At 39.0% G+C, this 109,773-nt stretch overlaps 1 protein-coding gene across 1 annotated transcript; it reads left to right on the plus strand.

Annotated features, from left to right (window-relative positions):
- The first annotated feature begins 16,271 nt into the window (after positions 1–16,271).
- dgkb (diacylglycerol kinase, beta) lies at positions 16,272–105,708 on the plus strand. Its single transcript, XM_084727588.1, has 25 exons — positions 16,272–16,638; positions 20,749–20,888; positions 29,122–29,198; positions 29,967–29,987; positions 31,171–31,318; positions 36,982–37,119; positions 42,636–42,685; positions 44,650–44,724; positions 44,990–45,109; positions 47,333–47,450; positions 48,749–48,837; positions 50,058–50,174; positions 50,459–50,557; positions 51,426–51,527; positions 55,047–55,120; positions 55,737–55,811; positions 60,543–60,628; positions 61,281–61,370; positions 62,533–62,693; positions 74,333–74,397; positions 91,518–91,608; positions 92,766–92,961; positions 100,178–100,298; positions 100,428–100,488; positions 104,661–105,708. Exons 2-25 carry the CDS (start codon positions 20,819–20,821, stop codon positions 104,766–104,768), a joined length of 2,352 nt encoding a protein of 783 aa, XP_084583714.1. The 5' UTR covers positions 16,272–16,638; positions 20,749–20,818; the 3' UTR covers positions 104,769–105,708.
- The last annotated feature ends 4,065 nt before the right edge of the window (positions 105,709–109,773 follow it).

A 109,773-nucleotide genomic window follows, 5' to 3' on the forward strand; every position in this document is an offset into this window, starting at 1 on the left:
GCAGTTTGTCATAAGCTTCAAAGAGAGAAAATGACTCTCTTTCCCGTCATGATTTCAGTGTGCACCCAAAACTGGCCTCAGGTAGTCAGCTGGAAGCAGACGGGCAAAATATCATGGGAGTAAAGTAAAATGAAATAAATAAAATAACTGCCATTTTAAAATTCTTTTTCCACATGAAAAGACCCAAACGAACACTGGGCGAACTTCTCTGTTACTATCAGCAAATTATTAAACAGCATTTTTATAGGAATGACTTTGTCCCGAACTTTTTTTATCCACATACACAGCTGATAAATGTAACTGTGTTCGCAATAAGCAGTTTTCTCTGGACACATTTGGTGCTCTCGTGAGTATTTCTCACAGCAGGGTGGTGTATGTGTAGGTGTGTGTATTCAAAATAAACTACAGTGTTTGTGTTCATGGTAATTAAGGAACATGTCACCCAGGGCAACAGTGTGGCTCATAGATGTATTTATAGGCATCCAAGCAGCTTGCTTTCATGAGATTTGTTGACAATAAGAAATATATAGAATATCACCACACAAACTAATGATAAAAGCCACAAAATACTCAAATGAAGCAATAGAAGATGGTGGAAACATAAATGAAATATTCCTCTCCCGTTCCCCTTCACACGACCACCAGAAAAAAGACGGAGGAATGCGGCTCCTCTGCTGCTCGCCACGAGATGTGAACGGAGATAATCGCATGCCAGTTCGATACCATCATAGCACTTGTGTCAGCGTGAGAATGTGTTCTGCTCACTGGGTCGAGGACAAATCACATCAGCAGTGGTCAGGAAAACCTGTGAACGCCTGAATGCACCAGACAACTTCACCAACATCTCCGTCGATGTGCTGCCGACTGCTGCAGCACCTGGAAGTAAATCTGCATGATGGTGCTTCCCCTCATTACTTCACCTGGTATCAGTGCAGCTGCAACAGCTTCTTCGTCTTTATGAGAGAAATGGTTCTTGAAAACAGTGTCTGTCAAAGGACACACTTTTGGATTCACGCTTCAAGGATTACAGTTTATCTTTATTTCAACACGTCCACATAAAATTGACAAAACAGTTGTATTCAGGTGATGCAAATGTTTAATACTGATAGATATTGTACCAAAATAGCATTTAAAATTCCTCTGCAGTCATGTTTTAATTCTTATACCATTTTTAGCAAATGAATTGATATCTGATGTGTTTTTTTTCCACAAAAACATTTACTTATTATCTGATTTACATGAGGATGCACTCTAATGTCTGAACAGTAATGAGGAGTTGTCTTCCAAAAACAAACACCATCTTAAAATGAATAAACGGCACCTGTTTGATTGATATTCCCCTAAGTGCACAATAAAAAACATGATTCATGAATATTAAAAAAAATAATTGCGATATCTTATCAAAACAACCCAGCACCCGTTTGATAGAGGGTGCAAAAACATAATTTAAAATAAATAAAAACAGACATCTGTTTTCGCAAAATCAAACAGTCAGGAGATGGTTAGTTTAGCTGGCCTGGTAACAAAAGAAAAACACCTACCAGCACCCCCGAAGCTGGCTGTTTAATATGTTATACCTTGTTTTGTTTTTTTAAACAAAATTGCTCATGCTAAGCTAAGCTAACGTCTCAAACAAAGCATTGCTGGGACTTGGTATATGAGATTCAAAACTCAACATCTTTCTCCAGATTCACTTACTTAACCTTCAAAAGGTCCGATGTGCAGATTTAGAGGGATTTCTTGGCAGAATATGGCAGAAATTGAACATAATATTCATATATATGTTTTAATTGGTCTATAATCACCTGAAAATAAGAATTTTAAGAGGGTGTAGGTCATCGTACACGCAGGTCACTGTGTTGCATCTCCATGTTTCTGGTCTTAGAAACATGCTTTTGCATTTTCAGACAGCTCTGTTTTCATAAATTAACGTATGTCAGTAAATACCCTGCTTGTGAATTTTGAAGCTTTTACATCTTTAAAAGGGCAGCTGCTGAGAAGTGGTTAAATGAGACTGCGGTGGCTGTCATGGACGTGAACATGATCACGCCAAATAGAAGTCTCTCAGAGGTGGTGATGATGAGTCATGCAGTCGTGGTTTAGTTCATTTATAGCCTAACATTAGCTGACTTCTGGCAATTGCATTTACACTTAAAAAAAATCATAAAAGTTGTGCTCATTTGTCAAGATCATTTGTGAAGATCTTCCTGAACAAAACGTGTCATTATCATAAACTTTTCTTTGCCACAGGGCTTCTTTTATCCTCTAATTAAAAAAAATCCCTTTGGCTTTTTGTGGAGGGAACCAGAGCGATGTTAACATCCAGGTTGGCCAACAAAAATGCATCATCCCTGCAGCACTCTATTAGCACACTCCACAGTAGTTTAAACCAGACAGGATTTTATAACTCTGGAAAGTTGTGACACTGGCATTTATATTAAACAGTAGAAAATGATGAGGAGAAAAAAACATCTCAAATACTTTATTAGGTAGCAAATAAATTCACCATGTTTCTAGGATGTAAGGTTACACAGAACATTTTGGTGAGAAAGGTTTAATGTCAGAAGAACTCCAAAGGCTGCCTTAAAAAAAGCCACCGAACACAGAAAAGAACACCAGGTACTGAAACTCAAAAGAAATCCCAAAGCACATCAGTCCCGCCCACACTGTTTGATTGACAGGCGGTGCAGAAACACAGTAGCGGAGAGCCTTCAGCAGCAAACATGGAAACGTTAAAAAACACAGGGTTACTTATCTCCAGTCTACAGATCTGGGTTTTATATCTGTATAAACACATGAGCTAAAACATGTTATTTGTGTGTGTGGCTCCCTCTCTTTTCTCGTCTTTTCCTCGTTACATGGCAGATGGGAAGAGCGAACAAATGTGATTTGCTCCCTCAGTGCCACAGAATGTTCCAGTGACTCATGCTATGATAATATAGTTCAATGCTCTGCACCAACTGTCTGCAGGGGGACGGAGGGGAGTCCCACACATGCACACATGAAGGCACAAACGTGGGCACATACAGACACTAGACTGACATATAAGCTATACGGTCTGTATGATGTTCTGTCATTATAAAGTGCTTCTGGACAGTGTTGCCCTGAAGGCTCAAGTGTCACATGATCTATAAGCATGTGAGGATTTACGCTGGCCTGAGACGACCACATCCACCGCAGGTTTCAGACTAAAAACACAACAGATAGCTCAACTTAATGTGTTTTACAGAAGCATCTCGATGTTTCTGGGCAAATTTATCAAAAGAATAAGTGATTAATTCCAAAGCTAACATCAGTTATGATTGTTTCCATTCTTTAAACCTTTGCCTTTGGTAAATGTCTCTTTTCTGGTATAAGTTTGACATGTTTTTTATTTTAACAACCCAACAAGAGCTTGAGAGGTCACAGAGCTGCACCTACAACGTAGCCTCCAATTTTTGATTGAGGACAAAAAAAACCTTTTTAAATAGTTTTGTAGACAGACTTGTATAAATTGTGATTTTATTTAACACATGCAAATAATTTTTACAACCTCGGGGCAAAGGAACATTTTGCACATCTGTTAGATGAGACAGGTGCGTAGGAGAGAGGCAAATAGATCAAAAAGTTGCAAAAGGACTGCCGCACACTGTCTAACTTGCAATATACCATTTTTACGATGTTTCAGTACTGCAGCTTCATCAGACATCCTGATGAAGGTCTAATACTGAAATGTTGAGAAGTCCTTTTGCAGCAACATAGGGCACACAGAATTATTTCATGACTATTATTTTATGTAATTATTCTAGCAATGCAAGTTATAAAATGCACACTCCTCTGATTATAATTGATTTGATTTTCAAGATTCTTTTGCAAACTTTAAATGTTAAATACTCTCCAGAACATACATTTCTTCTGAATGTAAGGTTATTCATTAATTTTCAACATGAGAGCAGGGATGTAACCATGTCAAATATTGCAATTTCACAATAAAAAAACATTTCAAGACCATACCAGACTGCAGCCATATCTGACATAATGTTACAGGGATAATTATTTTATATAATTATTATTATTATGTCTATAAAAGGACTGCCACTGACTGTGGCATTGTTTCCTTTCATTGTCAAACACAGTTCATACCAATTTTTTGTGCTTCAGGCATGACTGGCTACCTTTTATTTTATTTTATTAAATGAGGAAAGCAGAGGCAGAAGTTGTGATAGATAATTTACCATTGACTTTTATCAAGGTGTTGTCGTAACATGAGTTTTTGATGTTGTTCCATCCCTGATGGATGGTGAAAGGAGAACTGCACTTGACGTTTCCTTTGTTTCATCAAAATTATTAACGTTAACTTCTCATTGTCCAGATCGTCCATGTAGGTATGTAACATCCGGTGTAAAAAAACACACATGGTTTCATCAAATTATCTATATAATATTTATTGATAATATAATTTGGAATCATCAGCTTGTTATACGACAATAACCTCATGCCATGGGAAACTGGGCTAGTAACTAACAGAATGGGTCTGTATTAACACACATCTCACAAACACGCAGTTTACTCTGTTATGATATCCTGTGTTTTTTTAAACACAATAAAATACCAACACACTCTGACCCCGTCACCAAGACTGTTAACAGTAAGGTGACGATGCTGTGTGGGAGAACTGATCTATTTAATGCTGTTCAGTAAAAAACTGGCTGATGTTTGTCAGACTGCTGTAATAGAAAGTCTTTCATTTGTCAAAGTGATCCAAAGCAGCAGGTTAAAGTCCAGTTAAACTCATAAGGTCGATGCAGCTGCAAAGTTAGAGGAGATATTTTGGGAGCTCCTTGTACTTGATAGTAAAGACCCATTCATTTTTCTCGTAGACAGAGTTGTGTGACTCACTGTTGGAGCACGTCTATGTCTTCAATGGACATGAATCATTGGGCTCGTTCGAGATGAACTGCACCTCGCCTGGAGAGCAGACGAGATCAGGTGGCGGCGGGAGGTGGAGACAAAAAGCTGCAGTCAAGTCAGACAGTTTCAGACAGTATAGACTTCACAGAATACAGGAAGTGACAGAAATATTTGTATCCTAGGCTGTCTGTAGTCTGGATAAATCCAGCGTTAAATATTACAATTGCACCTAAAAATTGGGAATTTCTGCAACATGTGGTGTTTGTTGTCAAAACTAAATTTCAGAGCCAATCGGAGCCGGTCAGCTCATCGATCAGGTGACAGCAGTCGGCGGAGAACATCTGCAGCACCTTGATCTCGTGAAGTTATCATTGCCGGCATGTAGATGACGTCAGAGTGCGTCGGGATCAAGTCGGACACAAATCTAACTGGCATGCATTGTGCGGCGATCGCCGGTGATCGATTCTGCGCAGGCCTCGCTCAGAGTAAAGATGGTACAAGCAATTCTGGAGGAACATACTTGATTGTTGAGTCTCCCTAGTCATCAAATATTGCTTGTAGCACCTTAAGAGCTGTGTAATAAAATATCTTCTTTGCAAAAAGTCGAAGCCGCAAGGCTGTGTGCACATAAATCTTGAGATAGACATTAACTACAACTCCCAAGCAGTTCTGATGAAACAATTCCAATGCCTTGATTAAATTAAAATTGTTTTATTGTGTGACTTAAATTATAAGAGCTACTACACTTCTGTGATTAAAAAAAAAGGTCAGTTGGAATGGCACACTTTATCACATTTTCTCCCATGTAAGGCGCCCTACATGGCACTTCACCAAGTTTTCTCCACTCCAACGGTCCTCTTGAGAAAACTTCAGCATATTTACCATATCGCAAGGGCATCCTTAAGGTTATTTCATCGCGTTTTTCTCATGTTTTCTTGGACACTGGGCCATTTTTTTCATGTTTTATCTACTATGGGAGCATCTAAGAGGGCACCTTTGCTGCATTTTTTTAACAAACATAGTGGCACAGAGGAGAGCGATTGCAATGGCAGAAGAGGCTCATGGATATTTTCATATTTAGATCCATCCACCAACCCAAAATGATGGACAAAACATTATTTCTGACACTTCTCAAAGTCTTCAAAAATAAGGGGCTCCATCATGAAACCAAATATAAATTGTAGCAGAAAAAAATGTAGATTTGTTTCAGTTGGACTTTGACTTGAAGCTTTGCAACGTTTTAACCTCATAGTCATATAAAATGTTCAGGAGCCTCCTTGCAGCTACGCAGAACATGCTGTGTTTCAGACAAAACGTCTGTAAGCAAAGCAAATTAGTTTTGTATCTGAATGTGGTTTGTGGACTTGTTTGTGTAAATGTAACTCCTTTCAAAATACAAAGTAAAAAGACATTTTATGTTCATATGTCCAGTCTGGGAAGAAACCATTTTTCAATGATTACTACTCTCCTAACATTTCCTGAAAATGGCAGATGCCCACAGGCTAATATTAAGTGTTTGTACATCACTGTCAGTCTTTCTTCACTCTTAATGCTCTTTTGCTTCTGCCCCGGGGTGTATTCTCAGTGAGGGAGACCCAGCTGTCTGTTACCTAGCTAACATCAGCGTGGCCTCCGCCCCACGGGAAGGAAGAGCCAGGGTCAGCCCGTGTAGATGCACAGGACAGGACCTTACATAATGGTCCCATTATGATACATGTTGTGCTGCTGCACTAGTCTCCACACTCAGGCTGCTATTTATAGCACAGAGGGCCAGAAGTGGGGTAGAATTGATATATGTGCTCTGGACTGCTGTCACAGTCAGGGGGGTCACGGTGGTGACAGAGTTTCCAGCTCTCATCTGAATAACTGTGTGGTTTGATCGGTTCTAAGAAATTATAATGTTTAATGATTTTCCTAGCAATATATTTATTATACATCCCATCTGCTCACAGCGGAGGGTTCAGGCTGCAATATATCTTGTATGAGAAGTGCTGTAATCTGAGTGCATTAGTATCAGCTGTGTGTGTTGCTTCAGGAGCCTAATTTCCCTGTCAATCGAACTCAAATTTAAATGTAGACTACAGTCGACTGCTCTAATTTAAAGAAAACACTCAGTGTGTGGTAAATAGTGTCACATTGGTTCACTGAGTGTGGCTAACATTAGCCACGTTAGCACTAGAAACCTGCTCTCCTTGCATGTTAACGTCCACATTGCTGAATGTGGTGACACAACATTACTCTAATGGACTGGTACCGAATAACAAAGATGGCAACATTTAATCAACTAAACGATTAATTGCACCATCACTAACATTAACATTAATCAGTTTAAAATCTAAAGAAAAAGAAGTTATACAATAAATTGTTCATAGTCCCACCCCAACGTTCATCAAAAATATGCAAAAAAAAATGCACAAATCTCAGGATTGTGCTCATTTATACTCAAGTAATATACTTAAGCACAAAATTTAGGTACTTGTACTTTACTTGAGCATTTTCCTGTCACGCCACTTTCTAATTCTACTCCAAAATATTTCAGAAGGAAATATTGTACTTTTTAAACAATCAGACAGTTTATACAAGTGCAGCTGAAACAAGAAAATTGGCTCATATTTATATAGTAGTTTAAATAAAATGTAATGTTTTCTTTGTAAAATCCTTTACCCTCGTATTCCATCCTGTTACCCCATAATTACATTTATGTATTGGTATGTACTGTGCTGGTATAGTGTTATTTTAAAAAAAAACTTAGACCATAACTCTGAATGTGAATATTTGCTTTTTCTTTTAATGATTTTAATGTATTTTTAAACAGTTTTAATGTTTGTATTATTGGTTTACAAAACAAGAATTGTGAAGATGTCACTTTGGGCTCTGTGTAATAATATTATCAATATAATATCAGCAGATTAATCCTGATAATAATCTTTATTTGCAATCCTGTACAAAATAGTTTAAAATGAGCTCCACCTCAACCAACTACAACAGTAAAATCCCGCTGGTATATTAATACACTAGTCATAATTAATGATCTAACAATAGTATGACAGTCACAGAGGACATTTTACTGCATTAAGTATCATCCATATTGTCTTCATGAAGAGAGTACAAACAATGGAACAGGACGCACTGTCCTGACCAGTTATGAATGGACACTTTCATGATATTTAATCCCTTGTTGGCCAACCTATTTTTTCATCTCCAACCTCCAGCAGTTATTTAGAGCCTGCTTCAAGCCTGTGTGATCCTCAGAGAGAACACAGTCTGCAGACTGTCTATGATAAAGTTATTAAAGTAACTGTCGGGTTAATGTATGATTCCAGAGTTCAGCTTGACCACAAATCTGCTGAGGCTTCAAAATGATGCATTTAATGTTCGTATGAGACATTAGAACAGGAAGCACAACATGACGAACAGCTGCAGGAAGGTTTGAGCAGCGTCGGTTTAGTTTTCCCCCCAAGTTTTTGTGACGTTCCAGGTGGTCAAACGGTGTTTATGGTGTTAATTTCGCTTAAAAGTAACATGGGTCCTTCTGACAGTCATCATAATCTCTGAATCTAGTTCCATCACGGGTTTCTGTTGCTCTGACACATTTTTGTTGTTCCTCAGAGGTGTTTTCTTCACATTTCTTTCACCATATTTTACTCTGCTGTCTCTCACACACATTTAATTATAGTTACAGTCAGGTCTCAAGGCTTTATAACATTCATTACCTTCTTTAGAAAACTCTGTACAGAAGCAAATAGATTTTGAAATGTTTTTATTGCAAATTTTTGTTCAATATTTATGATTCTTGACTTTTGCAGTACTTAATTTTTCTTGTCCTTTACTGTTTATTGTGACCCAACAAATCAAGCCAGTTCCTCTTATGTGAAAATGTGCTTGGCAATATTTCAAGATTTGATTTTTCTGTCTTATTTTGCTTTTTCGCTTGGCTTCACTCTAAAGCTGGTTAGTCAGAAAAAGCAAATATGGGAGACTAAAAACTCCCAGTCTGCTGACATTCGGCACAAGAAAACAGGAGTAACAGACAGCTGGCCATACATTTCTCTCTCTCTCTATGCAGACGAAAGGATCTGAGTTTTCACCGATGCAGAGCGTGATGCAGTCAGTTGCCGGGGAGGCTTCTGTAACCTGTCTGCAGTGGATCTGACCAACATGCATAATGACCTCCAGAGGCCTCATGATGATGCAGTTCTGATGCACTCAGCAGCGGCAGGCTCATCTGATGGGCATCTTTTGCGTCAGCTGCATGTAAAACACTGCAGAACAAAAGCACCAGAGAGGCTGTGGAGTGTAGTCGCAATTAACTGAACTAGATGGTACAACCTCAGCTTAATTATAAATGTCTCTACAGTAAACCTGTCAGAAATACAGAGGACTGTCTTTCAGGTCCAATACAGTATGACACATATCTGTGGGTCATGTCTCTCTGCCTAAATGAATTAATACATAAGAAAATTAATTAATGTGCAACAGTGGTATGACATGACTTACCTAATAACAAATAAAAGTAATATGAGAAGGTATGAAAATTGTGGGGAAAAAATTACCAAATAACATTTGGATAATATACCAATCAATGTCAGATTTATTTCAGGTATCAAATATGTTTTTTTATTTGTTTATCTACAACTACATAAGTTTTCTTATATTTTTAATGATAGGATATATGTCATATGTATATCACTTTTGAAACAAGTTTGATTTGATACAGATATATACATCAAGATGCAGAATTTGAATAAAAATTGAAAGCTTTTCCTCATAAAGTATCAAAAATACTGGACAGCCACACTTCTGATTATTACATGATACATAATGTAAATCTAATTAGACAAGAACAAAATAATAAACAGCAATATCCTCTACCACTAGTCCTCTTCTTCTTCCTACACTATAATTAAGACAAAAAATCTAAAAAGTTGGTTAAGTTGTCATAGTTAAGTTGACCCTGTTTCCAAGGTCAATAATTAACTTTAACACCCAGTAATAATAATAATAATAATAATAATAATAATAATAATAATAATAATAAGTTTATTTATATCTCAATATTAAAGCTGTACAAGTCAATTTTTACATGTCAGCCATCTGTCCCATTCTTGTGAACAAAATATCTCCACAATGCCTCGATGGAATTTCTTCAAACTTGGTACCAATATTCATTTGGACTTAATTATGAATTCAATAGATTTTGATGGTTTGGGGATGAACTGATTAGAATTTGGCGGTCAGAGGTCAAAGTTCATTGTGACTCCAGAAACATGTTTTTGGCCATAACTTAAGAATTCGTGCACTAATTATGACAAAACTTCACAAAAATGTCTAATAGGACCAAAATGATGAGGTGATGTCATTTTATATCCAAAAGGTCAAAGGTCACCTTCACTGTGACATCATAATATTCACTCACTGGAAATTATCCACTGGAGCCACACATTTTGCCAAAAAAAAAAAAAAAATACACTTCATACCTTTTATTAAATTCAAAATGACATTGATGGCTCAAACAAACAGAGGACATTCACCCTGTTTTTCACACAGGTTTGATATTTTTAGAATAAAAACAGTCAGATTACTAAAGGAGTCACTCGTAATAACAAATCCACAGAGAATTATCACCTAAAATCTGCAGGTTCTCTAAGCTTTACGGAGCATTTTAGCATCTTTTTATAACTTGTTATTTTGGTCTTACAGACCGCAGCTTTCATGTTTTTGTTTTCTCTCACTGCTCTCATCAATGTAGTTTCCAGCTGCAACATGCAGCTGTTCTCAGAGAAAAAAGCTCTAAAAACCCACAGTACACCTGGCCGCCATCAAACAGACTGACACAGGCGGAGGAGGAGGAGGAGGAGGAGGAGGAGGCGGAGGAGGCCAAAAACACGGCTCCAAATGAATGAATGATAATGTTGCCCCGTGTCTGCTGGATGTGTAAAGAAGCATCTGTTTACTACCACGTTCAACATTACAACAAGTTGGTAATATGTCACTGATTCCCATATTTATTTGAAGGCAATCCAAATATTCCGCAGTAGATAAAGTGACAGAGTCCAGATGCCGTCTGAGCGTCATTCTGAGGAGCACATGCCCTGTAGTTACCCACCGACAGTCACATGTGAAGGACATGTCAATACTTCAACTGCCTTTGCCTCTCTGACACAAATGTAAACTCCCACATGACCCACACAGACGGCCTGGAGGCAGCACTAAAACACAAACGTTATTGGCACCCTGGTCAGTCACATCCCACACGCCGCCCATATCTGGGTCATTGTTCAGCAATCTTTCATCAAACTCAATACATGCTGAGGCTTGTGGGTCAGATTTGTTGCGTGCTTGGTTCCTGTGGGCAGAAGCTACGTAAAAGGTGTGAGCAATATAAAGGTTATCTGAAGGCGGGCTGATGAATGGACTGAAGATATTATGTTGGTTTCAGGAAGCAGCATGCTTAAAGCTGAGGCCTTTTTTATACTTACAGCGTTGTCTGAAAGGCAAAGCAGCGGGGCAGGGACTGTTATTGAGTAGCCTCCTGCAGAAGGAGTTTGCTGTGAACATGTGCTCGACAAAGCTAGACGTTCATGCTGCACAGCAGCTCCACTGGTGTAGCCTAGCTGGAAGTTAAATGTCTGGATCTTGTAGATGAGGGGTGTCAGCTCATTTCAGTTCATGGGCCACATCCAGCCCAATTTGATCTCAAGTGGGTCAGACAGAAAAACCACCCCTGTGTAGTAATTCTGGCATCATCACACAACACCAAAACCACTACTAGTGGAAGCTTCTACGGAAGAAGGTTAACTTACAAGCCATTTACAAATCAAAAGTTCTGGAAGTTCCTTAGTAATTCTCATACAGATTATTTTGTACAGAAGCTGCTGATGGATGATATTTTACATAATATTCAATAAGTTTCAGAGAAGTGTATTCAGGTCTGGAATTAGCTTCTCTGCAATTTTTTACACTTTGCAAACTGTAGAGCGTTATAGATAGTATTTGTTGCAGAGTGGGGAATATTACTAACTTATTTTCTGTCTTGTTTTGTTGTTGTCGTTTGTCTGTTTGGTTTTGTTTGTTTCCCAAATGCCCAAAACCCAAATGCATTCTTTAAATGATCTGTCTCCATAAAAACTGCAGCATTAGTCTAAATTTAAACAGCTTGCATCAACACTTTTGCCTTTAGATCTGCTTGAACAACACCTTGTATGAACTAATTTGTTAGATGCACACTGAATCATTTGGCTTTGACACCCAGATTCACGGCCCGTCTCCTTACAGAGTCAGTGTTCTTTACATTTAACAATAAATATGAACTTCTCGTAGCGAGAAGACGTCTTTCAGATCATCCCACTGTAATGTCTGAGCTGCCACAGGGCTCAGTACTTGGCCCATTATTACTTGTTGTTTTATGTGTTCTTATGGTGATTTTATGTATAAGTATACCATGAAGTTCTACTTATATGCTGATAAAACTGATATATTTATACCTACAAACTCAACTCTCCTTTATATGGTGTATCAATAATGTAAAAACTCCTTGCTGGGTGTTGGAACAGCGTGTGCAATTAACAACTTACTCTTGCATCCAGAAAAGCACAATTTTTATTCCAGACTCTTTAATTTTTGAGTTCTGTCAGAATTTATCTTTTTTAATCAAAACACAAGAGCCACTGATGCAACCCTGTCTACTGGAATTAACTTTTATAAACTATTGTTATTGTTTCACCAAGATCAGAATCTTTCCTTAACCTAAACTTCTGCAAGTGCCTAAACATAAAAATGTTATGCTAAATTGCTGTGAGCAGATATTGTGTTGCAAGAGAGGATGTTGCAGAACAAATTAAATATATTGGAAACAGTGAACATTTTGCAGGTATGTTATGGATCAACATTTAGACATTGTTTATCAAAAACATTTCCCTATTTTGTTGAAAAAAAAGATGTATTTCAGGTGGCATTATGTCTCAACATATTTTTCACTGCAAATTCGTTGTATATAAAGAATAATGTCAGAGAAACACTGATGATGAGAAATATAGCCTTATCTTTTTTTCTGTTGGCTGAGCTTTTTCCTTTTGCATCAGTGCTATTATGTATCTGGATCAATGTTGCGTATACAGTCTGTGTATGTTAATAATGTGTCAGCTCACAATATGGATGTATATGTATACACTGTGGATTTTAAATGAATATTCATTGTTTGTATTGATTTGTTTCCTTTGTATTGATCTATTTAATGTTAATGTGAGCTGTGCTGAGAAACTGAGCTTGGCCCTTTTTAATAAACACTGACTAGTCACATTTTCTAAAATGCTGCTGATCCTCATTCAACCTCTCTGTTTATTTTTAATTATTTGCCTCGCACCATCTAACCTGTACAATCATTCTAACCGGAGAGATTTCTGGCCTCCCATGTGCTGATCCTGTGGCTCGAACCCCTCGACTTCATTAGTATTGATTACTTCCAGTGAGGCCACCTAAGAATCTGAGCTCATTTCAACATGTGTGATCAACATGCATCTCCCTGCAAAGGAGTGCTAATGTCAATGACACCATTTGGAATATTAATGATGGATGAACACATTTTGCCTCAAGCAGGTGTACCTTCATTTAAAAACATAATTAGACAAAAGCAAAGGTTATCTCACCCTTTGAGAAAATTTGAGATGTGATTATTTATTTAAGTATAAAGTAAAAACTAAATATAAATAATATTTTTCTCTTTTTGCCCAGCAGTTAATCATTGTCTTTTACTGTCAAGCCAGTGGAGATCCCACAGAGGGAAATACACATTTTAAAAATGCTCAAATGATTCATTATACCTCCTCTACCCCTGCATCATGAGGATTTACAGCCTCACTGGGAAATTCCACACTTCACGATTTACGTCCAGTGCCAATGCAGAAAGTAATGTGCCTTTTATATAGTATGGTTGAAAGTAAAAGTAGAGGTTGGGGCAGTGTATGGACATGTAACTCGTCTGACTGTGAATCAGGAGACTGGACATTGAGTCCTGTCAGACCTGCAATTAATATTTTCCATTTTATGAGCCATAACCATAATTTTTAAGCCATTTAATGTTTTAGTTGTCTAACGCTAATCATACCCATCTATAGTTTATTTACCTAAAAATTCCCCCTAATTTAAACACAGTAATATACGGAGCCCCTCTGGTGACATTGGATGAAAAAAAAAAAATAATGCGTGGCCACGTATTAGCATCTCGTGGCCACGAGATAGTAATGCGTGGCCACACATTACTATCTCGTGGCCACGAGATAATAACGCGTGGCCACAAGATAGTTAATGCGCGGCCACGAGATAATTAATGCGTGGTCGCGAGATAGTTAATGCGTGGTCACGAGATAGTTATTGTAGTCATCCCATGCAGACTGTTGGTTTTATCATGGACAAGTTTGATTTAATTTCATTTTATTTTAATATAGGAATGAATTACAATGACATACTTCAGTCACTTGTGGCAAGGCATGGAGTAATTCTTAGCGAGAGACTCGGAGCCCCTATGGTGACATTGGATGAAAAAAAAAAATAATGCGTGGCCACGCATTACTATCTCGTGGCCACGAGATAATAATGCGTGGCCACGAGATAGTAATGCGTGGCCACGCATTATTTTTTTTTCATCCAATGTCACCAGAGGGGCTCCGTAGTAATATGTAATTTCTGCATCTCTTAATCCAAACTATAACAGAGGGCAGATTTTGATGATGTCATGAAGTAGCGTGGGATCATGGGAGATGTTGTCTCGTTTGTTAAACAACCACCATTGCTGATTAAAATCTATCTGATGTGACAGAAAACATGTTTATTTTTGATGAAATCATGTTTAATGTATTTATGGTTTACTAACTGTAGATTGATAATGTTTTAATTTTATTTTACAACTTGCTACACAGCAGCTTTTCGGGATTTTTCGAACTCTCCCATTATATGAAACGGGGGGGGGGGGGGGGGGGGGGGGGCGTGGTCTTACCGACTCGGGCTGAATGACGTGACGGTCTGATGTCAGTGATCTGTCGAACTTTACGGAGTCAACTGACGGAGCTGGTTTGAGTAGACAAGGTGCTGGTATAACTGGTCAGGTGATGACAGACCAGCATGCTGGTGTAACTGATCAGATGGATTCAGACCAGCATGTCAGATAGTGACCATCTTGTCTCTCACCCCTGAGGCAGAAGTAGGTGGGTTCATCTTGATGAACAGATTTATACAACACTTAAAATCTGTAATCGATGTTTTCGTGGATCTGCTGTATATGTTATCGATAAGCATAATTTATCTGCCTCATGAGTGGCTTGAATATTTTTAGTTGGCTATGGCCCACCAGTATTTTGGTTAGGTTAGCTAATTAACTAGCTAATGATACTGCCACAAAACTAGCTAGCTAACACAGGCTAACTGACAACGCTAATTCCTGCTAGATAACAAGCTAGCGACAGTAAGCAAATCTGCATTCGTAAAGCTACATTACATCGATATTTCTTAAACTGTTTTCATCTCTTCTTTTTTCATTTTTGAAATATTAGAGATTTTTATTCATTTGTCATCGTAGCTGTGGGTTTTCTTTTTCTTTTTTTTTTTGCATATGTAGGAAATGTTGGGTCCACTTTGTGTTGTAATTAGCTGCAGTTGAAGGATTGTGTTCAACATCACTGTCACTCAATACTCATTCAATCCTCCCCAGAGAAAAGACGCAGTAGGATAGTTTACTCTGCTGTGAGCAGTGAATTGAGATTTCATCATAATTTTCACCATTAAGAAATGCTGCACAACAGTATTTTTTTCATTCTATTGCAGAATTTTTGAAGAGACAATAAAATGCGTAAATATATTATATATTTTGCATACAAAAATACAATTAATAGATTATCAAAATAGTTGGCAATTAATTTAATAATTGATTAATAATGGATTAATCGCTGCAGCGCTACAAAAATGAAACCATTCTTCTCCACCTTCTGTCTCCCTGCATCATCTTCATCCTATTTCTCCCTATTTGTCCCCATTTTTCATCTTTCCTTCTCTCTCTGTGCTTCAACCCCCACCACAACCTCTTCATCCCTCTCTGTCTTTATCTTTCTCCTTTTCCCGCCTTCTCTCAGCCTCTCTGGAGAGGATATCCCACAGGTTGCTGCACTTACCGCTTGTCGTGTTGAATGCTAATGCGGCTGGCTGATGCGTGCCACAGTGGCCGGAGCAGAGATGGCTTGAAAGGAGGGAGGGAAGGAGAGATGAGAAAGACAGAGAGAAAGCAAGAGAGTACAGGACCTCAGGGTTTGTTTAGGGGAGGGAGGGGAAAGTGAGGACTGGAACGACTGAGGGGAGGGATGGAGGGATGTGACGTGAGCGAGCGGGAGTATGGAAACTGATCATTGCAGGCAGAGCAGCGTCGGTGCTCTCCCTCCTCTCCCCCTCTCTCTTTCTCTCTCAGCACTCTACATCCCCAGCGATGCTGCTCTGACCAGACACTGCCGGAGAAAAACAAACACATACTCATACACTGACATGCAGCGGAAAGAGCTACTCCTCTTACATTTTCTCTCTTTCATCCACAGATACACACTCTCACACTCCGTCTAATTACAAACACCCACTCTCGCCTTGCAGTTGACAGAGAGGACCCAGAGGAGGATACGGCAGGGATGTAACTGAGGAGCTTCATCTGCAAACATCTGCCTGGAGGACTCCTCCCTCATCCTCTCTTGGTGGCTGACTCCAGCTCTGCAGCAGGTGAGCCGCATGTTGATATCACATCTCATTCATGGTGCTGTGTGTGTCGCAGTGGCTGCTACCTGCTGTATCTGTGTGTCATGGCATCAGTGGTGTCTCCAGCTAAGATGTTCTGTCAGTTTGGTGTAGCGCATGGATCCACGCTGAATGTCCTCTCTGCACCACTGGAGGACAACGAAGGATCTGATAACATGTGTGGAAATGGATTTTGATTGTTGAAAGGATGCCAGCCGAGTGTTCTGTGAGGATGCACTGCAGTTAGGCAACACCGGAAAACGAGAGAGGGTGATTGCAGTGCAGTGCACAGCAGGAATACACTGCCCACATCAGTATGATATTAGAGACGGTGTCACTGTGATTTAAGATAATAAGATTCTCAATCAGCGTCTTTTTTTGCTGTGGGTGCAAAACATTAAATAAGACGCTGCAGAGCGCTTTCTAGTTTCAGCTCCAGCGGCAGATCAAAGTTTATGCGAGGGAGGCTGATTCCCACGCACCCAGCGTGTTAAACACAGAAACACTGGTGGCTGCTGCACATTGTGCTGGCTCTTGCTTTCCCTTTTTTTTTGAGAAGTCTATATAATAATAATAATGATTTGTAATATTTATAATAAAAATATATAGACCTTTTGTTTGTGAAGTTGCCTTGCATGCACAGGTTTCTCTATGTAAAAATGTGGTATCAAATGCACATGTATTCCTACATAGATCCACACACACATTTGCATGAACACAGGTGCACAGACACCACACTGAGTTAGACATATTTATACTCAACAAAGAAGCCCATCATTGTATATTATTTTCACACAAATACACACGTCCATCCTCCACCTGAATGCACATGCACACTTGTTGATCCAGGATTTCAGTTCCCAGTAATTGGAGCAAATGCTTCACTTGCGATGTAACACACACACACATACACACATGCACATTCTCATACAAACACCCACACAGATTGTGACACCTACACAAACATACAATTACATGCGCACTCATTCTGCACAAACAAGAGTGGAAAGCAAACAGCAGAGCGGTGATGTTGCACTAATCAGCACAGGTCTAACAGTGACATATATTTGTGTTGAACTGATAAATCAGCTTGGCAATATAAAATTTCAGCTTGACACCGGCCTTTTATCAAGTGACAAATATTAGTGGGGTATATAATCCACGCTTTGATGTGTTGGACATTCCTCCTGCACCACAGTTACATAATATAAACATGAAAAACCTGAAATGAATTATATTTTTTTTACACACTTTGTTGATTAATTTGATTGATGATCTCTATTGGGCATCATTCTGTCCTAAACACAGCTTCTAATTTACCTTCAGTGAAATGCTAGATATTGGACTCAAAATATTGGAGTTCAAAAATGTGAGTACCAGCCTACAAAGGCTGATTTAGCATGAACTTGATTGTGTTGTCATCATAGCAACCACTCGGACTGACGCAAGGTCATTTGAAAAGCAGCACCAGCGCAGCTTTGAATGCTTTTAATGCCCATTTTTTTGCATGCAAAGATCCTTCCACTTCCCTGTCACTTGTTGCAAACATTTCACAATGCTTCACTCTAAGCCAAACAGTTGAGCTGGCAGTAGATTCAGGTTTTTGTTTCACTGTTTTTTTTTTTAACAAGAAATGCAACACATCTCACTCCCATATGCTCCCAAACTGCTTGTACAAGTCTTTTTCTTATCATTCCCTTGAATAATCTGGATATGTTATGGCAGAACAGTAATTTAAACTTCAAAACCCAAAATGGTGGGTAACAATTCAATTTCTCCAGATGTTGCAGTGACATTTCTAATGTTGCCTTTCAAGAGTATCTACCTTCTATATTGTGACTGAGCAGAACGTTCTCACTGCCAGCACATCAAACATGGCAGCTTTGACAGTGCTTTGAAGTATGACACTGCAGGTAACCCTGTAGTGTCATTCATTGAGGTGCCCCTTTTGCATTATGTATTGATGTGTCGTTGAAGTCAGGTGACGTGGAATAAAGTGTGAGACAGCCTGTATTTGGAGGGGGTGGAGTAGGGTTGGGTACTGAAACCCAGTGCAAATAATCCACCAGGTCTTGGTTCCTACTGGACTGAATCACAACACAGATTACAGTGCTGCATTTTGGTGCCACATGCCTGAGCTGTCGATTGAAATAGTTGCCCTCTGGTCCGGACGATACACCAAACTGCTTGTTAACATTACAGCAGCAGTCACTCTACGTGGCTCTGGCAGCAGCAGTTAAAATGACAAGCTAAATAATCTAAAGTGGGGCTGTATTTCGCTGGGCAGGACGTGCAACAAATATTTAGAAACCATTGTGTGTAAAAGAGGGAATCATCCGGTGTCACACAGGATACACTTGAAAGCAGAGGGATGCACTTTGCTTCTGCTTGTGTGACCCCATGCCAAGCTCATCCACTGGCAGTGTTGATTTCCCTGATCCTGGTGATGGGGAGCATACATATAAAAACACAAGATGCGACGCGTCTTGACATTTATAACTATGATCGGGAGGTCAGTGATGATGATCACAGCAAGTATGATCATATTACTGCAAAAGAATTGCTGAAGTTTGAAGTTTGTGGAATACCAACTTGCTGTTGTTAGTATTGCACAGTACTTCAGTTATTTAGTTCAGTTATTTCGTGCAGTGGGTTTTTCCAAAGGTACACCAAAGCAAAAATCTCAAGGCACACCTGTATCCATATAAGTGCAAAACAGCCTCTATAACCAACCTTACCAACGGAGGCAACACGCACTAGCCACTAGTTCCTGGAGTGTGGGTGGAGGGAAAATAATAAGGCGTCAATCAATCCGGACCTTTGATACATCACATCATCTGGCAGTGGTCCAAACTTTGATGGAAGCTTTTTACAGGAATTTTTTTAGGGTGTAGAATTTGAAATGTACCTTTTATATGGTTTTGTATTGCAATAATGTTTGGTTGTTGCTAAATCAAAGGCAAACCTGGACTTTCCTCAAGGTGCGATATGGGAACCACTGATTTAGTGTGAAGTTATTGTAGTTGGGATTAGGTTTTAAGTACTGGTCCAAGTACTGTGTTACCACTGGTATTAGAAAAAATCCAAATGGTACCCAACCCTAGGGTGGGATGGATGGATGGATCTAACAAACACAGGACTTGCACCCTGGAGAAACCAAAGATCAATGTTGACCTCTTCTTATATTATGGAACGTCGAGGAATTATATAACATAACAAATGTAAGCTACAGAAAAGGAGGAGTACCCAGCATGAAGCATAGAGCCACTGAACAAGCTGCCATATTTGACGATTTGAGAGTGAGAACGTATTGACCTGGGTTGAGGGATTAATTCTCAATGTGGCGAGCTGTGTCTTTTTTATTACACAAATCAAACAATTTCTTGATTGTAATTTTAAATAAATTAAATATGTTGCATAGACATCTTAATAGAAAAATATAGACACTCATTAATATATGATACATGAGAAGGAAATACTCCAGAATAGTCCATTGTCAACTGCTATTTATCAAATGTTTACTATTTATTTAATTTCAAGTTACATTTTCTCTAAACACTTTCTGTAATCTGATTTTAACTTTCCTGTTAACATTTATTTCGATCTATAAAAAGGTCTCCATCAATCTAGCTTATTTGAGCTGGATTCTGTACTCTGGCTTCTTCCTACACTGGCTGACAAACATGAATGCCAATGCCTGAAATGTCATGTCCTTGCAACAACGCTGAAAAACATGGCGATCAAGCGACAAAGGGAAATTTTGGCTGTCGGCCTTAAGATGACAGCTGCAGAAAGAGGAACAGGCAGGAAATCAAGAAATATGACACATCCAAAATATCAGTGTTATGGGAAAGGAGACAAAAAAAATTTGACACGTCTGCATATATTGAGACATCTACAGTATTTCTGACCTTTTACAATGCAGACACAATCATGTGGTTTTGGCTGCAGACGTCTCCAGCTGTATCTGGTGTCCTGTTCAGCCACATATATGGTTCATTTAACCCACTTTGTCACATTCACTGCCATTAAGTAAATCAGATGCCTGTGGCTGTTAATAGAGCAGTTGATATGATGTCTGTTGTTGTTTTCCAGCGTGTGACGCCCCGCTGTGTGTTGCTGCCCAGGGAATGCTCAGCAGACAGAGGGACCAGGTCTGAACACAATGAGCGCCCAGGACAAATGGGTCACACTGACCCCAGCCGAATTCGCCCTGCTTCAAGAATACACCCAGTGTGAGTAGAAGAGGTACTCTCTGTTTGTTTCTGACTGTGATGAGGAGACTTTGAACGTGTCTCTCGCTGTATGTGTGATCCTGTTCTTCAAGAACAGCCATTTTCCAGGTGACATAAATGATGACACACATCATTTTCCAGGTGACATACAGGATAACACACATTTAATTGGGATTTTGAATCTTCAGTCTGTGCATGTCAGAACAGAGCAGAAAAGCTTTATTAGGGGATGTTTTTATTTAAGAACGGCTCCTTTTGCCTCTGATAAAATGTGACAGATGACAGTTAGTGATAGTGATAGTTATTGGACAGCTACATTCTTAAAGCTGCACGAATCCACGTTTATATTAACAATGGCTAACAGTAGCTCGTAGTGACAAACCCACAGAGAATTATCACCCAGGTCTTCAGTCCTTCTCAGCTCTGCAGTGTTTTAGCGTCTTTCGGCTCAGTGTTTTGGTTTTACTTCCTGCTACTGTTTTGATTTACTCTTACCATTCCCATCGGCCAGGTTTCAAGCAGCAGCAGGCAGCTGCTTTCAACTATAAAGCTCTGATAAATCCACTGAATGCTACCCACCCAGAAACAAATGACGGAGAGACAGAGTTAGCAACTATCTGGTAAACATAGTGGAGCATTTAGAACTAATTTTACAAGGAAATTAGGTTTGTCAGTGGTGTGTTTTCAACTGATAGTGCTGCCCCACACAGGTAGAACAATCAATTAATGCGAGTTTAACAGTCATGTATAAACAGATGTTTTTGTTTGTCAGTGTCTGACAGCAGATTTTCAGGCTCCACAGAATGAACTTATTTATTTTTCTCATTTTGAATGAAACTTGCCTGCAAGTAAAGTCAAACAGGTAGCCTTAATCTTGATTTGCTCATGATCAAGTCTTGCAAATGTAGGCTACACCTGCTCGTGAACGTGAACTCATCAACATTCATCATGTTGAAAGATGCAATTTAAGACAGGTTTATGCAGTTTAGAGAGTTTGTCGAATCTGAATTGAAACTCTTGAATGAGCAAGCCATGTGGAAAAAAATTTAGGATAAAATAACAAAATGTTCTTGCCTGAGGCGTTTTCATATTTGAGACTTGTGCATGGCTGAATACATTTGCATTGGAATTTGTTCCTGTTTTCATTGATGCTGACTGCCATGTTGGTCGTGATCGTTGTTTGGAAAATAAGATTTCATGAAATGTGTTTTTCATCTTACTGGAAGTTAGATGGCAAGACTCACTTTCAGCATCCAGTACTAATATTCTGTAGTTTCATAAGGCCTGGGTGATAAACAATTGCTGCAGTAAGAGCTAAAGTAGATTTAAACATAAGATGGTTTAATGAGCATTCATGTAATGCATTTGTTACTGATACTGAGGGCTGGGCATAGTGGCTCTATGGATAATTTCTCTCTTTATCATGACGTTGGATATACAGATGACTCACTTTATTGCTAATGAGCTGAAAGATGCAAACAAGATAACAGACCTTTTTAATAGCAGCCATTTTGACATAAAATAGAGTAAACACAGGCATCATCAAGGGTACTAAGGGACTGTTAGGCATGTTGGCTCACTGGAAAGGCTCTGCTACACTAAATGGAACAGGGCCTTAATTAGTATCATTGGTAACACTTGTTTGCCCTGCAATTTAATATGGCTACCATGGAAAACGGTCTATTTTTGGAGGTGTTGAAAGGTGTATTTTTCCTTTTTCGATGCAGGTAAGCATCCTGTGATAAGCTAACAGGCTTAACACATTTTGGACCAGTTTCCACTTCTCATCTAACGTCTGCTCAGAAAGCGAAAAAGATATCTCCCCCAAACTTGAAGTATTCCTCTCCTCATTACCTCTTTGTGTCTTTGTAGTCTCCCCAAATTCCCAAAAGTTTAAAATGTTTTGACTCGAGGCAAATGTTTTGCCTCATCGATTAAGGTTTCTGGAAAGTTGCCTTGAGTTGGATTCTCGCTTTCATATCTTCGGTAATCCTCCTCACACATCACAGAAATCCCTGCACACTAAGACAAAATCTCTCCGATAGCATCAAACTACCGAGTTAACAATAACACGAGTGTCCCTTTGTCTGCTGTAAACTGCAGTATCGCTGTGGTTAATCTCAAACATCCCTTGCTCGAGTCTAATGATAAAATTCTGACATTGTAATTGCCGAGTGCATGTTCATCTGGCTGATGTAGGAAGCTCAAGCTGCTCAAGCATTTAATCTGTGTGGTGCCGTTGTAGCTCTGAATGATTCATTCGCAACCCAACAAATGGCTCCCCTGCTCACCAGACTGTGCTCTGGATGCCTGGAGTTTATGTTACGCTCCAAGATGTTGACACATTTCATCATTTGAAATGGTACCAGGGATGGAAAATATGACGATACCTGGCAGGCTAACTGTGGGATGTTGTGCACCACCCACACATAGTTTTGGACAGACTTTGAAAGTCACAGTAAATCGTTTGTAGGAAGACAAACAATGGAACTAACTACAGACAACGAATAGAGTCGTTAGGTGTCCAACTCCTAAGTGCTTTATATCAACTGTCCCTGTAGGACGTATTTTCAGAGCTATTTTCAGTGTGAAACACAATGTCTTTGTGCCATTTCAACCAGTACTGCCTTTATTTGCTATTCAGAACAGCGAGTATGAATATTAATAATTAATGCTTTTCACCCAGGATCTCTTGTACCAGTGTTTCACTTGGTAATGACATTTCTCCCTGTTAATTGCTCTGCGCCTGGTTACAGCATTGTTCCTTGAGGAACTCCTCTGCTCTCTCCGTAGGATGCAGCACTCAAGAGCCAGGCAGGTTTTGGTTCTTGCTTTCCGTGTTTTGCAGATATTTGCTTTGTGGGTGGCTGAGGAGTTTGTTGAATTAAACAAGAGCATGTTTTTAGAGACGTTAGGCTCAACAATGTAGCTTGAAATGAAAATTGTGTGGGAATAAAAGGCAGAGAGCGGAATGAAAAAAAGCAAAGCAGCAAAAGAGAACTAAAGAGTCTTAGTGTGTGCATGTGTGCGTGCAGGCGTGTGTGCACGCTAGACAGATTTGGATAATCATGTTTCAACGAGCTCCAGGCGATTCTTTGTGCACCGTGCAGCTACAGGTTATAAAATATCCCATTCTCTGAGCCACAATGGGCATCACATCGCCTCACCTTCCCTCCTTGTCTCTCCTTCATCTCGCCTCCTACTGTATCTCTCCCCCTCTTCTCATTAAAGTGAGCTGGGCACACTTTCATAACATTTTAATAGCTGTGCGCCTAGTCAGGCACCTAAGATCTGACTCAACAACAATTAGGATTTGTCTTTATTTGATAAAATTGCTAATGTGCAGAGTGTAGCAGTGTGCTGCCTCATGGAGGCTAAATCCTCTTACTTTTCAAGGTAAAGAAAATCTGCAGTGTGTTTATGCAACTTAAAAAAAACAAGAAATGAGTCTTGTTCTCTGATTACTGTGTGCCACACAATGGTTAAATCATTAGCCTGACTCAGAAAATACATTGTAGTTCCGTAGTGCCTGCTAAATGTGACAAGCAATCAGTGGATACATAATCACTCTCCACCGTAATGGTTTTGTGTAGACGGCGTGCTAATAAAGATGGTCAATAATGATGACACACACTCAGTACAATGCGAGGCATTTATTTCTAGTCACTGTTGGTAAATGGATCCAGAGAAAATCAAAGATCCAAAGCCATTAGTGCAGGAGGCGAGAAAATGTTACAACCAACAAAAAGCTGTTAAGAGGAGCTCAACCGCACCGCTAAACAGATGCAGAATATCAGCTATTATTTAACACAATGCTAATTTTCAGTGATATTTATTCTACTGTATCTATGTTTTGTAAACATAATAGATGTTACAGCATATGTCTGCTAACTAAAGCTGGGCATACACTAGAGCTGCAACAATTAATCGACTATAAATCAATTATAAAATTAATTGCCAACTATTCTGATAATCGATTAACTGGTTTGAGTAATTTTTTAAGAAAAAAAGTCAAAATTCTATGATTCTAGCTTTTTAAAGGTAGAGTCTGAGCTGTTCTTAAACTCATCAGGACGTCAGATACCAACATCTTGGGTTGGTGAAACGTCCAGAGCAGCAAAATAATAAGAAAAAAAGAAATACAGGACACGCTTACAGTGAGACATAAGTGATCATTTAAAGGGACTATGTAAAGGTCTATACATTGTTTTTTAGGAAAATGTGTTAGATTGTACCTTTAAATATTAATATTTTCTAGTGTTCTGTATGAATATCTCTGGGTAGTGGGAAAGAACAAGACTTTGGAGGACGTCATCTTGGACTTTGGGAAACACTGATCAACATTTTTAACCATTTTCTAACCTAACTTAATCGATTAATCAAGAAAATGATTGACAGATTAATTGGCAGGTATGATTGGAGCCCTTTTCTGACCAGATTTTTTCGGCAGCTGTGGTTTGCTGTGCAGTGTACAAGGAGGACTGAGGACTGATCAGCTGCTCCCCAACAGCTGCCAGATGTTCGGACAAGGGGTGGGCGATATGGCCCTAAAATAATATCATGATAGTCAGGGTATTTCTGCAATAATGATATTCTTGCCAAGTGCTGAAAAATATTTTTGGTTTACAACACAAACAACAGCTGACCTCTCCTGACTCTCCTCTCCATCTCCTCGTACTCAACCTGGTGCTTCTGCTTGTTTGAAGTGGTGAAATGAGTTTGATGTCTTGCCTCATTTTGGTGCTACAGTCAACAGTTTGTTGTACATCTGATCGTAACTAAACCCCTTCCTACACTTCTGAAGTTGCTTTATTTTTGGAACGAACTCCTCCACCGTGGAACCAGTCGTAAGGTAGTAGCTTCAGTGACGTTGAGCCACTTTTGGCATGTGAAGCTTTGGTGTAGTGAAGCTTCTTTTAATGCAGAATAACTAGCTTAGCTCAATAGACTTTGGAAGTAGCTTGCCCAACACTACTTCCTTATTAGCATTACTGCTAGCTAACAACTACCTGCCTTGGAGCTTTCAAACAAATCTTTACTGACAATTGTCAATTCAGAACAGTCTGCAGGGGCCGACGGGATGTGTTATATTATGTAGTGTGTGAGCACGCGAGCTGTGGCACTGTGTGCTGCACAGTGTGAGCACATAAATTGTGTGCTTTGGCTTAACATCACAGATGATTTACTCCTGCAATAGAAGCTGAAATTAAGCAACATTTCTAAAATCGTGCAGTGTTTGCCAAGAGACAGATAAATCTGTGTATGGTCTGATATTCTTGGAATATTTGGTTTAAAATCTTATGAAAAACAAAAATCTATATTGTACATACTCAGTCTGTGGGGACACATACAGTAACATTTGTAATACAGTTTCACTAAGTTTGACTGTAACTATACTTTCTTTACCTGCAAGGCTGAACTCCCAACACCCCTGCTGACTATCAATCAAGGACATGCTGTGCAGATTCATGAACAGCAACTTTACCTCAGGGTCTCTGGCTTCTCTATTTAGATAATGGCAGGCTGGAGTTTTAGTTCTATAGTCATTTCTCTGGTGCAGAACAGCTCAAGAAGCAGACATAATTTCATCAACGAGAAAAGCAAAAGATCCGCATGTGCTTATTAAACCTGTGAAGAGGTGAGAGAGAAGGTAGCTAATATGGAGCACTAACTTTAACAGGCATCTTAATGTAATTTGTGATGAGCTGAGACCGTCTCATGCTTAGAGATGAACCAGGCCCTCCAGTGCATGCGAGAAAATGGTACTTCTAATTAACTTCTATAACATTAGAACCCGGTATCTGTGGTGCAGCAAATTGATTTAGCAGTAGGGCTCATAAACGCTCTGCAGCATACAGTAATTATCACAGCAAATCTCTGTCAGATGAAGTTATTTTTGTCTATAATGGAGTGATAAGATCAGCCCCCATTTTTTAAAACGGAGGGAAAAAATTCCACTAGTGTGGTGATATTATATTAGAAATCAATCTGTTTTATTTGTTTCACAGCAATGATGCTTATTCTGATTTATCTAAAGAAAGTGACACTAATTCAATGATGTTTTGGATTTTAAAGATACTGTAATCAATATTCAGTGGATCACATGACTATACTATGATTATACTGCTGATGTACAAAGATTTGTAGTTGAGAGTGACAAATCCACAAATTATTATCACCTGTCTCTGCTGTCTTGAGTTTTTTTCATCTAGTGGTGTTGGTGGAGACCAAAAACAGAGATAAAAATGAGTAAAATTAGTGTGAAATATTAATGAATATTAGACTTCTGTTTTCCTGGTGGTCAGAAACACAACTCCAAATGAATACATAGCGGTTCTGTATCAGTCTTCTTCTACTAATTACTTGCTCAAGCACGTTTTAGATAAAACTGCTGTGGAAAACTCAGCCAGAAGCTTGACCAAGTGTCAAGTGAATCCATAACATCACCGCAGATGTCTTTCAAGCCAGGCAGTGTGGACAGGAAGAAGAGTGAAGGATATAGAAAAGGAAGGGTAAAGACATTATTATAGCCTGCCAATTTATTTTATCTAATAGTGAAATATTTATTATTAAAGATTGGAGAGGAAGGAGAAGAAAAAATTAAGGGAGTAAAATGTGTGAACTGAGGAGAGTGTAGAAGAGTGAGGTGGAAAGGTAAAGAGAAGAAAAGGAAACCGTTAGTGTTGTCTGCCATAGTGTGTCTGATAGTTTTGTCTCTGTTACAGTCTGTTGATGTGTCAGTCTGGTAGTGCTGCTTGTCTGTCTTCTTCTCTGCATGCATAAATAATTAAATTCAGTGTATTGAACCAGCATAGTTTGTGTTCCATAGTTTATCACAGCTATGATTTTCTGAGTTAGTGCCCAGTTTCATGAGTCGGGCTGCATCATAATTTATTGAAGTACAACAGTTATCATGATCAACATACATTAAAACTATGGGATATTTTAATGATATATTGACCACCAAACTGGAGATGTCCCCAGTTTTTAGAAATATGCCTCCTAACATCTTTAAAGATGAATATATGACATAAATCACTTTGTGATTTTAGGTGATTATGTTCTGGAACTATTTCTTGACTAACCACAGTTTAACTCTCTGTCTAATACTCCTGTGCAGCATCTCCAGCTATCTCGGTAAATGTGGTCAGTGGTTTTGGTCTCTCTACAAACATGTTGGCACCAAATCTGGCAACTTCACAACTCCTAAGACTCTGGAAAGCTGTGCACATGCTGCTGCTGGCTGTACCAAGAAATAAATCCAACATAAATCCCCCTAAAACCACAAAATGTGATTTTCACATTTCTGTTTGTGTACAAATTAAACAAAGTACAAGATGCAGCATGTTGATTAGAGAGCTGTAGAGTTGTTGTCTGTTTATTTTTCCACTGTGGACAGAGCCAAGTTTGCAGTTTACCCGTGCTTAAAGTCATTAAGCTAAACTAACAGTATTCTCTCTGTTCTGTTCTCACGTGAGATTGATGGTGATCTCATCATCTCACAAGAGCAAATAAGCATATTTCACAAAAATATTTAAGTGTTGAATTATTCCCTTTATTAGGAATTGATTTCCTCGACGTGTTTGACACAGTTTTACCAGTTAGTTAATGTGTGCTGCTCACAGCTGTACTGCTTGTACCTGCACTTAAAGAGCCGGTGTGTCGGTTCATTGTTCACACTGGACCCTTAAGTTTAACTAGGAATATTTATTTTCCAATGCGCACTAAAAATTAACAAGATTATGTACAGTACAGCAGATCTGAAGCGAGGTTCACCGCTAACATGGCCTTGCCTTGTTTAGTGTAGGCTACTTTTTCACAGCTCTGACTCACAAACGGGGGTGTGTCTCCCTGCAGACATCATGATGCTGCATCCACACCAAATATATGACCCAATCAAGATGCGTGGCATTGCACTGACCGCTTCTGCAGCTCTTAGAAATGCTGACAAAGACCAGAAAACTCATATCCATAAATAAGACTACAGCTTGGGTGACCACTTAGTCCATACTTTTTTTTTCCATTGTCATTTTTCAAGCAGAACATAAGATGTAGTTGTTGTTCAAACTGTTTAATCCCCACATATGCCTTTCTTTGAGTGTCGTCATAAATAAAACATAGTCAACTGTAAATAGTGTTTAATATTAAATGCATTCTTGATGCAACAGGAAGCTTAAAAATAAACAGAACAAAACACATAAATAAAGTAAGTTATGTTATGTTTGTTCCTCAGACTCAACCAAGAAGCTAAAGGATGTGCTGCAGGAGTTCCATGGAGATGGTGTTCTCGCTAAATACAATCCAGAGGAGGTGTGTACAGTTTATACCTTATTACATAACAGATGGTTTATGAATCCAACTGAACTTGTAGTCTCCATACACATAGGTCTATCTGTGTATTCATAAATATTTAACTGTTTCTTTGCCCTAATTGCTGCTGTCTTTGTTTCTTTTTTCTGTTCTTCTCTAAAACAAAACCTTGATTTCACACCAGAAATAAGTTTTGAGTTTGAACAGAGAGCCGCAGACGATTGAACATAAAACTGTTTATCATTTCATTTTTGTCTGATTAGGTGTTAATCACTTTTTGTAGAACAATTCCTCTGCACACTTTGCTTTGTTCACTCTTTTTTTCAAAGAATATTTTGACACATGGCTGCACTGAGCAGAAACAGTTGCAGCTGAAACAGTTATCCAGTTCTATCACCACGATAACAGCATTTCAAGGTTGGAATTTTGTATTCAGCTTTGACAGCTGCGTGGTAGTGTTAATGGGGTTTGGAGAATAATCACAATTTTGCTGCCAATAGTCTTCACTACAGTACATACAGGTGCACACACTTAAATACACACACACTTCTGTTTTTGGGTAAATAATTCAATACATTTTTTGATCCACTATGCATGCATTAACCTAATAATTGTTGCATGACATTAACAATGCACTTAATGTAGTGGCACTTAATAAGAGGCACTGTAAACCTGCATGTACAAACTGCAAGTCTTTGTGGTAAGGATTTACATTAAATGTGTAACGTTAATGTTGGTTTCTTTCCCTCTAAAACGCTGTGGGTTTAGAAGCAGGAGATCCTCAGCCAGGTAATCTCTTTCTCAGTCTTATTCATTGTTGGTGTGTTTTGCTGAGTGCTCACATAATTTCTCGCTGAATAACTCAACTCTTCCAAGCGGCAGTGAAGCAATAAAAAATATTTTTTAATGAGTAGCTAAACTGAAGACATATCTAGAGGACATAAAATAGTTTCCAGGAAAATATTACTCACCTAAAGGGTTTTTTATTTGAACTGGTAATAACAGTGTTTATAAGCAGATTTTAAGGGATCATTTGGAATTTTGTAAAGTCAGGTTGTATGAGGTACTTATCCACAGTCATGTGTCTCAAAAAATCCCACATCAGTAGTAGCTCTAGTTAGCACGCAACCAGTTTGGAGAAGCATCAGAAGGTATTTTATCACCTAAAAGGCAGCCTGTGCCACCGGTAAACTCCCATTTTGTTAGCCAAATATTGCCCTCTCCAAAGCAGCCAGACTCCATTTGCAGAAGACGGGTGTTGCTGATCTACCGCAACCTCGATCAGTTAGGTTGTTTGTGTTAGTAGGAGGTCGGAAACAGTGGTTTCCTGCCTGAAAGTGCTGTCTAATGGCAAGGTAAAGTGGTGAAAATATTCTAAATACAACGTGCGCTTAAACTGATATTGATTTTTTTAGGTGGCTAAAATATGTTTTGCTGCTGACCATGCCTACAGCAGTAAATTGCATAGCTTCTGTGCCTGTAACATCTGTCAAACTAGAGTCAGGTCGACTGAGATCTACTGTAGGTAATAAACTGACTATAGATAAGTACCACATACAACCTCACTTCAGATAATCTGAACTATCTCTTTAACATGTTTCCGTGGACACAGATTCAACTCATCAGCCAACCGCAAACAATCACGAGGATGGACAAAGCTGTGAACCGAAATGTTAGAAAAATGAATAGTAGAAAAGACCACACAGTGCATTCACTGCATGCAAAGATAAAAGCTCCATTGAAACCACTCTAAAATAGATCTTCACCGCCCACAGCCCAAACAACACTTTAGACATCTCTCTGAGTGCAGAAATCTGTAACATGCATTCTGCAACATTTTGCAAGTGATCACTTGCTTTTCCCAAAAAGTGAAACACACCAACATATTCTCCTCACATTTCAAATCATCTGTATTTCAACAACTGCAGCTCACCATGACAAACAACATGCTCTATTTCTGTCATGGTTTTAGGAGATTGACTTTGAGGGCTTCAAGGTCTTCATGCAGACGTTCCTGGAGAGCGAACTCCCTGAAGAGTTCTGTCAACACCTCTTCATGTCGTTTAGCAACAAGGGACCCAAACCCAGTCCCTCATCTTCTGACAAACCCAGAGTCTCTGGTGAGTGTAGAAAGGAAATCCTCACACTAACAAACCCCTGAAGTTATAAACACAGTGTGTTGGTGTTTTGTAGATACTGATATGAAGAAACTGTTGCAGCTTTTGTTGCTAAAGTGCAGCCAATTCATCACTTATGCCTTCAAAGCGTTTCTCCAGTGGCTCGATTTTTAAGATGAGCTGTTTGCTATACCCTGAAACATCGAGAGCTTTACTTTCTTTGTTGTGTAAAAGCAAAGTCGTTTCTGTGTCTGTTTTGTGGCTTCAGATGATAACAGATTTCCTGCCAAGTCCATCCTGGTGGCACACAATGTAAATTGTAGTGTAGAAGCTGCCAATTGTCTTGGCAATGCTTTTGTTTGTTTATAGCATTCATACTAATATCTCATTCTGGTGTGGTAATGAGTAACTGATATTAAACACACATAACACATCAGACCACTGTTGGTTCAGCCAGCATTTCCTACACTGACACTTGGCCTCACACTTCCTTGACTGCCTGATTCGTCAGGTGAAAAATAGAACCAATAACAGTGTTGGTTTACAATAACTATGGGGTAGAAAACCCATCAAGTCAAGTGCATACAATTAAATGGTAGCGGCGTGTTGAATGTTTTCTTTTTTCATGGTGTTATTCGTCTGCGTTTTTTATGTTTAACTACTGCAATCTAAAACCTTCACTAACGTTCGGTTGGAGACCTAATTTAGCTGTGCGACCACAGCCGAAAGAAAAAGACGGCTTGAGTTTATGAGAGAAAAAAACTCACAGTCCGATTATATTATGATAAAAAATACTTAATGCAATATCTATCACAAGATTTAAAAGGAAAGAAAAATTATACCTTGGAAAAATGTCCCTTATTGAACAATAAATCTGATGTGTACGCCATTTTTTGTTTGTATAAAATATGTTTTTCTTTTCACGTTAAATTGCATCTGCTTTCCGTTTTTAATAAAATAACATAAACGTAGCCAGCCATGACGTAAGTATGTGTGAGAAATTAAATGGATTGTCTGGCAATGAATGTTAGAATTATGCATATAGAATTGCAAAAGAAAAACAATGCAGCTGTCTGTAGTATTAATTTTATGGCATAGAATAAAAATTACAAAATAATATAGTTAAGTCATAACCATGTACTTTCATGGTAGATATTTTCATGATACGGCTGGGTATTCTGACAATTTTTTAATGGTTTATCAAAGCAACACGGTTCATAAAACAAGTCCAGCAGAAATTTCAGATCAGACCACTGTGTTAAACCTTCTTTAAATGTTGTAGTTAGAGCTGAAAATGACAACAGAAATAAACAAGCATGCTGAATTTACATGCCTTCATAATTGAAATCAACTGCCACTTGTCTACCTGAAAGTGACTGTTGTTGTTAAAATGATGGCACTTTGATTTTGTCTATATAGGCTGTTACCTTGTGAGGCACATGCATGTGCGAGATCACGGGACAATCCATCTTGCTAGGCTCGGTTTGTGTCCGCACCAGAGGTGGTGCGAGCCAATGAATGTCCTTGTAGGGACTACTGTCAACTACAGGCGTGGTTGTAGGTGTGCTGACAGCGAGAAGCGTCCATGGAAACGACTCCTCTCAAACAAACAATGGCAGCTCCTGAAGAGGTTAGCATAAATACTGCGATAGCATCAGAACTGGAGAGCATTTCTTCATTTAAAGGAGAGTAAAGAACGGCGCTCTTCATGTAGCTGGTTTCGACTTAACGAGATGATCTGATTGGCTGAAGTTAGACATGTTAGACGTGACAGATGGTTCATCCAATTGCCTGTGTTGTGTTTTTTGATAGTGTCCGCCCTTTTCCTAACAGCTTCTATGGACAGTTTTCCAAATGGTTGTGTGTAACAAACCATCTGGCTTGTCAGGTTATAAAGGCTGACATAGTTACCCAACCTGTAATGTAATGTTTTCAAATATCTTTATCCCTTTTACACTTGGTTATCTGAAGCTACAACAGGAGCCCCCCAGCTTCTGACACTTTGTCCAATGTCAGCTTCTCATGAAAGTAGAGGTGCAACGATCAATCGATTGTCAATGGATTATTAAATTAATCGCCCACTATTTTGGTAATCAATAAAATAGCTTGAGAAAAAGTTAAAATTCTCTGATTCCAGCTTCTTAAATGGGATTTGGGAAACACCGATCAACATTTTTGCCACTTTCTCACATTTCATAGGCCGACAACTATTAATTGATTAATTGAGAAAATAATCAAACGATTAATCAACTATGAAAATAGTCGTTAGTTGCAGCCCTGGATGAAAGTACACACAATTAGAGCTCACCTCACGTGTGTCTTGGCATGAATAGTGGATGATTTTCAAAATGGGACACAAACCAGGCCTGAAAACAAAATGGTCATACTCATAGCCTCAGGAAAACAGTCTTGGATGGGAAATGTCCTCAAATAACTTGTAATAGCAACTGAAGCAAATGTTTATATTTAGTTGAATGACAATGGATGGTGCGTGACCAAACGCGTAAAATCGTCCAAGTAACGGTCATCTTAGTCATCAAACTTATTAAAAGCTCCAACACATTTTAAGGACAAGGTTTCTTGCCAGCACAAGAATGTTGAGTAGTTTTTGCTCATTAGGCTAATAACTGCTGCAGACTTAATGAGCTACAGCTGAGCATGTAGTGTGTAAACAAACTGCAGTTATGAAAAGATGTGGTCCAAAAAAAAAAACTCGGATACAGTGGTTGAAATAATGGAATTAATACTTCTTTGCCTGCATCGACTGCACATTGCCACAGCAGAGATTGTCCTGTCCTGTCCAGCAGGATCAAAAGATTTATTAGTAGTTTTAAAAAACTGTTCCCCAGTTACTGGCAGTATTCGGTGCCTGGAAAGAGTGGCTGGCTAGTGAAAAGAGTGACCAGAGTACAACCATAAATCTTTAAATTCAGCAGGGGATTCCCATGCTGGCGAAATTACAAACATAAAAACTTGTTAACCTTTCCTTAAAGTAATACGTCACCAGCAGTGTAGTGTCAAACTATAATCTAGAGTCAGTTTAGCGTTATAAAGGCTAGTAATCAATTTAAAGGTCCACAAATTTAACTTTAAGACAAATTGACTCTCTGAGCTTAGTAAATTATTACTTTAAAACATGATTATTATATCCTGAAATAATTTAGATACACAGCAGGTAAGTTTGATATTACACCAACAAACAAAATGCTACAATAAATGTCAGCTTCAGATTATTTTTCCTAAAGAGTAAGTGACTCAAATATTCTGTCAATTCAGTAGAAATATCTTTAGAGTGTTTCATATCAGGTCAAAAGCTGCAGCGTCTAATGAGTAAATAAAATTGTGGGTAAACTAAGGACATCCGCTGACATGATGTGTCCTTGGTAGCAGTTTCACTCTTTTGTATTCAATATTTAATGCACATTGTTTGCTCTATTTACCTCATAGAGCGTGTGAGGATCAGTCCAGCCTATACTGTATATGAGTGTGTTCGCTGGGCCTCATTGATCCAGTTGTGTTAACTGTAAGCCGTCACACCACCCCACATGCTCATCTGAGTACAGACAGAGGACCTAACAAGCCCCATCTCTAAAAACTGCTGCCATCTACACACCAGAGCCTCTACTTTCATAAAATTATTTCATAACAAAGGGTTTAACAAAGTACTTTTAGAAGCAAACAGGATAATTATTTGTTTGAAAGTAGAGTTTATGGCTGATGTACGTGGATGTTTACACTGACTTTTTAAATAAATGACCATAGCAAAGCTCTTTGGTGAGAGTGCAGTCCATCTGTCCTTTTTCTGCATCTTATCTGGGTTATATCAGTCTCTCCAGTCATGCCCTCCAGCTCTTCTTGGGGCATCCTGAAGCATTTCGAGACTAGATGTGATACATAATCCTTCTAGTTTGTTCTGGGTCTGCCAAGGTTCTCCTCCCAATTGGGCATGCCTGGTAAACCTCCACAGGGAGGCATCCAAATCATCAGATATACAAACCTCCACAACTGGCTGCTTTCAGCACAAGGAAGCAGCATTTCTATTCTGAGCTCCTTTCAGTTGTCAGCCCCTCACTGTATCTCTAAGGGGGTGAACCCAGCTCTCCTGAAAAAAAACAAAAAAAAAAAACGCATCCTCAAAGTTTATCTTTAAATCATTACCCAAAGCTCCAGATCAACCAGTAAATCAACAGCTTCACCTTCAGACTCCGCTTGCTCTAGATGCAAAAGTCTTTCAAATTAATTGACTAAGAAAACAACACTTGCCTTCTTATTGTCATGGTCCTGCTTAATTAAACACCTCTCACAATACCCAGTGTTCTCTGCAGTGCACTGTGTGTCATGCCTCGGAACACATAACTGATGCCATGTTCGTGTCAGATGGGATAGGTAGTAGTTGTTTGTGTTTCTCTAAACCAATCACAGTTGTCTTGGGCGGCACTAAGCCCAGGATGCGGTGTTGAAGGAACACTTGTTTTTTGTGGAACATTTGCATGTGAAGAGGCAAACCCTGGCAACAAAATGGCTAAGGTAACAGCTGTTAGCTACCGTTAGCTACCCAGGTGCTGATTTGCCATTTTTGGCATGTAGGTTGCTATTCAGAGGTTTTAGTTGTTTCCCATATTGATGGGGGACTTTGAAAATGCAGATAGTGGACAGGCTGTATGGCAGCTGAAGCATTCGCCCGATGGCAGACTTTGCACAGTCTGCTTCTGGTGAGTCAGACCAACTAGAGTACGTCCTATCTTGTAAGTGGAAAAAGAGAAATAAAGATAAGTGTTCAGCATGTGCAGCAGGGCTGGAGGTGCTGACAGCTGCAAGATAAATGTATAGTCAGGAAAAAAAAATATATACACCACACGTGTGTTGATCTTTTTTTTCAATGTGTGGAGGATTTTCTTCTGTTTTGTCAAAAATTATGTTTGCACATACATGGATTGTTTGAGGTGGTCAAGGCTGTTTTGCACACCCGTGTGTCATTGCTTATTACTATACAAACTGTTTTTGTGTGTTAAGCCTTTTGCCAGTACCATGTTCTCATGAGCTTGAGGAAACATTGAACAAAAATCACCTGAATATAAGAATTGTTGTGTTTTCGTTATCTCAGAATGAGCTGTGAGGAGTTTGCAATTGGCAAGCTCACTGCTAGATGCCACTAAATCCTATACAGTGGTGCTTTAAATGCAATATTGCATATACCAGAGAGAAAAACTAGTGGCTTCAGTGTCATTGTGAATTGTGTCACTGTGGTATTTGGCTAGAAATTTGATTTGACTACTGACAACTAGGTGGTGTATATCAGCCAGCTATATCTGCTAACCGCAGTGGGGAATCAATATGGGGAAGTGATAATGAAAGTCATTAACACATCATGTAATCTTTACCGTGCTGTGCCATTTAACACAGAGGTGAGGTTGAAACATTTAAGTACAGTATACATGTTTAATCTATTAAAATCACTTGCAAGAATTACAGCTCTGTTCTGAAAACAAAAGGTTTGATGAGGCTAAAATTGGACTATTTGTTTGTTTTGGTGAACTGAACACCGCCCACCATTGATCAATACGACTGTATGACTAATGTCAGGCATCCTAGCCCAGCAGGTTGTTGGGCTAACATTAGAGGCACTGTGGAGGATGTTTTGACCTTTCATCTCCGTCTCCCTACAGGGCTGAAGCTGATCAAAGCCAACTCAACCCCTCTGAAGACGGCCGCACTGCCCCAGCCTCTGGACACTGTGCAGCTGAAGGACATTGTGTGTTACCTCTCGTTGCTGGAGGGCGGGCGTCCTGAGGACAAGCTCGAGTGTGAGTTTCACCCCACGTCACATGACTTTTGCTTTCTCTGTTGATATTTGACGAGCATCTTCAGTAATGTCTGGAAACTATACAAGTCCTAATAGGTTTATGAATCGCAGAGATAGAAGAATAAATAAATAGAAAGATAAAATATACAACCAGTCAACTGAGCCTCTGGGGGGCACAAATAATGTCAGTGCCTGACTTGGACCTCAGTGGGTGGAAGGCAGTTTTTCATGCTAAGTCACGTCAGACTGAAGCACAGTAAAAAAGACAAAGGGTAAGAGAGGACACATGTAATATCATGAATCTGCTCTGCTGCTTTGTGGAAAAATGCAACATCAAGCCACACTAAGTAGCTGATCTTTCAAGTTTTAAATAGCAGCCGCAGCCTTTAGCTGTCTAGGTAATGGAATCTAATCTAAGGTCTGCCTCTTGCACTCTTCTTGTTCTAAGAAAAGCCAAATATGCAGACTGAAGCCCCACTCGGACTGGTTTTATTTCTCCACGGGAGATGGCATGATGGCTGGTCAGTGGTTTTAATTCACCCCCACCCCAGTAATAAATACAGCTGTTATTACCTGCTGCTTGTCAGTGAACTCGCTGGTCCCCCTGCAATTTAAATCCCGTCTGGAGCGATGTCCTTGTATTTCAAACTGGATCTCCAACTTTTTTATGAGTAGCTACTTTTTAGCTGTGACCAGCAGCTGCCTGTCGATTTGTCCGTTGGCTGGTTGGTCAGTCCACAGAAATTTCCCCACCCTTTGGCAGCCACAGTTTTCACCCTAGGAGGCTGAGATTTGGCATGGAGTTCAGCTATGTGTGTGTGAAGATGTGTGTTTGTGCTAATGCCAATTGGCTAAAGTTGGGTGTGGCCTGTCTCAGAAAGGTCCATACCTTCCACATGGATTCACAGACTTGCACAAGACTCTGTGGAAATGTTGGTCATACCAGCTGGCAATTTTCTATCTAGGAGGTCAAAGCTGTTCTCAAAATTAGCAACAACTTTAAAGTTAGGGTTGGCTACAGTTTTTATTAGTGATTTTTGAACTGACACTATACCGATACCGGCAACTGGAATTCGGCATTGAAACCCAACAGTACCTTTCTTCAGTACTGTACTCTTTACTTGTAAAAAACAAGTTTGCATTCCTCAATTTCAACTACTACATCTCTCTACCCTGCCAAACCATCCCAACAACCTGCAGCCTGTCACCAGGGCAACACCGTTGTTTGTGTTGCGGAGGACACGCGTGATATCCTTTCTGTTATTTTGTCGTCAGCGTTACCTCACTGTACTGTAATATTTCCCTGCTGATAGTCTGCAATTCACAAATACTGGTTTCATACTAAGGTTTCGGACATACCCATAAATCTAAAGTTGTCGATACTTCACTTGTGCTGTCCATGGAGGGTTAAGTTGCACTGGGTAGATGCTTGATGTAGACATGCTAACGTTAGCTGCAGCTGCTGTGGGGCACTTGGCTTTCAGGCTATAAAAAAGTGCAATAAACAATTTACTTTTCATTATTTTCATTTATTGTAAAGGGACTATACTCTCACATTGACACCTATGGCCAATTTAGAGTCACCAATTTATTTACCTGCATGTCTTTGGTCTTTGGGAGAAAGCCGGAGTATCCAGGCCGACACAGGGAGAGTGTGCAAACTGTCCCCTTCTACCTAAACACTGCACCACCGTGCACCGTGTTCACCAAAAATGAAAATTCCTGCTTCAGGCGTGTGCAAACAGCTCCAGTCTAAGAGGCTACGGTTGACATTTAGGCTAAAAACATGGTGTAAATGGTGTCTTTTGAATTTTAATGTCGTGGCTTACGGACGCTTGGATTACGCAACACAAGCAGTATAATGATCATCTCTCACTGTGCTTCAGCCTGCATCAGTTTTACCTTTTCTTATCCTACTTTGAGTTGTTTGGATAAAACTACCACATTTCTTGGCAGCTTTTATAAAAGCCTATGGCTCAACATCAAGTACAAAGGAATGAAAGAACACAAATGAATGAAGGATCTGTTAATCATTCCTATTTATTAATTTTGATGTCTGTGTTGACCTTAGTTGTCCATTTGTGATTACGCTTTGAAGAACTGTGCTCCGCTCACTGAGTTTATCTCAGCCAGTGAGAATATTTCTTATTGCTCAGTTTCTTCGGGCTCTGAGAAACGGTTATTAAAGAAAAAATCCTGTCTGTGAGGTTAAAATGACATTAGGACGTATTTATTTACATACAGTATTTATAATGTCACTTATTATGGGTTTTCTATAAGCAAGGCAATGCTACGTATGATAGTTTTATATGAATTTTCAGAGTTGATTTAAGCTGTCATATTAATATTTTTTCCATCAAAATTTTTGCTAGGTATCTTCTCTTTATCTCTCGTACCTTGTGATTTTTTTTATACATCTCTGCCTCTTTGTGTGCATTTTTTCTCTCAGCATTAAATTTTTTAAAATAAGTCAGTTTAGAGTTTTCTCTGGTGAATTTGGTGGTTTGTAAGAACATTCAATCAAACTGTGTCTTTTGTGTTAATTCTTTTCCCCCGGTGAAAGTAGTGACAGAAATAAGCTCTTTCAGCTTACAGCTGAATTTATTACCCTTCATGTTTTCAGGGTTTTTTTTTTTTTATTCAAAGGCTTATAGTTTTGATTGACTATCAAATGAAATTCAGTCTACTGAACTATTTCTACTCTTTTTATATTTTATCTCACTTCATTAAATATTGTATTTGCAGCTCCCATGAAGCTTCTCCAAATGGATGTTTGATGCCTCGTGTTTTTCAGTTTACTGATGTCTTCCCAAATCTCTTAATTGCATTTATCATTTATTCACAGGGTTACATAGCTTAATTGGACATCAGGCTTTTTTTTTCTGCGTTGCTGTAATTCTCATCCATCTGCTGAATTATTGAGTAGAGTAGCACTCATTAAGCGCAGGGATGACTAAATAATTCAACTGATGCAGCCTGTGTGTGAGCACATCATGGATTTAACTATGGATGATGTTTTATTGAGCGTTTTCCCTCCAGCACTGTGATCCACACTGCTGTTATTACAGAGGTGCATGGCTCCCTCTGCTGGTCTGTTTAACAACTGCTCTGGTTTCAGTGCAGCTTGTTTCCACAGCAGTAAAACATTTGTTTTAACAAGTTTTTAACTTAATTACCGTACAGTTTAGTTTCAGAGAGGCTTTTTCTGTTTTTAAGTGAGTGTCAGTTAAGGGTTACAGATTGTAAGCACTTTCCTTAACTGACCATTGGTAACATTAATGATCAATTAATCCATTTATTGTTATTAGAAAACATAACATTTTCTTATATCAAACAATACCAAATGTGCTTTTTCCCCTCAATCAAAGCTTTATTTCCACAGCAACATATTTTCTGATAGCATCACATAACCTATGACACATATAAAGTCATAAAGACCTACTTATTAAACACACATAAAAATAATTTCTGTCATATTTAAGATGTTTATTTTATAGTAGATCAATCAAATTTACAATCAAGTTCTTAATTACTGATTAATCAATCATTGATTATGAGACAACACAATAAGGTAGAATCAAGTTCTAGATTCTTAAATTCTTCAGTGTGTTACGTATTATTGGTAAGATTAAAATTTGATTAAAGATCATTTTAGTCAAGTGCAACACAAGGTGTTAATGAAGAAAGAGGCATATCTTATCTTCTTATGGAGAACATAATAAAATGCATTTAAAGCAACATTTTGTAGGACTTTTGTGATTTGTCACCACTACAGTTTCAGAGTGCAGTTAACTTATACGCCTCTGTTGTAAATGTTGACAACTGTACACACGCAGTTACTATGATTACATTACTAAAAAAAAAGTTGCTAACACAACCAAACATCCAGCAAGTGCAACAAAACAAGACATAGCAAACCAGATGTTATTACTGACTAGTCCAACCACAGGAAGGCCAGCTCAGCTTCTGTCTATCAGCCTTTTATTTCACGAAGCTCTCGTCAGCGACTAAGACGCTGTAGAGGCTGAGCTTGGTTATCTTATCTGCTGCTGTCGCCGCCTCCGCTTGTGTCGACACCAGTGCTGCTCCCCGTCTGCATCTAACATCAAAATGATTTCAAGCTTTTATTTTAAGGTAGGATGGTTGCTTTAAAAAAGTTAATAACAATGTAAAGAAATAAGCTGAAAAACCAGAATATAAACGAAAGCATGAAGAAAAAGTCCAATTATTGTAGTTCACAGTACCAAAATGCATTTTGATCATTTTGAGTTGATATTTAACTTTGACTTGAGCACAGATTTGATGCTGGTTTGCGGCTTCATTTCACTCCAGCAAAGTCGTGAAACCTAAAATTAAGTCTAAAGCCAGACTCTGTACTTGTCTAGTCTAGAAAAGACATTTTGGGAAAATTGTTATTGATCCACTCTGCTCTCTTGGTAGTATTGGACTGTCTAAATAAAATATTATCCAAATTTGTTATGAGCTTTAATTGCATTTTCAGAATCCATAAATTTCACATGAAAAGAACACATCAAATAGATCTAATCTGAAGATGACTGAACTTTGGGTTATTTAAATAAAAAATAATGTCAGCTCAAATCGGTAGAGCTTAATCTCAGCTAATATTAATTGTCTTGTATTGCATTTTAGTTGTGAGGCCAAATGTAAATCTCTTCTTGACTTTCTTTTTTTGGCCAAAGACAAAGATTGAAGGGATTCAGAAAGTTGTTTTTTTTTTTCCGGTTACACTCAGAGATTTTTTTCTGTCCAACACATTTGTCCAGCAGACAGAATTTAAAAACAGTTCTCATCCTCTGTGGCATTTTATAACCTTTTTGAGGCCCCTCTGGGTCGCCACAATCACCTCTTCTTAACACCATCAAACCTCCACCCAACACTCAACACCAGCGTCACTTCCCCCTCCCCTTGCCCCAGAAGGTCACACCCCTTCAGGAAACTGGCAATTAGCTCCTCGTTAGTGGCCTGACGAACCGCCATCTGACGTCAACCCCTTATGATGTCAGCACCCCACCCTCCGCTGCACCTCAGCTGCGCCCACGTGGAGGTGGAGGTGGAGGTGGTGCGGCGGTGGGTTAGTCAGAGCACCTCTAAGTATAGCATTAGCATGGAAATGATCTGCAGCCAGGTCATGTTGTTGTTGTCACGATTCTGTTACACTCAGACTTGGGGGTGTTTACGATACACAAGGACGAGCCAATCGCAGCCGGGATGTGGGAGCTTTCTGTTTCCATGGTGACTCTTTTGAGTGGCAATTGGGGGACAGTTACAGTTGCAGCATTTAGATGCTTATAACTGCTTTGTATCTGCATGCAGTGAAGTACTCAGTGATATTAACACAGAGGGGAAAGCTTTTTTTTTTTTTTTTCATGGAGCAGTGAGTGTTGTGGCTTCTTCTGCCAAAAGCTCCTTTTAATGTTCACTTCAAAGGCTGGGGAGGGTGGAGGAAAGTACAGGGTGTTAATACTGTCACTTGACATTTTGTTTTTGTCTCCACAGTTATGTTTCGCCTCTATGACACAGATGGAAACGGCTCCTTGGACAGCTCGGTAAATATTTATCCTCTAATGAATAAATTTCACCTCAGATACATTTTTAGAAAGTGCAAAAATTAAAACTGATCGTGACTCAAAATATGTTGGTGTTTTAATGTTTTTTTTAAAGACAGACAGAGAGACAAGTGCAGTTATGAGAGGAGACTTTATCATGTCTAACTGATTTGTGATTCTGGGCTCCATAAATAAAAATGACTTGACTTAACAACTAATGTTTGTTCTCATTATCAGTTATCAAGGATTATATTCTTGATTAATCAGTTAATCAGCTGGATTATAAAATGTCAGAAAAAAAAAGTGAAAAATGCTTGTGACAGTTTCCTAAAGCCCAAAGTCAAATCGTTTGTTTTTGTCTGACAAACTCTCTGCAACCCGAAGATATTCAGTTTATTATCACAAAAGACAAACTGAAGCAGCAAATCCTCACAGTCGAGGAGCTGATCAACTGAATGGTTTTGCTTTAAAAAGTATTTAACTGATGAACAATCACCAAAATTGCAGATTATTTTTCTGTCAGTTGACAGATTGATCAATCTCTGTTTGTTTGTATACCTGCATTAAGCATCGTAGCTGTTTGATTTTGACGATATGAAACTGCTAATAAGATTCATAGAAATAAACAAATGTACATGATAAAAGAGACTCAATACTGACTAGGATCAGTAAAAATAATGAGTATTAATTTACTCAATAAACTAGTGAAGTAACATTTACAATATAATGATAAGTGCTGTCATCATTATATTGTACGTTTTACACTAAAACTCCAAAAAGGGCCATTCTAGTATTTTTAAACCAGGGCTGTATTTTATACATATTTCAGAGACTAAATGACTAACACAGGGTAAGGAATAAAAAGTTTTGGAATTGCTCCAGTAGATCACCTCAGCGGCCAGTACAAAACAGGCTGCAGTGCCAACTGCAGGTTGGTTTGGACTGAACGAACATAGTAACTGATCGAGGCCGTGGTCAGCGAGCAACTCTGATGTTCTGCAGGATAAAATGATAATCAAAGGAGTCTGCCGTCTTTGGGAATTTTCTCAGTTCCCCATCACAGAAGATCTTTCTGAAAAGATTTTTCTATGGAGGGATTCTTTCCATAATATTATCAGACACATAGAATAACAAACTGAGCCTGTCGGTGGCAAAACAAGCACTTTCCAGTGAACGTAACATTACATTACAATCCTGTTTGTCTGTCTATCTATAGAAACAAATAATAAGTGTTGCATCAGTCTGAACTTACAATACCTTTCAACACATGGTAAATGTACAGTATATGAATGAATGGATGAGAGAAAAGACGAATTAAAGAGGGAAAACATTGGGCGTGGGTTTATTTATGAATGAAAGAGCACCAGTGCTAATGTGTGTATGTATAGAAAGTGTGTAGGAGGGAGTCGGGGGTGTTAGAATTAGAGGGTTAAGAGGGACAGAGCAAGGGTGGAGTGGGTGGAGGGGCTTTGTAATGTATCCCATTATTAGTATCCCATTATCAACTGGGAGAGGGCATGAAAAGAGGACAGAGAGACCAGAAAAAAGATGTTAATTTAGTGTGACCCAAATTGTACTGCTGATTTTATAGAGAATAAAACAACAGCCAGTTTCTCTTGCATTCATACACTCATACTGATACTCAACATATTAAAGAGGTCCAAAGTGCATCATAGTGTTTCAGTATCTCGCTAGATAATAACGTCGCCCCTCTGCATCTGCCCCCAAAAAGCAACCATTGTAATTAAACCATCAGGCTCAGAGCTCTTCCCACGCTGCCTTTGTTTTCCTCTGTGCAACTCTTCTGTGCGGAAGAATGACGTTCCCAACCTGCTATTACACGCTGTTTATCAGTCTATTCACACCAAAGACATTTAGTGACATCGACTTGTAAGGCTGCAATATACAGAAAGGTAAACACAGTATTTTCGTGCCTGTAATGACTGTCTGTGGTCTCGCCACAGGAGCTGGAGCACATTATCTCCCAGATGATGCACGTAGCCGAGTACCTGGAATGGGACGTGACTGAGCTGAAACCAGTAAGACATTTTGCCCAGTTAACAGGAATCACCAGTAGTATGAATTTTTGAAAGTTTAATATATTGTGGAGGAAAACTTTGGGCCTTTTTTATGCATCATTTCTGTATCTGCACTCCTGAAAGTTCACGAAGAAATAACACTCATTATTTAAAGAATTATTGGACCCAAAAGTGTTCCCAATTTACAGACTGTTACTGAAGTCAAGAGCTGAAAAAAAATCATACTCTTCTTCTCTTTTGACTAATGTTTGTCTTCATACTGTAGATCCTCCAGGAAATGATGCGGGAGATCGACTATGATCATGACGGCACCGTGTCACTGGAGGAGTGGATCCAGGGAGGCATGACCACCATCCCACTGCTGGTCCTGCTGGGCCTGGAGACAGTGAGTCCACAAAGAGATAACTTTAATTTGCTAATGGTCCAAAAAAGAGCTGCCAGTTTTTCCATTATTGTCTCTTTATAAGTCAGAATTGACAAACCCAAAAATGTCATACATAGCTTATGTAGTCAACAAAGAACAGATGTACAGTTCTTCGTAAGAGTTGCACAAATGTGTGCAGTAACTTAACAATGTCAGAATGTCCATTAACAAGATCTAGGGTGCATTCAGATATCCATACTGTCATACTATTTGCTATGCCAATACTTTGTATATCAAATGCAGTATGCAAAAAATACCAGGATGTCCTGTATCCAGTCACAGTTTCAGGCCATTCTGACCCACAATCCTCTGTGCAGTGGATGATATGTCACACTGACTGAGACTTTTTACTTTGACTTTTGTGCTGTGGACAACAGAGGATGAGCTAGAGGGTCAAAGTTTAAGGCTTAATGTTACACAGTTTATAAGGGAAGCTGCACTGTGTTGTCAGAACAAAAAACAAAGAAAAAGGATGCGATTTGAAACACAGCTTTAGCCGTGCTACTACCTCTGTGAGGCTGTACAGCTGTGATTTGAGCTAAATGTTCAAGTCTGCCTGCTAATATGCTCACATTGACTTGTTGATGCACAGCAGATACAGTGTTTAACATGCTAGTTTAGCATGTTAGCCAGTTAGTGTTAAACACAAAGTTCTATAAAGGCTGATTAGAATTCCATCACCTATGCAGGTATTTGTTCATAAAGCAAAGTATTAGACCACAGAACTTTTTCACAGCAGCCATTTTGACATGAAATAGTAGTGTAAACACAGGTGTTACCAGTGTTGCTGCTATTTTGCGTTAGCTCACTGAAAATCATAGACGCCACATTGGCCTTTCGATCGTACATCAACTTTGCTGCCATGTTGTACAGGGCAAGACGGACTTGCAGACAAGTACATATAAATGATGGAGCTGTAGCTTTTCTGGATAAGAAGCGCTATAATGGTTTTCATAAATTTCTCAACCAATCTCGCTAGATGTCAGAGAACCACCAGAGGATTCGTCCTCGGGACACCATGGATATCTGTACTACATATAACATAATCCCACCGTCCAATAGTATCTGAGATATTTTAGTGTGGATGAAAGTGATGAACTGACTGACAGACCAACAATAGGGTCCAAACATCACTGTAAAACACATGAAATCTCACCTGATGATGTGCATCCTGTGTGACAGTAACTGCCTTGAGATCTGATTCCTAAAACATCTGGATGAACATGTTGTCACAACAGGGGAAATATATGATTTTCTCTCATTGCTTCACATCTCCCGCTCTGTACAATATATATTTTTTTTCCCGTAAATCAGACTATCAGTAGCTTGAAACTGGACACGTTGCTATTTTAGGACTGATACTTTAAAGTGTTTCTATACATCTATCTGTATTTCGCTCCCCAGCTCCTCCAAAAAGTGAAGCTGCCTTCTCTCACATCTTGCTCGTGTAAATTGACTTTATCAGCCTCTCCTCAGCTCTTCATACCTTATTTGATGATTATGATTATAACACTTTACAGTCACAGGAGTACTTTTACATCTGTTCTCTAACGGTGCATCATAAATTACTTTGGATCGTACTGTCGGCTCATGTACTGAAATTTAAAAGGTGACTCTGAAATAATCTGTTTCAGTTTTCCAGTGGGCTTTGCTCCTGTATGTGAGAAAGACTAAAGACACATTTCACAAATGAAAGACATTCTTCATCATCATTGAACTCTTTTCTGTAATTCATAAATTATCTTGTAACAGCTCACACACTCCCCAGTGGTTTCCTGAGAATATCCTTACACATGTGTGTGTCCCTACAGCTGCTGAGTGATCCTCAAACTAACAAGAGTGCCGTCAGTTCGTCGATTTTCCACTAGATGGAACTATTTGACCAACTTGAGCAGAAATCCCCCACCAAGTGTCATTTTTTATGAATGAATATTACTGCAGAGGCAAGACAGCAAAACCTGTCCTCTGTCTTTTACTGCGTTTGGGCCACACAGCTGGAAGTAAAATGCAGATTAAAATAAAAATTATTCTGTAAAAATATTAACCAAGAAGCTAAATGCCAAATAAATCAGAAAAATGATTAGCTGATGATTCTCCCAAAAGAATCAAAAATGATATAATAAAACAGCAGCAACGGTGATCAGTAGTCATTCAATCAATTCATCTTTTTTGTTTTTACTGTAGAATGTTAAAGATGACGGACAACATGTGTGGAGACTGAAGCACTTCAACAAGCCGGCCTACTGTAACCTGTGTCTCAACATGCTAATTGGACTGGGGAAGCAGGGACTCTGCTGCTCATGTGAGTAATTCACTTACCATTAAGACATCAGACAGATACAATACAACACACACGGCCAGGATCGTCTGTTCACGTGATGCTTTGTGATCAAATTTACATAAAAACACTGGTGTGTTATTTTTCACCTGGCCCTGGAGAAAAAAATGCTATCAGCTTTGGATTTAAGAGTTTCTGCGTCCTGTGATGGTTTAAATATCATTTCAGGAGCTTTTTCAGTTCTGAAAATGGAGGATAATGAGAAAAAAAGACAATGAAGCAACTCCGTTATAAACTGTAAAAGTTGAGAAAACATAAAATTTCAAGGCAACTTAGTTGAATCCACCTCAAACTCTGAAAGTTATAATATGCAACATCTTTAAAAACAATATATAAACTCAGTAGCGATATAGTGTACATAGAGTAATACATACTTAAAGGCATATTATGCAACTTTTCCCAAATTAAAAAAATTATACACTACATGAACATGATCCTTCTTAATCATCACTTTTGACCATGTGGTGGTGTCAGTAGCTGCAGAGACCCTGGCCTCTGTCTTTATTTCCTGTCCTTCATCACTTTCCATTATTTTGCCGTGCTCAGGACACAACTCAAAATGTCTGCATCTGCCGTCCTGGTATCTTTCTGTTGCATTTATGAACAGCTCTGACAAATCCTACTGATTCCAAGTTTTGAAAAAGTTTGAATAACGAATAATGTTTTGTTGAGATGGAGGTTTAGACACCAAAAAAATGAAAAATTGTGGAGTAAACTCATGGAAAGTGAATACTGAAGTGAAAGTGAATCATGGTAAACGCTTCAATATTTTCATTTTCAACCATTTAATTTCAAACATCCCATATAATGAAAAATCAGATTTAAAGCTCACTGTGAACAATTTAAAGATTCAATTCAAAGATTTAAGTTTATCTGACAAATAAAAGTAAATTATCTCAACAAAAGATTACAGGTCAGCAAAACTTTGTTTTGTTTATTTCAAAACTTGAGTTTGATTTTGAACTCAAAAATCTAAAGAAGGCATTTGCCTCGAAATTATGAGTTTTTTTTTTATTCTGTTTTTTTTTCTAAGTATAAAAATTGCTTTTGTTTCAGCTTCAGTGGATATTTTGCACCCTGCTCTTCACCAGACACAGAAGCTGTTTTTCACAGAATATTGGCAACAGCTTTCACAAACACATTACTCAAACCCGGGTGTATATCACTTATAACTGTATGAAAAGTCTGTTTTTTTTCCTTTCCTGTGTTCCCTCTTTTCCTAGTCAAAAGTCTGAAATTAAATTTTTTTCTCTCTTCCCCAGTCTGCAAGTACACGGTCCATGAGCGCTGCGTGGCTCGTGCGCCGCCGTCTTGCATCAAAACCTATGTCAAGTCCAAGAAAAACACAGAGGTGCGTCCAATTGGAGTGTTTACCAGTTGGCACGCTTGGATCAGCGATGCTCCATGGAGCTTAGGATGAGGGCTTCTCTTCTTCTAATGGAATTAAAACAACTCAATCTGCTACTAAGCATTGCTAATTATCTGAATAAGGCGGGTTTAAACACAGACAGCATCATTTGTTTGGCCTCTTTCTTTCTTTCTTTCTTTCTTTCTTTCTTTCTTTCTTTCTTTCTTTCTTTCTTTCTTCATTCTTAATGTTAACAATAATAAACATAATAATGGTTACAGTGGCATTTAAATGCAACCAAAAAAACAACAATGCAACAAAACATTCAATTTCTGAAAAGCATGATGTATAAGACAGATTTCTCAGCTTTCCATCTAAAAAAATATTACAGTATTGTTAAAAGTAGCACAATTTTGTAATTTTTTGCTGTGCATTTCTTCAGTCTTTTGCATTTACAAAATAAAATCAGTTATAGAAAATGCAATAGTGTATTTAGGTGTATTTTTGTGAACTAACTTACCAATGTACAGTGTTAACTTGCCTCTATGAAGAGCTATATTGAGAGTTTTGTTATTTTCATGTAGTTTTTCAAAGTTATTTGTTATTTGTTTATTTACTATCTATTTTAATAACTCAAACACAGAAAGACAGATTCACATTTTTTCACGTCTGTCAATATACACAGAGACAGTTTTTGTTTGCTCCCATCATTTTCTTCTGTTCATACTGACCACTAAGAGATCAATTGCTAACAAGCATGTAACCTCCAAAGGTACGGTTTGTTTAAATAAAAATCTCCTCATTGTGTTTCTGTGCAGAGCTGCGATGGAAAGATAGAAACACAAAGAAGGAATTTGACAAATTCACTCTAAATGACTGTAATTTTGGAAGATATTCACTTGGTTTGAATAACTCTGGCTGCTGAAGTCCCATATTATCTTTAGCTAAACTTTAGAATGAGTTTTTGCACAGAATGAGGACTATACCTTTTTGTCCTCCATCACTTAAATCTGAAAACCGTTATAAAGGGATCCCTTAATGGCCGGTTTGACCAAGAAACAGTTTTCAGCTTTTTCCTCTTTCCTTCTTGCTTGTTTTCTTTCCCTCTTGCTGTCTTTAATTGTTGTGTCACTTGTGCCTTTGTATATATCTTGTTTTTCTGCACCGTGTTTCTTTTCTCACTTCTTTGCCTCCCTGTACGCTGTCTCTCCCTCTCTCTGCAGGTAATGCATCATTTCTGGGTGGAAGGGAACTGCCCCACCAAGTGTGACAAGTGTCACAAAACCGTTAAGTGTTACCAGGGCCTGACTGGGCTCCACTGTGTGTGGTGTCAAATCACGGTAAGCCACCACCTGAGGGGAGGCAGCCACCTCCTCATTATATTGCCACTGCTTCTTGTATTTTAGGGTTTCGTTTTAGCACCTCTGATACCTCACGAGTCATCCCACCAATTTACACCCAGAAAACACTTGTTTGTGGCTGCTAGTTAATAGAAAATAAAACAGAGGCAATGACACATGTAATGCAAATAAATTCCGAGCGTACACCTGAAAATGTACACATGAAACATTTGGTTTTACCGACACAAGTTTGTCTGTTAATAAACGGCTGCTCCCTCCTCCAGCTCCATAACAAGTGTGCCTCCCATGTGAAACCTGAGTGTGACTGCGGACCCCTGAAGGATCACATCCTGCCCCCCAACTCAATCTGCCCCATCATCCTGGTAAGACTTCACTCCTCGATGGTCAGCGGTCCTGTGGCTGAGTGAGCCTGACCTTGTTTGACACAGTGTTATCTGAGGATGCAATCATCGGCCTGTGTTCTCCCACTGAGCGCCGAGATGGCAGAGATTTTTTTTTTTTGGTAGCAAATTATTTCCAAAATGGCTCAAGTCTATTTAAGGGAGGCGGGCTGCACCTAAAATTGGTCATTAAGTGTCTCTCAAACAAAGATTATCCACTTTGTGTTCTGATCTTGACTTCATTTATAAGTTATGAATAGATTAATTCTATTTTTTACAGCAGACATGGCCAACATAAAATCACTGTAACATCCCCTTCCTAAACACTAAGAAGAAAGTCTCTCATTTAAAAAAAAATATTTTGATCTTTTGTACTTCATTTGTTGGGTTGTAGCAGGTCAATTTCAATTTCTGCAAGTTTAGTTTAAATGGAGCAGTTCTTTCTAGGAAATTACTTTCCTTAATTATTAGCAACAGATTAAATCATACCTTGCAGGTAACTTTCTGGATTAGTGAATTATTGGGAAATAATGCCCCATAAAAACAAAGTGATTTATTTTCCAAAATGACGATCCAAATGCTTTACCAAAGCTTTTCTCCCGTTGCAATCATGTATTTATGTTTCTTCCTTTCTTAATTTTTGTTCCCTTAAAAGTAGCCAGAAAAAAATGCCAGAGTCTGCGCCCTCTGGTAGCCACAGCATAAAACACAAACAACAACAGAAAGAAAATATTGTTTTTAAACCAAATTTGTCTTATAAATAATTTTCTAAGAGTTGAAGTCACATTTTCCTAACAGTGGAAATGACCTCTTTGGATCCTTTAACGACCTGTGTGACCTTTGACCTCAGGAAAGACAGTCGACACTGAGGAAAGACTCGCGGTCCAGCCAGTCGAGCCGAGGGAAGATGCAGAGAGCAAACTCAGTCACGGTGGACGGCCAAGGGCTGCAGGTGAGTCTTTTTAATCTCAGTGTAAAATCCTGCTGCTTTAATTTGTTTGAACAACACACGTACAGTATATCTGTATCATACTGCAACACTCACACCAGCATCACTTACATTTCATCTGAACAATATTAATCTCTATGTTTTTTAACTCATCTCATTGAGAATACTGTGGTGAAGAAAAAAATGTCAACCTGGACGTAATTCACCAGATCCTCACCAAGTCACAACTCTCAGTTCTCAAATAAATTTAGGCTGGAAGCACACGTCAAGTTTTTCTATTTTCTGTTACCTTGTACTTCAGAGGCAAAGATTTTACTTTTTCTCTACTTACTTGATAAGTTTAGTTACTTTGCAAATTGATAAAACAAAACACATTAAGAGCAAATGGAATATGATGCATTCTTAAAGAGTAAGTTAGACATAATTGACACTTGTGGGAATAAACTAATTAAATTAGCTCCACGTTTACCTGCTGCAACATCACTCACATATCACTCAGTATTATAGATCAGGTTGTGCATCAGTCATTGTAGCCCAATAATTTAAAGCATATTATTCTGCATAATTAGTACATTTGACACCTGAACTATGTTTTGATTCTCATACTGTAGTACTTTTAAGAAAGAAAGAAAAATTCAGTGAAATATTAACTAAAGTTTAAAATGAAACACTTAACTACGATTCAAATTTTGTACTACCTTGTCATTTGCGAGTGCCTTCATCATTTTGAGTGAAAATGGAATTTTTATCCAAACTGAACAGTTTTTCTGCAGAGTGGTATGCTTTTTTTTTACTTCAGTAAAAGATAAAAGTAAAAATCTGAAAACAAAGGAATAAAAATTGTAAAAACGTTATAGAAATGCCAGCCTACTTTGCTTCATATTATCTGACCAACTGTGATATCTGAGTGATGCTGCAGCGGGTAAATGTGGAGCTAATTTAACTATTTTATTCCCCCTAGTGTAAAATTAAGTTGAACTTACTTACAGGCAGGGTTTTAAAAGCTTTCTGAAATGTGGTTCTGTCTCAGCAATGTGATCTGACACTGAGGAGTTTGTTTCAAAGTTCTGGAGCTAAAATAATAAAAACTTGGACCCACTTTTTGTCTTGGACTGAAAAAAATCTGAAAATGTCTGATTGTCAGATGTGAGGCATATTGGTGCAGATCTCAAATGTAAATACCATGAAGACAATAAGATAATGTCTGTTCACAAAGCTGTACAGCTCTTTAATTTGAATAACTTATTGTACATATTTTCATGTTTTTCAATATTTTAAAGAGATGTGCCAGTCTGTTATCAGTACTGTCCTGATACTGTCCCAAACTACGTGTAACTTTAGGACGACATGCTGTAGAATGTGAGTGAGACCAGTCAGCAGCGCTGTCGTCATGTCAGATCTTTGGAGGTGTTTTAAGCTCAAATAAGAGAAAAACAAAACAGCCAAGTGCAATTTGGGCTTTTATGCAATTTATTTAAATATCATTTTGAATATCTGAATGATGCTCAAAAACAAAAATGTGACTAAAAGTTATCTGTGTGCAGATACTCAAGGCTGAGGTGCTGGTATTGAACATGAACAAGTGGCCTCCAGTGACCCCTTATATTTAATTTTTAATTTAAATTGTCTACTTACTTTTTCTTTTTTCAGAAAATATTTTACTATTTTTATTGTTATGCACCAAATCACCAATACCAAAAATCCTCGTATGTGTAAGGCTGCTTGGCAGTAAACATGATTCTGATGTGTCAGCCTGTTTCTCATTGATTTTAAATGAAACCCCACAGTTGGTCTCAGGACATATGATGGGACTCTGCAGGCCCTGCTGATAATCAGTATTGTACAGCAGAGCCCAGTCCGGCCTGATCCTCTCTAATATCTGTCAGCCAGCATGCCGGCGATGGAAACCTGCCGCTGTCTGTGGCGACTGCTCGTCTACACGAGGCTGGGAGAGAAATATGATGAATCATATCCCAGGCACATCCATCTCTGCCGCTCGCCGGCTAACCAGCATAATAATCAAGATTATTATTTATAATTACAGGAAGTAATGGATCACTCTGGACTGGACAGGGAGCTCATTAATTCACCCTTGGCCTGCTGGGATAGCAGACAGGGGGAGTTAAGCGCTTCATCTGTGTCAGGGAGAGCACGGGGCGAGTTGTTGAAGACCAACTGCACGAAGGGGTGATTCAAACAGGGGGCCGCTGGGTTAGAGATGTGTTTGTGAGTCCGGCCTCCGGCACCGCAGCTTCTGTCTGTCCGTCCACAGTTTCAGCACCGCTCAGAGAAAATCCTCTCCGACGTCACGCGAGACAAACTGCCCTGCCAATTAGGAAGCGGTGACAAATAACTATTACGACTGAATTGTGAATCATGAGTTATCAGGCTGAGAGTATTGATTGGCTGAGAGATAGATGGGTTGTTTTACTGTATGGTATATCCATAGCTGCCTGGTTACTGAAACCGGGCCTTCATTGCCACCATGACTTGTGAAAAAACAGAATATCTGCTGCATTTTATGAAAAACTGACTGAAATTATACATTTAGTTTTTTCATTTTGTCAACAAATCCCATGTCATGTTCCTTCTTTCCTATGAGCGTAGTTATTTATTTTGAGTAAATCCCACATCCACCGTCCTTCTGCTATAGATATTAATCAGTGCACTTAAAGGACCAGTGTGTAGGATTTAGTGGCATTTAGTCGTGAGGTTACAGATCGCGACCAACTCGCCTCATCCTCCCTTTCCAAACATGTATAGGAGAAATTACAGTGACTTGCAAAAAACCCTGTTAGAGCCGCCCATCAGACGCCACCCACAATTCTCACTCACTTGAGTGCCATGAGGTGGCAAAAGAACACATATTTGTATAAAAAAGAAAAGTAGTAAAAGTATAAGTACTAATTCAACTTTGTTACTCAAGTAAAAATTAAAAAGTTCAGCACAGAAATGTAGTCAAAATATAAAAGTAAAAGGTCGTCCCTTGTCTGTTTCATCTTGTTACGTCTTTTGCATTGTTCTTCTCTCATTACATCTGTCGTGTGTGAGAGGGAAGGGAACTAACACTTTGTTTTTTTGTCTTTTTTTTGTGGGTTTTTGGACAACAAGAAAAAAATAAACTCTTATCCTTTGAATATACTCCATCAGTTGACCCAAAAATCAATTTAATGGGAACATTTATGTAATTTATTTTTAGAAATTTTGCCTTAAAAGTACATTTTTGTGTGACTCTATCACTGTTCTCCTTGATAATTAGATATTATAATTAACACTAGATTAAATCTGGACTGTCTGGACACAGAATTGGTGAGCGCCCACACTTTCCCACAGCCAGGTGCCACTTGTGCATCCCTGCAACGAAACAGGAAAAACTATGAAATGGACCAGATGACTGGCATCGCTTGGAAGTGCTGTATATACTCGCTAAAATGTCTGAGGGATATGGCTTGAAAGTGAATTCCTGTGAAGCATCCTGCAGTCTCCAAACACCAACGGTTTGTTTTGACATCTCCCATTCAGATCACAACAATAGAGGGCACTCATCCTCTGCTAGTGTTTGTCAATCCGAAGAGCGGGGGGAAGCAGGGAGAGAGGTAAGTACACAATCTGTCTCAACATGCTACAAGAGGCCTCTGAAGCCCCGCTCCTCAGCCGCAGTGGGAAGGCAGCAGCGTGGCCTCTGGCTGCCGAGTGCTTTAGGCTTACTTAGTCAAATAAAAACACAATAACATTAACCTAAAACGCCGGCCGCCTTCACCGTCAGATCACACAAACCCCCATCAGCCCCACCTCCTCTCCACAGACACCCTCCTCGCTGTCACGTCCCTGGCTGGTCCCCCTTCTTTAACCCAGGGCTAATTGGGTTATTACTGAAACATATTCATTCACTCCTTATTACGCCGGCCCTCATTTGTTTAAATTATGAGATCAAAATATGACTTCAGCCAGTTGATATAATGAAATTGAAATTAAAATGAATTAGTCTTTCTAATGGTTTCTCCTCAAGGGGACTTTGGGTATGTCCCACCCCGCTGCCCAGTCCACTGCCTTGTCACGCTCTGATTGGACGTCAGTCTGCGTCAACACCAAATTCACATTTATAGGCCTGATCTGTGATCTTTGAGTTATACGTTTGTATTTTGTGTTGTTTTGATGTTTTTAAGAGATGTTTTCCGATGTTTATTTTTCCTTTCATATTCACTCCTGCAGGATTTACAGGAAGTTCCAGTATCTTCTGAACCCGAGACAAGTGTACAACCTGGCCAAGAATGGACCCATGCCAGGGTATGTTGGTCATCTTGTGTTCAGATCACTTTAAGGACGGGTTCGCAACTTTTCAATTCTGTTTTAGAACAACAGTCAAATGCTCATATGTGCATTAAAGGGAGACTCCATCTGCACACCTTTACAGGGACCCCCAAACAGCATTAACTTCAGGCTGAGTCCTCACTTTTGCAAGATTTCTCAGATCTCAAGGAAGAAAACACATCAGGAGCACTCAAAAATATTCATATGTGCAACAGATTTTTTTTTTTCAGATGAGCTTTTGTCAGCTGGACATGACGGGATAAATGATATTTTGACTGGCAGGCAATTAGAAAGACAGGCACAGCCAAGAAGATTTAGAAGTTAATTCACACAATAATTATTCTATTATATTTTTATGATTTTTTTTCAGCATTTTGCTCAGGCCCCTCTGGAGGCCCCTAAAGCTGCCAGGGTCACTTTTAAAATCAGTGACATGGGTTGCAGCACTAATGCTCCCCCCTCCCCTCTCCTCATCAACCTTGGAGGTTTATATGTAGTAGTAATACTAGTAACGTCATCATGTGGGAAAAAGTTTTAGAAGCAGTTTGACCCTAAAACGTGTGTCCTTCAACCAATATTTGATTGTTGGAATTTGAATACATAAGGAACGCTAAAGGGAAGCTGCAGAATGATATAAAAACCTAAAAAATAATACTAATGGACACACTTTAATACTGTTTTATGTTCATATCAGCCATATGTGACATAATGTGACATTAAGTGACAGAGGACAAAATCTCGTCCTTATTCTGTGCAAAAACACCAAGGTTTAGCTAAAGTTAAAATGCAGCTTTATCAGTCTCAGTTAGACAAATCAAGGTAATATTGTCCAAAGTTAATGTTTTTTTCAGTATAAAAGTCCCTCTTTGTGTCACTGTCCCTCCTCTGCTGCTCAGCACAGAAACCCAAAGAGACGTTGTTTGAAAAAGAACAAAAAAAGTAACTCAATAAATAAGAGATCTCTTAATGTTCAGTATGAACAGGTCGAATGAGCAGTAAACAACAATTTCATCTATATCAAGTGCTGTTTTAAGGGAGAGGTTAGAATACAAGGTTTAATGTAATACATCCGTTGTGGCACCCAAACCTTGTCTCAGTGTAACAAAGCTGTGACAGAAAACTGAAAATAATCCAGTTAACTAAGTCTTCACCATGTTCCTGCTCCCCCGAGTTCTTAAAGAATTTCTGTCAGAAAGCCCTGAAGGCTCACTTCTTCCAATACCGTTTTAAGACTTGAAAAAATGTGAACCTGCCCTTTAAGTTGGTCAAAGACATGTCCATTATCTGTGTTTGAGTTATTAAAAAAGGTAGACGATGTAATATATCAAATCAATAACTTTGCTCAGTGACAAAAAAAGTGAAGAATTACATGAGAAGAGAACAAAGAAATAAACAGGTACATTTTCTCAGTACAGCTACGCTACACAGTACACTGATTAGTGGTTTCATGTTTTTAATTTGTAAATATACATCTTAAATGCATTATTGCATTTTCTATGACTTATTTCATTAATTTTCAAATGCACAAGACAATAAAGTTCACTGCAAAAAACATTTTTACACGATTACAACATTTTAGGTGGCAAGGTCTTGTTTGAAAATTATAAATGAATCTGAAAATGTGAATATTTTTGATCCACTTGTGACCTTTTTAAATACTTAATTATGATGCTAATCATCATCACAACACCACACAAGATAGAAAGAAAGAAAGACAGAAAAATCATACAGTATCGTCTAATGATCTTGTGTTTACAAACAGGCTGCTGTTGCTCACATATAATAACCACCATCACATGCAAGAGAGGCCTTTAGTATTAGAGCCTTCAGTCACTTCCCTCACACAGCACTGACACAAATGAGGTGAGTTCACACATAACAAATCCTGGAGACGACAGTATCATGCTGTAGCCTCAGACGAGCGGCGGCTCCATATGCATAAGCCCGTATGTGAACGGAGAGCCGGTGACACAGATGACTGACGGATGAAAGAGGGGTGAAGCTCTCGCCATACCACGTGTGATCACGCATACAGACGAGGGGTTCACTGCGGGCTGTAGGTGCGGCCGGCGTCGGGTTTCCTATGGTTCACGTCTGTGATTAAAAAAAATGAATGGATCATTTACATGCACGAGGCTCCTTCACTTTGCTGTTGCCAGCAGCGTTAAAACATACAGGAACGCCTCGCTGCCGTGCTGCCACGTTGTTTGGCTTTGATTAGACCTGAAAACAGAATCTTTGTGGCTTATAAAAAATAAATACACAGCGGCACACGCAGGGGACAAAAACCTCCGCCGGGCACAGCTTTCACGTCACAGATTGTGCCAACGCAGCTCAGAGTTTTCAGAGCTGACCTCGTGTCCACTGTTTCTCTTCTGTCGATGTTCCTGCACGTGGCCTCGAACATCACCTGCATCCCCTCTGCTCTCTGGAGCTGAACCCACAGCTTCTCGCCAGAGCTCACAACTTTCCAGATGACCTCGCCCCGCTGTAACCTTGTTAATATTTTGTCAAGTGTGCGCACCGCCGCACACATTAGCGAGGTGAACGGTCACCGTCGGACACTGCAGGCCGAGGCAGCCGCACGCACTGCTGTCAATTAGCTGCCTCGCTAATGCAATTACAGCAAATTAAGTGTTTGTTTCTTGGTATTTAAATATCCCCAAAGTTGCCTTTCATGTTTGCGGCCGTCTGTTTTGCGTCTAATATGGTTTGTGGTCCCAGTTGGAGAGTAATTGAGCGAATCATTTACCCGCCATACGAGGCTCGGAGGCTGGCTCATTCAGTTAGGGCTTTGTTATTGTGAAGGAACGGAAGAAGTTGGACTGAACATTGCCTGTCATGATCCAATTAGCCGTCGAACAGGCAGGCTAGCTCGCTGAATGAATAATTGTCAATGCGACATGTGTTATTTTGTGGGATTAGGGGGGTTTGCAGTGAAGCAGTGTGTCGTGGCTCAGAAATATGCTCATCATGATCTGCACACAGACAGTCTGTTATATGAACACTTAACATTTTCTCTTATTGTCAAGAAAGGCTGAGTAAAGCTGATATGTCTTAATTAACCTTCATTTCTGTAAACACCTAAACATATCTATATAAACACTTGAGTAGTATAGTATAAACACTTGAAGGGAAAGCAAGAGCACTTCAGAATGATGGTGATGCAGCGCAGAATTTATTCTATAAAGGGACTTTTCAGCAACAACATGTCTTCTTCACAGCTTAAAAAAAGTAACACTGTAATTAGATTTCACTTTGCACTTCCAGTGCAAAAGTTTAGAAGATGTAATTTGTGTAAAAATAGAAATAATTGATATAATTACATAAATTTAACCCTTTTTTTGCAGCCCTGGGGGCAAAAAACAGACTTAAATTTGTTTCATCAGCCTGATATTTTATGTATTTGTGATTTTATGAGAATTCCTTATTAGACTCCACATGGTTTAATACAATGTATTTTTATCGGCTCTGTATCTGCGATTGATGGTGCAGCACCAAATCCCAATAAGTTGTACGTTTTAAAAGTTTTTCTTATCATAAGAGGTAACAAAGTAACATCCCTGTGTACTGTAGGATAACAAACTATATTTTTTAAATTTTTTTGTTCATGTGTAGCCCATGTAACATAGAAAACATTAAGTATTTGCTGCTATGTGCTTTCGGTTTCATTTAATTTGACAAGGCATGGTACAGCAGCACAAAACATAGAAGCATAAAATCAAACACATAAGCCTAAAATAAATAACATAAAATTGAGCACATAGAACTAAAATAAATAAGTAAAAACTAAAACATAAACTTTAAAATAAATAAGTATGAAACAACTGAACAATTTCTGTCACCTTCATCAAATGTGTAAGGTCAGTATGAGACAAAGAGACGGATTATATATTTAATACTTAAAAGAATAATTTTGATTTATGCAGTGTTGAAGCAATAATATTGTTATTCTTCCACCACAATGAATATGTACAGTAAGAACACAAAATTCAGAGGTCAACAAGAAATATGCAGAGAGAACACGAGACACAAATTCTAACACAGTAAAGTACCATCAAACAAGAAGCACCAGTCAGGATCCAGTTTGAGTTCTGTAGGTAATGAATCCCACATGTTGATCCCCTAAGAAGAAAAAGTAGTTTGTGTAAGGATTTAAGTGCGGACACCTTACAGTTCCTGTTGGATGCTTGAGTAAATGTACTCAAAGGGACAGTTCACCCCAAAATCCAAAATACAGATTTTTCCCCTCGTCTGTAGTGCTAATTATCCATAAAGACTTTTTCCCCCCTGCTTTCTCTGCAATAAAATGGGGCAAAATGGCACTCAGCTTGTGGTGCTTAAAGCGCGCACACACACACACACACACACACACACACACACACACAAAACCTTTTGAAAAACTCAAAACCAGGCACTCTTTCCAAAAATCATGACCAGGTTACTCAAGATAATCCACAGACCTTGTTGTGAGCAGTTTAATTTGCTTCTGCTGTAGAATCTACTGGAACAGCTTTAGAATCTACCAGAACTTCTTTCTCTCGACTAGAAGGAAAGTATTGCTTTCAAATGTATTTTCTGGGGCTTTGAGCACCACAGTGCCACGTAGTCCCATTAAATTGGAGAGATGAACTCGGCAAAATACAAAGTGAAAAACAACCTGTTGTGTGGCTGTAATCTGCAGGGCAGACTGTTTGTTGTTTGCAGGCTCAACTTCTTCAGAGACGTCCCTGATTTCAGAGTGCTGGCCTGCGGAGGGGACGGCACAGTGGGCTGGATCCTGGACTTCATCGGTACAGAAGAAACTGCATTTTATGATATACGACAGTATCAGGAATTTGATCCCTCTGCAGCTTCCATAGCATCAGTTATTTTACACATATTGCAAACTGCCAAACCTCCTGGTGCTCTGCTTTATTTACTCATACTGTCTGATCACGTACAACATAGTGGAACTTAAATGCTCCATTTCCTTTTTTGGTAAAATTACCTTTGTTGTTATTAGTTTTCAAAAGCAGCATCACTCTTGTTGTTACTTTATAGCTTGTATGTAAACACTTTAATTATGTCCAAGTCTGCGTATTCAGGGGTGGTAAAATGGGATGATTACGTGAGTTAGAAAACAACATACTAGTCATCATTTGAGGAAAAAAAAAAAAGAATCACCTGGCCTCCTCTATTTGGTCTTGAAGATGTGTTGCTTGTTGTGGCTCTCAAAAATTGCCTCAATTTTTTATCAATCAAAACAAAGAGAGGTAATAACTGTCAGGCAAAATGTGTCTCTCGAAATAGACCGTGCAACTCAACATTCATATTGACTTGTAGTTTTACAAGTAGGGCTGCAAAATGGATTTGATGCTGTCTTTGTAAGTCTTTGCAGTGAGTTTGTTTTCTTGGTGTGGCCTTGTTTCGCTCTGTGTTGTGATATTTGTCCCGCTGCTCCAGATAAGGCCAACCTGGACAGGAACCCCCCTGTGTGCATTCTTCCTCTTGGCACGGGCAACGACCTGGCGAGATGTCTGCGATGGGGAGGAGGTACTGACAGAAAATAGATACAATGCAGTGAAATACGTGGCCTCAATTCACCTTATTGCATTCACAGTTAAATATATAAGTGCACTGTACTATAACAAAGCCTTATTATCATAATTATTACAATCTTGTTTGTAACGAATTGAAACAGAGCTCAGTGAATTAATAGTAGGCTGCAAATAATAAATATTTTCATTATCGATAAATCTGTGGGTTATTTTTTTAAATCTTTGTAAAATGTCAGAAAATCAAGAAAATGTCCAGCAGGGACGTGTACAGACATTTAGTGGTCCTGGTGCTCAACTGGAAAAAAGGGCACTCCTCTTATAGTTATTCATAAAAAATGCAGTAACATATCTTCTTTCTTACTTCATTGACTTACTTAGTTACACTCAATCACTGGGGGCAAATATTTAAGTACATTTACTCAAGTTCTCAAGTACTTAAGTACAGTTTTAAGTACTTTATTCTCTTCAACATTTATTGAAACATTTGAAACATTTATTGAAATCTTTATTTGTCATTACACAAGTGCAACGAAATTAACTTTCCATTTTGTATCCCGGGAGAAGATACTGTACTTTTACTTCACTGCATTTTACTATTTTAGTTGCTAGTTACTTTACAAATAAAGATTTTTACACACAAATCATATGAAGAGCTGATAAAATATGATGTTCTGTTACAAATTACACTACAGGTGGTTTGAGACTCAGACTGAAAATATATGGTGTCCAGTAGATTTGTTTTAAAGATAAGAACATTTTCAGAAATTACAGATATTTCATGTTTCCCTTTAATCTCAGTTGATAGCATCATAAAACACCTTTGAAACAGACACTTGACATCTTTAGAATTTTCTCTTTAAGGCAAGAAGACCAGCGGCACCTGTTAATTTATTGGCAGGACAAAATCTTCAACAAATTGAAGCTTTTTAAAGTGCATAAAATCAATTAAAGTAAAAATTAGTCTGTAGATAAAAATTTCTGGTTGCACAGATCTTCTTTCTGTAGCTGTGATCTGGGAGGAAACAGCCTATCACTCTACAATATGTATGTAGTTTGCACTTGTGTTTACTGCATGTTAAGTCTCAGCCAAGTATCTCAAGCTGTTCTAGACACATTCTAACACATCGTGTGTGTGGGTTTTTTTTTTTCTTCCCAAGGCTATGAGGGCGAGAGCCTCTTGAAGATAATGCGGGACATCGAGAACAGTTCGGAGGTGATGCTGGATCGATGGAAGATTGACGTCACACCCGCAGACAAGGACGAGCGCGGGGACCCGGTGCCTTACAGTATCGTCAACAACTATTTCTCTATCGGAGTGGTGAGTTGGACCTCGGTCAGGATTCGTGGGACAGATAGGGGGGGGTGAACAGTGGGTCGATTAACGTGCAGTTACAGTATTCAATCGGAGGTTGACAAATATAAAGGTCAAACTTCTTCTAACTCTTTTTATCACGTCAGTGGTTCATATTTAAAGCTTGTTGTTGACAGTTTGCATTTTTTTCCCCCAATTTCCATAAAAAATACCTATTTTTTTAAAGAAAAGGACTGCCGTAAAAAAGTGTAAATGTTATTGATTAATAGAAAAGATGAATAATAATAATAATAATTATTATTATTATTATTGTTAAGGTCAAATTTAATGATTACTGTTTGAAATTGAGGAGACCAGCTGATGCAAACAGGACCTGAAACTACAAGTCAAGCATCATAAAAATCTTAAATATTAGCTGACATCTTTGATCCCAGTTTCTGTTTTGTGAAGCTTAGAAGTGATTGACAGCTGATTGCGTGTTGTTAAGCAAAACCAAGATGCGTCTCTCTACACAAAAACACCTCGGTGCGATCAGGATTATGATGAGTCTCCTAAATAAGAAAAACAGTCAGTGTTTAGTATCTGCACTCCAAATGGTGTTTTATTTACTTGGGTTTTTTTTTTTTTTTACATTTTTTTTAATAATCAAAATGAACAATATAAATATCCAGATTTTTTAAAAACTAAAAATAGTTAGCCCCACTCAAACACCAGTAATGACAAAACCAGTTATCACCTTTCATACAAAGCGCCAAAAGTGCAAAACAGGATTAAAAACAATTCAACAAATTCAATACTTCTATTTCCATACAACTTACTTGTTAGGAATTTGACTCTGTGCTCATGACTGAACGACAAACAGCAACTGTATGTCATGTATGTGCTGTTTGTGTTTTTCTTTGACCTGTCAGTGGGATGAAAATGAGCTTTTAGCTACAGATATCTGTGTGATGCATCATGTTTCATGTATTGAAGTTTTGTTTATTCTGTCTGGTCCCTGTCAGATAACTTGTATATAAATAAATACACAGTTACAGCAAAGCAGTCAAGATACATAATAAAGTTCATAAAATGTAACACACGAAAAAAAAATTTAAATGAAAATCTGAAATATTAACAGCAATAAAACCAACAGGTAAAATGATGTAAATTCTAAAGTTAAATTAATAACGAAGTTGAATCACTCTGAATTAAAAGCCATTTTTAACAAGAGTTATATGTAAATACAGGCAGAAATCATTATTTTCATTCCTCTTGGTTGCTAGACAGTAACATCCTTCACAAACCATCAGATAACTACATTTGGTCCTATTTACCTATTACCTATTTTTAAAAGGGATAAAGGAGACAACAACAGCAAAAAACAGTAATTATTGTCCTTTTTAGGTTACTAATAATGTTATTAATTGTTGTACCATCATGGAACAAAAAGCAGTAAAGGTTGAGTACTTCTTCTTCCAAACCCCGTTCATATTTTTAATATGTATTTGAGCTACATTTCAAATTTCTCTGTACTTTATAACTTTTGTTTTTGAACAATGAACAATGAACACACTTGGCTGTGACTGCAGGTCTAACAGCAATGCCACACTTGTGCACTGCTCGTAAAAAAGAAGCATATGGCACCTATTTAAAACTCTTCCACACCGCAATTAAGTTTCATCGTGGTGACAAAGTGTCTCAGTCGCAGGATGGCGAAGGTGCCAGTAAACAGCTTAGCTCAAATACAAACGCGAATAGAACAGAGACAGAAGCCACAGGTGCACCGACTGACGTATTGAAAATTAAATCTGTCCTCTGTCAATAATTCTTGGTTCTGTTATTAAAGGTTGAATATATAAAAAAAAACAGTATACAGTGCCTGCATTAACAGCGTAATCAGTCAATTTATTTGTTTTGATCACATTCTGGTTAGGCCTTTATTGAGATGTGCTCAAGCCTCTACCATCTCTGATTGATAAACAAGCCTTGTTGTATATCTGCATGGTGTTAGGCAGCCATCAGCAGCCTCCACCCCCTCCCTGTCCATCTCCACCATAATGACACTTATTTCACGTAGCTCATGTTAGCCATTACTGATAAATGTCAGGGGGAAATATGGTAATTGACATTTGCAGGTGGTAGAGGAGGGAACCACTCCATGTTGTGAGATTCGTACAGACTGTGGCAGGGACATAAGTGATGCATGGCCTTACAAATGTTAGTTGAATAACACCTCCAGCCTGGGCCCCTAATGACGATGTTAGAGGATATTAGAGGACAGGTCTTGTTAACATTGTGATAGAGGAGAACAATGGCTGTAATCTGTCTACAGCGCTGAGCATATGGCGATGTGTACAGGGGGAAGTGGTTACAGTGTGGAACAAATCTCTGAACATCCAAGTGCATTAATTTCCCTGTCTAAATGTAAAAAAAATGCATTTAAGAAGTTTCTTTTTCTTTTTTTTGTGTCGATTTAGTACATTTATTGTGACTGTGCATGGGTCACATCTTCTGTTGGACATCACGGTCAACTCAACTATTCTGGTAGCATTTTAAAAAATGCAAAATGAGTGTATGCTGAAGTGACTCAGGGAGAAGGAGGTTTACTAAACAAGGGAAGGAAGTCAGAGTTTACAGAAAATCAAAGATGTAGCTCTGGTTTAGTAAACATTCTACATTAAACATAAGTTTAAGAATGACCAACAAATAAAAGAATGATTTTAGAAAATACTTTGTAGGGAATTCTGTGTCATTTCTTTGCAGTATATGAAGGAAAAAAACCTTCTTATATCTGCAGTTAAAGAGAGAGTTCAGATTGTTACAAGCAGAGCTGTATTAGGTTCTTATCCAAAGTTAGTTTATTACTGTAGATACAGTAGATGGTGGTCAGCACCCCCCCGGTCTGGAGTTTGTGGAAAAGCTCAATGGCAAAATGTACTTTAGCCACCAAAAAAATCAGTCATCATCAGTCTTTGATGACTGAGCAAAGTCAGTGGATTTTAAAGGAACTGGATCCAGAGCGTCCCCCTGCATCCTGGGCAGCCTGGTGGTGCCATCAGGTTTTTGACCATGTGTGGGTTAAAGGAGCAGTGGTTTCATGAGCGAGTCCCTCTTTTGTTTGTATCTCATTAATGCAAATTAATGTGCTGGCAAAGGCAATGAAAAACAGATGTAAACATGGATGTAAACAACACAGGTGTAGAAATATTTTTAAAAATCAGCTTTGTTAATGTTTCATGAGGAATGAAATGCATTCGGCACATTTATGAGGCCTGAAGGATACATACAGTTAATTTTGGTGAGAAAACATAAATTTGTTTGTTTACAAGAAAACTCCACAGGGTATCTTTGATGTTTGGTTTCAGTTTCTGGTTGTCCCGAAGTCCCAATTAGTCAAGTTTGTTAAAATAAACAACAAAAAACAAGCAAACAGAGTGATACAGAAGTTGTGAAGTTTTAAAAAGAAGAGTGTGAAAAAGCCAGAACGGGAGTAGAAATTGTTTGATGTAGGTGAGAGTCTGGTTCCAAAGTTTCGGAAAAAGAGAAAGATGAGTAAAGATATGCTTTGATTGAAAGAAAAGGGTGAAAATGTCCAGATTTTAGAAGTACTTCTCATTTCACGACTGTTAACTCAGGAGGGTAAAGGTTTTAATGCATCCTCCTTTCACCTTCCTTCATCCTGTTAACTGAAGCTACAATAGCCTAAAAATAACAACTTAAATGGGACCAGCTGATTCATTGTTTGCTGAAACAAACTCACTGAGAACATTAAAAGAAAACCTCTTTGGCCTGGCTGCTTCTTAAAGTCATTATAACCCCTATTGTCTTTGCTCTGTTAGTGGGATTAACACCCAGCAGGCGTGATGATGACAAATGAAGTTGTTTGTGGGGGATTAAGAAGACTTTGAGCTCTCTATGGATTTGAGTGTGATATAATATTTTGTGACACATTTTGCATCAGATTTTTTGCTTCCCGTTGAACGAAAAAAAAAAATTACAATAAAAGATTATGCGACAAGTCAAGCCGATAATTACCTCAGAGATTATGCAGATGAGGAGTAGATTGTTTCTGTAATGACATTGTTGAAATCAAAAGATCAGCAGTAGCAGCCGACATGAACACCAGTGAGCGTCACCAGCAATGTATCCTTGAATCTGAAGTCATTTAAAGGAGAAATCTGTGATTTATGTACTGTGTCATAAAATGACCATGATATGCCATCAGAGATTAAGGAAACATGCTAAATTGAAATACTTGCTTCTCTGACAACAACACTGCAGCTCCTTCTCCTTCTGTTCCAGGACAGAACAAGTTTTATTTTTCCCATTTCATGTTAATTTGACTTCAAATGAATGCAGAATGTTCGCCGAATGTGTAAATGTCTGTATATGAGTTGTAACAAATCATGAATAATCTTGTAGAAGAAGTAAATGTTTATAATAGTGAAATTTAGCAATATGTAGTGTGGCAGACGGTAAGTTAGATAGCCACCAATTAAAACTCTGGAGTGTGTATTTTCAGCTTTTGTTTTCAGGAAAGCAAACTCCAAACAGAAACTGTCCAATCACAGCTTAGCAGCGATAACTTGAGCTGTCAAGCTTTCCATTTCTCTACATGCTGAAGGTGCGCAGAGGCTCTGAGAAGAGCGATACTCGTTATTTCATGAGTCAGGACGGTGACGTCTTTTTTATAGTCACTCAGAGATGTTAGACACAAGAGCACACGTGCAGTGAAGGGATTAGACTTCTTCTGCTCAACATAAGATGCAAACGTTAGCATGTCAACTAGTGCTAGCTTACTTGCTGCAGTAACTTTACCTCCAGCCAAAGCGGTTAGATTCCACTGCATCTGCTTTTGATCTGTGGGAGTTTGAGGAGGAGGATGTTGGCTGGTGCAGAATTGAAGTATGATGATGCATCTCACTCTGGCTCATTGTCTCAGGTCTGAGGGTTAGCTTAGCTTAGCTCTTATCTCAGCTGTGTGCTGCGATCATGGTCCAGCTGGTCTGGCTGGATGACTCGTCTCAAAGTCCGCTGCACTAATTGAGTCCTTCCAGTGTTATCTATCATGTAGATGTACCTGCCGTATTTCACCATGCGACCAATGTTTCCTGAGATGTAAGCTAGCTTTAGCCTCAGTCATTTAGCATTAACGTTATACCATGTATGCAGCTTTAGAACATGTCAAATGGGAACATTAAAAAGTCAGCTGGACATGGACTTCTTGGCCAACTCAAGCTTGCAACAGCCAGCTACACACCACACTGAAATCTGGTTGTGAGTCATAGTTTTAGCCAACAAAATCCACTGTCATCAGCTAGAAATGAGAAGCTGCTTTTGTTTACGTCTCACAGGAATCACAGTCCTTGTGTTTCAACAATTACCCCTAAGGAGGGTGGGGCTTAGCGCGGGGTCAATTACAAACAGCCGATCAGCTTGGAGGGTAGGACTCATTGTTGCTTGTTTTTGTCAAATTACAATGTTAAGCTTGTCTTACACTCCTGCGGTGCAGCCTGTCTGACTCGGTCTTACTCTGAACTGACTTTACTGTAAATTTATTGATAATAAATTAACAGTAAAGCCAGTTACTTGTGCGGTGGTTTATTTTGAAATTCTTCCTTTAAAATTTACATTTGTCTGATTGTTCTCAGACAGCAGCTGACGAACAAACATTCTCAGTACATTTTTTATCCAAGAACCCAGGTGATTCTTCAAAAAAAAAAAGATCTTTTTTTTTTTGTAAATTCTTCCAACCTAACCTTCTGCCACGGCCCAGTTGGATTGAGAATTAATGACGCCATCCCTTTGGGAGGATGTGGAAGTGACGTGAAGTGTAATGATCTCAATCAGGGCCAGGGGTGAGAGACAGAACTAATCACAGAGCGCACTCCACTACCATAATGCAGTCAGTCGCCCTAATGACCCTGGCGCTCCTGTCAAAGCCATTACTCTCCCCCGTAGTGAAAAGCACATCAAACCGCTGGGGCCCACTCATAATTGGACTAAACTTTGAGCTATGAGAGGACATTACACATGTCCTGTATTAATTTGGGTGCCAGATTTTTACATTGGTAATTATTTGAGGGCAGCTAGGGGGAGAGAGAGAGAGAGAGTGAGCTGACGACGTCCTACCGCCGCGAGGGGGTCAAAGCCTCAGGATGTGAATGTGTCCGACATGTGTTGATGCTGTGACCGACTCATATCGTATTATTTAGGTTTTATGGTTTTCAAATATACAAGAAGGGTCCAGATGAGAGTAAAAGAAAGTTTGTAAATATATAGTGGACCATTTAGATCAGTTTAGTTCTAGTAATATTCTGAAGCTTTCAGTCATAAAGCCTGATCTTCATCAGCAGACAGAGTTCGCCCAGTTGTCAGCTATAAAAATTTGTATTATTTTTGAATACCTTAACTCCTTTTCATCCATGTTGGCTAAAAAGTTCAAAGTTCTGTCTCGACCTTGGAAACATTAGTCGAGACTCACCACAAGGTCCATTTAGTAGCTGCTCTGGAGCTTTCAGTTATGTCACATAATCGTCATCAGCAGATAGACTCATCCTCAAGATTCAACTTTGAATCTCATCTGAAAAATTATCATTTGGGAATCTTCAGTTCTCTGACATCTGGATGGGATGACGTGATATGATCAAAATAAATGGATCACCTGTTGTTTCCAAGGTCAGTAATGAACTTTGAACCAGAGAAATCTATAATAATCTAGTTATATGTTAAAGTAACAATATAACAAATGTTGCAGTTTTAAAAAAAATCTCATACCTTACTCTGTTGTGACCGTATCTACCGGGATATTACATGGTTAATTATTTTGTTTTATTTAAAAAAAAAAAAGAAAAAGTTTCGCAATTGCACATGCCTAATCAAACAATCATTGCCAATTCATGGCTGGCAGCTTTTATTTTATTTTATTTTATTTTTATTTTCATGTCCACATTTGATTTTTTATATTGTGGTATTATCATACCTTGAGTTTTTGGTGTTGTAAAGTCCCTAATATTTTCTGACTTTGAGTATTTGATCATCATGATACTGGAGCCTAACTGGTTCAAAAGCAACAACCTCTCAAACTGAAATCAGGTAATAATGTTTCCTCAGAGGATGATGTCCGATTCAAGTTTCTACAAACTGGTTTGATTGGCCAAATTGTGGTAATTCCTTAGTGAGGATAACCTGGGAACAGGATGTGTTATCATCTTGGTGTCGACGATTTGGGAGAAAATTCAATAATTTAAGCCACGCCTCTGAAAAATAGACATTTTTTGTATGACTTTTTCAATTTCTTTTAGTGTGAAATACTTGATACTTGTAGGGGGCTTGTAGAAATCCTTTAAATGAGACAAAAATCATTCTTTGATTTCCAATTGATATCCACACCAAGACTAAAACCAGACAAGGAGTGATAAGTATTTTGTTTTAAGGGGCCATAAGCCCAAATCGGTTGGAAATCTCTGGTCCAAATTAATACAAAGATTTCAATAAAAACGGTAAATAAATAAAAAGGTAGACGTGGCATTCTTAATGTCTTAATATATTAATATATTCTGTTTTTTAATGTATATTTCAGCTTCAGGGTTTGGCTGCTACACCGATACACTTTAAAGCACAAACGCAGCATCAATGCAGAGTGACAAAGGGCTCTATCCACTCCTGGTTGCTTGAAATCAGTGTTTACTGTTGCAAAAGCCACAGCTCCACTTGTACAGATCTCAGATAATAGACCCCAAACCAAAGGGGAGACAACCTCTCCTCGCTTTTGCTCTCTTGTTTGCAGCTATTGTCCTGTTTGTAAGAAAATCAAGTTACACTCTCTCAGATATATCCATCATCTCACCTTTCTGGCTCGCGTTGGAAGCGTGAGGTGAGTCTGCGGGGATCTTGAAGAATTCTTTTGGTCTTCTGCTTACAGCGTCTTGAAGAGACATCAAGAGAAGCTCCATTGATTTTTTTTCTCTTTTGGCTTCTCCTAAATTTCTGTACAGAGAGCTAGCAGGGGGTCCTCCCTGTAGGTGCTGTTTCAATAGTGCCACTCAAAATGGAGCGGGTCAAAACAGATTGCTTCAGTGGAAGGGGGGAGAGGAACAAGCCCAAAAAGTTTACAGCAACTTTCTCTCACTCTTTCCTGAGATGTTTTCAGAGCCGGACGACTTTGCCGTGTTTGTCAGGAGTTTGTTCTGTTTCTCACAAAGGCCTTGCCAGCATTTTTCTGCTGACACTGACTGAAGTGTAAATTAAAGCAAATTTCAGTGTTTTTAGTCCCTCTGTAGTTTATTATTTGAGACTTTACAATCTGTTCTCAAGGTCCGCTGCACACTTTATGACATCACTGATTTAATATAGATTAAGTTTTAAAGTTACTTATTTGTTCATATAAAAAAAAACTGGTTCAAAAGTTAAAGTTTTATTTAGAGCTTGTTTACTAGTTGCTATTTAGGCAGCAGTTTTGTGCCTTACAGTATATTTTAATAAATATGCAGATTTATACCATGGAAAAAAACATCATTGTTAAATTCTCCAGTGAATTTTATTTACACTGTTTACAAGTTTTACAAGAAGTTTAACTCTATTGAAAAGAAATCAGGTTTGTTAAAGCAGAATTAAATAATCAGTGAAACTTGAATAAAATATCAACAAATACATGGTTAATTCTTTACTTATGATGCTTCATTTATATTTCATACTTGATTTATCATCATCATTTACACCTGGTAAAAAAAAAAAAACATTTATCAGGCTCATGAAAATACATTTTTTCAGGTGTAATAAATTGATTATTTAGCTTGAGAAGTAGATGATTATGTGTCACTGCTTAATATAAAGGGCTGCCCTGAAGACTTTGGATTGGTTCAGCAATGGAGGTTCCACTGGGGCTGCAACTAAGGATTATTTTCATAGTCGATCGATCGATCAGTTATTTTCTCGCTTAATAGTTGATTGCCTGTTAAATGTCAGAAAAAGGCAAAAAAAATATGTTGACTTCTGGGAAACATTCCCAGAGCCAAAGATGACAGTTTACTGTCACAGAGGAGTAAATAAACCACAATATATTAACTTTTAAGAAGCTGGTTAGATAATATTCTTAAAAATAATACTTAAGTTGAATAATTGTTTAATTATCGATTCATTATTTAAATAGTTGGCAGTTAATTTAAAAATAGTTTAAATGCTGCAGCTCTAGTTTCCACGCAGTTTTAGCAACTTTAGGAAAGTTGGGAGATTGTCCTCAGTTTCTACTGAGGGAAGCGTTTAGAGACTGATCTTTGCTTTTTGCTGGACTTGCTTGAGACAGCAGGAAAAAGTGAAGTTTGGTTATCTTAAACTTGTCAAATGGAAGTGTGACTTACTGTAAGACCCCCACAAAAGCTTGGTGAAACTTGGTGAAACTTCTGCCCCTGCTGCTGTGGTACACAGATGTTGCCCCATCAGCACAAAAGTGAAATGGGCTTTAAAAATGTGAACCTGAGAAAGAAGTGAAACAGTGAAAGTCTTCATTGTCAACTGATGATCTAACTAAGATGCCCATAAAGGCCAAGGCTGTTTCTTTTTTTGTTTTACTTCCAAAAAATGCGCTAAAAGTTCAAATATTCTTTTTGTCCTTTTGCTTGAGACCTCGTACAACCCATTCAAGGGACCCTGTTGGTCCCTGGACCACAGTTTGAAAACCTTAGATCAAACTAATAGTCAGACTCCAGACTGATTTAAGACTTTTATCAAACTAAAAACCAGGAATATTCAAAGATTGTAACTATACAAAAAAATCTGAGCAGACACGTACATCAGAGTTGAGCTGCTGTGGCTTTTTAACAGAGCAGAACTCTGATATTTTCTTTGGACAAATAAAACTGACTGACAGTGTTTTCACTACTCATATGTCCTACAGGTTACTGTGCACTATAAATAACTTAAGACATGACATGTGAAACTGACATTTGCATAGCCAAAGTAAATGTGAAATGAGAAAAACAACCACAAAAATGGAAGAAATCGTCACTGTCAGGTGCAAATGTCCATATTTTATATTTCTTTTTTTTCATAAATCAGTGCTATCAGTCTGTTGTTTTATAAATATTAGATTGTTGAAAAGTATTAAACAGAGCTACTAACTTTGACCAAGCAGCGTTAAGCGGCATCCAAGTTGTTTAAAGAGTTTTTTTTTTTTCCAGTTCCTTAAAAGTAACAGTTCTGATCATACAAGGTTTCTGCCAGACAGTGAGGAAATGTGATTTTGCTGCTATAAATATACACGTACATACAGATAAGTTAAAATGAACTTTCCCTTCTCTTCACTCGCTCCACAACATTGGTAGCAAACCGCTAATAACGAGCCGTGTTTTCCTCGTGTTTGTCATTTGGTGCCGCTGGTCAGCGGGTGTCACTGATTGCTACCATGGAAACACTGGTCAGCAGATGTCACTGAATATTACCACGGCAACATGACCCTTTTAGTTCAGAGATATTTAGCCTGAGTGTTAGGGTGGGCAACTTTTTAAGGTTAGAATAAATCGGTCTTTATTTTTGTGGAACTAAATTAACTACAAGAGCAGAATTTCAACTAGTCAAACACTACAGACCAGTCTAAAATATATTTGTGAAACCAGCCTGTGATCACAATGTAAATTTCTCCATGAACATTTTTTCCTGCTCCAGATAAAAGGCAAATCACATGTAAATAGAATAAGGTATAAATTTATTCTTTCTATCATTTTAAAGGAATTTTCTGTCTATTAGTAATCAAACTACATGATATGTCTTTACTCTTAATATCCTCTTTCCTGTACGTTCACGCTTTAATACTACATAACAGTATTCTCAGACTGAGACGGTGTTAATATACAGGTGAGGCGTCTCCGTCAGTCACACCACCCGAACATATGTAACATCAACTGTATCGCCTTAACACCAAGAACTCCAAAGAGCCTGCACTTTTTGCCCCAGGTCACCGAGTGGGAGAGAGGTGGGGAGAGAGAGAGAGAGAAAGAGGGGGGAAAGAAGGAGAAATCGGGGAGGGTGAGAGGAAGGTCGAGAGTGACATATAGAGAAGGAGAGGAGAGGTGGAGGAAGGGGGAGAGAAAACAACTTGGTTGCCGGGGTGTCGGCAGCATCCTGTAGGTTAGCTGCGAGCTGTGATTACTCACAATGTGTGTTTAATTAATTAGCCTGTGTGGAGACAGCGTGCTGTTCATCAGAGTTTCTGTCAATACCTCTCCATCCCAGTCTCAACCCCGCCGCCACCTCCCGCACACAGCTCATTTCACCTTATAGAAATATACACAAGGGATGCACAAGGTGTAACTGCACTGTTTGAGAAGTTGGGAAAGTTAGCTAATGAGGAAAACGTCTTGGATGTAAAGGCGATATTAAATAATTATGTTTCTGTTGCGGCTTTTGAGTCGTTTTACATCTTAGCATCTCCAAATGTCAGCAGGACAAAGATTTAATCCCAGATTCATCTTGTTTCTAAACTGAAAACAGCACTTTTTAGAGCTGCAGTAGGAACTCTTCAGTTAAAATGTTTCTTAAAGTTTGAGGAGATGAGAATGGCGTGCAGTATTTTTATTTTTATTTTTTTACAATAAATCTTAACAAGATTAAAAAAAGGTCAATATTTGTTGCAGTACCTGAACTAAAGATCTGATTCTGTCTTTCAGGATGCCTCCATCGCACATCGTTTCCACGTCATGAGGGAGAAGCATCCTGAGAAGTTTAACAGCAGGTAGGTTTGTGTCTGTTTGCTTTTTTTGTCAGTATAGAAACAGTAATGTATTAACCCAGTAGTTCCCAGCTGCTCGCATCATAAAACCATAAAATTTTGCAGCAGCGGTTGCAACTAATTCAGGCGTATTCGAGCCGCTAACAGCCCGATTAAAAGAACGGGGCAATACAACAGCTGTGGTGCTGAAAATGATACAAAGAAGAAGAGTTTTTTACAAGTCAGTACTTCACTGCATAAACTTGAGCAAGATCATGTAGCGGTGAGTTTGCACATCACAAAATGCAGAAGGCCGCATCCAGAGACACAAAGCTGTTTTCACATATGCACTCTGAGGTATGTCCTGAGAATCAGGTTCAGACATCGTGCGAATGTGCCCTTTCACACATGCAGCATGCATTAGGAGGTTGTCCACGTCAGATGTGTTCGCACGTTAGAAATAATCCGTATAGTTTAGGCAAGGGGTGGCACCTTCAGCGCGAGGAGGACTCACCTGTAATGATGACAGCTTTTGCACAGGAAGCATTTTCCCCATCATAAATCACGCCTGTAAAATTGTTTTGTAATACGAATTCATAAATATGTATGTTCACAAAACTTTTCCACATGTTAGGCATCTTTAAGTGACATCACCACAATATGAAGTTAGGACAGACTGACCAAGGAGGGAGGCGTGGGCGGGGTCATCATGAGAAAACGCTAATGCTAGCTAGAGAACTTTGGTTTATGAGCTCTGCAAGGAATTTTCATTCATGTGACCGGACTATTTGAGTCTGGTGTCCACTACTTGAGTACATGTACAGTAAAGCAGCATGTTGTTGTGTTGTTACTAACTGGAAATCTGTCTCAATTCAAAGTAATTTTGTTTGTTCACAAACTCACAAACCACTGTATTAACCCTCCTATGAGACTGCTTGTTGGTTTTAAATGGGTCTTACAGCGATGACATATCCAATCTGTACTTCTTGTTTCATTTCAACATCCTTTGAGGGTGAAAGAGTGAAATAGAACTCAATGCCAATACTTTTATATTGCAAATATTAGGCTCATGGGTAATTTTAAAACTTACAAATTAACTTCACAAGGACCAGATTATTATCAGTTATCTACCTGCAGTGTCTAGTCACTTATTCTAACACCTTCTTAACACAGGTTTGTGATAAAACCTGCAGACTTTAACACTTTAACTTAAAGTTTGTCATGATATTTTCCATTGTTCACACGCTGAGGTGATTTTGAAAATTCTCAGGAGACCAAGGTGGCCCCTGTCAGATCATAAAAGCTGAAACTGAAGATTTAAGAACTTTATAGTCGTGCAAACGCAATGAAACTGGAGTTTATGTCAACCTCAGATGCTGCATTTATATTTACGACTCACATATTTACAAAAGCATAAATAGGGCAGAAAAGACAAAACAACAGTGACAGTAAAGTACAGAATCAAAGCAATACAAATATATAATACAAACAACGTAAAGTATGAAAATAACGAGGCTGCGAAAGCATTCAGCAACAAAAATGCAGTGTAATGCGTGGTGTGACAGATATGGAAGGATTGTGTCGGGGCTGAACTACATGTGGTTGATGTCGATATTTTGCATATTAGAGATGCACCCGAATCAGAATACTTTATTCAAAAACAGATATTTCTTCTACCTGAAGTTGCTTGTTATTATTTGGAAAAAAATCTTTTCCAAAATGTAACACAGTAACATTCATAGTAATACTCTTAACTTTTATCTAAGTACATTTTACACAATTACTTAATTTTAATATTATATCTATAATATATAATATATATTATATTATAATATAATTATAATATATAATATTTATGTATAATATTTTAGTACTATGAACTACAGTAATATTAACACATCAAGAAACATAAACTCAGTATTATTGCAATTTAATTTTATGTCAACTTTTACTGCAAAGAGTTTCCATTTCCAATGCAAATCAGAATCTTTTGATTTATAAAACATTTTTTTCAGTTTCTTATTGCACAGCGTCCCTCGGTTAAAGGGGTGGTGGTGGGATTCAGTTCATAAGACTTGAAGAGGATATAAAAATACAGTACGAGTGTGGGAATATATATTTCATAATTATAATATTATGATAATAATTTTAAATCATTCTGATGCTTGGAAGTCAACAACAATTCCATTTCCAATGACACAGAGGTTAGAATATGAAACATTTGTGTAATTTAACGTGACCTGTAGAAATCCTACCTGAACACAGATACAGAGACAAATAATTTAGTCAGTTGGACAGATACAGATACAGAGAATGACGTCTGTGCACCTTTATTGCACATTGTCAGCAGCTTAAAGTCAGATCATACTCCAGTGGCAGCGTAATAGGAGAAAATCTGTGGCTTAAATTGTATATTACTACAAAATGTTTGTAAAATGTGTCTGTTCTGGTTTTGGTCCAGACACACCACTTATTATAGAGGAATTTTTATTTTCTCAGTTGAGATTTTTATGTCCTGAAAATAAGGCTGAGTGATCCTCAGGCCTTTGAATGACGTCACTGATCTCGGTTTTTATTTTTAAAGCGACAGTGATAGAAATAGGTCTCAATTTTACAAAAGAATACAAAGAAAATGGCTCAGAAATCAAATCACAAACCCACAGTGCATTTGCAGAACCTCTGCGTTTCCCCCTTCATGACAACAGAGTGTGTTTCTGCTGTGGAGCTCAGCGTGACGGATGGCCGGGCTTCATATTTAGCATGTGTGATTACCTTGAGGAGATGCGTTCACCTTTGGAGATGAACAAATGTGGCATCTATGTTTCCATCAATATTTAACGTCTCCAATACGTCTCCACTAGCGCCAGGGAGTAATTGCAGGCCTAATTGAATTTGCTTGGCTAGTTTGACATCATGGATCAGTCAGACTGATGACACGCAGCCTCCTAATAATCCCATTTGTACTCATTATCATATTTTACCCTGGCCTTAGTACAACATTTAGCCAACAATCCCTCTGCTGCTTGTTGCTCGAACATGCAGATGCATCGGCGAAATGATCCAAAGGGAAGCGGAGGGGGTTTCAGATAAACACGGGCCTGTCGTGTAATGGTTACCGATGGTTACGAGGGATGTGCCACCATGTTGGAGAAATGCCAACAAGAAGGGGAGACTGTAAACTTAAAGCTGATTAAACGTTGGGTAGTCATCGCCATGTTATTACTGTTACAACATGTAGTGATGTTGGCAACTAGTTTTCCTCTTTTGGTCATTTTCCTGGATATAAGCAGGATATTCTGACTGCATCTCTGTTGTTTTACCCCCATTTTAAGCCTTTGTGAAAAATGATTGAGATATTTTAAGAAAATTATTCTGTCTGTTATTTGAATTCAATTAATAATTCAGGAGGGGGAATGGGTTTAGGATCTCTCTATTACACACTATCCTTGCCAATTCAATAATGCATGATTATAGTTTTTCAAGGTAGCATAGATTTTGTTGGATTTGTCCAAAGGGCTCGTGTCCATTGGAAGTATATTGCAACTTATCACAGAGTCATTTTCCTGCAGCTGGAGGCTCTTTCTCAGGAACTTCACTGACAATGGAAGCAAAGTGCAGCGTGTCTCGAGGGGAGAAAGACTTTATTTCACTCTTATCAAGTCTGCAATAATGATGTTTTTGTCTAGAATGAATGAAAGGAATAATGAGCCACTGCTAACAAGATTTAAGCACCATGAAATGCACTGGAAGCCTTTTGTTAAATAGAAAAGTAATAATAGTATTCAAGCTTTTCCATAGCAAGAGGCCTTAAGAAGTAATAATGATTAAAACAGTAATGGTGACGATAATGAAAACATTTTGCAGATAATTTTATCCAGAAATGTTTGACCACCTACACAACATGCAGAAGCAGCATCTTCACGTGTGACAGCAGTGACACCAAACTGAACAATTGAATGAATATATTCAATGTATATAAAGAGTTATTCTCTGCAATAATAATTTCAGTCAGTCACCACCCCGAATGTTCTGTTTTTTAGACTTTCAACTGTATGACTTTCTGGATGGTTAATATGTGCATTATGAAAATGAGTGACATATGAGATTTGCTTTTCTCACAGCGTACTTGTGTCCAGAGACTCTGTCTTTCAGACGTCTCTTTGTAGTACAAAAGTACAAAGTACAAAATAAATGGTACACAACAAACATGAAGTCACAGTTTATGTTTTGATGTCATGACTCCTCATGAGTCTTAAACTCACTGGATTGTTTACATTCCTTTATATTTTCACAGCGGTTTCAAAAAAACATTTTCATTTATGTATTTTTTTTATTAACAGGTCGTTAACAGTTACACAACCTTCCTTGTTCCTTTTCCAGATGTGGAATGTAACCAATTAATATTATACCTGATTAATTTTATCTTATATCTTGTAACTTAAAATTAAAAGTTGTAAGTTTTTCAAAGGCAGACTGAAGGTATAGTAAGTTAACGGTGAGAAGTGAAAAGACATTTGTCATTGTGAAGGGTCACTGTAAAAAAAGTTTATTTTTTGTTGAAATAATTATATTTCAGTTTGTGATTCTTATGAGTTAATTTCTGGATAAGTAATCTACTGTTTTTCAGGCTGGAGTATAGCTTAACATTAATTAAACATACAATGATAAAGAAGAATAAATAAAATCTCTGTGTTACTTTGTGCAAACAAAGTTAAAATATTAGTCAGAGCACTATTGCTATTTCAACATGGTTGATTGGAATTTGCCTTTGTGAGCTCACTTAAGGACAGAAGAAGATAAAAATAGTAAAACTGCTCACTCATAGAGCACAAAATAAAAAATATATATATTAAAAAATAATCTAACACATACAACATGGAGTAAAAACACTTATTTTATGTATATTTCTATAGTTCTCATGTACCCTTTTATTTTTGTTCTTAGACAGGTTTCAAAATAAATAATAAGATTTCAGCACAACTTGGAGAAAGAAAAATGTCAGCGTTTGAATGATTAGGTTTTTAATGTGACAGCAGTAATGGTCCTTCACTATACGTACCGAATCCATACATTTCGTCACTGCTTTGACCTTAAAGAAACTGAATATTTAATCATCTTTAATTACCAACCAAACACCATCATGTAGCTTTTCTTAATTATGAAATGAGGAGATTTTGTTGATGAAATGCAGGGGTCATACGCTCTCTGCCGCTCCCTTCATTTCTCTGGTTCTATCCATCTTCTGTATTTGCACCTTGGGGTGATTACCAGGGTGAAGGTGTGAAGATTTGACACTCGGCAGATAGATTCATTTACTGCCACTGCCGGACCTGGAGGTGATAATGAGGTTGAGGATTAAAAGCAGACAATCAGTCGGCCCGTGACGAGGGCTGCGCCACCTCCTCCCCCATCGCCACTCCTCCTCGACCGCCTTGTTAAAATATACTACTCCCCCCACCCCCCCCCACCCCCCCACCCGTTTTTTTGCTGATCTCCCATGTAATTACACACTAATCTCTGACTCTGAGGGAAAGAGATGGATAGTGAGAGAAGCGAGGAAGGAGAGGTGGAGAAGAAAAAGAGTGAACTTTGTGCTATTATACAGTTTTATTCTTATATGTATATATATTCTGTGCTACAGAAGAAACTGAATTTTATTGGAACATTGGAAACTTTTTGAAGCAGAGCAAATTTGCTCTTTGTCATAACTTAGATTCACTATAATAACAATAACTTACATTTTAATTTCTTGTGGAAACTTGTAACGTTTAAGTTTTGTACTTTCTAAACAATCAATTCAGCCGTCTCACTACTATTTCTTTGTTATTTAGTATTTAGATATCTTAAAACTTTGTCAACTCATTTTAATGAAATTCAGTAGAAAGAACCAGCTGATCATTTTGGGTTTTTGTGCATTTTGGGTCTCGATCTGATCACACCACCATTTTTCCTGCTCCAAGATCAAAATTTCTGCTATTTTGAATTTTATGATTACATTTTTTCACATTTTTTTCTTTACCACATTTGATCTAATCTTGTTACCATTTGACGTGAACTGACACTTGACTACTTGAACCAAATTTAGATGATGAGTGTGAATATTAACCTCACGTAATCCTGTGTAATTTGATGCCATTCTGCCACTAGGGGGCACTACAGGAACACAATGAGTTTAAACATTATTGCCCGACAAGACCATTGACACTAAACAACTTTTCACAATTGTGACGCATTTTTAAAATTATTATTCTCTACAATATCTGCACATGTGGAAAGACGGGTGCCCAGTTTCTAAATTGCTAACATGCACACCATGTAACCACAACCCCGCTTCATTTCTAGCTGTGGATCCCATGATTCATGCCTCTAAACTGTCAACTATCCAAAGAAGGTCATAAATCGTCAAAAGAAAAAGATATAGGTTATAGTTTAAAGTCCATGAAGGCTACTAAAATACTTGGCTAAGGTTGGTGAAAGACGGTGGTCACACTTAATAAAAAGGCTAACATTGATTGATCCATTCTCCTGTGAAATGGCTAATCAAGCTACACAACCATCCACCGTCCCAACCTTCATACTTTCCACCTCCCTTCATATACACATTATTTCCTGCACTGGCACTGAATGTTGGCTCTGGACATAAATCATCAGTTGTTGTTAGCTATATGCTAACTCTCATCATGCTTCAGTAGCTAATGCTAGCACGCTAATTTAAACCTGCTACAAGGTGTTTTTAACTGCTTATGAAACAGTCTCAATTCATTACAGATGCCTCTATATGGCCTACATAAGTGTTTACACAGAAGCGAGTTGCATGTTAACCAGTGTTTTGTTTTCAGATAATTTTCTTTAAGATATATATTTTGTGGTTATTATGGAGGAAACGCCACTCCTCTTGTCCACAGGGCCTCCAAAATCAACACAGTATGAAAGTTCCTTAGACTAGTTTTAAATTCAAGCTCGCAAACAAGCGCAATCCAATTTTGCGCCACTTTTCTTTGTCGCCCAGATCATATTTTGAAAATCTGGCCTCCATGCCGCTTTTTGCTCTCCACACAAATCAGACGACCTCAGATCTTTGAGGGAGAACATCTGATTTGGGACCTTTGCGCTCCAGCGTGAAAGCTGCTGTGGCTTCACCTGCAATGTTTGTTTATTCTGTGGCATCAATGATGGCGCCTTGATGTTCCCATGATATTTGCTCTGCATACCCAGATCTATTTTTGGTCCTGAGACATCTAACACCGTCAGCGCGCTCCTCCAGAGCCGCTGTGCCCCCGTGCGCCCACAGGCTCTTGCTGTGCTGTGTAACCATCCTGAGTTAACCTTTCCTGAAGGCACAGGGAAGCCCAGGCATGGAGCACTCTTTAGCATAATGAGTGTGTTCATCAAAGACCTGCGATGTGCTGGATGGGGCCGCCGGATTCACCAACACACGCAGCCATCAACACACCCATGCTAATGTGTGTGTCCGCATGAACGTGTGTGCGTGTTTCCTGCTGAGCTGGGAACAGGGCCACAGGTGATGGCGCTCTAATTTACACATGCACACACACACCCTTACACACACACATGCATGGTGGACCTCAGTAGCGGCCGCCCTCAGACCTCATTTGAGGATGAAATCGTTTATGTGACCAAAGTGTCATCTATAATTAATGACCACTTGTGTGTAATTTAGAGGGATCTCACCTGTGGCCCTGTCCCCAGCTCAGTGGGAACACACACACACACACACACACACACACACACACACACACACACACACACACACACACACAAAAAAAAAACAAAAAAAAAAACACACACACACACACTCACACAGCACAAACACATAAATTCAATTGAATTTACACACACAAGACACATGTTGTTCCAGTGATCAATTTACGTTTAAATTACCCCTGATAATGACAAACTGAAGATCAATATTCATTTCTATGATCATCGTGGCTCTCTGACATCTACATGTCTGCAATATGATCTGTTAAAAAGTCCTAATGAATTCCATGTTTGTGTTTGGTTTGTTTTTATGGCAGATTTGCATTGTAAATTACATGGTCTGTACTCTCTTTTGAGATAAAACAAAAAAAAAAGTGTCAAATTTATGTTTTCCATGTGTAAACTTGTCAGAGTGGTATTGCTCCTCTGACTGCAGAGATGTGTTTGCATAAAGCCAATCAAAGACTTAGGTTTGTGTTCAGGAGTGGCGGCGACACGCTGAAGGTCAGAGGTGTCTGAGTCGTGTCTGCACTCTCCCTCTCAGGCTGCATGTGGCCCCAGCAGCCAAAACCAGGTCAGCCTGTTACCTGAGTGGCTGGATTCAGGGTAATAAAAAAGAAAGCCTCACACCAGTACCAACTGAGACATTTAAATAAGTATGTCAACATTTTTACCACCTCAGAGATTTTCTTACCTTCAGTTTAGCTGCCTGACCAGTAACAGGAGACTGTTTAGAGAGATTTTGTTAAGTAAATCAAACCAAAACTGAACTCTGAACAAGTTTCTAGCTAACGTGGTGTGTTGCACCATGACTTGCTGAACATGCTAATAAACATCCACTTGGAAAAGTATACTGCTAACATCAGTTTGCAAGCTTAAAAGCTAATTACCTAGTCAGCTGTGGCACATTAAATGGCTTAAAAACTCTCAAAAATGTCAAAACTGGTCACTTCAATGCAAAATCTTGTAAATCCACTTTTTATGTGACTCACATCGGGTTTTTTCTTCATGATAGTGTGAACAGCACACATCACATGGAATCTGATCTTTTCACTGTGGAGCGTTGACTGGTTGCACAGAGAGGTGCCAGTTCACCTCCTGGGCACTGCACCACACCCACCACTTCTTGGGGCGCCTGACTCTGGGCAGCACCATTATTTACCACCTCTCCCACTGTATGCGCATGTGTGTCTTCAGGCCTACGTGTGTAAAAATAACAAAGGGATGAAAAGGAGGGGTTGGATACAGATTATTTCTTGCAGTGCTGCCCCAGTGTGTACAGTCGTACTGGAATTCATGAGACTGTTACATCCCTCACTCGCCTGAACTGAGTGTCTTGTTTAGAAAGGCTCTGACAGACGGTTTTTAAGCAATTCACGTCACACTGCCACCATTCCTGGCTCCAACTCCACATCCACACACACACACACACACACACACACACACACACACACACAGGCACACACACACACACAGGCACACACACACACACACCTCTGTACAAAAGTAGCAGCCATTGCGAAAAGCCATAATTAAAATTTTCAATCTGGGCAGTATATCTTTCAGTTTGAACGCATGTCATGTCCTTGACATGTAAGCTAACAGTGCAAGTTTGTTAAACATAAATAAGATGTAACTCTGTTTCCTCTCCAAACCCTTTTTTAGTAGCATATATAAACAGTAATTTTGAAAATTTGTTTGACATGACTTTTCTCTGCAAAGAGTGACAACATTTGTAGTTTCACTTGGATTTTAAGTATTTTGAACTACTGAAGTGTCTCTGTTAATGTGCATGCTCCTATTGAGTGAAAATGTGGAGCAAAGGTCCATGAGAGCATGTCCATGACTGACAGCTGCGTTCTTATTGGAAGAGCTGATGGAGAATAATTACTGACTCACCTGCACTCTCACTGTAGAAACAAAGACGCTGAAATCAAACTAACCTCTTCCTGCTTACATGTTGCAGGAGGTGTCAGACCTTCAGTAAACACGTTGCTAAAACACCTGAAGCGTTGTAAACAATATGAAAAGATTAATTAACAGCATTGCCTTGTTAAGATCACGTCAGCTCCCAAAATGAATGCTTCTAGGGTGGAACGGTATCACAAATGAGATTATGTGTTTCGTTACGTGTATAATAAATTATTATAGCTGTTAATTGGTCATCAGACACAACATGTGGTGAAAAGTTTAATCAGTTATTAGAATAAGTTGAAAAAAGCTGGAAAAAGTAACCACAAAGCGTTAATCTTTGTAACATTATCTTCAATTTTTCATATAACTTCAGCTGACACTAGAAATTACAACTGGATGCTGGAACAAAACATGATGTCAGATTTTCATATTTGCCACAGTTCATCACTCAAGAGGAATAAGCATGGAGTTACTGTTTAGCAGGTCAGAAACGTTTTGGTTCAAACAGGGTTAATCCGATCCAGCCAATGAGATGCTCCTAATTACCATCCAGATGTACACTGGGCGCTGCTGTGTGTAATTTCAGAAGCAGAGCGTCATCTAGCTGTTTTTCATCAACTACATTTCCAGTGTTTAAGTAGTTTTGGTGGCAATTTTTGCGTTTTTAAATACACGTTTTCAGCTCATTTATGATCGCTGTGGTAACAGATCTTTTGTGAATGTGCTGAACTTGTTTTAATTGCTCTACGCAGCACATCGTCTCATCTTTATTTTGTATCTGTATGTCCTGAATAAGCCTTGTGATTGACTGGTGACCTATCGCTCGGTGTCAGCTGGGGTTTTCCTCCAACCCTCAATGATAAGCAGGCATAGTTAGTGGATTAGGATTCATGGATTTCCTAAATAGTGAATATTGGCAGAAGGAGACCTGTATGACATTCCTTCTCCTGACTCACAGACAAAAGAGAAGTGACATAAACAAACATGAAAACTAGTTTAACTACAGTCCACTTATATCCATAAGTATGTTTTCATTAGTGTATAATCACCAGAATTACCTTAGAATGAACCCTTCATATCTACAGAGGGTGCAAGTCTTCCCACAATATTTCTATAGTAGCCCAGAATGGACAATCTCAACACGAGCTCTACAGAGGCCTTTCATGTTTTTGGTGAGTTTCTCCTACACACTTGGAAGATGAGGGTGAGGCAAATATTGTTTGTAATCTGCAAACTCACTACTGCATGCCATTAAATCCACAATGAAACACTGTTTCCAAAGAAGTAAATGTCATTCTTTAAAGATGCAAGGTGCCTCTGTAAAAATAGGTCTGGTCTGTAAAGACAGTGGAGCAGAGAAAGGAGACAGTGTCCAGCAGTCACGCCTCCCGTGGACACGGACACACCGGATAGAAAGGCAGTGAAGCGTCTGCAGTCACACAGTGCAGATCGAGGATTACTTTTATTTCTGGTAACTTCCAAGAAAGGTGGGCCTGAAGTGTCACTAAGGTCGAGGACCATGTTTGCAAGTTGTCCAACATGACTGTAGTTATTTGGCTCTGCTGGGTGAGGTTTAGATTGTTCCTGCCTCCACTTCAGGTCTGTTTGCAAAACTAGAAAAACATCTGAGGTGTCAGGCTTATCAGGTCACTTCTATATCATTGTAGCAGTTTAGTTTTTGTATTTGCTCTCATAGATGTTGGATATTTTATACTGTTATCTGTAGTTTTGGTTTAAAAAAACACCTTGGAATCATTGCAGTGCAACAGAAAGAAATACATTTTTCAAACTGCTCGCTGCATCTCTGAAGGCAAGACGATGCAACTCAGGTCATTTCTCAAACTGCCAGTCGGAGTCGGAGCGCTCCAGGCGGCGTCATGTTAAACAAAACAGCGCATTGATGCAATGCACAAAGAGTTGGTTATGTCAATGCGATATTTATCACCTCTGATCAAGAAGAAATTAGTGTGAAAATAAGGTCGTAGATCATTGTGGGTTAGATTAAGTGTCAGAGGGGAAAAAAATCAATGGCTCTGTGCCTCGCGTTCAGTGTGGCCAGTAGAAAGTGCATCTAAAAGGTGCTGTGGCCTCAGGACATTGATGCTACACTGAAGCTTATCGCCTCTGACATCCTTTAATGTGGTGACCAGCCGGCGGAGGGTTGATGAACATGATCGTATTGTTCAGATTCAGGCTGTTTGAGCTACATTTGTCTTTCTGTTGCACAGTTCATCTTCTTTTCCACTTGTTTTCTTGGTATTAGCTGTTTTTCTAAAGCCCTTTCTGTTGTTTTTTTTGTCCCCTCAGCCGCACAGTTTGTATACGTCCTCTTCTTTCAGTTTTGTTTTATGATTTGTTTGTGCAAATAAACGACACCTCAGTGGCTCTGGAAACCTGAGCCACTGTTTTCTTTTGGTCGGCCAGCTGTGATGACTACAGCTGATCTCACATGCACACCGCTAAAGTTATCATTGCAGTGCACTTTGCATCGATACACTGCAGGTAAAATCACAGCAGAGGCCTTGTGGCTACCCTGATATTGTAAACCTGCTACATACAGTTCACTGCTGTTTCTCTTCTTTTTTTTCTTCCCTGAAAACACAAATCACTCCCACAGGAAAAGTAATGAGCTTCGAAGATGTCCTGGGAGGATGCAGGAGCTAAAAGTCAGCCAAGAGTTTAAAGAAAATGGGCACTTTATGTTCACTTTTATTACACTTACTATAAACTAAAGTCCTCTTAATCTACCTTAAAAGTATCATCTCACTCAAACGGGCTCCCTATTAATCCTGGGACAAGCTGGCGACTGTTGAAGACGCTCTTCATAATCAGTCTGTCAGACTTTGAGTCCGGTGTTTAGCATCGGTCGGCAGATAACGAATGACAATCCGATCCAGCCAATGAGATGCTCCTAATTATCTAATGAACAGGGACATGAGGTGATTTGTTGCCATGGTGCGCTTGTTAGGTTAAGTGGTGGGAATCGACAGGATGCTCAGATGTTATCTCTTACTGTATCTGTTATTAGTTTCCTGCATTTTGGTTCTTCTGTACTGTAAAAACCCAGAGCTCTCTGTTTATGATGCTACTTAGTGGAAGATGCTGTAAAATTTGATAAGAATCTGGAGCTTTGGGAGACTCAAGACAAATGACATGGCTCGAGTCAGGCTCGAGTCACAAATTTGAGGACTTGAGACTTGCTTGACTAAAACTCAACTTGAATTTGACTTGATATTCATAATTTGACACTTGAGTTAGACTTAAGACAGATGACTCAAAACGACTTGACTTTTATTAAATATTGAAATACGTTTTGTTTTTGAAACATGATTTGGTGATTTCTAGTGCAGTGCGCGCAAAAATAGTCAATTTACTCGGACACAGCAGACAAGCTGAAGCCAACGCATGAGGCAGCTGTCAAAGAGCGGCTGGGAGGCTAACGTTAAGTTGTAGCTACGTTTGACTTGGTTTTGATAAGGGATGTCAATGATTAATCATTAATCGATTAAAAATTTAACAGATAAAACAAAACGTAGAGATGTAATTGCTAATGTATGTTTTATCTACCCTCTGGAGCTCACACGCTGATTTGGTTTGGTCAGCCTTGTTTGCCTAGAAATGGCAGTAACTGCATCCTTGATGACTAATCGATTAATTGATAATGCATAAAATTTGCAACCCTAGTTTCAAATCGAACATGCAGTTTTAAGTTTGTGGAAATATAATTTCTTATCATTTGACTTGTGTCGTGCTTGACCTGAGCAATGTTTCGGTTTGACCGGTTATACCTTCTGCATCTGCGTACCCGCTAGTTGTGGATCTTTCCATGCGACCACTACAGGCGCTGATTTACTGCACATGAGTGGAATGCGTCCTCCGAGTAAGACTTCAGAAAGTAGTATAAACAGAACTAATAAGCGTCTGTGGTGTCCACAGCTGTCCATGTACGCGTTTGCTCAGAGTTACAAGAGAGTCTCTACTTACGACATCTTTGCTACTTTCCACCAGTTTCTTCTTTCCTCATGTCTCTGTTCATTCAAGTGATAAGTGGAATGTTTTCTCTGAAGCTGAAACTTTTTAAACTCGTACAGATGTGTCTTCACCTCAGTTGTCTTCTAATATCCACTCATGTCTTTTCATTGACTTCGTATGTCGTCATGTCACCTCTAAAACTTGCTGTGTTTGGTCTAAACACAGGAAGTGATAGTGAGGCTCTCAACATGCAACAAAAATACCAGCTTCAACAGTCACATCACCTGTACTGTATCTGGCTTCATCGTCTCCATCAATCACAAACCACTTGTTTTGAATATGCTTTTCAAAGTAGCCGCCTTCATTTGTTTATTTGCAAAATTGCTCCGTGCCGTGTGCATGTGTTGGGACTGCTGAACGTACAGACTGATAACGATGATGATGATGATGATGATGATGGGGGAGATGGAGGGATGTGTTGTTGTGGAAAGCCTCTCAGCGTGGCCCCGTCGCCCTCCTGCCTCTTCCCACCTCCCTCTGCTCCCATCCCTCTTCTATTGACCATGTTGCACATTATAAATCAACTGTGAGTTGGGCTACCTTGCAAGTACCCTAATGAAAGCTCATTTATAAAGTGGCTAAATGGTCCTGACAAAAGTCCTAATGAGGAAATCAATAATTCAGTGATTGTTACTCTTCTTATACTAATACGTCCCTCTTGTAGTGCTTTGATTCCAGCTAAGAGAGGACCATTTTTTACTGTATTCAGTTCTGCGTGTCAGCACTGTTGTAGGTTTTTTTCTGTCCTTGAAGCTTTGTGATGAATTGTGTGTTGTTGTCTCTTGTTTCTTGGAGAGATGAAAAGGCTTTTGCGAGCTGTGGGACGCCGTGACGCTGCTTCAGTGCCGATACACTGCTTCCCGTGACGTACATCCTGATTCCCAGCCACTGCGAGGATGAACGCTAATTTTTGGCTCAAATCTTAACTTACGTAAAAACAATATAGAAAATGTAATTTAACACAACTTAACACAGCCTTTCTAAAATGTGACATTTGTGTTGTCCACTTTTCCCATGAATTGTGGTGACCTGTTTCCATTCACTCTTCCTTTGTTTTGTTATATTCTGCCTTTTGTGTTTCTGGATTTTTCTACAAGGATCATGTTAGCAGTAAAACCAGATGTCAGTAGCCCAGATATATTTTTGTAGTATTCTGAACTAAAAGGAGCAAGAAATCAGGATCTATAATGTGGGAAAAGGAAAGTAGGTGTGAGAGAGTTTCATTTATTATCAGTTTATTTTTGTTTATTGGAAGTAGTGAAGGTATGTAGCGTGTGCAACATAGTGAACTCGCCACTCACGCACATCTCCCAGCAGAGGCTCGGGAGGACGCGAGGAGGTGAGATGCTGGAAATATTGCCAATCGCAGGTTGATGGGCCGAAAGTGGCCCTTTTAAGACTTATTACAGTAAAAATATTACAGATTTCTCCTTTAATATGTCCAGCCGGAACAGTGCAGACTGTCAGACTAGTCTAACCTGTTCTACGATGAGACTGATAAACTACTCCTAGCTTCACAGATTGGCCTTCTAATGAAAATAAGACCATCAAATTTGTTTTCATAAATATGAGATCACTGTCTATCAAAGCCTCGCTGAGAAAAGATGAGATGTTCCAGCAGTCTTGATATGAGTGGTTCATGTGAATAAAGGGTGAACCCAATGTTTTCTTACCTTTAAAGTGATGCGTCTCCACCTGACTATACCTACGTTCATGTTCTGATTAGATTTGAATTATTGGTGATGTCATTATTCACTTGAGTAAAGCTTTCAATCCACTGCTCTTCTTAATATTTTGCTTTCACTCAGTGTGTACATGAACCTACCGCTCCAAAACCCTTGACTCGATTCCATCACATGGGATCGAGGTTTCTGTTCTGACTGTCTCTCCTGTCACATCCGTGGTGTCAGATCTGAAGCGACACTGGCCTGTCCTTGTAATGCTGATGCTGATGTATTTACAACTCGCCGCGTCGGTCCATCAACTGTAGTCCTGGCTCCTTTCACAGCAGCGACAGGCCCTGTTGAAAACTGTACCAGTGAGTTAAACACAGTCCTTTCTAGTCTCCCGGATTCAGTTGCACCAAACAAGACAGTTAAAGAGGTATTTTAGAGCTCAGTAATTTTAGAGTAGATTACAGTAAAATGACTAAAGTACACAGGATGTAGGTCACTGTGCTGATTAACTGAGCCAGTCGTGTTGGGATCTCCTAAATTATTTAAATGTTGTGCTTTGGAGTCACTGCATCATCTGAAGGTTTAACAGTTATTTTGAATAGGGATGGTTCAGGTGCAAAAATTGCAAACAAGCGACACATTGCACAGAGCAGGTTGGAAAAAACTGAAACAATCTGGTATTTGCTTATTTGCATCACTTCTGGTTAGGAAGCAGTGTAAAAAGTTATGAACTTTAAGCCTCTCGGGGGAACTGTTTTATTGGACATTTATGGCCACATCTTGTTGTATGTTTACGCTCGATAAATTAGACCCTTCTCTTTAGAAAGGACAGAGAGGGTGCAGTTTTAACTGACATTGTAATCAACTTCAAAACAGGGAAAGTTCACAATCCAACCCACATCTACAACCAATAGTTTGAAGCTAAATTGATGCATTGTGCTCATTCATAATTGTTAAAGAAATATTAACCTCCTGGTGGAAATGTTAAATCAACTGCTCTCAAATATTTGTGATATATGTTATTTTCCCTTCAATTCCACAACTCTTTTTCAATTTTCTTTGCCCGGGTCTGACTGCGGTGCACTGCAAGACATCTGCATGCATGATTAGCCTGAAGTACACTGACTAATATGTTATGTGACACTTCACTACTAAAAATGAAACATATAATAAAAGGAGCAGAACAAGTAATCAATAGACTAATACAAAACCAGACATTTTATTCATGTAGTGATGAGAGAATATATTATAGCATGATAGCAGTATGTGGACAGATGGTGAGTCACTCCTCTGAGGTCATTGATCATCAGCCTTAACAATGGGAGTGTGTGCTGTAGGAAGCCCGGGGAGCAGCACCTCAGTCCTCTGTTAATTGAAGGGGCAGGTAGATTACCCTCTTACGCCCCTCACTGGGCCTTAATGTTGGGCATGGGTACCCACTGGCCACCTCATGTGCTCCCTCAGATGCCTCCTTAACTGGCTTTAGATTCATCATCATGCTTCAATATGTGATTAATGAGCCACATTATGCATTCTTTGGAGATTAATGACTGTGTGATTTTGGTCAGCGGTAAACATTAGAGGTGTATTTCCTGCGGAGTTTAGAGGATCCTTTTTCAAGCATGAATCAAACACCTTTACAGAGTTTCATAAGCTCAGCATATAGGGGACTATAGACAGAGGAGAGGAGGAGAGCTGCTATGACTGTACAAGCTCCAGATTTTGATGTGGGGGGAAAACACTCCAATGTTTCCTCTTTTCTCGGTCCCTTTGCAGTTCCTGTTGTCTTGTTTCTTTCAGAACAAAGAATAAGCTGTGGTACTTTGAGTTCGGCACTTCGGAGACCTTTTCGGCCACATGTAAGAAGCTCCACGACTTTCTGGAGGTTGAGGTAAGTCAGACCACATATTTTTTTTTATTTTTTTGAGCCCTATAGAAAAAACAAAGCAGGAAAGAAACAGAAGCAAAGGAAATATTTTAAGGTCATTTCTTTTGTGTTGTTAACTCCCAAGCAAGTATTTTTTAGGACTATTTGGTTAAACCAGTCACACGAATGCAGATAAGTAGGTAAAATATGCCTCTAAAAATATTCTGGCCAACGCTTGTTCCATAAAAAGCGCAAATTTGTGCTAGTTTCAAATTCACCCAGACAAAGTGTTGATGTGTGAAGGCTATCTGTTCACCTTCCCACCCGCTTCTCACTGAAGCTCAGTTCAACACACAGGTAATTAGCCCTACAAGACCCTGCTGTGCGTGATATTGAGTGATAATGAAGATGCCGTCTATACGGTTCATCCTGCCCCTTCTCAGAGCTATCCACACAGTGCAGAGGTCTTTATTAATTAGTGCTGGTTAAGCACCTACACTCCTGCAGGAAAGCAGGTATGAAGAGCCATACAGGTATATTAAAATGTCATTAGAGTATAAGTGAACTGGCAGAAGATGATTGTGGTTGGCTCTTTTCAGCTTAATCAGATCACATTGACAGGAACGGTGGTTATAGAAACAGGCTCAGGCCAAAAAGAAGACTGTGGCTCACAGAGGTTCAGGCTCAGACTAAAGATTCAAGTGATGTATAATAAAAACAGGCTCAGGCGCAGAATGACAGGGTCATCCTCGCTATCAGAAAAAGATCTCAAAGTCAGGCTCAGATACAAAAACAAGTTAAGGTTAAGTCTCCGATGGGGGCGCTCAGACTCAGATGGAGAGACAGATCTGGACCCAAGCAGAAATATACTAGCTTTTAACTATGCATTCATGTGCACGTGATGGCTGTTTGGAGTTGTTGGTTGTGCATGTCTTCAGAAATGAACAAAATGCAACACACCTCCACCGCATGTGGCACAATGATTGTTATATTTCGATTACTTTGTTTTAATGATCATGGGAAGCCAAAGTTGTAATTAAAACTAAAATTCAATAAATGAGCTGTTGTCACTGATCAAACTACAGTAAAATACAGCTGACATTACTAACATATTATGAAAGATAAGTAATAGCCAAACCTTTGGCAATTTTCCCCCTCTGATTCTTTCTCCTCTCTAAAAGTGTGATGGTGTTACTCTGGACCTCAGCAGCATCTCCTTGGAAGGCATTGCCATTCTCAACATTCCCAGCATGCACGGCGGCTCCAACCTTTGGGGTGAGAGCAAGAAGAAGAGGGGTTACCGCAAGGGGGGAAAAAAGAGCCAAGACAAGAGGACACCAGTGCTCGACCCCAAGGAGCTCATGTTTGCAGTTCAAGGTAACGCTGGCAGCGCTTCATACATTTATGACTTTAATGTTTCCTGTCATCACTGCAGTAAACTTAACAGTCCACTGTGTTTATGGGTGTTTATTTACAGAATATGGCAGAAATAGAATATTATATTCACAAGTATGTTTTCATTAGTGTATAATCACCTGAAAATAAGAAGTGTTGTGTTTTCATTATCTTAGAATGAGCTGTTTTTGTTTACAGAGGGCACAGGTCCTCGTCCACAGAGGCTTCCATGTTGCTCCGCCTGTTTCTACAGTAACCCACAAGAGACAAACCAAATATTGGCACTAGATATGGCCTTTTTTTGTGGCCACCGAAGGCTCTTCACACAAAGTGTTTGCAATCTACAAGGTGCAAGGTGCCACTAAATCATGCACATTTGTCCTCTGAAGCGTTTATCCATATCAAAAACCCCGGAAGAGATACATCATCATCTGTCTCACTGTTGGATAGATGGACAGACATTTGTGGTCCCCAGAGGATGAATCCTGATGACTTTGCGATCATCCACTCATACTTTTTTTTTAAACTGCTAATTGGCAAATGTTAGCTAGCATACTAACCCCCCATGGTAAGCATTACCTGCTAACTGTCGACATGTTAACATTGTCTTTGTGATGTTTCCATGGTAATATTAGCGATTTGTACAGCCTCTCAGAGCCACTAGCATGACTGTAGACTCTTTGTCATGTCTGGATGGTAATCATGAGATTTGTGCACATTGTTTCCTCATATTTTGAAGCAGTTCACAAGTTCGATAAGTTTGCCATCAGGGTTTTCTGCCAGACTCATGACGGACTGTTGTAGCTATTTAGTTTAGAGAATATAAAAGATCTAAGACATAAACTGACAGCAGGACAGATTCTATGCTATGCTATTGCTAACTAGAGGGATGGCATCCCCACTCATATCCTCTATTACATCAACTTAACCAAACTGAAAAAACATATATATCACACAAGACATGAACCTTTGTCTCCTGGGTGAAACTTCTGTGTTTGACCCATTCATCCATCATGACCTCCTCCCAACGTGGACAGCCGGTGCTGAATCAAGTGCGCATGTACGAGAGTTTTGTACATCCAGGATTGCCATCTAGACTTGAACCTAGCCTCGACACTAGGTGAGGTAATTGGAGAGTTTTTCAAAGCCCTGCATGTGTTGCTTTGACAATAATACTGTACGTTAAATAGGTTTGACAGTGTTGGAGGCTCTTTCGCCTAAAGCGCAAAGAGGCACAGACAGTCTATGTCCTTGCTTCTATCAGATAGATCAAAGACTAAACTTAAGACCAAACTTTTCCCAAGTGCATGAATATTTCACTGATGACAAGGTGAATCATAGCTAGTGGGTTTTGTTTGCAAAGAAGAGGTACAATCATGTCACTGTTTGGAACTGTCACTTGCGTATTAATGGTCTGTGTAGGCTCCAGTGGACAGGCTCAGTTAATAGGAGCGGACTGAGGGGGGTGTAGGGCTTACCCCTGAATCCATTTACGTCAAAAGGAAGCCCGTCAATGGGAATATATGAATGAATGAAGCAGAATGAGTCAGCTGCTCTGTGGTAACTTGTGAAATGGTGTGAGCCACTTGAAGGACTTATCAGGAAAAGGCAAAAGTATCCAGAAAGCTGTCATAGAAGAAGTATTCCAACCCAATATGCATCTATAAATGCTTAGAAAAGTCCTGCAGTCCTTAGAAAACAAGTATTAGCAGCACAGTAGCATGTCATCATCAGTCTGTGTGACACTAGTCGTCACTATGGTTGGGTGATGTCAACCAAATTGACAGACCACGGTGTCCACAGTGAAACAGCACGGCGGGCAGTGATCTTGTTGCTGCTTCTGAAAGGGGTCTGCATCTCTTTTGACATGTGTAAATAATCCTGATCTACTTTTTCATCAACACGATGCATGTAATTGTGGTATACAGTAAGTAGTGCATTGTGTGTGTGCAGGGGAGACGGGGGTCGGTGATCAGAGATGAGGAACTAAAGTTAAGCAGTGACGTTGTCTACTGTCAGTAAATGCACAGTGAAGTTTACAGTTTGCTCATGAACAAACACTGCAGAATAACTTCCTGTGTCTCGCTTTCCATCTGGCAGCTGAGGGGATCAAACCAGAGCAGAGGGAGCTGCTCTCTGAACCAGGAGCACACTTTGCTTCCCCTTTCATTGCAAAATGTAGAAAAATATATTTATTGGTTCTTTTTATTGGGCATCAGCCTTGTGTTTACGCACAAATATATAGACAGTAAGCCTAAATAAATGCTTCGGATCACGTTTACACCTATGAAACGAAGCTGAGACGCATGGAGCAGACAGCTGCATAGATTAAAGTGAAAGCATTTCTTTTGAATAAGATGCATCTCATTCACTTGCGCTTGAGATGGGAGGTTAGTCCTTTACAATATGTGTACAGTGTTGTGACAGTTGTAAAGTTGTCAAGTGAGCATTTCAAGTTCAGGTTATTTTTTTCTTCAGTACACCCACAATGGTTTGTAGCTGAAAACCTGCATTCTAAATTGTGTGAATTTTTATGCTCAGTTGAATCCACTAATCCACTGCTGGCTGGTTAAATTCTTTAGAAAGTTTCATGCACTTTTTAAAATAAAGTGTTATTGAGCTGAAACTAGGCGGGCGTAAGAAAACAGGACTGGACTATTTCTAATCACAAGAAACAAGTATGAAAAGTTTGTAATTAAAAATCAACATACATGTATTTTTCTCCTCACTACTGGCATGAATTCTGGATTTGTTTGTTTTTTGTGTTTTATTTTCCATCATGTCTCACTCCTGCCCGTTCAGGTGATGCGCAGTATGTTTTTAGGTTTCATGGTGAGGTGGTGTGTTTGTACTCGGGGATGAAGTGGATGTTAACAATCAGTGTCGAGCTTGAAACATGGCGAGTCAGTGAGGATCTCCAGACATGGCTGCCAGTGATCCCTTATGAGACTTCACCGGCCAGAACATGACTGTTGGAAAAAACAGATCTTTGTGAAGCTGTCCATGAAGCTTTATTCATTTCTTTTTTCTTTTTTTTTTTTGTCCTGATGTGATTTCATTTTTTCTTTCCTTTGGAATCCAGTAGCTGTTGCACCCTCAAAGAGCGTTGATAGTAAAGCTTGTAGAAATCTTTGAAAAGGTGGCAAATTAGTCCCTAATTTACAGGAGCAGTGCAGCAGTGTAGTTGTACTTTAAAAAAAAGTGTTTTGTGTTGTTGAAACACAGCAAAGGGAGTGAGGGAGAGCAAAAAAGAAGAAAAGTAGCTCAGTCCTAAAATAATCAACCTGGGCAAAACATTGACATTCTTCTAAGAAGTGCTGTTGCATGTTGGGATTTTTATAACCCGGGGAAGAAGTAACTATGCAACTACTCAAATTGCTGTATAATTAAGTCTCCCTTTTTTGGCGCTAGTACCTGTAGTTTTTCAGTCCATTTACATCAGATACCGACATTTTGTTTTTGGGAAGAATAAGTATTTTTAACACCAGTAGTTTTACTTATAGTTCAGTGATATTTCAACAATCTAACAGGACTTGACTTCAGATTTTCATTCCTTATAACTTCCTGAATGTGACGATGTGGCCGTCAGATGGAGGTACAGTGTGGTGCAGAGGAGGACAGACTGAGGGAGATAGTTGATCAATTCAAAGCCCAATCTTGCTGCGATGAACACTCCATTATTCCCTGAATAAAAATCAATCAGTTTTGTGTTTGTGTTTGAAAAAAAAAAAGGGCCACCGTCTGATCCCGGGAAGGCACTTAGTTTGAGTGGGGAGTGTGTATTTGTGTGCTACTGCGTCTCTGTGTGTTTGCGCCCATTTGTGTCTGTTTGCGCCTGTTTATTGATGTGTGTGTGTCTGGGTGTGCACCTGTGTGTGTGTGTGTGTGTGTGTGTATGGATGCCCTTGTGGAAGGTGCCCTCAAGGTGGGCAGCCTAACTTGTCAGATCAAGAGAGCTGCGTATTTAGAGGTAAACACAAGAGTGCATTAAGCCAGAGGGGGCACCGCCGAGCACAACGCATGGATCAAACTGTTGGCAGGGATTACTTTGTGTGCGTGTGTGTGTGTGTGTGTGTGTGTGTGTGTGTGTGTGTGTGTGTGTGTGTGTGTGTGTGTGTGTGTGTGTGTGTGTGTGTGTAGAGGGGTGGGCTGGGGGATAAAAAAACTCTGACCTTTCGGGAGCTGTTAAATCGTCCCGCTGGTGACGCCAGGAGACAAGCCCCTCAGGTGGAAGGGAATGGCTGTGGAGTGAATTATTTAGAATGGGACTGAGGTTTTTGCAGGGGAGGGGGCAGGGGGGCGTCCGTGCGTGGGTGGAAGGCTCGATGCTTGGGACTGATGCCCCGTGACAAGCCCCATGAAGCTTTCATTGGACGATCGGCCTCCACGCGCCCTCCTCCTCCTCCCGCCATTCCTCTTTAGTTTTACTTTCAGCTGATCGGCTGCTGGTCCTGCTCCGCTCCGTCACGTCTCTCTCTTATTCCTCCGCTCTCACCCTGTTGCTCCACACGTGTCAGTGTGCAGCCAGCGGCCTCGACAGGTTGTTGTTTGACAGTGACAAGGACGTCGTTTCTCATTCCGCGCTCTGACGGGAAGACACGGCTGAGAATAAAGCCACAGCGCTGCTTTTGTGAAGCCCCCATATGGACATTCATTCATGTGACTGTCTCACCCACTCTGCGTTGTCACCCTTAGTGTGTGTGTGGGTCTGTGTTGTGTGTTCATCACAGTCAAATATAGCCTTCATCACCTAAGTGAGGGACACGATGTTGGTTGTAGGTTGCTCAAGGGGTGTTTCAGTTTCTATTTGTGTTAATAATTCAACCTTCTTCTTGCATAAACGGTTCAGTGACTCCTTTTCTCTCCCACTACATCTCTGGGCAGTCAACATGATGTTTTTGTTCTATATTTGGCAGAGTTTTGATTATTGTTCCAGGTAACTCATTTGGAACTCAAATATAAGAAATAATGGTCGGTGATTCAAACGAAAATGGAAATCCACCAATAGATCATACTGGATGAAATCTGAGGTTCAGTCACCAAGATAAAATAGATCAATTTTCACCTTTAAAGGTGCAAAGTGTAAGTTATGGCCAGAATTTTAATTTAGAAAAACACTTTGCACAGGCTGTTCCATTGTTTTCCTATGAACAGAGAAGTGGCACCCAACTAAAGCGGCACCGCTGTTCTTGGTGTGGTATGCCGATTATATAAAGAATATCAGCTGATATATTGGATTTTTTTTTAGCCCCTAAAGTACAGTGTCAGTCAGACTCTACTCAGAATTGGTTTAAAAATTCCACAGGTCATCTACGAGTTAATGGTTGTGCCCAAATACGCGTTTCAAATATATTTAGTTGTGTTTTTCTTAAAGATCCAGTGGCTGTGCAGAGTTCTGACCTTGTTCTATTTGTCAGTGAGGCTCTATCGTTTTCCCGACAGTAAGCACTCTTGGGTATACTGGATCTTTGTAGCCCCAGGCAACAAGGAATCCCTATCACCGTGGTGACGCTGTCCATCATACGTGTCAGCGCGGGCCTGTGTGAGCCGTTTGCATTAACGTGAGAAGTCACAATGGGGGGAGCAGCTTTAAAGCCCGTGTTAGGAGGTCAACCTGCTGGGTATGTACACACGCTCTTCCACTCCGACCCTGGAAAGCAGTGCACTCACAGTCCGGCACCGAGATAGGGGCAGACGCATGTCCATCACCATGGTGACAGCTGGACACCACAGCTCGGCAGCAGCAACAACACCTCACGAGAACAGCAACATTACCTACGACACTCCTTCAGGAAACCAGCGCGGCTCAGATAAACATGACAGCGACGGAGCAGCAGCGGTGACAGCGAGCTAACTCGCTCACACGCACGCACCGAGTGCCTAAAAATGGGTCTTAGTTTCAATTAGTGTCTGCATGCTCCCAGCAGCGAGGCAGCAGCTTCTTAATTTGTGGAGGGACGAGTCGATGGAGAGTCGGAGGCAGAGCGGGCCGCTGAAACAGATGGGCCCTGCGTGACACTGGGCTTCCAGCAGGGGCAAAATCAATGCTCATAACTGCAAAACAGAAGAGAAATTAATAATTATATTATCACAAGATTGCTTTGCATTGCCGGTGCAATCTAATTAATAGCTGTTCTGTTTGTAGCTTGTTGTTCTTGATGCCTTTTTTCTTTTTTGTAACGGTGAATGTTAAATGTTTCAGAAGCAGAAGTGAGGAACATCAAGTCATGTTCCTCTGTTAATCCTTACTTTCCTTCTCTTTTCCTCCATTGCTTCCTTATTTTCTTAATAAATTTTCTTTTATTTCTCATTCTTCCTCTAACTTTCTGTACAAATCTGTTGGTTTTAAGATGATATTAGCAACATTTAGGGGCAACAATAAACATGAATGTTCAGTAAATTAGAGCTGCAACTAACAATTATTTTTAATTGTTGATTATTTTGTTCCCCATACCATGAGACAACATCTTTAAATGTCTTGTTTTGTCCACAACCCAAAGATTTTCAGTTTTCTGTCAAAGAAAAGTAAAGAAACCAGATAATATTAACATTTAAGAAGGCAGAATCAGATAATTATTACTTTTTTCTTAACAAAATACTTAAATCAATTATAAAAAATAGTTGTCGATTCATTTAATATTTGATGACTAATTGATTAATCGTTGCAGTTCTACTCTGAAGTATGTTTAGGTGTATTTCAGCGCTACAGTTTGTTCGTTTTGTGGCAGAGAAAACCTACTGAGGTCTTTCAGCACGACTCTTCCTTTGTTCAGTGACATGTGTGGGACAAGAGGGACTGTGAGTCACGATTCATCACTGCAGCTCTAGATTCAATATCAAATAAATATAAGAGTCTAAAACACCACATCATAGCCAATGAAAAGGTTCTGCTTTTAAAGCACATTTTTCATGCTTATAGGGGATTATACTGTTTACTGGGATGCAGGATATTTTTATATATTTGTTCATCTGATTTTTCAATATCACCCAGTGAAGGGGGAGGTGGTCGTGAGTTTTTAGACAGTTAATAAAACTTAGTTTAGTCAGTAACAAAAAGAGAGACTTGACAGAATTATAAACTTCTTAAATATTAATCAGCAGCAGCACATAAACAGCTAATTCTCAAGTTGGTCTCCACAATAGCAGCGGCTCTGGTTGATTAGACAGATGTTTAAAGATGTGTTTCTGTGTGTTTCAGACCTGTCTGACCAGCTGCTGGAGGTGGTGGGTCTGGAAGGAGCCATGGAGATGGGTCAAATCTACACCGGCCTGAAGAGCGCTGGGAGACGCCTGGCGCAGTGCTCCTCTGTGACCATCAGGTCAGGATTTGTCAGAAACGTAGAAAGTTAAATTATGTTTAAGACCAAACACTTGGCCGCCTGCTGCAACATTTTAAAATTGAAGATGTTTTATAAATGTAACCGTAGTATGTTTTTCTTCACTGACAGAACCAGTAAATCCCTTCCAATGCAGATTGATGGGGAACCGTGGATGCAGACTCCCTGCACTGTAAGTCATTAAACGTGTCCACTGTCTCCTTATTGTCCATCACACACAGGTGGTTCATGCAAACTGGAGCCCATCAGCCAAAATATGAAGCAGTGATGTATTTATTTAGAGGTAAAAAAAAAACAAAGTCTTTGTACAGAGGAAACATTAATGACCTCATGCGTTTGGATGTACTGCATAATCTCTAAACCACCTTTTGACAACTGAAAAGTGAACATGAGCAGCAACATTCAGTGCCTTTAAATGAGGTTGATGCTTTCTAACTTTTGACAAACGAGAGAAGTTTACCTTCAGCAGAAAGAGGACAGAATTTAAAGACGGAGCAGCAGTGAATGATCATTTATTGCATTTCCATTAGACCAAGGAGCTCAAAGAGTGAAAAGATTTTTTTCACTCAACTCCTCTGGTTGAACGTCTCAAGTCTGTAGCACCTCTGATGACACCCATCCTCCATGTTGGGTGCCATCATCAAGTGTGATGTGTTACACCTGTAACCACATGTAAGGCTGATGTGTAGGGGTTCTGATCAGGATATATACATCACTGCAGCAAGGTGGCAACTTCAACCATGATTTATTATGTTATTTAAGGGAGAAAATAAAGCTCTTCTAACAGGTTTGCTGAGCAGCTCATTAGCTTGGTAGCTCAGCTCGAGTTTGAAAAAAGAATAAAAAGCTCAAAAGTCATGTTTGTACCTTAAGTTCTTGTCTCCAACTGTCTGCAAACCATTTCTCATGGACAACATTTTGACTGCAACAGAGGCGGTTGGATAAAAGTGAATTGAGAAACACGGCTAATATTCTAGAATAGCTTCATCCATTTTCAACTCTCTGGCCTTCCATCCCCTCAAATGTCAACCCTCTCAGGACCGCCAGTCAGGGTTCACCAGCACCATTTATTTCCTCGTTGTTCCGACTTCAAAAATATGTGATAAAATTTACCCTCCTACAACCCACTCAGGGTCCCCCGTTGGTCCCTGGGCCCCAGAAAACCGCTGCTGTAGAGGTGAAGTTTGGTTATTTTCATCATCACTCCACCCAACTTCAACCTGAGCAGAAGACAAATCAGACAGAAAAACTGAAAACATCAGTGTTGGTATATGTCTTGTTTGAGGCTGTTTTCAATGAGCAGTCCTGCAATCCACGAAGTCTGTGATGGATTTAAAACTTGATCTTACTTTACATTAAGTTTAAAAAAAAAAAAAGCAAAAAAAAAAAGCTACAATACCACTTTAGCCTTAAACAAGCTCTGATTTGCATTTTGTTTCACACTTGCACGCTGCTGCACTGCTTTTAAAATGTTGTATAATTTAATTAGAATTTAATATGATTTTAATTTAATGCATTCTGCACACTATATGTTTAGCTTGATTTTTGTTGATATTATTTCAGTGGATTTTATTTTCCATCTTATGTCATGCATTTCATGTGTTCTGTCTTTCTCCTTATTTTCTGTCTTATTTTTTATCAGGCGGGTCTAATCTATGTGAAGATGAATTCTATGTATTTTACTCTTATCGTATCTTATTTTTACTTCTTGTTTTATTATCTTCATTCTTTGTCTTTTTTATGTGATTTACATGTAATTTCTTTGTTGTAAAGCACTTTGGGCTGCTACTCTTGTTTGACATGTGAGATACAGATAAAGTTTATCATTTTTATCATTATTATTATTATTATTATTATTATTATTATTATTATTATTATTATTATTATTACATTACTTTACTTTTAGATAGGACAGTTTATATAGACAGTAATTGACATCATTATGATGTTAATAGCAGATTTGACCAAATTTGCTTTTTATATCTGCAGTTCTTGAGTAGGTTGATGTTAAGAATGAAAAAACAAAGTAAAAAGACAAAACACATTTAACAAACTTTCTAACAGACAGTGCCTGTATAATTTCACTGTCCATTAAGTTCTTAAAAGACTGGCTTCAAAATAAAAGACAGATTGGACAGCAGGTTCTGTTCCTTCTCCCACAGATCACTGCTTTGTGTTTTTGTGCAGTAATTTAAAACAAATACTTAACATTGCAAGTCTTACTTCTTCTGATTTGCTCACCGTCTGCGTCTCAAACACGCACTTCGACAAGTGTTTGCCCTCTGTCCAAGCTGTTCATTTTTCAAAATGAAACTCCTCAGTTTGCGTTGATTACGGTTGTGTTTAAGCTTTAATTACAACGCCACTGCAGATGAAGTGCTGCCGAGATTTACATATGGATCGCTCAGGCACAGCTAAAAAGCCCAGTGCATGACAAAACGAGTAGCCTGAGAGTGCTCTTGTATCTGCCAGCACGACTCAACGGAGCAAAGTTAGGATCTGACAACACATAATTGTGCTGCAATGATTTCCACGGCGAGTTATTCATACTGTATGTCGGGGCTGAATTTGAATCAGTCGACCTGTTAAATGCTTATAAAAACATCACAGTTGTTGGGATGTTAACCCACTAATTATTAACAACAACAACTATGCAAATGCTTCTCAGTTCCTCTGCATGCATAACATATTTAACACCATCAAACCATTTGCATTTTGAAGCGACATATGACATGTATCACTGTCTCTTTGATAAGTAGGTCTGAATTAACTGCTGCAAACTGAAATTTTACTGCAGTTCCAGTTCATGATTCTGCTAAAATGACACTTTGTTGAGTCTTAAATATAATTTCCTCTTATATTTTTTTAGTTTGGGTGATTTTTGATGGCTACACATTGCATACATAATTGATTTGTTCTAATTTTAATCTTTAACAGGGCCTGTTGATGCATAAAAGCTTAATGTAGCATGTTTAAAACAGAGCTCAGTCACTCCCAAAATTAAAGTATTCCTTTAGATCTTCCTTTAAAAAGGTTATCATGTTTTTTGTATTTTGCAAAGAACATCAAAAACATTAAGTTCAATCCTGGTTAATGACAGCAGAAAGCCTACAAAAGCTGGTAATTGCTACCGAGTCACAGTGCAAGTACAATAAATGGCAGCTTTCCTTTGAAGTGAATGTGGCCCTTTTAATGCAGATGGCAGCATTTCCTCTCCCCATTACTGCGTTTAGGCTCTAACTGCAACAATATAATGAACTACGTGCTTAATATGACAACCCTTGATGGTTGATATTTGTTGTTCCATTGATCTGCAATTTCAACCTTCAACAGAAATGGCATCGTTGTTGGGAAACAGGATATTGTCAGATATTACACTCGTAAAGCCCATTCTTTACCATAATGTATGTCACCATTCGTTATCAGCGACATGAACTCCAGGGATTCTCAAAGTTTGTCGCATTAAGGACCCTCAAAAGTGCACTCATGAGCCAACAGACCCCATTTGACAAGAACCCATATGGACCCAGTACCCATAGTGGAATTTTTTTTATTGTTGATGCATTATTGAATTACATTCTGGGTAAAATGAAACTGTGGCTAGAAAATTAATTGTGTGATAAGGATAAATTGTAGTGAGAAAATTACAGGTAAAATTAAGTTCCTCATAATGCTTATAACCGCTGTAGTATCTTGTTGACAAAGTTTTCCTTTAGGGACACAATTTGCAGGTAAAAAAGGTAAAATATTGCAATATATCACACTAAATATGGCAGTACTCATCATATCCCAAAATGTTTAAAATCACAGCATCGTATTGTGGCGTAAGTATCGCGATAATATCGTATCATGGGGCCTCGGGTGTAAACTTTCTCCTAAGGGTGGCAAGAAAAAATCAAAAGACCTTTAATAGCATGAATGTGCTCAGTGGATTTCATGACAGACTGAAATTTGATGTTTTTTTCTGTACAAGTGAAAGTTCTTGCTCAAGGCCGAAGTAGTCGGGACCAAAGGATGGATTGTCCCAACAACCAGACAGCTGCATCACCGACATCACTATCCTTAGGCCCATATGGTGGACATTTACTCATGCCCTCAAATGTAGTTTGTTGGCACAAAAACCGAGGCATAAAATTTATCCTTCTGAAGTCCCGCCCCTTTTTGGTCTGTGCTTCAATAACAGTTGAGCAGGCTTGGTATCCAGCAGAACCTCTGTCAACTTTCTCTGTTTTCAGATCTGCAGTGTGCTCGGCTCGTGTTAAAAGGAAAACTACAATTTGAAGAAGTTTCAAAGATGTTCCTAGCTAATGATGCTAGCATACCTTTGTTTCTTTCCACCACCAGATCGAGATCGTCCACAAGAACCAGGCTCCCATGCTGATGGGGCCGCCGCAGGGCCGAAGCTTCTTCTCCTCCATCGTCAGACGAACGCGCACCGAGAGCAACGACTGATCCATCACAGTTCGAGACCTTCGAGTCCTCAGAAGCGCCTGCAGAGCAGCGGTCACAAGCTGATCATCACTCGGCCCGTTAGTGAAGGGGGTCTTTGATGCCTGTTTGATAGCCCAGCGTACAGTAGCAAACTGCAGGTTCAGTATGTTATCGCCTGCAGCATGGAGACGTCACCGAGAAGCCCTCAGTCCAAACTGAGGTGCGGTTTAGAGCTGACGCTTTGATCTACAGTGTGTAGTTTAGTTTAGCTCCAAAAACACTGAAGCTATTTCGGGAAGTCCAATTTTATAAAAGTCTGTTTTTATTTTTGCTGTTGTGATCTGTGCCATGTGGAAAAAACCCACAGATGAATGTGTTTTGTGATATGATGTATTTATTTATTTATTCATATTTTGCTGCTATTGATGTTTTTTAACAGTTTTTTGCATTTGCATACCCCTGATGCATGATGGACGGTGAACGACGTAGCCGCCGTCGGAGCTGACATATCTGGAGTTTGCAGCTGATCTTTCCCGAGTGTTTAGTGAGAAGTGAAGTCTCTTTGCTCAGCATTTCTTCAGCGCTTCACTCATGAATGGCTTCAAGTAGCGTAAAGACAAGAGAATCACTTTTGCTTTCTTTTAACGGTTCCTGCAAGTCATCCTTGTCATGTTTTGATCTGCCGTGTTGCCGCGCCGTCAGTGAAAAAGATTAGGAATGATTATTGATCTCCATGAAAAATGCATGACACTCTTTGTTTCACGTCGCACGAGAGGTTGCCAGGCAGTTTTACCAGTTGTGTGCACAGTTTCTGTTGCATGAGTGACCAAGATCTGTTGTGGAAATTGATCGTTTTTGAATCTACATCTACAGCGCTGCTCCGTTTAACCATATCATACTTTATCTATAAGATGGCTGCATTTTTACGGGATCCTGTGTTTTTTTTCTGAACAGGTACTCAGGTACTTTTAAAGTGAAAAGCAGTAAAAAAAAAAAAGTGAAATGTTCGATCAGTTGGTACAATGACTGTATAGTTGGATACTCAGAAGCAGTTTGACCTCCTCTGGTCATTGATTTGTTGTCTGCTGTTGAGTGTTTACAGTCCGCTGCGCATACAAGCATACATTAACCAATTAAAGTCTAAATACAAAATGACTATTGACATATATATTGTACAAGCCTGATGTAAAGAATCAATGCTGAAAATCAATCCCATCTGATGATTACAGTTTTCAGAGGCATTTTACAGGCACTCGTGTGCACATGCTGTCTATAAAATAATTCCTAGTGCACTTTTCGTTCATTTTGAGCTGCTCATTTCATATAAAAGTCTCCCTTGATATTATTCTGGATGGTAACAGCACTGATTCAGAACAAGCCTGCATTTAATATTTATCCTAAACTTGATCACAGTAGATAAATACGCACATCACTTCAGATTGCAGGGGATTTGTTACAGACCTTCCAGTGTGACAAACACCTGATAAATGTGTTGTTTTTAACAGAATTGCACTCCTGCCTGTTTGCTGAGAAGAATTTTAGGCTCGACTGTTTCAGTCTTTAAAAGTGCCATAGCCCAGAGGAGACCGAGGTCTGACGACTCTCCATCTCTTTGCTTTGTACTCTGCAGCGTTTGTACAGTGAGGTTGTATTTTTGTACACAGTATTATTTATTTTTTCCGCTTACTCGCTTCACTCTAAAACTCACACCATGTTGTTCTGCCTAAAACAAATTATGCCTGCCAATGTTGACTGAGAAAAGTGATAATGGAAATAATAATAAAAAAAGATTTTGTTGTTTGACACCGGTGTTCTGGTGTTCTTTGTACAGTGATCTTTGACCCCCTAACACATATTATGGTGCTTAAAGTCACTGAAATTTGAATTCTAATCAGTTTTTCTGTGAGGAAATATAAACTGTTTAGTGAATATTTTTCCATTTTACTAAAAAGGATAAAAGTTTTCGGACATACATGGATAAACTGTCTAAAATCCTGTTTACACTGGACTTGCATTACCTTGGAATCTTGAAGTTTGTATTTCACTCTAATTTACTGACACTGATGAAGTCAAGGTTCTGTTCAATGTTCTTTACTGAAGTCAGTCATGGATTTGAGTTTGCTCTTTCTGCCAGCGTGTCTCCACTCTGTGTAGCGAGATGAACCTCCTGAATTTGCACCCAGAATGCTGTGAAAACTTTCATTTATAATTGCCTTCACAATTTTCTGAAAAAAAGGCAGAAAAGAAGGAGCAGAGAAAACAAAGACTTTGCAGAGAAAAAAGACCATGAGATGACGATTTGCACAGACCTAATATCACCAGGGATGTTCCTGCTGACTAATTGTCAATTAATGTTTAATGTTAATTTAAACTTCTCAACTAGTCTAACATTAAGAAAGCAGTTTATTTAGCACAATTTATTAATTGATAACATTAAACACTGCCTGAAAAAACACTGTGTATTAAGTCATTTGAAGCTGTTAATCACATTCTAAAACAGCCAGATCTTTTTTCTCTTTTTTTTTTTTTTTTTTTGTGGCGTTTTGCCCTGTCCAGTAAAAACATCGGACATTATCCTTCAAAACCTGACAACAACTCACTAAATACTTTTCAGACCAACCAGGATCACAGATTCTGTCTGCAGGTAAACAATATTGTTTAACTGCACAGACCTGGCTAACATTAGCAGTGCTAGCAGCAGCAGCTCTGCTTGCAGGTTAGTGTCCGTCTCTGTGCTGAACGCGATTACACGTTGCTCCAGTCGAGTGGTTATACACAAGTTGATTCTGACACAGCCTATTTTAATTTTCGATATCAAAATTTGTCCTGTTTTCCTGTAACCTTTTTAATTCTATGTGGTGAAACTGATGACTATTTTCCACAACATGGGCAGCAAGGTTCCACAGCAGCTAACTCAGGTTTTGGGGGCAGTTTCCATGGCAACGGTCGAGAGACGTCTGAGCAGTTGCTAAGAGACATTAAATCAGCTACCAAAGGGCACTACTGACCGGAGGACGTTGTAGTTCTGTAGCCTACGAACATTCATAGTAGAAGCCGTTTTTCCATATTTACCGAGCCCTCATATTTGATTGTGTGCCGTTAGCTGTGAAGATGTCTTTCCCCTTATGACATTTCCTCGTCCTGCCAGTGACTCCCCAAAAAAAACACTGGACCTTAAGTACATTACATAAGTCAGGTAGCATATGTCACTTGACATTAAACACGTGTTTAATGTGAGACAGCAGCAGTTTGGTTAGATTTAGGCACCAAAAAAACTTGTTTAGGTTTAGGAAAAGATAGTGGTTTGGGTTAAGATGCATATCTTATGTATGTCACATGACCAAAGTGACATCCACGTACATAATGTAAAACTTTCAATATGTCAACGTTCAGTTTTCATCTCTCATTGGATTCGGACCCCAGTCCCCACAGTGAAAATGCTTGTTTGACCCGTCCATCCACAACCACCTTTTTGTGGTCACTTAATTGGCGTCATGTGAACATGTAACGTAACATAGTTGGTAGGACTAAGTGAGGGGTAACAACATCTGTCAGCTGTTTGTTTGGACAACGCTAATATGGAACTATCCCTGCAGAAAGATACAGAAAATGTACTTTTTGGTCATTACAAAACAAACACCAAGATACTGCTTTCTTTAAAAAAAAAAAAAAAGATATATATATATATATATGTATATGTTCAGTTAGACTTTCAAGGCACCTACTGTAGGGCCTCATCAGACTGGGGTACCAATGTGTTCAAAAAGTCAACTTTTCAGGAATTTTGGTTTTAAAAAAAAAAACTCTTTCTGTTCTCTCGTCTAGAGTGGCACTTGGTTTTACTGCGTGTCTCGGTGTCAGATGGGTGGACGACTGCACTTGAACTTTGTTTCTTCGTCCTCGGGGGGGTTCAGCAGGAGTGACACAGTACTTCACTTCACATCCACTTCACCTGCCTGGTAATGGAACCCTGCCTGGATCCAAGATGGCATCAGCGTGACCACTGCTGACTTCCGATATGTCCGTCTTTCAGTCAAGTGTTTAATGCAATGGTAAAGTTCCCTCTCGGGGGTTTATCCTAGATCTGTCCTGTAAATCTTTGTTGATTGTTGTACTGCAGAAACACCTTTTACAATTTAACTATTTACTTTCGTCAATGTACTTGTCCTCAGACTGCTTTCAGTTACCATAATGTGTGGTAAAGTGCAGACTTTTTACAGAGTTTTGTACATTTCCTAAAGGTTTCCAGTGGTGTCAAAACTTAATGTGTGGAGCCAAAAAAAACAACAAAAGGTAAGCAAGACAAGAAAAGAAAAGAAAATTGGAAATAAGAATTTCTTAAATTACCACAGTTTGTCGTACTTAAGTTTAGTTTTGTGTGAAACCGCTTCGTGACTTATCTCTCGTCTCCAATATACATCATCAACACCAATCTCACGTCGTTAACATACTTGAACGTTACCTGAAGTGTTTTATCCAGCGAGTCCTGGTATCAGCCATGAAGAGAAAGAACGGCCAGCTGTTGTGTGACTACATCCAGGTATGAAAACACATAGTCATCGTAGCTTCAGCGGCTAACGTTAGCTTACGGAGGGAGAAAATCATGATATCAGTCATGTGACTTCTGGGTGTGTAGTCTTTCTAATTATTTTTCTTCACAGTCTTACTTAAAATGTTTTACAACAAACTGCAACTTTCTTGCCATTAAAAGGTAAGATGTTTAACAGTCAAATCAACTTTATTTACACAGTATCAACCAAAACAAAACAAGCCTCAGAAAGATTTACAACATTTAACAAACCCTGTCCTTAGACCTTCAGTTCAGGTAAGGATCTGAATAATAAGCAAAAAAAAAAAAAAAGAAAAAAAGAAAGAAAAGAAAAAAAAACTTTGAACTACCTCCTTGAGAAATGCAATAGGTGTAAGGTGACCAGAATTCTGAAATGAATACTGGGGACATTTTCAGTTTGGTTTTAATATATTAGATAAAAAATGGGGACAATTCCAGTTTTGTGTTTTTTGACCA

This window comes from Lutjanus erythropterus, chromosome 9 (genome assembly GCF_056507025.1).
Source record: "Lutjanus erythropterus isolate fLutEry1 chromosome 9, fLutEry1.hap2, whole genome shotgun sequence".
Lineage (NCBI taxonomy): Eukaryota > Metazoa > Chordata > Actinopteri > Lutjaniformes > Lutjanidae > Lutjanus > Lutjanus erythropterus.

What these genes read in the sequence shown, in the direction of transcription:
- dgkb (XM_084727588.1), top strand. Translation starts at nt 20,819, where the DNA reads ATGAGCGCCCAGGACAAATGGGTCACACTGACCCCAGCCGAATTCGCC. An exon ending in GCAGGGACTCTGCTGCTCAT is followed by an intron (nt 47,451 to 48,748) that starts GTGAGTAATTCA and finishes TCTCTTCCCCAG; the next exon opens with TCTGCAAGTACACGGTCCAT. An exon ending in ACGACTTTCTGGAGGTTGAG is followed by an intron (nt 91,609 to 92,765) that starts GTAAGTCAGACC and finishes CCTCTCTAAAAG; the next exon opens with TGTGATGGTGTTACTCTGGA.